The 143,090-nt window shown below is 44.5% G+C and overlaps 5 protein-coding genes and 1 non-coding gene across 8 annotated transcripts; 2 read left to right on the top strand and 4 right to left on the bottom strand.

Moving 5' to 3' along the window:
* Nucleotides 1–43,341: 43,341 nt before the first annotated feature.
* Nucleotides 43,342–59,444, bottom strand: LSM3 (LSM3 homolog, U6 small nuclear RNA and mRNA degradation associated). Its single transcript, XM_063115172.1, has 4 exons — nt 59,369–59,444; nt 57,140–57,250; nt 54,452–54,547; nt 43,342–43,750 (listed from the first exon to the last, which is right to left on the bottom strand). Exons 1-4 carry the CDS (start codon nt 59,387–59,389, stop codon nt 43,670–43,672), a joined length of 309 nt encoding a protein of 102 aa, XP_062971242.1. The 5' UTR covers nt 59,390–59,444; the 3' UTR covers nt 43,342–43,669.
* LOC134391435 (small nucleolar RNA SNORA40) lies at nt 44,819–44,941 on the bottom strand. The gene has a single exon (XR_010024973.1). It is a non-coding gene; the product is annotated as a small nucleolar RNA SNORA40 (small nucleolar RNA).
* A 160-nt stretch (nt 59,445–59,604) lies between the features above and the next one.
* On the top strand, nt 59,605–92,317 carry XPC (XPC complex subunit, DNA damage recognition and repair factor). 3 transcript variants are annotated; one of them, XM_063114515.1, is made up of 17 exons: nt 59,823–60,244; nt 60,879–60,929; nt 65,426–65,621; nt 67,786–67,889; nt 69,364–69,487; nt 70,498–70,582; nt 72,012–72,169; nt 72,650–72,770; nt 79,598–79,687; nt 80,525–81,415; nt 82,876–83,036; nt 85,799–85,880; nt 88,665–88,799; nt 88,880–89,049; nt 89,533–89,626; nt 90,183–90,272; nt 91,363–92,317. In XM_063114515.1, the coding sequence occupies exons 3-17, from the start codon at nt 65,539–65,541 to the stop codon at nt 91,573–91,575; spliced, it is 2,601 nt and encodes an 866-aa protein (XP_062970585.1). In that variant the 5' UTR covers nt 59,823–60,244; nt 60,879–60,929; nt 65,426–65,538; the 3' UTR covers nt 91,576–92,317. The 3 variants fall into 3 exon arrangements, with proteins under 3 accessions (XP_062970584.1, XP_062970585.1, XP_062970586.1); XM_063114516.1 differs by having other exon boundaries at nt 60,774–60,929; XM_063114514.1 differs by lacking the exons at nt 59,823–60,244; nt 60,879–60,929 and adding an exon at nt 59,605–59,788.
* A 1,216-nt stretch (nt 92,318–93,533) lies between these two features.
* Nucleotides 93,534–113,208, bottom strand: TMEM43 (transmembrane protein 43). Its single transcript, XM_063114897.1, has 12 exons — nt 113,077–113,208; nt 108,740–108,889; nt 107,699–107,833; nt 106,998–107,092; nt 106,036–106,085; nt 105,708–105,777; nt 104,981–105,051; nt 103,871–103,992; nt 103,514–103,588; nt 102,694–102,795; nt 99,417–99,534; nt 93,534–95,553 (listed from the first exon to the last, which is right to left on the bottom strand). Exons 1-12 carry the CDS (start codon nt 113,086–113,088, stop codon nt 95,351–95,353), a joined length of 1,203 nt encoding a protein of 400 aa, XP_062970967.1. The 5' UTR covers nt 113,089–113,208; the 3' UTR covers nt 93,534–95,350.
* A 216-nt stretch (nt 113,209–113,424) lies between these two features.
* Nucleotides 113,425–124,364, top strand: CHCHD4 (coiled-coil-helix-coiled-coil-helix domain containing 4). Its single transcript, XM_063114849.1, has 3 exons — nt 113,425–113,640; nt 119,421–119,519; nt 123,245–124,364. Exons 1-3 carry the CDS (start codon nt 113,619–113,621, stop codon nt 123,544–123,546), a joined length of 423 nt encoding a protein of 140 aa, XP_062970919.1. The 5' UTR covers nt 113,425–113,618; the 3' UTR covers nt 123,547–124,364.
* A 15,650-nt stretch (nt 124,365–140,014) lies between these two features.
* LOC134390151 (vomeronasal type-1 receptor 90-like) lies at nt 140,015–140,949 on the bottom strand. Its single transcript, XM_063113427.1, is given in 2 exon segments — nt 140,015–140,421; nt 140,424–140,949. Coding segments are annotated over 2 exon segments (933 nt in total).
* Between the last annotated feature and the right edge of the window lie 2,141 nt (nt 140,950–143,090).

Below are 143,090 nucleotides of genomic sequence, written 5' to 3'. Positions count from 1 at the left end.
TTCTTCAAAGACTGCCCTCCCTGTTGATGGATCCCTGGCCCCATGCAGCTCCCATTAGAAAAGAGACCCAGTCCTGGTCTCCTTTCTTGCTGGAGGGCTGCCTCAGATGCAACAAGAACCACACTCAGAGTGTCCCCAACCACACTCAGAGCAGCTCCCCAGCCAGAGGGACAGGAAGAGAACTCAGACCTCATTAGTGTCACTCCTGGGACACAAGCAAACACATTTCCAAAGGTCCAGTGCTTCAGATAGGCTGCGTGGGAACAAAAGGATGGAAAAGTCCCAGATCCCAGGGCTGGGCTCTCAGGCAAACAGCAGTTCCCAGCAGGGGCCGTGGGCTGTTTCTACACCGTCCTGGACACTACACCAAGGCATGGCTGGCATGCGGTTAGGACTGTCCTTAAAGGGAACTATCTTGGCAGCAGATGAAAGAAGTCCTAGCAAAATCCAGACTTGGTGCCATCCCTTAAGTCTTAAATTGGGCTTCTTTTGTAATGATCTGTAGTTAACCCACTCAGCTGAGACCCTGGGCCTTCTGGCTGTCTGGAAGGTAGGCGGGGGAAGGAGAATCTGGGTCTGGTCACTCAGCCCAAGTCCAGTGACCACTGGAAAATTGTGCAGCAGACACCATAGCCTCCCAGGTCTCTCCTACATGCCAGCCTGAAGAGGTCCTTGCTTGACTCACAGTCTGAGCCCTGCACCACTCGTCCAGGTGAGCTCCACTTTCCAGTGCCTCTGGGCTCACTTTCTGATTAATATTCCCATTTCAGACCCGCCCTGCTTTGCCCAGCACACAGGTACCTCCCCCACTTTCTAGCCTGGGCGTCTTGCTTCTACAGCCTTGCCTGCTCTGTATAACAGCACAGCACCCCACAGGGTGGGAAGTGCCCCCCCCTGTTTCTCTCCAGCCCCACAGCCAGGACCTGGCCATGGGGCTCAGGGGCTGGAGCCATTCTCCCAAACACAACCGAAGGGGGTGAGTACCTGGCAACACCCTTGACTGATTCTTGGCAGGGAAAAGGAACTCACTACTCAGCTCAGCCATTTGACCCATGCCTGCTGGGGATAGGCATGGAGGATGGAGGATGAGAGTGAGAAGCAGCAGATTCCTGTCCCACAGACACTCTGAGACCTCAGGGTGAGGCCATCGCACAAGGAAGGAACGACCACACAGCTTTGGGGACACTTTCAGGGCTGCACAAGGAAGAGGGACTCCCTCAAGTCAGCAAAAGGGAATCAGGTTTTTGCTGGAAGCAGTTAGAGCTGAGGGTCATGGAGATTCAGGGACAAGCTTGGAGCCCATGTGGTCCTTACAGGGATAGGGAAGTGAGAGTTGAAAACCTGGCAAAAAGAAAAACAGCAACCCCACTGGGACACATGCAGCAATCTGTCTCTCTGTCTCTTTCCCTATCTCTCTCTGGGTGTTTCTGTCTTCCTCTCTCTCAGTCTCTTTCTCTATCTGTCTCTGGGTCTCTGTCTCTTTTTCTCTATCCTTGTGCCCTTCTAGCTGCATCACACTGCCTCCAAAGGAACCCAGAGAAACAAGGGATAGGAGAGGAGCTGTACTCTACCCCAGAATCCTAAACTCAAGAGAATTAAAAGCAACTTCACAGAGAATCTAGTCCAACTTTTTGAAAAACTAAAATGTAACTTACATACAGTAAAATACATACGCCTTAAATGTACAGCTCAATGGCTTTACATATGTATACATGCATGTAACTTCCACCCAGATCAAGATATAAAACGTCTTAGCTCCTCTGAAAGTACCTCATGTCCCTGCCTATCAATTCCCACCTCTCCAGAGGCTACAGCCGATCTGAATCCTTTCACCATTGCTTTGTCAAGCCATTACCAAACTTCATTCAGTGCAATCATACAGTATGTAGTCCTTTGGTGCTGGCTTACCACGCTCAGCATAATGTCCATGAGATTCTCCCATACTGTTGTGTGAATCAGTAGTGTCAGTCTTCTTGAGCTGCCATAACAAAACACCACAGGCTGGGTGGCTTCAACAACAGAAACTTGTTTTCTTACAGTTCTGGAGGTTGGAAGTCCAAGATCAAGGTTCCAGCTGGTTTGGTTTCTTGTGAGGGCTCTTTTCTTGGCTTGCAGATGGCCACCTTCTCGCTATGTCCTCACACGGCCTTTCCTCAGTGTGTGCGTGGGAGGAGATAGAGAGAGTATGCACTAGCTATCTGGTGTTTCCTCTGGATTAGAGTCTCACCCTTATGACCTCATTAACCTTAAATACTTCCTCAGAGGTCTCATCTCCAAATACAGACATACTTGAGGTTAGGGGCTCAACATATAAATTCTGGAGGACATAAACATTCAGTACATGACAAGTAAAACAATGACCTCACTTTGTTCTGTTGCTGAGTGGTATTCCATTATGTGGATCTGTTGGATAGATATATCTCAGTTGTTTTCTTCATTACCTGTTGGTAGACACTTGGGTTGTTTCCAATTTGGGGCTATTATAAATAAAGATGCTATGAGTTTTTGTGTAACACTCTGAGTGTTACACAAAGTTTTTGTGAACCTGAGTTAACCAGCAAAGGCAATACCCTGGTGCATGTGACTAAAAACTCATGTGGTGGTGAAGGCTTCAGAAAAGGCTTGATCCAGAGGCTCTCAATCTCGTCAGGCCTCTACTGCTTTTCTCTCCTGTGCTGTATGTTCCTGGATTCACAAGCCTGTCATCAGACTGGTTTACCTCTCCATTCCCACTTGCAGCTCAGCCTTTCTCTTTTGCTTACTCAATCAGCAAACATTTATGGAGCCAGCTCTGTGCCAAGTACTGAGCTGTTGGTGGGGAAACAATGGGTGACCAAGATCTGTCCCTGTCCTCATGGAACCTATGTTCTCATGGGAGACATGGACAGATGGACACACAGCCCACAAATAACTATTTACAAGCCTGGAGCTCCAAGGGAGAAGAGGGATTCTGTAAAATGAAAGGGAGGGATGTCAGTGACTGTCCTATTTGAGGACAACAGGGTCAGGCCACAAAGGTTTTGCTGCTCTCAGCTCTGCGTGTTTCTCTGTTGAGTCTCCCTGCTGCTGCCCAGATGAAATCTTCCGGATACTAGATGTCCAGACAGGGGCTGTTTGTTTGCTTCTGATCACAGACTTGTTTACAAAGCAAGGCTTGGGGAAAGCATTCCTTGTTCAAATAGATGGTTAAAACCCTGCAGGAGAATTCTGTGTCCTTGGGGTTGGGGAACTCGATGTTCCACATTGGTGTTGGTCTCTCCTCAGGGACCTTCTGCTCAGCCACCAGGGCTGGTGGGTTGGATTATTTGTTGGCTGGATTAAATATGTCTCCTGGCTATAAAACTGGTGCCAGAGTCCTGAGCAGCACTTCCAGGGTGAGACTGATTTGCCCCTTGAGGGAGGACCTCTAAGGATTGAGGCCTTTCTCTTCTCCCACATCATTTCAGGACTGAGAGATTCTGCATAAGCATGGATATTCTGATGAAAAGGACATTTACACAAGGGCATCCATTGATTTTACAACTAATTTGTTCATGCCTGGTACACAGTGATAAGCAAGACAGACCCAGCTCCTCCCCAGTGGAGCTCACAGTCTGGTGGGGGGACAGATACCCATCAAACCATCACTCGTATATTACTTTCGTAAGTATAAACAACAGTGACTACCACAAAAGAAAAGCACAGGGTTTTTACGTGGATATATTGGGGTGACCTGGCTTAGATTAAGAGTTCAGTGACATCTGAGGTAAGGAGATCTGAAGGATGAGGACAGGTGACACGGGAAGAGAGGGAAAGGAAGGGAACAGCACATGCAAAGGCATCAGGGAAGACAAGTCAGGGCATGTCCGAGGAACTAAAAGAAGCCAGTGTGGGCAGAGCAGAGCGAGAATTGGGGAGAGCAGCTGAGGACTGCAGAGGGCAAGTCACGCCAGGCCCTGTGGAGTCTGAGGTTTATTTTAAGAGCCATGGGGAGCTATGGAATGTATGAGCAGGAGGCTGGCATCACTGCTCTCCTGCACCACCACAACAGACCTCCCTCAGGCTGTCTCTCCCTCTGATCCTTCCTGCTCCCTGCAGGTCTTTCTAAAATACCTCTCATCCCACCACTCCAATCTTTAGAACCTGCCAATGATTCTTCACTGTGAACACAAAGTCAAATCTCCTTAGCCGAAGCTTCCTGAAGTCTTCATAACTGGTCAAGGGTTTAAAGGATAATAAGTAACTGGGAGTTCACTGAAAGTAATTGTTGCTTTTCTTTTCCTGTGAACAATGTCACACCATGAGCACCTTTAGGGCAGAGGTAATGAAGCCATTGTTGTGGGCCCAACGCACAGAGGAATGCAAGACTGGCGTCAGTGTTACAGATCTTTATTTTGTGTTGCAACCCTTTGTTCAGTGTTATGGCACCTCTTTTGCTTATAAGCAAGGAGAGCACTGAGGAGCAAAGACTCCTAAACCAGTGTCTCCCAGAACAAAGGAAAAGACCATCTTATATAACCTAAATGCCGACCCTTTTCCCATCCAAGTTCCAATTCAGGTCCTCTTATGTAAATGAGGGATGCAGTCCTGCTAATTTGGATTGGCTGATTATGGGACACAGTCCATTGGTCATTTCTGGAGCCCAATTTGCATCTGGCCCTTGGGGGATGTGAGATTGCTGTTATCTCACAGAGGGCAGGTGCAAGAAGCAAGCAAGCTAAGTTGCAGAGGCCAGAGTCTACAGTTAAGGCAGTCAAGCATAGAGTTTCTAAAACAGTTTCTCAAGTGGAAAAGGGGAAAGGCTTAACAATTAGAAAATGCTTAGGGTTCCCTGCAACAGCCACCTTTTCTACTATTCCTGATAGAGGCCTGAGCACAGACACTGTCATCGTCATCCTTCATGATCATCATCATGGCTTCCATTAATTAGGCTGGGATTACTGTGCTAAGCATTCTACATGCTGATTTGGCTAGCTATTGCTGTGTAACAAAACAGCCTACAATTAGTGACTTATAGCCACAGTCACTTATTTAGCTTGTAATTCTGGGGGTTGGCAATACAGGCTGGGCTCAGTAGGGTGGTTCTTCTGGTGTTGACTGGTCTGTAATATGTCTGTGGTTAGCTGCAGGCCAGCACAAGGGAATGGAGAAAGAGACTCTACCACTTGACAGGAGGCATCACAAAGGGGCCTGGACATAGGGGAGGGTGAAAAGTCAGGCCATTTTTGCAAACTATCTATCTTACAGGCATAATCTCATTTTTATCCTCAAAAAGACAAAACTGAAGCCCCATTCTACAAATAAGGAGGCTGAGACACAGAAAAGATAAGTAACTTGCTCAAGAAGCTGATAATTCATAGAGTTGAAACTCAAAGCCTGGAGTTTATGACTCCATAGACAACATGTGTTCTTAACTCACAGGATGTGCTGTCCTGTCCCACTTGCTCATGTATGAAGATGTGAGGAAGCATGTTACCAGGAGGCTGTTGGTCTTTATCAACGTCGTTGTCATCACCACCATCATTACCATCTTTATTGAGTATCTATGACACGCAGGCACTGTCAGCACTTTACATGTGCTGGCTCATTTAATCCTCCCAGCAGCCTTATGAGATACGTATTAATGATTGTCCTGTGTAATGTGGGTCAGCACTAGACATTTCACGAGGGCTACGGAACTCAGTTTGAAATCCCCACAGTTAGCACAGCCTCTGGAGTGAGTGCACATATTCTTACCAAATGTTTGCAGAGGGAGAAAGGGAGGGAGTGCACAGAGGCCCCAGGGGAACAATCATCAGCCCAAAGTCACATAAAGTGGGACTAGACCCCAAGACACCTGACTCCTTCCTCTGGGCAGCCCTGTTATCTGGATCAGCTTCTGCTTCACTCCCCCCAGAATGGCTGAAAAAAGAATAAATATACGATTCAGGATAAGCTGCTTTGTTTTCCAGAGGGTGTCCCCAAACCAAACAGTCCCAGAAATATAAATCTGAGAATATTTTGCAACCATGTAGCATAGTGGAAAGAGCTCTGGACCCAGAGTCCAAAGACCCAAGTTTGTCACCCTTGGTTGATGTATGATCTTGGGCAAGTCACTTTGGTACCAAAAACCTGACAAAAATGGCACATGAATGAGGAGTCACTTTGGGCTGCATTATCTAGGCAACCTAGCCCAAGTTAAAGAGAAGAATTTGAGAAAGCTGTCAAATCGCAACCACTCAAAAAAATGGTAGGAGGACTCGCTGTACATAGGGTTGGTACAGAGCATCTGGAATCCTCGTCCATTGCTGGTGGGTGTGAAGGGGCAGAGCCACTTTGGAAAACAGGTGGTTTCTTGAAAAGTTAAACGTACACCTACCCTACGGCCTAGTCTTTCCATTCCTAAGTATTTATCCAAGAGAAAAAAAGAAACACATGTCTACACAAAGACCTGTGCATGAGTGTTTATAGCAGCTTTATTTATAGTAGCCTCAAATTGGAAACAGTCCAAATGACCCTCAACTGGTGAACGTATAGACAAATTGTGGTATATTCATGCAATGGATCCTACTCAGCAATAAAAATAAATGAAATATTGATATACATGACATGGGTGAATCTCCAAATAATTATGCTGAGTGAAGAAGTCAGACAAGGAGAGTTCATAGTGTTCGATTCTGTTTACATAAAATTCTAGAACACTCAACCCAATGTATAAAAACAGAAAGCAGGTCAAGGGTTGCCTGGGGACAGGGTGGAGGAGCGATGGATCGCAAAGGCATGAGGAAAGTTTTGGGGATGATGGAAATGCTTGTCATCTTGATGGTGGTGATGGTTTCATGGGAGTAGCTTGTTGAAGACATGAAAAGGGGGGAAGAAATCACCTGGTTCATAAGTAAGCCCGACCAAATCCTTATGCGAACAATAACTCCAATGCTCTTAAAAGCATTTCAGTGCATAGAGAGAGAAGGAAAGCTTCCAAATTCCTTTTATGAAACCAGCATCACTTTGGTACCAAAAAACCTGGCAAAAATGGCACATGGATGAGGAGTGTATTCCGTGCACACTTGTGGAGCTATTATTAACTCTGCAAATCAGCTACACTGCAGATGACCTACTTTCATGATTTTTTCTGTCTTTAGTTTTCGGAACTGTAATTACAATGTGTGTTCTTGTGGATTTCTTTGAGATTATCGTGTTTGGGGAAATCATCAACCAGGTAAGATACTGAGAGGGAAGAGGAGGCACGTTGGCCTCTAAGGTGGATTCCACTGAGAAGGGTTCTCATGGTGGGACCCAGGGCCAGGAGCCTCAGGGACCGGAGTGTGGCCCCCGAGGCCTCTCTTGGTACTTCTCTTGCACCCCGACCTACCCCTATTCCCTACCCATGGTTCCATGGTTAGTTTGTATCCTCATCATCTCTTGCCTTTTCTTTAAAAATTGCCTACAGTCTCTGAGCCTCCTCTCCCTGCAATCCATCCTCCATAACATGCATAAATCTAGTTATGTCTCATAGCTATGATCTTGTCACTCTTCAGCTCAGTCCCTGTTGGGGGCTGAATTGTGTCCCCCCGGCTTTCATATGTTGAAGCCCTAACCCCCAGTACTTCAGAACGTGACTGTATTTGGAGACAGTCTTTAAAGAGGTGGTTAAGTTAAAATGTGGACGTTAGGGCGGGCCCTAATCCAGTTTGACTGGTGGCCTTATAATAAAATTAGGTCCCACGGAGACCCCAGGGATACACAGAGGGAAGACCATGTGAGGACACAGCAAGAAGGTGGCCCCCTGCAAGCCCAGGAGAGAGGTCCAGGAGAAGCCAAACTTGCTGACATCTTGACCTTGAACTTCTAGCCTCTAGAACTGTGAGAAAATAAATGCCTGTTGTTTAAGCCCCCCAGTCTGTGGCATTTTGTCATGGCAGCTCTAGCAAACTACTAAGCCCCTTTTCCCCCCTGTGGCCCACAGAACAAGGTGCAAACTTAGGCCTGCACAGCCCATCCCCGAAGCCTCCTTCTACACAATGCTCTGGTAATGTTGAAGGACCGCACCATGTTGTCTGTGTTTCCACGTCTCTGCAATGCCCTTCCCTCTGCCTGGATGACCTCCCCTCCCTTTCATCAGCTGACGGTGGCTCCGCTCCCCACGTCTGATTTGTACATGTATCGCCTGCACTCAGCATAGGACCTGGTACTGAGCGGATGCCTCTGAAGGCTTACAGGGAGAAATGGGAACACCAGGAGACTGCATTAGTAGACATGGGCAAGGCCAGCTCTGTGGTCATGCCACTGATATTTACAGAGCCTCAAAGTATCTCTCATTTAGGTTAACTTTTTCTTTTTACTTAACATTGGGTTCTCATTTTTCTATAATGACCATGAACCCTTCAGAGTGATAAACAAAACGGAAAAAAAAAAAGGAATTATAAAAATTGGATTCATGATTAAAAAAAAAATCACTTTTTAAAACACCAAAAACATACTCAAAGTACAAATTATTTTGTTTCTACTATTTTCCACATTGTGTTCCTATCTGTAAACTACGATCATCTCTCTCCAAGTTCAGGAGGTCTCAGGTAGTCTGCCCTTCCAGGCTTCTGTAGCACCCCCATGTAATGCAGGCACAGACCTCCCAAGCTCGGACAGGAATCAAATGTCCTGGGAAGAAACTTGGAGTAGAAGAGGCTAGTGACCTGGAACATCAACCAAAAAAGCCCCAACCAAAACCTTCTCTCTGTACCCAAACAACCAGGAAAAGAGCAGCTTAGCAATACAGAAAACTTTTAAATGATACCCGCTCTGCTCCAGTGAAACACAACAGAAAGTACCAGCAAATGGTGAGTGGAAGCTAGACTTTCACAACTGTGAGGCTACAAGAAGGCACCCCAACACTCCTGCTGGAGTGGCGTCAGAGAAGGCCAGGCAGAGACCCAGAACTTTCATCCTCACTGGCCGCCAACAAGCCCACCTTCCTCAACCCTCCGTGGGGGTCAATCCTCCTGGGGAGTCTGCATTATTACTCCCATGCAGCAATAATGAGGCATCTCTCCCTCTCCCCACTGGACTGCTGTCAAAGGAGATCTCGTGGAGGGTCAGGCCTTTTAGCATCACTGAGCAGTAATGAGGCTCCTCCACCAAAGTGGCTATGGAGACCATGTAGGGAGGCAGCGCTCTCACCCCCACTCAGCAGTAATGAGGACTCCCACCACCATGTTTGGTGTCAATGGAGGCTGAGTGGGGGGCCTGGAACTCTACATTCCCCTGTCTGTCATAAGGAGGTGCCATTCACACCCCCCTGTGCGAATGGTGTCAGAGGAAACCAGTTAAACAGAAGATTTAAATAAGATCCAGAGTCTCAACATAACACAAAAATGACCAGACATCAACAGATAAATCACTTGCCCTATCAGGAACTAGGAAGAGCTCAAGTGGAATGAATAAAAGATAATCAACAGATGCCATCACCAAGATATCAGAGATATTAGAATTATCTCACAAAGATCTTAAAGCAACCATAGTAAAAGTGCTTCAAGGAACAATTATGAACAAACTTGAAATAAATGATATGAATAGAAAATCTCAGCAAAGAAACAGAGGTATTTTTAAAAAGCCAAATGGAAATTTTAGAATTTAAAAGTAAAATAACCTAAATAAAAGAGCAGTGGATGGACTCAGTAGAAGAATGAAAGGGACAGAGGAAAGAATCAGAGAACTGCAACATAGAACAATAGAAATTTCCCATGTGAACAATAGAGAGAAAATAGACTGAGGAAAAAAAGGAAAAAGAATACAGTCTCAGGGACCTGTGGGACTATAGCAAAAGAGCTGACATTTGTGTCTTCAGAATTCCAGAATAAGAGAATAAAGAGTGTGGAATGGAAAAAGTAGTAGTAGAAATAATGGCTGGAAACTCTCCAAGTTTAGCAAAAGGAATAAACCTATAGATTTAGAAAGCTGAGTGAATCTCAAATGGCATAAACCCAAAGAAATCCACAACAAGAAGCATCACAAATAAACTTCTGAAAACTAAAGACAAAAAAAAAAAAAAATCTTGAAAACAGAGAAAAACTAAACTTTACCTATACAAGAAAAGTAATTTGAATGACAGATTTCTCATGGGAAACCTCGGAGACCAGAAAGAAGTGGCATAATATTTTTCAAGTGCTGAAATAAAGGAACTGTCAATCTAGAATCCTATATCCAGTGAAAATATCCTTCAGGAATTAAGGGGGAAATCATGATATTCTCAGAGGAAGGCAACTAAGAAAATTTATCACCAACAGACCTACCCTGAAGGAATAGCTAAAGGAAGTACTTTAAACAGAAAGGAAATAATAAAAGAAAGAACTTTGAAACATCAGGAAAGAACAAAACATAATAAATCAAATAAATAAGAACATAAGAAATCAAATAAAAAAGAACAAGTAAGTCAAACAGACTTTTCCTCTCCTCTTGAATTTCCTAAATTATAGTTGATTGCTGAAGCAAACAGTATAACACTGGTTGCTGTGGTTCTACATGCATGTAGAGGAAAAATTTAAGACAGTTATAAACAGGCAAAGGTAAGGGACATAAAGGAAGCTAAGATTTCCATACTTCATCTGAACTGGTAAAATAATGACATTGGTAGACTGATAAGCTATGCATAAACAATTTATCACCTAGAGCCACCACTAAAAATCCGTACAAAGAGATACACTCAAAAACATTTTTGATAAATCAAAATGAAATTCTAAAAATGCTAAAGTAACCCACAAGAAGGCAGAAAAAAGCAAAGAAATTAAAAACAGAGAGAATAGACAGAAAAAAATAAAATAAAATGGCAGACCTAGCCTTGTAATATCAACATTTACATTAAATGTGAATGGTCTAGCTACACCAATTAACAGACAGATTGGCAAGAGTTGATTAAAAAACATGACCAACTCTGTACTGTCTACAAGAAACTCACTTCAAATACTTGTAAAATGATATAGACAAGTTGAAAGTAAAAGAAGGAAAAAAGATACGTCATGCATTACTTAAACCAAAGCAGGACTGTCTATATCAATATATGATAAAGTAGACTTCAGAGAAAAGGAAATTACAAGAGATGAGAGAAGGACACTACATAATGATAAAAGAGAGAACCAACCCAGAAGACGTAGCAATCCTAAATGTGTGTACACCAAAAAAGAGTTGCAAAATATGTAAAGTAAAAACTAATAGAACTAAAAGGAGAAATAGACAATTTCACAATGATAGCAGGAGAATTTACACCCTTCTTTCAACAATTGATAGACCAATTAGACAGAAAATCATTAAGGATATAGAAGAACTCAACAATACCATCAACCAAGAGGATCTAATTGACATTTATAGAACATTCATCACCACCAGGAGAATACACACTGTTTTCAAGTGCCCATGGAACATGTATCAAGATAGATTATATCCCAGGTACCTAAAAAAAATCTCAGCAAGTTTAAAAGAGCTGAAAACAGACAGGTTATGTTCTCTGACCACAATGGAATCAAACTAGAAATCAACAACAGAAAAATATCAGGAAAATCTCTAAACCCATGGAAAACAAAACAAAACAAAATACTTCTAAATAATTCATGGGTCAAAGAGGAAGTCTTAACAGAAATAAAAATACGTTGAATTGAATAAAAATGTACAACATGTCAAAATCTGTGAGAAACAGCTAACACGGTGCTGACAGAGAAATTTACAGCACTAAGAGCGAGTGTTAAAAAAGAGGAAAAGCCTGGAGATCAATAATCTAAGCTCCCATATCAAGAATCTAAAAAAGAAAAGCAAGATAAACCCAAAGCAAACAGAAAGAAGTAAATAATCAAGAGCACAAATCAATGAAGTTAAAAATAGAGAAAATCAATGAAACAAGACAGGAGCCCTGTGGAGCTGCACTCCACCATGCAGCAGCCTCAAGGGCAGGGCCATAGTTTTTACCTGAACATTGGGCTGCCTAGTTTCCATTTCAACACAGGCTGGAGAAAATTCAGCATATTATGTCAGTTTCAGATTACTCACGCCTAGTTTGGAAATTCCATGCTATGAATATGAGGGCTCCCGTGTGTGTGTGTGTGTGTGTGTGTGTGTGTGTGTGTGTGTGTGTGTGTGTGTGTGTGTGTGTGTGTGTGTTTAACATTTATCTGGCTAAGCTTGTCATGCACTGAATGAAGGAATTTAATCTTATGACATTGTTTTACCTTCCCAATAGTCTGACATAGCGGATAACCTTGATCCCATTTACGAACATAGAAACTAAGAATCAGTGAGGTTACATCAACAGGCCTGAGGACACTCAGCTGGTGGGTGAAAAGCCAGGATTTGATTTGACCCCAGAGCGTGTGCTCTTTGCCTCTCTCCTAGGGTTTGCTTCAGTGGCTGCAGGCCATCACCTGAACCAGGCATCTAAGAGTTCTGCCTGCTCTAAGTTCCTTGAATCTCTGGGAAAGGTGCCCAGCACTTTAAGTCGGCCAAGAAATATCATTTATAATTTGGCTGGCCCACGGTTCTGTCATGCCCTCCTCGAGGCCTCTGCTCATGATGTTTTCTCCTGCTTTCCAAGGGCTGGGCAGTGGTGACAATGCAGGTTTTAGAATCAGTCAGAATACCAGTTGTGTGGCCTGAGTCAGGTGGCTTCACCTTACCAAGATGACTACCCATCTGTAAAACAGGGATAATAGTCTTGTCACTGGATGTAATGGGGATTAAATGCCATGGTGCAGGATGCCTCAAATGTTAAATGAACTTATGAGTTGCCTGGGATCTTGTAAAAATGCAGATCCTGATTCAGCAGGTCTCCAGAGGAGCCTGAGATTCTGCATTTCTCACAAGTTCCCAGGTGATGGCATTGCTGCTGGTCCATGGACCACACTTTGGGTAGCAAGAAGATTGTTCATGTGACGCACTTAGTATACTGTCAAAGTAGGTAATGAATGCTCCGTGATGGTTGGTATAATACAGAGAACAGTAAACATTCACCTGTTTCTGGAACCCCAGCCCAGGAATTTCCCTTGCCCATGTAGGCTTCCCTGATAAGAGGAGATGTACCAGTTCCTCCAAAGAGATGAATTATTTTTTTCCTGGCACTGACTTCTAAGAGAAATTTATCACCTGTATCCTCAGATAAGGGACTCTGATTAGAACAAAGGATCACATCTTCTAGAAACAATCTTGCTGCAGAAGTCAGCGACATGTAAGTGAAGAAAAAGACTCGGACCTGGTCTCAGGCCTGGCTCTGCCGCTGTGGGACCCAGAGACCCTCTATGACATTTGATTTTCCCATAGAGTACACACTTCACCATGCTGGGTTCACTGCTCTCCTGCTGTCCTTGCCTGCAACACAGGCACAACAGTGCCTTTCCATAAGATGGTATATGTCAATCATTGACACTTACCCAGGGCCAAGGACTTGAGTTTGAACTATATGAAATTGCTGACAATGACCATTTTCTTTTTACCTATAAAAATGACTTGACCTACTGTATACTTGTCTAGTCCTTACAACAAAGCTTCGGGGTAGATACAATCATTATCCTCATCGCCCCTGTTCTACAGATGAGAAAGATAAGATTCCACCCAAGGTCACACAGCTGCAATTTGGCAGAGGCAGGATTCACACACAGGTGGCCTGGCTTGCAGGGTCTCACGCTTGCTTCCACATGACCCACTTTTCCTCTAACGGTGCCATGAAGAAGATCCTGAATGTACATTTCTTCCTACTGGGCTGTGTCTCATGCAGATACCTAAAAAGCCAAGAGCTTGGTCACTAATTTTCCTTTACTGGCAGCATTTCTGCAAGGAGCTGAGCCAATTCATCCTGGGAATGCTGCTTTCTGGGGAGCCGGCTGGAGCTGGAGAATCTGGAGAGGGAAACAGCCTTGGCCAGGCCTTAACAAATTGTCCTTGTCCAAGTGACCCCTATGCCAGGAGTTCAATATCGAGACCCAGCATCCATTGCATGTCCAGACCTGGCCTGTCTCATGACTGTCCACCTGGCCAAATCTCTGGCCACCCACCACACCTTTTCCACTCTGCAGCATGGTCCTGAGGTTAGCCCTGGCTCTCCCATAGCCCCTCTTATATAAGTCCCTCCCAAGGGATGTCAGCCATCATTTCCTTGGCCAGGCACTGTGGTGAGCACCTGTTTAATCATCCCTGCAGCCAGCAAGGAAGGTGCTATGGTACCCAGTTTATAGATGAGGCTCAGAGGAGGGTATTTACTCAAGGTCACACAGTAAGTGACTAGCTAAGCCAGCTGAACTCCAAATCCACCCTCCTTCCTTTATTCTGGACCTCATGGCCTTACATCCAAAGACCCAAAGAGCCCAGTGCCTTTGTATCATTGGGAGGAGGGGTATTAGGGGAACTCAGAAGACAGGAGGGTGAGGACTCTTGTCAGTCCATGTGGTTTGGTGAGTTTATTCAGTGAGAGTCCCACATTCACAAGACCACACGGATTGGCTCAGAGATGAGCATGTGACTCAAGCCAGGCCAATCAGAGTTAATCCTGGGACTTTTGCTGAAACTGGTGGGAAAAGATGCCCTCTTTCTGTTGAGACTACCAAGTGGATAAAATGTTAACCTGGAGGCATCCTGGCCACTCCATGGGGAAGGACCTGCTTGATATTGAAGTCAAACCAGGGGAAAGTGGAGCCAAGACCTGGAGAGACTAATTTCTGACAATATCCTTTGCAGGTCTGGATCCAGCCATGTCTCTGTATGCCTCGACTTACACACTGCCCTTGATGTACAGCTCCTTGTCTCCAAAAGGAGCCCTTCTTTTCTTGGGCTGAAACCTACCTCTCTGGAACTTACACTGATTGGTGCTAGTTCTACCAATCCAAGGGGCAGCAAAAGGCTCAGGAGGCAAATGGATCTGTTTTCAAATCCCAGTTCTGGCATTTACTCTGCAAATATCAATTTAAAATTGGAACAATAATACCTAAGTTAGAGGGATGCTGTGGGGACAAAAGACTGTTACAAGCGCGTTGCTTTTGTTATCTTGTGATATTGTCACTGTTCTATTTGTCGTCATCAGATCGTGAGCCTCTTGGCAGCAGGGACCTTGTTTTTTATTCAGCTCAGATTCCCTGGCACGCAGCAGTGGTTGGCACAGGGTAGGTGCTTAATAAATGCTTGCTGAAATAAACTTAAAGGACATTTTGACCTCTCAAATATAGTGAACTACTTGGGGAGAGCTGCTCTGTCTCTCCAAATCTTCTCCTGTTCCTGCCCTCATCCTCACCATTTCTTTACATAACATTGATGGTTTTCCTTCTTAAAAAATGTACTAACTCAATTATTCTGTGATTATTTACCAGTTACAACCAAAGGAATGAAAATAAACTCCCACAGTACAAAAAATCCAGATGTTTGGCATTAGTATTCTAACACAGTGCTCAACTATTTTACTTATTTAATGCTTTTCTTAAGAAACAAAACAAAACCAATCTGCCCTGCAATTTGGAAATGAGATCCTGTTCTCATGGTGTTGCTTGCTCCCTGCTGGGAGGGGTACGAATATGCCTGGCAGTTGCGATGGGCTGCTGACACAAGACAAGCAGGTAATAGGAAACAGCTGTTTGGCCCACGCTGTCTCCTAGGCCCCAAATCAGTGATGAGGTGCCACAGACAAAAGACAGGCAGTTATGGTTTGGGTGCGGGCTCCACAAGCAGCGACGAACTCCTCTTGCCAAGTTCACCAGGCGAAGCAGAGTACGCCCAGCTGGCCACTGTGGGCAGGGCAGCCTCTGCCCTTAGAGGCAATGTGCACCTAGAGACATGAGTCCACCAGGCAAGGCCATAGCCTCCCTCTGTGATACTGGAGAAAACTGATGATGAGAAAAGACCTCACCTCATCTCCTGTCCTCTATGGCCTCACAGTTCTACTTCATGATGCTACCCCACACAGAAGCCAGGGGAAACTTCTGAAAACATCAATTAGATCAAGAGCCTGCAAACTTCCCAGTAAAGCGCCAGAAAGAGAGTCAATATTTTAGGCATTGTGGGCCAGGTGGCTTCTGTCACAAGTACTCAACTCTGCTGTTGTAGCATGAAAGCAGCCATAGGCGACATGCAAGTGAATGGGCAGGACTGTGTTCCAATAAAAATTTATTTACACAAACAGGCAGTGGGCTAAATATGACCTGTGGGCTATAGCTTGCTGGCCCCTGGGTTCTATCATTGGCCCCTCTGCTTAAAACCCTGTTATGGTGCCTCACTTCCTCAGAGTAAAACCCAACTCCTAACCGTGGGCATCAAGGTGCTTCCTGGGCTGGCTTCTGCTGACCCCTCTGCTCTTGTTTGGGACTCGAGTCCTTACACACCACTCTCCAGTCACATGCCACACTCGTTCCTGCCTTGAGGCCTTTGCACTTCTGTCTCCTCTGCCTATGACACTCCCCGGACCCCACTTCACATTTTCACACGACTCCACATTGTTTAGGTCTCAACACAAATGTCGTGTCCTTGGAAAGGCCACCCCTTCAACCCACCAAAGTGACCATCACGTCCCTCCTAGTTAATCTCTATCACAGCACCCTGTTTCATTTTCTGCATAGCACCTGTCACAGTTTGAAATGATCTCTTCTATTTCCTTCCTTTTTTGTTGTCTTTCTCCCCCATAAGCTCCAGCAGGGTGGGGAACCTTATCCCTGGAGCCTCCTGCTCGTGGAGTGGGAATGCAGTGAGTATTTGGAGAGTGACCAAATAGGTAAATGAATAGACACTTCAGTGGCCTCCTACCTGAGCTCCCTCGTCCTCTCATTCCCTGTGTTCTATCAGCCATGCTGCTAACAGGGATACCTTCCAAAAGTGACTATAGGATCATGGCCTGTCTCTACATTAAACTCTGATAACTTCCCATTGCTCTTAGAATAAATTCAAGCTCCACACCATTGCCCTGAAGACCCTGCAAAGAGGGACTCCTGCTTGCCTCTGCCAGGCCACCTCTACCATTCTGAAGAGCAGGCTGCCTGTAGGGTCCACTGATATGACCCCAAAGGACATCACTTGGCACTGGAGGTGTTTTTGCATTGATATCAGAAAACGGGTTATGTTCCAGGAATTCTCTTTGAACAAAGGAATGAGGCCATGAACACCTGACTCATGAGGGGCTGGGAAGTTGTCCAGTTTCCTCATCTCACCCCACCCAGGTCAGGCTCTCTCCTGTGACACGCTCGGGGCAGAAATAGGGAATGTGATCTTTTCAGACTGATGCCAAAGCCCAAAGAGGCTGAAGCTTTCGTGAGGATGGGGGGTCGTGGAAAGGAGAGCTTTCAGTGCTCTTTCTGGCTCCGCTGAAAACTACATGCAAATTGAAGTGAAAAAGAGGAGAGATGGGGCTGTCAACAGAATAAGCATTGAGAATTGTGGACTCCTTATGTGACCATATAGTTTATTTTGCTTTCTACACAGTTACAATTCCATTTGATGAAATTCTGCTGCAGAGATGAGATAATGCAGACAGCCCACGTGGGTCTGATATAACTCACTGCTTGGGCTATGCTAAGGTGAAAGATTAGGAACCTGCCACCTAATGGCTTCTCAAACAGGCCTAGAGATATACATCAAAATGGCTAAAAAAAAAAAGCACTAATTTTCTATGTGACATTGCATATAGTAGGTGATCGAAGTTACAAGAGTATGCATTTTTTTGTCAAGGGAGTTTTTATCAAAAGTATTTTCACATTTTAAATGAGGGTAAACATGGCCCACGAGCACTTCTATTTTTCTGAATTGGCCCTCCTAAAAAGGTGTTCACTAGTGCTGTTCAGCACAGTGTTCTCAGCAAGACATAACATGTACCCCACTTCTGGTCATTTTTAAAGCCAGGCCCTTACCCTTTCAAGCTTATAAAAATGACCACTTGGTACCACTGACCTCTGACTCTAGATGATCTTGACTTGTTTTAACTTTATCTCATCTCCCTATTATGAATTCTTGTTTCCAACCTTGAATTCCTCCTTTTTTCTGATTACCTCTGGATTTGGCCACTTCCTGACACCTGGGTCCTGGCTCTCCTTCTGGGGTGTAACCCAGCTTGCTCACACCACTTGGCCTTTGTTCCACTGTCTCCTGTGGCCCTAATCGATGCCCAGGCAGATATGCCTTGGCCCCTAAGCGCCATACCAGGGAGGAGAAAACTGTGCTAGGTTATAATGACATTGTAGAGAACAGAACAGATACAGTCTGCCCCTCAGTGCATTCCCAGCCTCTTCTACAACACCTCATCCACCACTTATTCCTCTCTACCAGAACACTTCCAAGGACAGGAAGCTCACAATTTCCTGGGACTGTCCTTTTCATTTTTCTGACAACTTTATCAGAAAGCTTGAGCTGTCAACAAGCTTGAGAGCCCTGAAGTAATCTGTTTCCTGCATGCAGAGTGCTGATGGTGTGGTGTGAGCTCCAAGGCAGCTGTCAACAGACATTCTGCATATCACTTACTGAGACCAGCGCTGGAGCGTGCAATGTAAATGGATCACTTCCACTTCTCACCAGTACAGCTTCTTGTGCTTTTTCTGCCTCAGGTCATTTATGCTCAGCAGATAAGTGATAGCCATGGCACTGTCTGGAACATGAGCAGGATTCTGAGCTGGCCGGATATTGCCCATTATCATGGTAGTTACAGTGTGTGGGCTCATTGAGAAGTTATGGGACACTTGATCAATGAGGATGGCTGTCCCAGAAACTCTGACATTGGGTTTCACATGAAGGAATGAAGGTAAAGAGGAAGGTTCTGGAGATAGCAAGGCCTGCTTATCTGACATGTTTTCCCCAGGCAGGTCAGTGTCACAGTCATCCCAGGTGTAAATAAACCATAGAATGCCACAGCTGGAAGACCCTGAAGACTTCACAGATGGAGAAAATGAGGCCCAACAAGAGGACCAGACTTGACCAAAGTCATATAGGAAGACCATGTCAGCGACTCGGGTCTCCTACAAGCAAAAGAAAGGCCCTTTTGCCCTGGGCAAGCAGGATCAGACTTTGAGATGAAGAGAAGGGTTTCTGAGGGTCTTGATGCTTTGCTTGCTTGCTTTGAAAACATAAAAGAGGTCAGCAACTATTTCTTTAGAATCCCAACTCTAATTACTAAATAACTACTTGAACATATCCCTGAGATCCACGTGGGAATGAAGATAAATTCATTTACTCATTGATTGAATCTACATATATTTATTGAGTACAGCTTCATTCATTCCTTTATTCAGGACTATTCCAGGATGGTGGGGGGGGGCAGGATACTGGAGGTAAACTGGATATACAGTCCCCACTTTCGTGGAACTCATGTTCTAGTTGGAGAGGTGGACAATAAACAAACAAGTGAATATACAGAATGTCAGATGGGACAGGTGCTGTGAAAAAATACTAAAGAAGGTTAAGAGCATAGGAAGTTCTGAGGACCAGGGGTTGCTGTCAATAATAGGGTGGTCAAGGAAAGCATTACAGAGAAGCTGACATTTGAGCAGAAATCTGAAGGAGCAAGTCCTGGGGCCATCTGTGAGAAGGACTGCAGGTAGGAAAAGCAACAGTGCAAAGACCTTGGGGTAGGAGTGAGTTTGGCATATTTAAGAAACATCAGGGAGACCAGGGGAGCTAGAGCCAAGGATGAGAGGAGAGGGGTAGGAGATGAGGGAGAGAGATGAGGTTGGGGAAAGATAATGCAGGACCTTGTGCACAATTATTGGTACTTGGGATTTGTTATGAGCAGATGGAGGTCACTGGAGTTTTTTGAGCCAAAATGTCACATGACCTGACTTACCTTTTCAAAGGTTACTCAGGCTGCAGAGTTGACAAAGAACTATAGGAAGTCAAGGGCAGAAACAGGGAGACCAGTTCTTACAATGCTGATGGATTGGATGTGGGGAGAACTTAAGGGGAACACTCAGGTTTTTGGCCTGAGCTTGTGAACAGATAGAGTTCCCACCTACTGAGGTGGTGAAAATAGCAGGAGGAGCAGGGGGAATCAAGAATTTGGTTTGAAACACGTTGAGTTTGACGTACATGCAATCATCAGAGTGCAGGTTGCAGGCAGGCAGCTGAATATAGGGTCTGGAGCCCTGGGAGGGGGCCCAGTCTAATGATATTGATTTGGGAGTTGTTAGCTTACAAGAGACATTGAAAACCTTCTATGTGAGACAGGAAGAAATCACCACAGGAGTGAGGGGGGTCAGAGGAGAGGAGGGAGGAACCAAAGCCTGAAGCTGGGGGTCCCCAACATTCAGAGGTCAAGGCAGTGAGGAGACACCAGCAAGGGAGACCCAGAAGGAGTGGCCAGCGAGGGAGGAAAACCAAGAGGAATGGCCTTCTGGAAGGAGAAGAGAGTGCTTCAGGAAGAACGAAGCCAACAGCTGTGTCCACTGCTGGTGATTGGTCAAGAAAGAATGAGAAATGACTGTCAACCATGAGGTTTAGCAACTTGGAGGTCATTGCTGGCCTTGACAAGAGTTTCAGTGGTGCAATGAGTACAAAAGCCTGACTTTGAGACTGGATGGAGAGCAATTGGAGATGGGGGACAGGACAATTTTTTTGGATAGTTTTGCTATCAAGAGAAGCAGAAAACTGAAGAACTAGCTAGAGGGGATTTTGGGGTCAAGAGAGAAGACAGCCCATAAAGTTCCTGGAAGTGCTACCCTCTGCCCCAGATCCCTGTCATCAGGAGTCACAGATAGGCCTGGGGCTCTATGTGCTCCTAGCAAGGCTTCCTACCCTCCACCCCCCAACTCTCACAGCCTTACCACCACCACCACCACCACCACCACCACCATCCATCCATCTTGGAAAACTTCAGGGCCCGTCTCAACATTTCTGGGCAGTTTTCTTGGGAGAAAGATATTAATCAGATAAATACACCAATATGAATACCAAGACAATTTACTATAAGCAGAAAATGGAAAAGTAGAGTGTCCTCTGCAAGGGAATAATTGAGGGAAATGGTTTCTATGAGGGGGCTTAGAGAAAGTCTCTCTGAGAAAATGGCCTTAAAGCTGAAATCTGAATATTGTATACTACTGAAATTAGTTGGTATAAATTTGAATTAATCTAATTGTTATAAATTAAGATGCTAATTATAATCCCCAGGCAACCACTAAGAAAAGAACACAAAAATATACAGTAAAAGAAATGAAAAGGGAATGAAAATAGTACACTAGAAAATATCTATATACTCAGTCTTTCTCTTTTTTGATGTAAAAAAGAAAAGAAAATATCTATTTAGCATAAAAGAAGGCAGTAATATAATGGAGGAATTGAGGAGCAAAAAATACATATGGAGTATAGAAAAAATAGCACAATGGCTGGAACAAGCCTTTCTTGTCAGTAATTGCATTAAATGTAAATTGTTTTACTCTGTAATTAAAGGACAGTCATTGGCAGAATGGACTAAACAAACAAACAAACAAACAACCATGATCAAACTATACACTGTTTACAATAAATCCACTTTGGATCCAAAGACACAAATAGGTTGAAAGTGAAAGGATGAAAAAAGATATTACATGCAAACAGTATCCAAGAGAGAGTTGGAGTGGCTACACTGATACTAGACAAAACAGACATTCAGACATAAATTGGTACAGGAGACAAAGAAAGATAGTATATAATGACAAAAAGGGCAATCCATCAAGAAGATATAACAATTATAAACATATATGCACCTAACAGCAGAGATCCAAAATATGTGAAGGTAGAAATACAGTTCTATAATAATAGAGGTCTCAATTCTCCACTTTCAATAATGCATAGAAAAACTAGACAAAAGATAAACAGAAATAGAAATACTAGACAAAAGATAAACAGAAATAGAAAACTTGAACAGTACTATAAACCAACAAGACCTAACACCTATACAAAACACACCACCAAACAAGAGCAAAATATACATTCCTTTCAAGCACACATGAAACATTCTCCAGGACAGACCAAATGTTAGGTCACAAAACAAGTCTTAATAAATTTTAAGACTGAAATCATAAAAAGTATATTATCGAATCACAGTAGAATGAAGTTAGATATTAATAACAGAAGGAAAACCAAAAAATTCACAAATATGTGGAAATTAAACAACATGGCTCAAAAAGAAATCACATGGCCCCTTTAAACAATCAATGGCTCAAAAAGAAATCACAAGAAAAATTAGAAAATACTTTGAGATGACTGAAAATTAAAACACAACATTCCAGAGCTTATGGGATGCAGTAACAGTAGTGTGCAGAGGGATACTTATGGTTGTAAATGCCTATATTAAAGAAAAAGAAAGATCTCAAATAATATAACTTTGCATTGTAAGAAACCAGAAAAAGAGCAAACTATATCAAAGCAAACAGACAAAAGAAAGTAATGAAGATAAGAGCAGAGATACATAAAATAGAATAGAAAAACAATAAAGGGAATCAATGAAATTAAAAGTTGGCTCTTTGAAAAGATTCTTAAAAATTGACAAAGCTTTAGCTAGATTGACCAAGAAAAAGTTCAAAAGCAGGAATGAAAGTGGGGACATTACTAATAACCTTACAGAAATGAAAGGAATTAGAAGGGAATACCATGAACAATTGTACGCCAACAAATTAGACAATATAGATGAAATGGACAAATTCCTAGAAATACATAATCTACCAAAACTGACTGAAGAAGAAATATAAACACTGAACAGACCTATAATGAGTAAAGAGATTAAGTCAGTAATCAAAAAACTTCCAACAAAGAAAAGCTCAGGACCAGACAGTCTCATTAGTGGATTCTACCAAAGTTTTAAAGAATTAACATTAATTCTTCTCAACTCTTCCAAAGAATAGAAGAGGAGAAAACACTTGTTAACTCATTCTATGAGGTCAGAATTAATTTTGATACCAAAGCCAGACACAAACATCACAAGAAAAAAAAACTAAGATTAATATCCCTATGAATATAGATGCAAAAATCCTCAGCAAAATACTAGCAAATAAATTTCGGCAGCATATTAAAAGGATTATACCCCATAACCAAGTAGAATTTATCCCAAAAATGCAATAGTATTTCGACATACAAAAGTCAGCCAACGTAATACACCATATGAATAAATGAAGTAAAAAAAACTATGATAATCTCAACTGATACAGAGAAAGGATCTGACAAAACCCAATACCCTTTCCTGTTTAAAAAAACACTCAACAAACCAGGAATAGAAGGGACATTTCTCAACCTGTGAAGAACCCAGAGTTAACATCATACTTTATGGTGAAAGACTGAAAGCTTTCTCCTTAAGATCAGAAACAACACAAGGATGTATGCTTTCACCACTTCTGTTCAACATTGTACTGCAAGTTCTACCCAGGGCAATTAGGTAAGAAAACGAAATAAAAGACACCCAACAATGGTAACACTCCCCAAAGTGATCAAAAATTCAGTATAATCCCTATCAAAATTCCAACTGCCAATTTTGCAGAAATGTATGATCTGATCCTAAAGTTCATATGGAATTACAAGGGACCTTGAATAGCCAAAACAATCTTGAAAAAACAAAACAAAACAAAAATGCTGAAGGACTAGCACTTCCCAATTTCAAAACTTACTATAATTCTACAGTAATCAAAACAGTATGCTACTGGCATAAGGACAGACATATAAACCAAAGGAACAGAATTGAGAGTCTAGAAATAAATCCATGCATTTATGGTTACTGATTTTCAACAAGGGTGCCAAGGCCATTCAACTGGGAAAGAATAGTCTTTTCAACAAATGCAATAGGACAACTGGGCAGCCACGTGCAAAAGAATGAAGTTGAATCCCTTACCTCATACAAAATTTAAAAATTAACTCAAAATGGATCAAATATCTAAACATAAAAGAAAGAACTATAAAACTCAGAAGTAAACACAGCAGTAAATTCAAGACCTTGGATTTGGAAATAGATTTTTAGATATGACACCAGTGCACAAGCAACAAAAGAAAAATAGATAAATTGTACTTTATCAAAGTTAAAACTTTGTGCATCAAAGGATACTATCAAGAAAGTAAAAAGGCAACCTACAGAATGGGAGAAAATATTTGCAAACCATACATCTAAAAAGGATTAATATCCAGAATATATTTAAAAATATACTAAAACTTAACAATAATAACAAAACTACTCAATTAAAAAATGAGCTAAGGAATTTGAATAGACATTTTCAAAGATGATATAGACATAGCCAATAAGCACATGAAAAGATGTTTGTCATCATTAGTCTGGAGAAATGCCAATCAAAACCATAATGAAATACCACTTCACCGCCTCAAGGATGGCTATGATTAAAAAAAAAAACAAAAACCATAAAACAAGTGTTGGCAAAGACGTTGAGAAATTGGAACTCATACATTCCTGGTGGGAATGTAAAATGGTGCAGCTGCTGGGTAAAGTTTGGCTGTTCCTCAAAAGGTTAAACATAGAATTACCATATGACCCAGCAATTCCATGTCTAAACGTGTATCCAGAAGAACTGAAGACAGATATTTAACCAAAAAATTCAAGAATTTCATAGCAGCACTATTCACAATAGCTATGGATAAACATAATGCTGTATATTCATACAATGGGATATTACTCAGCCATAAAAAAGAATGAAGTACTGATCTATACTTCAATATCAATGAACTTTGAAAACATTATGCTAAGTGAAAGCCAGATACAAAAGACCTTATCTTGTATAATTCCATTTATATTAAATGTCCAGAAAAGGTGAATCCATTTGCTACAGACAGAAAGCAAATTAGCTGTCATCAGGGGCTGGGGTGAAGGAGGAATGAGAATTGACTGCTGGATGGGTACAAGTTTTCTTTTGGGGGTGATGAAAATGTTCTGGAATTAATTAGTGGTGATGGTTGCACAATATTGTGAATGTATTAAAAGTCCCTGAATTGAATACTTTAAAATGGCTAAAACAGTTTCATATTCCAGGAATTTTACCTCAATAAAACAGTACAGTACCCCAACCTTGCAGGGTATCACCTCTAGACTGGCACCTTAGCTGTGCTTCTGAGAGGCCCTTTAACATTCTAGCAGGCCAGCAAGCAGGTTCTGGTGGCTCATTCTTTGGGAAGATCAATGGGTCCTGTGATCACGTGCCCATTTTCATACATCCTTTGCCACGTAGTGGCGCCCTCAGAGTAAGATGAGGTGATGTGGGATCTTGTGAAGATAAGCTGGACGCTTTGTAAGTTCTCAGATAGTGGGGCTGGTGAGGCACCATTGGTACGAAAGGCAATGAGAACTAGAAACTGGCTGCTGGAAGTTGGGCCTGGATGGCCGGAACTGTTAGAGTGAGGTTCCAACAGCACATTTTTCGAGAAAGGAAATTCAAACCTATGAAAATTGTCCTAATTGGGATGTTCTAGGCAATACTAGCACTTTGGGGATGGGGCCCTTGGAAAAAGGTGATGAGTTTCTACCATTGTTAAAAATCAAATTCTCCACTTATGGTGCAGCATCATTAGCACTTCACATACACTGTCTCCATTGATTCTTTTAGAAGCTCTTTAGAGTAAATGTCCTCATCGTGCATATGAGGGGACAGTTGCCTGAAGATTGAGTAACTGCCTTGTGATCACAGGGCCAAGAGGTAGAGGTGACCACGAACAGGGCTGTCACACTCCATGATCCATGCTCTTTCTTTAATGAAATTTGACATGTATACGGCACATCCACCACCATTATATAATCTAGCACTCCAGGCAGACATTATTAATCAATAATGGCTTCTTTTCCCTCTGAGGCTGGGCTGAACTTTACTGTCCTCTGCAAGACAGCCCACAGCCAGCCACTATCAATCGTGATGGGCACGTGAGATGAAAACTCTTCTGACCTCCTAGCACCTATACACATGATACTGCTTCCCTCTGTCTGAACTGACATCTTCTGAATCTGCCTTTGAGCCAGTAGAAAGGTCAACAGAAAGTCAATGCAAAAGACCCTTATGGATGATGTGGCCCGTTCTTACCTGGGGCCAGAATGAGGTGTGGTTGTGAGAGCCTGGTCAGCAGTGGGCCAACCAAAGACAAAAAGACAGGAGTCAGGAACCTGAAAGAAATAGGAAGAACTGTGGGCATGAGACCAAGGGCCCAGCCCCACGTCTGCTTCATCTCCAGGAGGAGGCCAGTGACTCAGGACTGGCCAATCAGTCCCAGCAATTGGAAGGGGCATATGACCTGGGCCAGGCCAATCACAGTGAGTCCTGGGACTTTGGTTGAAACTTTGGGAAAGAGGTGGATGGCTGAGCTGTAGAATGTCCACTTGGTGCTGCTGCAGCTGTGTTACTGCCACAGGGGGAGGGCATGGCTGAGAGTGGAGTCAACAGCATGGTAAGCAGAGCCAAGGGATGGAGCAAGACATCCCTGGTGAAATTGCTTGAGCTCCTGGAGGCAGCCTTATCTACAACCAGGTCCCGTGCTCATTTTTTTTCTTAAGCCAGATTCAGTTTTTGTTGTTGTTTTTGTCAATTGCTAATGGAAAAGTCCTGCTTAACATAATCTGTTTTTCTCTTATAACTGCTCTTCATGTCCATGTTCATTAAAATTATGCCCTTAATTTTTGTGGATCAAGCATCTCTTCACTTACCTGTGCCCAAATTATGACCCCCTTTCCGCTCTTAGGGCTGTATGCCAACCTACAGGCACCTCCTGGGCTACCTGTTCAAACTCCCCCAGGGTTGAGAGAGAGCTAACAGGCCAGCCACTGTGTGTTGTTTTTGGTACTCAATGCTCCCTATGAAGGAATCATGATATCAAATCCTCTTAGAATGCAGTGCCAGGAAAATGTAGGTGCTATTATTACTCACTTTTCATGGTGGGAAACCAGGGCCCTGTGAGATGAAGTTTCTTTTCTGAGATCCCACGGTTAGTCTATGGTGAAACCAGGCTTTAAACCCAGGCTTTCCCCACTGCATACCCCATTCCATTCAGCAAGGGCCATGATTGCTGTCATTATGAATAAGCAGCAGCCACTCCGGCGGGCTGATGATGTGATGACCTTCTTATCCCAAATAACCAGCCCTTCCCACCTTCCCATCTTCCCACTACCCCAAATCTGCTTGTGAGAAGTAATCTACAGCTGGAAAAGAGGTAGAGTGGCCATGTTCAGACCTTCTGCTCTGGTATGGGGTTGTGGAAGCAGTCACCCAGATGACCTAAAGTCATCTTGTTCCACAGTTGTCTTTTTCAACACAATAAGCTCCAGAATCAGTTTGTCTGGTACAGCGTGTCTGGGTCAATTGCACGTTATTAGCCAGCTATTTTCTGCTGACAGCCATTTGCCAATCATACCTGGGAGGTGTGGCTGATAAAAATTGTGAACCTGGAGTGAAGAACTGCAGGGTTCCAGGCCCCGCTGTGCCATTAACTCTGCACAGCTTCGGATCACTTTCCTGCCCAATTTGAGTATTACTTTCCACATCTGTAAAATTGGGCATTGGGTGGGGGGCAGGGGTGGGGATCTGACTAGAGTGATATTTCCCAAAGTATTTTCCAGAATTAAAAAAGAAAGGAAAGAAAAGATACCCTCCACCCCAGGGCCTAGCAATTTTGAGAGCACTGGGTAAGACAAAGGTAAACAAAGTATATTTACTACAAGACTTCCTGACAACTCCAGCCTGCTCTTGTCCATTGGGACTCCCAAACAGAGAGGTGGGGCACACAGCACTTCCCAGACTTACTTGACAAAGGAAACCTTCCTGGGCACAGTATCTTCGGGAGGTGTTTTGTGAAACAGACTTTGGGACAAGTTAGATTTGGGGATCTGTAGGATCCCTTTCAGCTCTGAGAAGTTTTCATTCAAAATGCATTATTTTGATTTAGGACTCTGTGAGATGCTAAACATCTCTGAATCATGAATGAAAAAAATAATCATGGTCAGTAAAGTTTAGATGGAATTCACGTTGTAATTTATAGAATTCCAGCTGCTGAAAATGAAAGTCCATGTGTGGAATGGATGGTAACGATCCAATAAACCAAACATTAAGGAACTTGGACCATGCTGGGCAACAGAAGGAGCTATACTGTAAGCCAACCCTGCCATGAGTTTCCTTTTTTGGAAATTTGAGGATACACAGGTCACCCTTTCTGTACCACTAAAGTGTGGGTTGAGTATAAAGTTGGAAACTCATGGCTTGAGGAAAGTCTGCAGAGACTGAGTGGCAAAATCAAACAGGCTTTGAAATTTTGGAGAGAGAACCAGACCCAGAAAAACAAATGCCTATTGGTGTGGATGTTGCCTTCATGAAAGCCAAAAATCAAAATAAACTAACAAGCATCTCATTGAACCCACCCAAGAAAGAATTTAATTTCTTAGCAGCCCAGATTACTAATTATAAAAATGTGCAGTGTGACTGACACTCTATTTGGGGAGCTTTCTTTATTGCCTCATCTTGGTGAGTATAAAAGTACCCATAGAAAAGAAATTCATGGATTCATTTTCGGCTGAAGTCCTCTAAGTCCATTTTCATTCAAGATTGAATTTCCCATCATGGGAGTTTTCAGGAAGCAGTGAGGTGTAGGATAAAGGGCGTGACTTTGGAGTCAGACATTTATTAAACAAATATGTGTTGGGGTGGCCACTATGTGCCACGCACTGGCAATACAGCAGCAAACAAGAGTCAGGCATCCCCATCCCAACAGAGCTGCTATCCCAGCTCTGTTACTCATTAGCTGTGTGAGCTTGTGCAAGTCACTTAACCTCTCTGAGCCTTAGCTCATTCCAGCATGGTCACAGGATTGCTGGGAAAGCTAAATGTCAGATTTGGTATGTAGTGTCTAGCCCAGGGCCTGGCACGTAAAAGGTCTGCTAGAAATGCTAGTCAAGATTATGAATGTTGCAGCCAGAAATGGAGAAGAGAGTTTAGATAGATTCAGGGGGCTTCACACAAGGGTCAAGCTTTGAAGGAAGATGTGGGATGAGCAGAAGCATCTGAGAACAATGGATGGTCTCCTCAAATAAAGCATTGTCTTTGTTCTCTGTCCCTCATCTGACCCCCAATCTCTCCATGGTTCACCAGATAGGCAGCTGCTGACCTTGTGATATCAGGGCCCTGCCTGCCTGGCTGTATTCTCACACAGGGACAGCTTCTCTGTTAGAAGGTCAACCCCACTGCCCTGGCCTCTTGGATACCCTCCAAGGTCATAGACATGCCTCTATCCCAGCCCTGGGGCAGGGTAGCCCCACCAGGCACACAAAGGCAACCAGGAGGCAGTCAGGACAGATCTGGTCCCACTCTACCTGAAAGCAGCTCAATCAACACACCCAGGGACTTGGAGTCAGGGGCTCCATGCCTGGCTTGCCGCACTCTGGCCTCGCACCCTGGAGCTGCTTACTTCTGGCTTGGAGCCAGGTTCTCCCCCTGTACACTGGAGGGATTCCACCAGATGACCCTGGTCAGTCCCCAGCTTCAGCATTCTATAAGGTACAAGTATTACTCTCTCAGGATGCTTGGCAGAGATCTGCAGTCAGCCAAACTTCAGCTTGCCCAGTGTTACCTCCACTTCATCAGCTCAGTTTTTCTATCTGGAAAAAATCTGGTTAATAATCCCTACCTTTAAATCCAGACTGTTGCACACTGGAAAGAACATGGATCTGGAGTCAGACAGACTTGAGTTTGAATGCTGGCTCAGCCATTTACAGGGCAACCCATTTCCTCTCTCTAGGAGCCTCAGTTTATTCATCTGCAAAATAGGCTTATAGCACCTGCCTTGAAAACTTGTTGAGGTAAGGCAAACCAAGCATCATACCTGCACATAGTAGAGAATCAATAATGAGAGCTATTATTAGGGCTGTGATTTACTCTAAAATAAGTTCCTGATTAAGCTGATATCGTCCCCACTATGCTTGCCCTCTCTGGGTTTCCAATGTGGGGGTTCCTCCTGCCTCTCATTAGTAATAGAGCTTTCTACGGCTGAAAGCTACACTCAGAGGGGTTTCAGGGGCAGCCTGGATTCCTTTCAGGCTGCAGAGTCCATGGTCCATGCAACCTTTCCTGTTGAAAAGTGTGTCCTCAAACATCTGTGATGGGTCTTTAAATGCAAAACACCCCTCCTTATGCTCTTCTCCTGGATCCTCATTCTGGTTCATGGGTTGTAGCAGATGTAAAGTCATGATTTCTTTTCTTTTTTTTTTTTTTTAATTTTATTATGTCGATATACATTGTGGCTGATTATTGCTCCCCATCACCAAAACCTCCCTCCCTCCTCCCTTCCCCCCTCCCCCCATGTCCTTTCTGTTTGCTTGTCGTATCAACTTCAAGTAATTGTGGTTGTTATATCTTCTTCCCCCCCCCGTTTTTGTTTTTTTTTTGGTGTGTGTGTGTGTGTGTGTGTGTGTGAATTTATATGTTAATTTTTAGCTCCCACCAATAAGTGAGAACATGTGGTATTTCTCTTTCTGTGCCTGACTTGTTTCACTTAATATAATTCTCTCAAGGTGCATCCATGTTGTTGCAAATGGCAGTATTTCATTCGTTTTTATAGCTGAGTAGTATTCCATTGTGTAGATGTACCACATTTTCCGTATCCATTCATCTGATGATGGACATTTGGGCTGGTTCCAACTCTTGGCTATTGTAAAGAGTGCTGCGATGAACATTGGGGAACAGGTATACCTTCAACTTGATGATTTCCATTCCTCTGGGTATATTCCCAACAGTGGGATAGCTGGGTCGTATGGTAGATCTATCTGCAATTGTTTGAGGAACCTCCATACCATTTTCCATAGAGGTTGCACCATTTTGCAGTCCCACCAACAATGTATGAGAGTTCCTTTTTCTCCGCAACCTCGCCAGCATTTATCATTCAGAGTCTTTTGGATTTTAGCCATCCTAACTGGGGTTAGATGGTATCTCAGTGTGGTTTTGATTTGCATTTCCCGTATGCTGAGTGATGTTGAGCATTTTTTCATATGTCTGTTGGCCATTTAAAGTCATGATTTCTTCATGTGACTCTAACCTCAGATTTTCCCCTTTGTCCCATACGCTGCTGCATAGTTCAGACTGTCTGATCAGAAGGGTATGTGACACCAAAAGGAACTAGAATCCCTGAATCCCAGGGTAGGAGGAAAATTAATGGTACATAGTCAAACCTCTTTTCTGATGCTTGAACTTTCTCTACCCCACCCTCTGCTGAGGACTCATTCAGCCTATTCTTAGTTATCTCTGAGGATGGAGAACTCACTACACAGAAAGGTGGGTCATTTCATCATCCATATGGTTGCCAATGAGCTGTCTGGCTCACTTGAGAAAATGACATTCAACAGCAACAGAAAAGCTGCTCTCACGGGCGAGCCATATGTGAATAATAGTTCCAAAGAACAATATTGCTTTCTTGTCCACCCCCTCCCCAACTCTGAACTTTGTGGCCACAAAAAATGGAGACAGGACATTTTTTTCTCTAGAATAACAAAACTTTGTTAATGTGTCTCTTTTATTCACCCACCCGCTAAACATTCCTGTAAAGAATCTACTTCAGATGCCCACGGAGAATGCATTTCCAATTCTAACCACAATTAGCTAGCTTCCAGAAGGGGGAGAAGCAGCATTTATGGGCATAGATAAATCATATCCTTGGCCAAATACCCTCTCTTGACTTTCCAGCAGGGAACTCAGAGCAATCTCAGGACATGACACTGGGTAACATGGTTTTGGTGTGTAGCTTCAGAAACCGAGGCCCTCGGAAGTGAAGGTCACCCAATTCAAGGTGAAGGAATGCACTAAATTCCAGGAATCTAAGACCTCCCAGCACAGTAATCGATCCCCTAAGACAAACGTTTGTCTTGCTAACCAAGGAAGTTTATTGCGGTCCTTACAGAGGGCTTCTTGAGGCTCAAGATTATAAACAAGGAAAGAGGACCTGGTGATAAGTTGAGTGATTCACTGGCAGAGAAAGCTTTCAAGTAGGGAAATGATCAATGAGCTGAAGAAAAATGAAGATCTTTTAAGAAGTTTCCTACTCCCTTACGTGGTTTTATTTCTTCATGCTCAGTCTCTTTAAACATTTTTGAAGTGAATTTTTGTTTTGTTACTCTGTTTTCGCTTTTCCAGTTCCTTTTCTGGCAAGGTTATTTGATAGCATCTCCAACTTAGATTACTTCTCAGGTTGAACTGAACTTGACATTTCCCCTGTGAAGCAGAACAGCCTCTTGCTTATCTGAAGTAAATGGGACCGAGAGGCCACAGAATAATCAGGAATGCAACCAACACTGGCCAAGACAGCATGTTCTGTTTCTCTGCTGAGGAGGACACAGAGAAGGAGAAGGACTAGTGCTGAGGTCACGGGACACAGGCAGGTGTGACAGCTCTAAGGGAGTCACCTGAGGAGTGAAGCAGCTCACAGCAGCTTCTCTCTTGTGCGGCACCTTGTCCCCAGCAGTGGAGAGAGCATGGGCTTTGGATTTAGATGCTCATTAACTTCCCAGGTCTGCCAGGTACTTGCTGTGTGACTTTAGCAAGTCGGGCAACCTTTCTGAGTCTTGATTTTCTCAGCCATCTCCTGCTAACTTGGCAAGCTCCATGGGGTAGGGGCTGTGCCTGTAGTGTTAATCACTGTTTCGCAGTGCCTAGAAGATAACAGGCTCTCAGTACACATCACCTGAATGAATGAACTAAACAAGGATGCTATCCCCTGTGTTGCAGAATCATGGTGAGAATTAAGTGAGAAATTATAAATAAAGCCTAGGACATTTTAGATGCTCATTGATCAGTAGCTCTCACACTGTCACACTCCTTGCTTCGAGGTCAGAGCTGGGACAGCATCTGATGTTACATTTAGGGCCTCTTGTTCCGCAGCTGAGAAAACTGTGTCTCAGGTACGTAGATTTGTTCGTTCACTCATTCGTTTAACCTGCACATGTAAGATGCCTGCTATTTGGTAGGCACTGTACTAGGAGATCTATTAAGACAGAAAAGCCTCCATGCTTATGAGTTTACCTTCTGGTGGGAGGAGATAAACAAACAAATATATAAACAGGGATAGTTGTACATACTAACAAAGCACTGTGAGAATAAGAAAACAGGTAATGTACAGAAAGGGTCTGGGAGTGGTGGTGGGGGCTGCGTTGGATGGGGTGACCAGGTAGGGCCTCTCTGTGGAAGTGACATAGGAGCAGAGATCTGAATGACTGGAAGGAGAGAGGCTTGCTAAACTTGGAAGCAAGAGTGCTTGAGAACACTGCCTCTCACTTGGTTTATTTTGGTGTTTGTTCTCTTTCGTTGTGGGAAGTGGGGGGGACATGACTTTTATTGTGATATAAATTTAAAGTTATAGAAAAGTTCCAAGAATAGTACAAGGAGTTCTCATCTTCTGGACTCACCAGTTGTTTATGTTTTGCCCCATTCTCCCTCCTCTCTCTCTTTCTCAACATACAATATACATATTACACACACACTCATACACACATTTTTGCAGAACCATTTGGGAGTACATAATGCAAACATACTGCCCTTTACCGGTATGCTTCAGTGTGTATTTCCTAAGAATAAGAACATTTTCTTACATAACCACAGTCCATATCTAATCTACAGTTCATGTGTAAATGTTGTTGATTGCTCCAACAATAACCTTTTTAAATTACACTTATTTTTCATGGTCGAGGGTCACATATTCCATTTATTCCCCATGTCTCTAATCTGCTTTAATCTGGAATAGTTCTTAAGCTGTTCCTCGTCTTTCTTGACCCTGACGTTATTTTAAGAGTCCAGATCAGTTATTTGTGAAACATTCTTCCATTTGGGTTTGCCTGAAGTTTCCTGAGGATTTGATTCCGGTCATGCCTTTTGGCAGGAATACCACAGAAGCAATGCTGTCCTTCTCAGTGCATCACAGCAGGAGGCACAATGTGTTGTTTCATTGTCCCAGTATTGGTGACGTTAACTGTGGTTGTTTGGTTAAGGTGGTCTCCACTAGGTTTTTCCACCACAAAGTTACTATTTTCCCCTTTTGTAATTAATAAGTAATCGTGGGAGGCACTTATAGAATATAAATATTCTGATTCTCACTAGTTTTGGCACTTGTGGGTGTCTTTCTTACTTAATCTTTGCTTCTATACTTACTAGTAGGCATTCTACTGTAAGGAAGAGCTCTTCCTTCTCCGCCATTTATTCACACAATCATTTTTTATATATAACTATGAACTCATGGGTTTTTATTTTGCTCAATATGTTATAACCCACTACTATCAGATTCATTTCAGATTTGGCCAATGAAAGTCTTTGTGACACGTCTCCATCATTCTTCAGGTATTTCCTTGCTTTCTGGTGCAATAAGATGTTTTAGGCTCATCTGGTACTTTCCCTGCCCCCACCCTGGCATCAGACTTTTCTCCAACGAGCTTGGTTCCTTCTGGTGTTAGAAGATATATAAAATCCAAGATCTGGGTGCCAGGTGGGCTCCAGCTACCAGTGTGCAATTGCTCCTAGACCCTCCCTGGAGAATCAGCTAGGAATCTTCTCCAACTTGCATGTGCACATGAGCCACCAGGGATATTGTTAAAGTGCAGATTCTGATTAAGTACTCCAGGTTTACCCGCTGGGACGGTGTCAGAGATTCTGTGTGGCTAACAAACCTCCAGGGTATACTGATGCTCCTGGTCCACTCGGCACATCTTGAGCATCAAGAATACAGGACACTGGTTCTCAAAATTTGGTGTGCATCAGAATTACCTGGAGGCCTTGTTGAAATATATATTCTTGAGCCCTAAACCCAGAGTTTCTGATTCAGTAAGTTTGGGGAAGGGACAGAATCTGCATTCCTAACAAGTTTCCAGGTGATGCTTATCTGAGACCACACTTTGAGGACCACTGACCTAGGACATTGGTTCTCAAAAGTGGCTACACATTGGCATACCTGGGTGGGTTTTTTTTTTTTAATACTCCTTAAGGCCCAGAAATTATGATTTCAATGGTGTAGGATGAGGCCTGGGCATTGAGAGTTTTATGAGCTCCATAAATAGTTCTATTGCTGAGCACAATTCGAGAAAATTGTTCTAGAAGGAAGAGTGAATACAAAGATCTTTAAGAGGGAATGAGCTCAACATTTTCGAGGAATAGCAAAGAGGCTAGTGTGGGCAGAAGGAGGTGAGGTCAGAGATGTTGGCACGGGTCGGATCATGAGGTGGTGAGATGAGTCAGGAGTGTGGATGTTTCTCTGACGAGATGAGAAGCTGCCAGAGGGCTGTAAGCAGGGATGACGTGATCTGAACACTTTACCCATGGCCCTCATCCAACAGCTTCTAGGCCAGCTCTCCCCCTGTCAGTCCAGGCACTTTCTAATCAAAGGAGCTTGGCTCGTGATGAAGAAAGGATGAGATAGCGTCACAGCCTTCTCTAAGTGCTCCCCATATTTCAAATGTTGTCCATGGATTTTGTTCAGAGTTACTTTCCAAAGCTCTGAAACCCTTGAAAAGTAAGTTTAGGCATAGTAATAAAGTATTATGTTGTGGAAGAAGGACTTGGTGGATGGGAACATCTCTAATAATTGGTAAAGACATCCAGGAGTGCTTTGCTTTAAGAAAACTTAATGTATAATGTATATCGCACAACAGTGTGAATATACTTTACACTACTGAACTGTACACTTAGAAATGATTAAGGTGGTACATTTTGTGTTATGCAGTTTTTAACCATAATTCAAAATAAAAACTAAAAATTAAAAAAAATATGTAGTTACAAATATTTCCCACTTACTCATGTTGTGTAGTGTGTATTTCACTAAAGTGTAAGTAACCGAAAATGTGCTGATTGTATAAAGAAGTTAAAATGTAAGTTGATCAAATTATGTACATTACTCACATACTGAACAATTCTTGAAGATGTCAGAAGGCAGGGGCAGTCCTTCATGGCTGAGTTACTTAGACTAAGATAGAATTAAAGCCTCAGAGAAAAAGGTAATATTCATCATATATGTGAACGACAAACCTGCCAAGCACTGAATTCGTCCCCTGGTTCATTTTTATTAGTTCTTTAGGAAAGTTACCATTGGTATTTCATTACCATATGGAAAAATTTGTCATGCCACTAAGAATAATAATTTAAGCCAAGCATGAAAAAAAAAAAAGCTTAATGCATAAAACTACGAACTTGGGAAATGGATAAAGTTGGGGACAACCACTCATTTTAACAAAATGATTCTTTATGTGAGGCTCTGCATCTGATTCACCTATGAAACAGTGTCCCTCTAGGGCATAAGAAACTTGATTCGCTTGACATGCAGCATCCACAGAAACACAACTAGCCCGGGGTGAGGCCGACTAGAGGCCTTCTGCTGTTAATTCCAACAAAGTGATAAGAGCTTGGAGATTCTGCTTATCTGCCTTATCCCTCAAAAGGAACTGCATAATATGAGTGTGCTCAGATTGGACAGGATTCCTGTGACATGATTCACATTCTATTTTGAGTCTGGCGATTGGTAACCTTTCTTCTAGGAAAGTGGGGGACAAAACAACTCATTGGTGATATTCTGTTGTTCTGAGCACATGAGGGCAGGCAAGGTTGCACAGGGCAAACTGAGTGGAGGCAGGTGTGGTCTCTGCATCATTTTTAGCAACCCTCCCAGGCCCTCAACCATATTTGACAGAGGCCTGCAAGCAACCCTGTCAACCTGTCATGAAGATGACCTGACCTTTCCCTTGGTTATTTGAGCCTTGGGTTTTTCCTGGTCAGGAGCTGACAGTGATGTCATTGTCTTGTGATGCTGCTGGGTGACCTTGTTCACTGACCTGGTTCCACTCATTTCTCTTGTACCCTAAAGTGAAACTGAGAAAAACACTATTGAGAACCGAGGAGGAGGAGGGCAAAGGACTCTGCAAAGGGGAGGCTTCCCCAACCCTTCATTTGATTTCCAAATCCGAACAATGACTAGTTTCTAGCAGATAGCCTGGAAAAGTCATAAGGGAAAAACAGCGCAATGAGAGATCAATGAGAATATTTAAAAATTGTTGTAGCAGACCCAGTGAGGCAGAAACTAAAGAACAGCTTTGATTCTTGTTATAAAGACAGATTAATATTTACGAGGGGTCTTTTCATGCTCTGGACCAACTGCAGAGGGCTGAAAGGCATTTATGAGGAGACAGAGCCACTGGCTTAATTAGGGGAAACAAACATGTTCTGAGCTCCTGCTCCATACCAGGCCCTGAGCAAGATCCTTTATGGACATCACTCAATCCTCAGTCCTTCTTCTTGAGGTGGTCCCCATTTTTTGGAGGAGGAAACTAAGGATCAGAGGCCAAACCTGTTATTCAGCCAGTTAATAGTGCAGCTGGGATTCAAATGCAAGGCTTCTGATTCCAAATCTGTATTCTTTGCCTAGTACACACAAATGTTGGCTTTCAGATACCGGAACCAAGAGTTTTTCAAGAACTCCAAATGTAGGCTCTCTTAATGACAGAGTCACCCTAGGCCTTTTCCCAAAACACAGTGTTCAAGCTGAGAAGACACTGAAAAAGGATCTGCTCAACACAGTGGGGGAACTGCCCTCAAATCCTGACAGAAGATCTGTCCAACTACCATTCAGCTACGTGCACAGGACTTAGTGCTGACAAAAACCATCTCGCCTCGAATGCAGTCTTGTTGACAATATCATCTTAGTTTAACAGGATGTGGGTACCATTAGACGGGCATTTACAACTTCTCCCTGGGGCCCAAGGAACGCGTTGTTTGCTTCCCTTCTTTGCTGTGGGCAGTGGTAGATATCATAGGGTTGGAATTCTGCAAACTGGATTTAGGGAAATAAATGACACAACTTGTGGGGAAAGCAAAGGTCACAGTGCCACCTGGTGTTGACAATTAAGACACGTAAGTTTAGCTGCCCGCTCTCAGCTGGATTAGTAACACAAGCCCTGCAGGGATAAAACCCAACCCCCTCAATTTCCCTTTATAGGAAGACTTGAGGCCCAGAAACGGTGAGGTGAGAGGCTTGCCAAAATTCACAAAGCATGTGGGTATAGAGCTGAGTCTGGTGTGTTTGATTTCCAACTCTGTGCACAAGGACCAGTTGAGAGAGGCCAGCAGTTCTTCCCCTTCATGCACATGAATACCAGCTCCCATGTGGCCCAAATGGCAGCTGTGTACTCAAAAGGAAGACACTTCAAAAGGGGAAGGATGGGGACATGCTGGCATGTGACCAGAAGGAAGTGGACTGTACAGCCGCACACACTACACTTCACACAACTCCAGGGATGAGGGTGTGAGCAGCGCCCCCTGGAGTTGAGCCACACAGTGGCCCTAATTTAGAACTAGATCAGCGTGGACTCCAGCAAGTCTTTCTCTCTCTTGGGCTTTTCATCCCCATCTGTAAAGCAAGGGTGCGGAATGACACCTGGACCTCTTCCTTGGTCTCAGCGGTCCGGCCATCTCTCCTCATTTCCCAACACCCTCCCTTGGCTTGCTCTTCTCCAACCTATTGGCCTTCTTGCTGCCCCTTGACCAGGCAGAACTGTTCTTGCCTCAGAGCCTCTGCACGGGTTCCAGGTACCTGGACGACTGTTTGGGCAAATCCCCATGGGGCCTGCACCCTCCTGCTGTTCAGATGTTACCTCCTGAGAGAGACCTCCCTCCCAAGGCTTCTGGTTCTGTGTCCTCTCCCCCATGTTCTCACCCTCCTTCACAGCACTTGGTGCCACACAATCGGTCTTGTTCAGTCCTCTGCTGACAGATCCTGGAACATAGTGCACATGCAATCATTCTTTTTTAATTGAACAGATCCAATTATTTAGGATTCATGAGTCTCCTGAAAACTATCCGGGGGAGAAAAGGAGTGGGGGTAATTGGAGTGAGATGAGGGAGTGACCTCAGCAAGCCACACTGGCCTTCCAGTGCTGCCACCTTTGTGCTTTCTGACCCCGGTGTCGGTGACATGTCAGTGACACTCCTACACTGTCCTAGGCTATTCATATAAATGCTTTCCAGTCCTAACAGCTGACCTTAGGGCATAAGGCATTTGCCCAGCTGGCACCTGGCACAGCTGGGATGTAAAGCCAGGTTTCTCTGACTTCACCACAGTGCTAGATCCTCTATGGTCAGTTTTCCAACCCACTAAGGGCAACTTTGGGGCTCCTGTCAACACCCAGAGCCCAGATCCTCACAGCACAATAGGGGGATGAGCACCAAGAAAATAACTCCTCCAGAATAATCAATGTCAGAAACTGCAGTGGGGCATGCTGCTTCCACGCCTAGGAAGCTGCTAGAAGCAACCAAGAAAATAAGAATCTACATGCTCTGGTTTATTCAAACTGAGCAATGAATCTTAAGGGAATTTAAAACATTTGGCATGGCTTCTGGATTTCATGGTGTTAGTTTTCCGTGTAAATTGGTAACTAGTTAGGAATCCAGCTGGCATATACTGATATTCTCAGGTAAATGGTAACGGGCAAGATGGCTAGAAGGGTAAAAAAGTGGGAAACATTGTGCAATTGTGGGAAGGACACCCCAAGTGTCTAGAAAAGTGTGCAAAGTTCACCTTCTTTGAAAGTACCATCTGACCCTTCCATCCACAATGCTGATCATGAAGTACTGTTGCCACTGGTCTTCTTGTCACTTAATTATTTGCCCATTCAGAATTTATTGAGGAAAAACTTAGCCACGCCCTGTGCCAGGGGTCGTGAATACATCCTTGCTCGTAAGCAGCAACTTATCTGGTGGGTGTTCACCCTATTCAAGTATCCTGCCCTCCCCAGTAGCTCCAAGGACTCCAATACCAACCCCGGCCAAATACCCCCCTCGTGTTGCAGATCCCCCATCTAGACCCTCCTAGAGGACTCCAGCTACCATTAGGCCCAGTCATCGGACAAGTCTAAGCCCCACCCACACTGATTCCCCTCAGGCTGCTCCAGAGCCTCCTGCTAGATTTCAGAGCAATGGGTTAAAACCAGTGTGTCCAAACCTGAGGTATGTTCCAAGACATTTTTTACTAACAATAAATTGCCAAAGGGATTTAGTTTTCTATAAATTAGACTAAAAGTTATCCCTACTGTATTGTTGGGTTAGGGCCCACAGACCCTTCAAACCCTTTATACAGACTGGGTCACCAGACCCCTCACGTGTCCAGCTGGGTCACCAGATCCCTCACATACAGGTCCACAAGCTAGGTAATTGGGAAAGATCCCAGGAGCTGTTGACAGACAACACAAGTTCAGTCCTCAGCTTCCTCAGCAGCAGCAGCAGCAGCAGCTTGCAGCAGCCTCCAGCAGCAGCAGAGGTGGCCTCCTGGAGCATCCTGGGGGCTCTAGCACCAACAGCTTGCAGCAACAGCCTCCAGGAGCAGTAGCGGCCTCCCTGTGGCCTCCCTGGGGGTGGGAGTTGGGGGGGGCCCTGTGGACCAGAGCCACTTGTCCTTTAAGTCTGATAACCCAGGACACCTGGGTGTGAGTCAGACAACTCAGGAACACCTGGGTGCACGTGCACAATTACATTAGACAATAACCAAGGAACACCTGGGCACACGTGAATATTTACATCAAATGCTGGTCAAGACTCCAAACCCCCGACCCTGACCATTTATCTTCACTTTCCCTACACCTATGTAACAGGCATTCCTTGTCTGCAGCCCCCATTTCCCTTTCCCTCTGGTTTCCTTTAGAGAACTACCTCTCTCCACTCATAGACCATACGGCTCACATGGAGATGATCTCGCTTAGTTCCAGGAATGGGCATGTGAGTCAGGCCTGGCCAATGGGAGCCCGATGTTCTCATGGCTGTAATGACTAGCCACAGCTGGGTACATGAACTAGTTCAGGAGAGAGACCACTGCAGTTGACAAGCAGGTAGATTGGAATTCTGGATCTGTTACAGGAAGGAGCTTGCCCACAAATGAAACCCACATAGTTCAGCAGAGCTGAGTGACACAGAGAAACATCAATTGTGCTTTTTGGTCCAGCTAATTGCTGATGACTCATGGAATTCTCAGTTATTTTCCATGTTCAACCCAGGTGAGCATCACTCCCAGGTGACAACTGTTCACACAATGGAGCATTCCTCCCCTTTGGGGAGCAGGCTAAAAGCAATGTGGGCAACAGCTAAGGAAACGTTAAGAGTAAATAAACAAGTGTGTGAAAAAAAGGTTTGTGCCTCCTAGTGTGCAGAGCAATACCTCTAGTTTGAGATCTTCAAAAATCACTATTTGAAATTTGTCCACTTGTAGCTAATGATTTTAGTTTAACCTAGGATACTCACATTACTTGGGTTTCAATTTGGGCACATTTAATCTTAAGTACAAACCTGCGGTCCTACATTTTGTCTGTCCATCTTTCCTAGTGGGAGGCAATAACAATTCATAACAACCTCTTTCATGAAACAACCAAGACAGATCCAGGTGTGGCATCTGCTGGACAGGCTTCCAAAGGAAAACAGCCAGAAGGCTCCCCTTGAGCTATGTGACACCACACTGCAGAAACCACCAGTCAGCGGCTCCAGTGACTACGGGCCATCTAGCCGGCTGAAACTCAGGGTGTTGTGTAGCTTTGGGAGTCCGACGCATGGCTCCCAGGAGCCCTCTGACAGCATAAACCCTTAGGGAACAGCACCCCTGATGTCCTGCAGAGGAAACCTCAATGTGGAGGACTGTGGCAGGGCCCTGCTTCAGGTGTCCCTGTTGTTTACTGAGTCACAGCTCCAAAAGGGCTCATAAAACATACTGCCTCCTCTCCATCTGGTAACACGCAGATGGTTACTCTGCAGTTAACCTTTTAGCACCCCTCTTCCTGTATCTCAACAGCTAGTAGGTAAATGGATGTTTATAAGTTGCAATTGAGTTTTGTATGTTAGGGTAACTGTGTCAGATTTTAAGGTTCATGGGTTTTAGAAACAAAATTGTATAAACAAGTCCTCACAGCCAGAAGTCCTAGTGCAATCTATCAGTTCCAGGAGGAAAAGGAGAAAGATGACCAAGAATGGAATAGAAAGTATCCAGGAATTAAGTGTGGACATTAGAAACCACTAAAAATAAATGCAATGCTGGAGAAAGCTGCAAATGTGGCAGAGCAAGAGGGCCAGATGGCCAGTGCTGCCATGGCTATGGTGGACACTGGGAGCCAAGTTACTACCCAGAGCCAGTGCCTCTGCAGCGCACCTCACCACATACTTACACAAGTAGGAGTCAGGCAGCTGTACACACTGCTGCCATGTGCATACGAGCTGCAGAACCACAGGCAAGTGACCACCTGAGCTCTTTGAACTTCAGTGTCTTGTAATTCTGGAGAGAGTTGTTGAAAAGGTTAAATATGAGTATGCACACAAAATGCCTTTGCCTGATGCACTTTGTTCAACAAACGATGGCAACTGTTATTGTGTATCCTCATAACTATCACTTAGGCAAGAGTTCTACGCAGAAAGAGTGATCCCAAGGATCGGCCACTTGCTACTGCTGGAATTGCAAGTCCCATTTTTTCAACACTGAACAGGCTATTGTAAACGGGTTACCTTCTGGGACCATAAAGCCTAAGGACAAAATGTGGTGGTGGCAGAAGCGAAGGGAGGGTGTCTCTCCTGCCTCCATCAGCTCACCCACACTTCCTCTTCTCCTCTCCATTGACCCTCAGGGAGAAGCACAATAAATAATGAAAACAAAACCTTTTTAACAGGATGTCTACTGAAAGCATCTTTCTTGCATATGGCTTAAAATGTTGTGCATATGTTAGCATGTTATACTTGCTAATAGATCAGCAAACACACATTCAGCATATATACAGAAAACCCATCTACAAATCATATTTTCTACATTTCAAAATGGAACAACCTACTCAGTGCAGGATGTGAGGTTCTAAGCCCTGTCTTGACAAAGTTTTAAAGACTGTAACATGCACATCTTTCCTCTATACTTTTAAAGCATTAAGTGTTGGCTGACTGAAACTAGAAATAAAAATAGCTTTGCTTTTAGCCACTTCCTGCTTTGTTGTGCTGCTCAGACAAGTTGTTTTTGACTCCTCGTTATTCACAGTCTATGATCTAAGAGGGAAAAAATGGTTTCTTTGAGTAATAAGCTAAATGTGGCCCTCGAAGATACGACCAAGCTGAACCACATGGGTATATGACCACTAAAACTTGACATTAGAAATAAATTAGGCCAGATGGAAACAACAGAAATCGGGCTTTGTCTTCTATTGCAATGTTAATGTTTACAATGACACATCACCACCTCTGCCCTGTTCTGATTTGGGTGCTCTTCTCAAGGTTCCTCCGGCATCCTCCCGTATGTGAATTCTTCTATCAGCACTGACATCACTGCCCTGCAATTGTTGGTGGAAAACAACCGGCTCCCCAGAAGACTAGAGGGCAGGAGGCAGGGTGACAAAATTCTAGTTCCCAGCACTCAACCTGGTTCCTCCAACGTAGTAGATGCACCATAAACGTGTAGTGAGTGAATGTAAGACATGCTTAAAGAATTCGCAAGTTGAGACCATTAAAAAAATCGAAAAGGAAACATCAAATTTAATTTAAGAAAAAAAAAAAATCAGAAATTGCTTGTAAGAACAATGAAGCAAACCAACTCCTGAAAAAGAGTTTTGCATCTTGGTGCTCACGTTCATTGCAATGGTTGGAGAAAAACAAAAATGCCATTTAGTTCAAGAAGTTCTAAGTTATCTGCAAATCGACCCATTTCAGGAATGGGAGAATCCTTGGGTTATTTCTCAATATTAAAACATACGCAGGTTTGTCTTTTGAATGTTTTGTACATTTAAAGAGGCAACTGTACAAAGTCTCCTTTTTCCCATACAGGATAGATTGTTTCAGCCAACTCTCAACGGAGGAGCAACTAGCACAACACCATCTCCACGGACAAAGAGCATCGGAATATTCCGTTTCGTTGACTGGAAGAGCAAAAAACAGAACACGTTTATATAAATATGTACTATTATTTATTTTTTGTGAGAGAAATTTTAAAAATGGGTTCATCGTAATGCCAAAAAATTGGATTAAAAAAATCTGATCACTCACCTTTTTTTTTGTGGCTAGCCAGTATGGGGATCCGAACCCTTGACATTGGTGTTATATGATCACTTACCTTTGTAGCATAAAGAACCAATCAATCAATTGTTTTCTTTTCCTGGATTTTTTTTTTTTTAAAACAGTGTAAAGGGTATTTTTTATTATTTGTGCCATTAGGCAAAATTATTTAAAGTCAATAAATTCCTACTCAAGGAATTTCACATGTTGTGACTCCTTCCACTGCCCATCAAGGTCATGTCTAAAGCTTCCGTCAGGATTTATCTTCAAGATAGTCCTTTTAAAAGAGCTGATGCTTTTTTTTTTTTTTTTTTTTTTTTAAAAAGATGACCGGTAAGGGGATCTTAACCCTTGATTTGGTGTTGTCAGCACCACGCTCACCCAATGAGCTAACCGGCCATCCCTATATGGGATCCGAACCCACGGCCTTGGTGTTATCAGCACCGCACTCTCCCGAGTGAGCCACGGGCCGGCCCCAAAAGAGCTGATGCTTAATCCATAGTTGTTCTTATAGTCCATTAATTCTTTTATTTGGGCTTTTATCTCCACTTTAATATGGACATACTGATGACAACTTCAAAAATTCCCCATCAAGAATCTTTGGGATCTTATCTCTCCAAGCAATTTACTTTAGGGCCATTTTTAGAATAGATTGACCTGCCTTGTTCTCAATTTCTGACGCCCTCTCTAATATGAAGAGTTTAAATCATATTCATTCCTTCCAATTTCAAGCATCAAGTTCTGAGGATAAAAGCCTTTTAAAAAGATCAAGCCATCTTCATGCATCATGTCACCATGATATTGGAATACTAACAAATATAGCTGAGATTTCCCTAATATCCTATGCTTTTTAATTATCAATTCTACAGTCCTGGAACCAACCTTTATGGTTATCAATACCTCCATCACTTTAGACTATCGTATGTTATCATAATACTCCTTCTTCTATGTATCAAAACTTATACTGAACAAAGAGTTCTGGGTTGCAAAAGAGTTTTTTTTTTTGCACCTGTCTATAAGTCTTTGTCCAAAAGTTAAACAAAAACACAAGTGCTATTTTCCTGGATATTGACAATTGTAGCACTGACACTATCCTCCAACACCTATTTTCCTCTTCTTCCTGGGCACACAGCTAGACTACATTTCTCATGCTCCCTTGCAACCAGATAAAGCCATTGACTGAGTTTTCACCAGTGGCAAGTAAAGAGAATGGACAAGGCCACATCCACATTTACCCATGAACCTTCCAGGGATACCCCTTTGTGGTCATCCTTCTACTGCTGGATGGGCTCAGATAACAGTGAGAACTAAGGGAATGGTAGAGCTCCCGAAAGAAGCAGCCTGAGTCCCCGACATACCACCTGAAAGAACGCTACCATGCTCACCTAAAACTATCATGCTTTCTACTGTGCTGAGCCACTGCACGCTGCTTCTACGTGCTACTGCAGTCACACACGGAATGGATGCCACGAGCATCAGCCTAGCCCAGGTCAGGCCTTAGGATGTAAGGAAACCAATGGAATGTTTGAAATCCCGGGATTCATCCCATGGCAAAATGTTACACCTTGGCAAAATATAAGCTAAAACTTGGAAAGTAGCCCAAGGGCCTCCCGAAGAAAAAGCAAAATGTTAGAAGGTGCTGCTCTTAACATGCTGCATTCACCAGGGCAGTATAAGAAAGAGGAGCTCAGGCAAGAATTAGTTGGTTTTCAAGCAGAGATTAAAAGAAATAGGACTCAAAGGGTTAGAACAACCATTGGCTTTTAGACCCCAAATTGTATTAGTATAAAAAATCATCTTTGAAAAACAGGGCCCAATAAAACCTCTCAGTTAAACAAACCCGGCCCTGAGGCAAAAATTAGATTAAGGATGTTGTCTTTCCACCCACGCTTACTGTCGCAAATGGCCTCAAGGTAGAGAACATTAATTTGAGGGAGCGGACTAGAGGTGAGGAAATAAAGAAATGAAGGCGTCCTATAAACTAAACCTATTCTGACTGAGGTCTCTGGCCCACTGAATTGAGTGAAAGTAAACAAGATCAGAAACCTATGAAGCTCTGAGATTTCAAAGAAATCGCAGCATACTTACCTGTCAGGGGAGATACCATGATCAAAGAAATCGCATTGCCAAGGAAACAAAAGCCTCTGCCTATTTGAGTGTTCCAGCACAAGAACAGAGGTTGGCTGCAAAAGCTCTGCAGCCTTCATTTAGGATTGCCAGATTCAGCAAATAAAGATTCAGGATGCTCAATTAAATTTACTGTAAGTCAGGGGTGGGCCCATGGCTCACTTGGGAGAGTGTGGTGCTGATAATAAGACCAAGGGTTCAGATCCCTGTATAGGGATGGCCAGTTAGCTCACTTGGGAGAGCTTGGTGCTGACTTACTGGTCATCTTTAAAAAAAAAAAAATTTGGTGTAAGTCTCAAATATTGCACAGGACATACTTGATCTAATTAAGGGACTTCTGCTACTATCAGGACAGGAAGCATTCAAGCCTTCCCAGCAGGATGTATCACTGTGAAGGACCAGTAACTGCCTTAGGTTCCCTATTCTTTCTTTTTCTGAAAGAGAGTTACTATGGTGGAAATCCTGTCCCTGACTGTGGGTGTGGGTGGGATGAATGATTCATCTTTTTTAATTTTTAGGTCTCTGTACCACAAGTGAGCACACGTGGATCTGGCAGAGAGAACTGCAAATCATGTGGAGGTCCTGAACCCTGAGCTGAATGTCCTGCTTGCCTCCTTCGGGGCAGAGGGTGAGTGTGTTCTGTGTGGGAAGCAGGGCTCTACAACACCCACTATTGTTTATCTTTTTGGTTTATTTTGGTGGCTGGCCCGTATGGGGATCTAAACCCTTGACCTTGGTATTATGACATCTCGCTCTAACCAAGTGAATAACTTGGTCAGCCCTGTTGATTTTCATAGCAACTTGACCACTAAGCTCACAAAGCTCAAGACTGCCACACTGACACCAGAGTATACAGCTTTGTGGAAGGGAAACCCAGCATGCCAGCCAGGTGGTGGCAGCTTCTCAGTGAGAGTCTTTACCACATTCCAAAGTCTCTTCTCTAGCTACCCAAATGACAGCTCACTTACCAGGTGGGTGAGGGGCTACCCTGGTTTAATTTTCCCGAGCTCCAGAGAGGAACCAAAATCTCTTATAACGGTTCTGTGAACATAGCTTCATAGTCACCAAGGAGGGGGCATGCTCCATTTCATACGTCATGATGTGTAAGGGGAAGCCCATTGCCATAGGCTCCTAAAAGTATTTAGAGCTCATTCATAGTTCTCAGTTCAGACACACTTTACTAACTAGGGGTCATTTTTTATCATAGCAAGGTTTTCTACTAACACAGCGACATTCCACTTTTAACAAGTTTCTAGGGTAACTAAACTGGTAAGTTAATCCATGGTCATTTTTCTACAGAGAAATTTTTTTTAAAAACCCTTTGCTCACAGGTATAGAGATACTTGGTTGCCAGAGGGGCAGACTGTGGCAGAAACTGCTAGCTGTTCATGAAAATTCCTTCTTCCTTCTTTCCTTCCTTCCTGGGCACACAAACTCTATTTCCCAGGCTCCCTTGCAGTTGGGGAGGGTCATAACACTGAGTTCTAGCCTAAAGAATGTGAGAAGAGGTATGTGGCACATTCAGGCCTGGTTAATAAAAACTCTGATGAGGAATCCATTTTTTTTGATACCACTGTCTGGGTGTGAATGATGACAAAGACTTAGGGGTTGATGAAGCCATAAGACAGAAGGAGCCTGAATTCCAGAATGATTGTGTGGAGGAAACCTACCTGTGATCAAATACCAAACTTCAACTGGGTTGAGTCGTTACATGTTTGGTGGTATTTGTTACCATAGTCTAGCCAACAATAACTATTATGCCCACAAGAGTAAACTTTCTACTACTCACGTGTGAGTTACCTCCCCTGGGCTGTCTGTTCATATCATCCGGCCAGAAGATCAGGCTACAGACAAATAATTCTTGAGAAAGCAGAGGACATGGTCCAGTGTGTAAAGGGTTTAATGCATAAATTTAAGTCCTCCAGGTAAGAAAAGGATGCTATAAACTCAATATCAGAAAAATGTATTGAATTTTCTACTACTGGTGGTGGATTTCACCCACAACTAATTTGACTAAAACATGAACTTGTCCTCTTAGAATCCCCATTCTAGGAATGAGGAAGAAGTAGAGAAAGTATGAATTTATTCCACAGGTGTACTTACATGTAAGAAAAAGATAAAATTATTTACAGCAGGACAGTGTGTGTTAGCAAAAGAGTGGTAATGGCTGTCCATCTACAGGAAAATAAATAAATTATCAAACATCTATATGATGGAATTCCATAAAGTCAAGAACAAAAGTACAAGGAAGCTTTATGTATGAAAACAGAAAGAGCTCTGACATACATTAAGAAAACCAAGGTATAGTACTTCTGGTCAAGATGGCGGAATAGATGGTCCCCAGCATCACTCTCTCCCATAAATCAACGAATTTACTACTATAAAAATGTAACATCAGCCAAGCGGGGGCTGCTGGAGCTCAGGTGAAGAGGAGGAGAGACCTATGGAACTCATAAAGGCAGGAGAAACCATGAAGAGAGAAAGAAAAAACTGCTCTCAGCGTTTCAGGCTGCAACCGCTTTAATGCTAGAGCATATGGAGCAGGAGCCGGCAGAAGCTGCAGCTATGCCCTATAGATGGTATATAGTAACCATAGTTACTTGGAGGTGGCAGGGGAGAAGAGGACTTTGATGGTCCCCAGCACAGCAAGACCACTAACAGGGTTCCCAAAGACCTGCACAGGAGTGAGGAGCCAGAACAGCTGAAAAAGGGGAACCATTCAGAGGCCGGTGAGTCATCGTAAGGGACCGGCATAGGGCCCATCCCATGGGAAGTGTTTGGAGCACAGGCAGTGGGGGAGATGGGCCCACTGGGAGAACACTGGGACACAGCAAGGACAGGCTATCTGTCCCCCAATCAGCGCAGGACCACTCAAGGAGACTGGTCAGGAATGCAGAATTGCATGGGGTGCAGTTTGATGAAAAAACTCAAGCCCAGATCAGAGTTTCTACTACACAACCCAGGTTCATCGGGTCTCTGGAGAGCTGGAAGTACCTATGGGGTCAAGCATTAAACTCTGAGCTGCACAAAAAATCTTCTCTAGGGAAACAGCAGCAAAGCAGCAATTTAGCTCAACCACAGAGCTCAAGTACTGGTTCCCACAGGAAGTTCCCGTTTTAGAAGTAAGCAAAGGACAAAAACTTAGTTCCAGCCAAGGCACACCATGAATGCCTTGGGGCCCACCAGTGGACATGAGGCATGAAGCCAGGGGCAGGAACCCCACCCACAACCACTCACACCATGAGCACCTCAGGGCGCCACCCAGAATTCGAGGATTGGAGTCAAGGACCAGACCCCACTCCCACATACTGGCACACCACCAATGCCTAGGGGCCTGCCTGGGGACCCGGGGCTAGCAGCCAGGGACTGAACCCCCTTCCCACAACCAGGCATGCTGTGACAGTGCCTCAGGGCCCCACCTGGGGGCCCAAGGCATGGAGAAGGGGACTGGACCTCCCTCCCACAACCAGGCACACCACACCAGCACCTTAGGGTCTGCCTGAGGATCCGAGGCATGGAGAAGGGGACCAGACGCTCCTCCCACAACCAGGCACACCATGCCAGTGCCTTGGGGTCCACCTGGGGACCTGAGGCATGATGAAGGGGACAGGAATCCCTCCCACAACCAGGCACACCATGCCAGTGCCTTGGGGCCTGCCCAGGGACCTGGGGCATGGAGAAGGGGACCGGATCCACCTCCCACAACCAGGCTCACCATGCTAACACTTCGGGGCCTGCCAGGGGACCCAAGGCATGGAGAAGGGGGCTGGGCCCCCCTCCCACAACCAGGTACACCATGCCAGCACCTTGGGGCATGTGCTGGGACCCAGGGCATGGAGAAGGGGACTGAACCCCCTCCCACAACCAGGCACCCCACGCCAGCACCTCAGGGCCAGCCCAGCGACCCGTGGATGGAGCCAGGAACTGGACACCCCTCCTACAACCAGGCACCCTGTGCCAGTGCCCCGGGGCCCATAAGGGGACCCGGGGTATGGAGCTGGGGACCAGACCCCCCTCCCACAACCAGGCACCCTGTGCCCCCTCCTTGGGGCCTGCCCTGGGACCCGGGGCCTGGAGAAGAGGACTGGACCCCCCTCCCACAACCAGGCACACCGCACCAGTGTCTCAGGTCTGCCCATGGACCCGAGGCATGGAGAAGGGGACCAGACTCCCCTCCCACAAAAAGGCACTCCATGCTAGCACCTCAGGGCCTACCTGGGGACCCGGGGTATGGAGCCTGGGACTGGAGACCCCTTCCACAACCAGGCACCCCGTGCCAGCACCTAGGGGCCTGCCCAGGGACCTGGGGCATGGAACTGGGCATCAGACACTCTCCACAACCAGGCACACTGCCAGCACCACAGAGCAGGCCAAAAACATCTCCTCCATGTGGGTGGCCCACCACAGCCACCACGCTAACCATGGCTGCCGCGAAGGCGGCTAGATCCCACCACCACCACACAGATGGTCCACCAGCCACTGGAGTGAGTTGACACAAGGAGAGTCACCAGCAGAGATAAAGAAAGGAGGAGGATGTCTGTCTCCACAGAGCCCATTTCACAGTGATGGAAGAAACATCTGCTCTATGATAGTATTGGGGGACCTGATCACACCTCTCAGCATTGGACAGATCATTTGGGCAGCAAATCAACAAAGTAACCATTATTCTTTCAGAGGGAGAGAAGAAATCTAGGGTGATTAGAGAGGGGAGGGAAATGGTGATGGGGAGGGATTGGACAAGGGGCATAAAGAATAATTACAATTTGTAGCAATACATATACTAGTAATATTGATTTGATCAACATATTTCAATGTTGAAACCCAAAAATATGTATAATCAATTTTGATTCAATAAAAATTAAAATTAAAAATAAATAAATAAATAAAAGGGGGGACACCAAGGTATGAAACAATTTGTATGGTATGCTATTTTTTTTTTTAATGGGGAGAATAATTAATATTCATTAGCACAAGGGCACTTCAAAAAGTTTGTGGAGAAACAGAATTAAAAGATAATATGAATCTTTCCACGAACTTTTTGCAGTACCTTAGTATATGCATAAAGACACTGAGGAGGATTCTCAAGAAACCAGCAACAGTGATTTCCTCTGAGGGTGGGTGTGGAAGACTTTTTATTGTTTCTTTTCTACTTTGTGATTTTTAAAACTGTGAATCTGGGCTGGCCAGTTGGCTAAGCTGTTTAAGAGTGCAGTGTTGTAACACCAAGGTCCAGGGTTTGGATCCCCTTACCACCAGGTGCCAAATCCAAAACAAAACAAAATTATCTACTCAAAAGGCTAAATTAAAATGGAAGTAATTTAAAGTGGGTAAGAAAAGAAATATGTGTTAAGTATTATACAGTGATAAACAACATTGGATCATAAAGACAGAATTAGTTCTGTATAAGGGAGTTGGTCTAGAGCTGCTCTGTTCAGTATGAGAGCCACTAGTCACAGGTTGCCAGTGAAAGTAAAATTAAATAAAATTAAATATTCAATTCACACTAGCACACATTCAAGTGCTAATTAGCCACATGTGGCTCATGGCTACTGTATTGGATACAGAACATTTTTATTACTGCACACAGTTCCACTGGACAGTGCTGGTCTAGAGAAAGAGAGACATCTGATACTCTCCAGAAGTCCTATAGGCAAAAGTCTGTAAGGTGAGAAAGGGTGCTGAGAGCAGAGGGAGCAAGATGGCTCAGTTACAAAAGGGCACAACATCCCCAAGAGAAACTGTCTGGTAAGCCAAATGATGAGGTGAAAGAAGGTGGTAAACATGATGAACAGTTGAAAATGCAGGCTGGGGCCAAACAATACAAACCTTCAGCAGCCTACAAAACAGACACTCCAATTATGGTAGACTAAGAGCCAGAAGAAGATTGACTGTTTTCCACTTTTCCAATAACAAATCAGTAGTCAATTATGTAAGTTAAGGGGAAAACACCCACAAAAACTTATGGTCAGTGGGTCCCCTACAGTTTTGGGAATACTGGTGGTTCCTTAGTTATTTCAATAGAGGAAAGAGAGCAAAAAATACAATGAGCCAAGATGAGAAACCATTCAGTCTGGTTTCCCTATGTTGGAGAGCATATAGGAGAGTAAGGTCATTGTTTTCTATGATGCTGAATCAAATTGATTGTAGATACTCCCCATAATATCACTTACTTTCCTCTCTAAGTCTTCAGTTAACATACATTTTCACACTATAATGAGAAACTACTATATATGTCTAAAATCCTACAAGAAAAGGTTGCTTGTACAATAGACTTTCTGTATGGAAATGATACGATACTACACTTTCCAGAGAAGACATGTTTTTTCTTTATAGTTGAAATGAGGAAAGTATTTTCAATCATCCAAAGATTTCATTTTTAATATTTTACCCAATAATATTTTACCCAACGTAAAAAACATCTCATTCACTAAACAAATTTTGCTTACTCTTCTGCAGCTGCAACTCTGGAAGCAAGAGAGACCATGTGCATTGAGCACACAGTAAGAAGTAGCTGAACAGTCCCCACAGAGGCAGCCAGCCTTCACAGGAAGCAGTTATTTCTACGGAGGTTGATGGCCACTCTGAAACTCTGTTACAGGCTCTCCACCCAGAGAATGCACGTGCACAGACACACAGCACCTTCAGCAGCTTCAGGAGGAAACCTGCCCTGTGCAGACTAGTATGGATGAGAGAGGTGAATCCCACTGAAAGCTCACTGCAAACCTGGAGGGGGCAGCACTGCTCCCTGCTCTATGTGAATGGACACCACAGGTGAAGAGTCCTTTATCACAAGCAGCACTCAATTGTTTATGAAGAGTCTATTTTCATGGGGTAATAATGTACATGAAAAAAGCAGATTCAGTTGTATTAAAACAGGGAAAATGCTGCCAATTAAACCATGAAACAATTCTTTCTTATATCATCTGTAAGATACAACCAGATTTTTGGGATGCTAAAATATAACAAAAAATAGCGCATCTCAGAACTGGTACATTACGATTGTGTCCATGTTTAGAGTTACTAAATGATATCTCTGAAGAGAAAAAAATGCACATAGAGGGAAAAAAAATGCCCATACTTAACGGGATAAAGAAAGAACACTAGCGAAGGAGACAGGAGGGGTCAGACAGAGGAGGAAAGCCAGGATAAAGCAGAACTACAAAAACCAACAAAGGTTAATAACTGAATCGTTGCTATATTCCTGTCACTAATCTGAAAGCTTTTCATGTAATCGCTCAATGAATGCTCCACAGCCACATGAAGTGGGTTATTATTATAATCCTATTATTATCCCCTTTATACAGACAAAGATACTTATTTGCAGACAGGTTGGGTAATCTGGTCCAATTATATTGCTGATAAGCAAGAGAGTTAAGATTTGAATTTAGACAGTTCTGAAATCTGAACCCACAGCAGGGTCAGGGACTGGCTTCCCAACACTTAAGACTTTTCTGATGAGATCACTGGTGATATTAACACATGTGATTTTTAAAATACTGAACAATGTAATGTGTCACTATTTGGAAGATCTACATAATTCAGTGAACCAATTTTCCACATGACCAGCACTTGATGTTACCAAATCATGCATGAGTAAAAGATCCACTTGAAGTGCAAGGCAGATCAACACATTTCCATGTAACAAGAATATGTAAAGGTTACTGATACAGTTTCAGATTCTACACTGCAAATAACCTTAAAGAAACTACCACTTGTTGAGTTTGGGTGAAGTAACAAAGGTGAGTATTCACAAAACACACTCTTCTGTTTTTCAACTACCCATCTGTGTGGTCAGATTTTCTTCAACTATAATAACATATCACAACTGATTAAATGCAGAAAAAGACGTGAGAATCTAGCTGTCCTCAATTAAGTCTGGCATTAAAGAGATTTGCAAGACTGTAGGACAAAGGACACTTCTCACTAAATACTTTGTTTTAGAAAGTGTAATTACTGTTCATAAAAATGTTACTTATGTTAACATGTGAGTTTTTTTTAATGAATTAATAAATATTTTAAACATTTCTCAGACTTAGTTTCTAATATACTAAGTACTTATACACCAAATCTACATAAAATGAAAGAACATTGTCCAGTATTACTGTTATACACTAGCACACATAGGCATCATCCATTGTCACATCTCATTGAATCTGGCAACCCTATGGGGTAAGTGGTAGTATTCCTACTTAACAATGAGGAAATCAAGCCTGCAAAGTTAATGTCCTTGCCCAAGGTAGCCATGGTAGGAAGTGGCCAGGCTGGTACTGGAACCCACGTCTGTCTGACCCCAAAGCCCTTGCTTTTAACTGCTATACTCTACTGAGTCCATAAGTCGGTGTCAAAATATGACAGGCTTTCCACAAATGTGTGTTAAGCTGTTGCAAGTTTATAATAACTGATGTTTTCAGAGTGATGAATAGAGCTGCTTAACTTACTTTATATATCTCCTCATACGTTTCTTCATCAATTTCTATAGTTGTCACAGTTTCTTCCACATCTCCCAATATCATATTTAAATGCTGATCATAAGCCTGAAGTGGGAGGGTGAAGGACCAAGAAATAGAATAATCAAATTAAGAAATAATGAACAAGATTGACCAAATGGCTCCATTACAAGTAACACATTGAATACTTATAACACAAACTTTTAAATGCAAATAAAAAGTAATCCGGTTGTACTAATATACTGTTTCTTCACAAATCATTTCCAATGATGACTTAATTGACTTGATAAAAATATAAAACTGTTTATATGGCCAAAAATGAATTTATTTATAATAACTTGAAATTATTTTTTAAGTATCCACATAACTTGTTATCTAAGGCAGTCATATCATTTATAATATTTAAATACAGAAAACGGCAAACTTAGAAGTGACTTTTTTCAATTCCACCTGTAATGGTGTGACAAGAAAGATACAGTAAAGAGATAAAATCCTTTGCTGAACTGCTAAGATGATGACATTGTGGTCTTCCAAAGGCATACTGTAGACTAAACACCACAAAGGTAAGTTAAGTAGAGCAACAAACCGCCCATTCATAACCCATTGATGGAGTTTGGATATGCTGTCCCCTCCAAAACTCATGTGGAAATTTGATCCCCAGTGTGGCAGTGTTGGAAACTGATTGAGTCATGGGGGCGGATCACTCATGAATGGATTAATGCTCTTCCTGGGGGTGGGGGGGATTAATGAGTGAGTTCTTGCTCTATTATCTCCCGTGAGAGCTTGTTGTTTAAAAGACTCTGACACCTCCCCTTTCTCTCTTGCTTCCTCTTGCCATGTGATCTGCTTGTACCCGCCGGCTGCCTGCCACCTTCTGCCATGAGTAGAAGCAGCCTGAGGCCCAAGCCAGATGCAGCTGTCCTAGAATCATAAGCCAAATAAACCTCTGTTCTTTATAAACCACCCAGTTCCAAGTATTTTGTTATAAGCAACACAAAACGGACTAATACACCCATCCAGAATTTCAATGTGTCTGGGATCTGTGAGCTCAATCAATAAATGTTACAACTAAGATATTCAATCCAAACCCCAAAGTTCATGCATTTTACCAAAAGGTGAACATTCTGGGGTCTTACGTTTACTTATAACAATAAACCCACTTATGTTTACTTATAACAGCATTAAATGATTTGTCTGTTCACCTCAAATAAAAGTAGCCTACTGGCTATGTGGGGAACTGCTAGCAGAACACACTAACAAGAGCAAAAACATATGGTTGAGAGGCAGAAAAGAAACAAACAGAAAGTTGGGGCCATTCAGTACAGAGGCAATTGAGTCTAACAAGGAACTGAAGAAGCCTCTAAGTGTTAAGGGTAACATGTCTGTCTTGGGGTGTCTCTCCATGTGCCACAGATCCATGTAATTAAGCTCAGTTCTATTTTTCTACCCAAAGTTGCCACTTTTCCATCTTCTGGAGTTCCTCTTCCCTTAAGGCTAGCTGTAGATTAAGACTACTATCTCCCTAGGTCCCTAATTCCTTCCCAGGCCCAGAGGTTCTCCAGGTTTTACGGAAGGTGGAACCATAGTACAAAGAGTAGGGCTGAAGCTAGACTGCCTAGATTCATATTCTGGCTCTGTCACCCTGAACAGATGACTTCACCATTCTGAGCCTGAGCTTCCTCAATTGCAAGTGGGGACAATTAGTACCCTTCCTCACAGGGTTGTTATAAAGATTAAATGAGTTACTACATACAAAACATGTAGAATAATAGTACCTGGCATATAATTAATGCTGAACAAATGTTAGCTATTTTTAATCACTTTAGGGTAAGAGTGACAGTAACAAAAACAACACACTTAGGAAAGTAACAAGTCATCAAGGAGAGGCAAAACTTTCAGTATACTAATTATGAATAAATATGACCACTTCAAGGGACCAATTCAACAGAAATATTTGCAGATACACACACAAAAAAGTTATTAACATGCTTACTGCAGCTTTGTTTACAGTAGCAAGAAATGAAAAACAACCTAAATATCACTATCATACACAGAATCCCACGTATTCATTAAAAAGGACAAAGATTTATATGCACACATGATCAATGATTTACAAGAAAGATTAAGTGAAAAAGAAAGGTGCTGAAAAATATGTATAGCAAGATCCCATTTATTTTATTTAGAAGTGCTGTACATAATGCAAAAGTATGCATATGGACACATATGTGTGTATGTGTAAATATACAGAAAAGATACAGAAAACAATAAACTCAATTTTTAACAGTCATTACCAATAGAGAAAACGGGATTTTATTTCTGTGCTGCTTAACTTTTTTCATAATAAAACACATATTTATGTAAATGTCAGTAATAAAAAAACATTTAAGTAAGAATAAAGGGCATATAAATGCTATTTATAAATAAGCAAAAGGGAAAAAAAGAAGGGAATGAAAATGTTCTATTATAAATACGCTATTTCTCTTACAAGAAAAAATGTTGTACATATGAACAAAACAGCTGTATTTGACCTGTAGAAATGAGTGTCTTTCCACCTCCCACTCTTCCTCATTTCAAAATACTCTTTCACACTGGACAGTTTTTACATTTCAAGGGAGTGGAACTGGTAAGGGGTGGCAAAGATACAATCTGATTTCAAGGTACTTTGATAAATTTACTTACATGTAATCTGCCTCGAAGCTCTCGGTCGTTTCTCATTTTCACATAAATTCGCTCATCCAGGCTGAGCCTGATGAGATCCAGGGGCTCCTCTACGGTGTTGGTAGTTTGTTGCTGATAAAAGAAATAGCCTTAGTAATGCAGTACTAGAAATACTGTGGTCATCAAATCACTGCTATGTTGTGTGACCAAGGACAAGTTACCTATCCTGTCTACGCCTGGGTAATCTGTAAAATGGAGATAACAATAGTGTCTATCTCATTCTGTTGTGGTGAGCCTTAAACGATAGATAGGAAAGCTTAGGACAGTGCTTCTCATGTAGTAAGTGCTATGTAAATGAGGGCTAAAACATACATACATACGAAGTTATACAACAAAATAATCATGACTGTACATTGTTCCCTCAAAATTCAAACTACCAGAACCAATTTCAGGATACAGGGAATTTAGCCTTATCTCAAATACCATTTAATCATTTGAAAATCATTCACTCCATGCCTACCACAGACTAGTCAGAATGCTAGGCAGAGGTAAGGCTTAAGCAAAAAAGAATATGAATTCAGCACAAGGCAGGTTGAGTTTAGGGTGCCAAATGGACAGTAAGATGAATATATTTAGAAAGGCATATAAAATACTGGTTGAATGCACTAGCTTTGGAGTCAGGCAGTCTGGGTCCAACTCTTGTACCTGACCTGACACTTATGAACTGAAATTAAAAATCACACAGTCTCTAATTCTCAGATTCCTCGTTTGTAAAATGCGGAAGCCACAGCCTTCCTTCAGGGTTCTCGTGAGGACTAAATGAGCTAATGTACTTAACACAGTACCTGGTAAACAGAAAATACTTATAAATAATTCCCATTACTACTATTAAAGAACTGTTGGAAACTTAGGTTTCAGAGGTCAGGATTAGGATGACATAGAGTCATCCACACGGAAAGAATGGTAGGGGCCATAGGAGCTGGTAAGATTATTCAAGGGGAGCGTCTTCAGTGAGTACATGAGGCCAGTGGAGAAAGGTGACTGAATGTCATAGGCTCAAAAGGCTAGATGAGGAAAAAAAAAAAAAAAAAAAATCCTGACCTCAACTGGTGCCTCCCCGCTGAACACAGTACAATAGGTGCTGTTAAGGACGAGATCACCAACCACTGGATTACAATGATACAGAAGTCACAGTTCCCACCCTCTAGTGTGGAGAGAGGTATATAAATACATAATTTAATATACACCTGGCAGCCTAATGCTACCTAGGCCTCTGTCTGGGATGCCTGTTGTCCACCCTTTTCATCCTGCAGTTTTAAATTTTACCTTTTCAAAGAGGCCTCCCCTGCTCATTTAACTTATTCACTCAATAAATATTTGTTGAGTGATTCTAGCATTGTTCTCAAACCCGAGGGCAGAAGAGTGAACAAAACAAAATCCCTGCTCCTATGGAACTTACGTTTTAGTAAGGGGACATACCCACTAAACAAAGCAGCATATACTTTATATGAAAAAAAAAACACGCTATGAAGAAAAATAAAGTAGGGTAAGCAGAGTGAGTGCTATTTTTATGCAGGTGGCCAGGGAAGTTCTCTTTGATGAGGTGAGATTTCAGTAGAAAGCTGAAGTTGTGGCTTGATCCACAAAGACATCTGAGAAGAGGGAAAAGCAGGGGAAAAGCCTGTAGGACCATTCGTTAGTCTGTACACCAGTTCCTTGCTTGTCTCCTTCACACCACATCACAGTTCCTGTACACCGCACATATTTATATCTACTTTTATCTGTCCTCCCCCACAACATAAGCTCCGAGTGAGGACGGGATCGGTTACGTCAACGCCAGTGTCCCTGGTGCTCAGGACGGTGTCTAATCCCACAAAGCACTACGTCCTTGCTGAATGCACTCTGCAATGACTACGACGCCTTAACTTTATTACCACGTTTTATATTGGAATTCCGACAGCCCCGTAAAGCAGGCAGAGATAATTATTCCTATTCTACAGACTCAAGAAAAAGGAAGAGACGAACTTGGTAAATAACTAGTTGGCGGGCTTGGAACAAGAAAAGATCTCAGGGCCTGCGGCAAAATTCGGACGGGCGCGGTTACCGAAGGAAGGGGCAGACTAGGCTTTAGAGACCAGGAAGGAGGAGGAGTGGGGTAGCTCGGGGAAAGCAGTCCTGGTACGTGAAGCCGAGCGGGGGTCAGGGCTGGGAGGGGAAGCCGCTCTGGAGCGAGCCCCTCAGAACGCTCACCTGGTCCACGTCGTCTGCCATGTTTCAAACACTGAGCCTTTTCCCGCCTCTCGCGAGAACACGCGAGCGCCTCCGTGCGCCGGAAAAGTGAGGACGCAACGCACCGGAAGTGGAAAGAAAGCTGTTTTGCTTCTTGCTTCCCACAGTTTACGACGGCAATTTGGGGCCGGGCGGAGCTTCGTCTGGGGGCGTGGCTTTACCCCACAACAGCGGGGCGGGGCCACGTCGCGCCCGTGTCGGGGCGGAGCCCGCGCCCGGGTGTCTTCCTGCGGCTGGTGCGTCACTCGTGAAGCGCGTTTCGCCCGGGTGACATGGCTCGGAAGCGCACGGCGGGCGTGGAACCGCGGGGACACGGACCGCGCGGCCGGAAGGCCAAGGGCAAGAGCACGGCCCGGCGTGAGGAGGAGGAGGAGGAGGCGGGTGAGAGCGAGGCCGAGCGGGGCTTAGCATGCCCACGCTGCAGGAGGACGGAGGAGGCCGGGTTTAGGGGGCGCGCGGTGGACGTCCGGGGTGGAGGCCGTGCGGAAGGAGGCGGCGTTACTGGGCCCACACGGGCAGGCCGGTGGGTCGCTGCCCCGGTGCCTCCGACGTCCCTTTGTCCTCCAGGCCGGGAGCGAGGCGCCCCGAGCTGTTCCCCTTGGTCCAGCCTGATCTCCAGGTCCCCTGCGTAGCGTCTGTCTTCTTTCCCGTCGCCCAGAGGATGAAACTCAGCCTCCCGGGAGATGCTGAGGCTGGACGGGGAGAAGGCATTGCGGTTACTGTGTATCTCCAGAAGACGGACCGGGGCGCAGAGGGCTGTGTGTCCTGCCTCCCAGAACAGTAACTCCCCCGAGTCTCAGACGAGTTCCAGACTCGCATCCAGTGTGACTTCCCCACGTGGGTGTCGGACAGGCTTGTTGTGTTTGTCATGGGCAAAGCAAAGCTATTGATTTCCTCTTTAAACCTGTCCTTTCCCCAGTTTTTGCCCTCTCAACCCATGATCCTCTCACCCACTTGTTAAAGTGAACCCCACTTTTTTCTCGCACGCGCACATTCAGTTCACCAGCAAGTCTAGGCAGTTCAGTCACACATCTGTATCCCAAATCTGTCCACTTCTCTTTAGTTCCCTAGCAGCCTCAGTCCCAGACACCTTCAGTTGAAGGACTGCAGTATCCTCTTGATTCCTCCTTCATCTGAAATAGTTCTCCATCCAGCGGCCCAAATGATCTTTAAAAAATCATGCCGGGCTCCTACTTCAAACCCTCCGTGCCGTCCCATTGATCTTAGCGTAAAATCCAACTTCCTTACCACGGCCAACATGCCCGTACATGATTTGGCTGCTTGCAGCTGCCACCTCTTCCATTGTCTCGTCCCGCCCTTTTCATGGCCGTATACCCTCCTTATTGTCCTCTTTTATGTTCCTCAGATATGCCAAGTTATTGCTCACCTTGAGCCTTTGCCTTTGATGATCCTTTTGCCTAGAATGTTCTTCCATGGCTCTTGCCAAGGCTGATTTCTTCTCTTACTTCAGGTGTCAAGTCAGACACTCCTTGAGCATCCTATCTAAGGCGTTCTTCCGCAGGTACTCTCTGTCATGGTATCCCAGTTATTGCCCTCTTTCACAATTTGCAGTAATTTTGTTAATTTTTGATCGACTGTCTAGAATTTAAGGTTCATGAAAGTATGTCTTATTTTTAGCTCCATCCTATCTTGTCCTCCCCTTGACTTACCCTGTGTATACTAAGTGCTCAATAAATATTTTAAATAATTGCCAAATGCATGCTGTAGAAGGGATTTCTGGGTCTTCAAAAATAACTGGGTAGAAAATTAGAGTAGGTAACCAACCAGGCTTCCTATGTCGTTAGAGTCTGTGATTCTGTACAGATTGTAAGTTCATCATCTATTAGGAAATAACCAAATGGTAATAATTCCTAAACTTAGGAGGAGATTTAGTTCATAATTTAAATTATGAGTTCCATTTTAGTCATTCATTTACTCATTTATTCATTCACATATTTTGAGTGTCTGCTGTGTGCTGTACACGAGCTGTGTGACATGGGAGATAGAGATATCTTGGAGGATCTTAGGGTTAGGGTTAGGGTTGACATGACATTTGCACATAAAATATACAAGGCACAGTGTATTGTGGCTTCCAAAGGAAAAATCAAGTTTGACTGGAGAGATTGGGAAATGCTCTTTGAAGGCATTGTTTGATTTGGGACTTTAAGAATGGGTACTATTTCAGGAACGGGTTATGAAAGGGAGTTAGTATTCTAATCAGAGTATATTCTGGAAATGTGGCAATTCAAAATTAAAGACTTTAATCTGATGGAAATGCTACCTGCCTGAGTAGCATTCTTCCTAGGTCAACACTTCACCCGGGTGCTAGTTTGGTATAGTGCCAACTCTTAGTTATGTAACACTTATATAACTACTTAGTAGTTACAGGGCACTTGGGTAAATTGTTTTGGATAAATGATTTAGCTCTTCTGACCTTTGTCTGCAAAATGAAATATTACTTTGCAGGGGGTTGTGAGTTTTCGATGACATGGCATATAAACCTTGGCATGGTCCCATGTTAGGTAATCAGTGGGCTAGCTCGTGTCATTCACTTAAAACGCAGGATAGAATGCATGCATGCTTTACTCATACTCTGTCAGCCAGAGGAGCTAGCGGTGAGTGCCCAAGGCAGCTTCTTGGATCTGAAGATTTGGTTGTGGTTGAGTAGAGGAGCGTAGACTTAGCAATTGCGGATTAGGCTGCAGATGACGCTCATTTGGTGACTATCAGTGTAGATTTTAACAGCACCCTTGTGCATGTGAATGAAGTTGATACTTGGCTGCTTTCAATAGTCAGGAACAAAGGAAATAGTTTTCTGCATTATTTCCTTGATGCTATTAGGGCACCTCTGGTTTCTTCATATTTCTTTTCTGTGTCATTGCCTTCAGTGGTGTAATTCATTCATTCCTTCAGCAACTATTTATTGAGCACCTACTGTTTCCAGGGACTATTCTAGGTACCGGGATTGTAGTAATGAACAAGAAAGGCAAGATCTCTGCTGTCATGATGCTTATAATCTTTGGAGAGGGTAGGTAGGGCAGACAATACTATTTAAAAAAGAATTATGTGGGCCGAGCCCGTGGCGCACTCGGGAGAGTGCGACGCTGGGAGCGCAACGACGCTCCCGCCGCGGGTTCGGATCCTATATAGGAATGGCCGGTGCACTCACTGGCTGAGTACCGGTCATGTAAGACTGACTGACTGACTGACTGACTGACTAAATAAATATAAAAATAAAAAATATAAATAAAATATAAATAAATAAATATAAATAAATAAATAAATAAGAATTATGTGGTAATAAGAGCTGTGAAGAAAGTAAAACAGGTTGGGGCTATAAAACTGCTGTGGGAATGGGGAAGAGGCAGCTCAGCCAGAACCAAGTGGTCAGGGAAGGTGGCTGAACAGGGAAGGTGGCTGAACAGGGAAGGTGGCTGAACAGGGAAGGTGGCTGAACAGGGAAGGTGGCTGAACAGGGAAGGTGAGGAGGTGACATTTTGAGCCATTCATAGGAAGTCCTGGGGGAAAAGAGTTCTAGGCAGAGGGAACAGTAGGTTTAAAGACTCTTAGGAGGGGGGTTGGATCCTTGTACTGGTCAGCCGCCAAATATGAAAAAAGACTCTTAGGAGAGAATGAAGTTGGCCAGTTGTCTGGACACAGTGAGTGAGGGGGCAAGTGGGAGGAATTAAGGTGAGAGAAGTGGGCAAGGCCCTTAACTTGGAGACCAAGCTAAGGAGTTTGAATTTTCTCCCAAGTGCTGTGAAAGGTCGCTGGAAGGTTTATGCAGGTATTCTTATTAAATCTTAGCAGATGGCCAAGCAGCCATAGTGGTCATTCCTGCCCTACTGAAACAATAACACTGACCTCAAGGAGACATATTAGATAGCTCTAGATCTTGGAGAAGCTTGGAAAATAGCCTCCAAATGCTTGAGGACTAAAAAAAGAAGAATAAAGAAAAAGAGTCAACTGTATTTCTACCATCCAGAAATAACCACCATTAAGTAATGTTCTGTTTCCTTCTGGTCTGTGTCTTTTTGCATAGCAGAAAGCATACCATAAAAACAGCTTTGCATGCCTAACGTTATATTGTATCATGTATCATTTTCTTTGTCTGAAAAGATTAGTGAATTATATTTCATTGTATGACTGTGCCATAATTTACTTATTATCTCATGGTTAGACATTCAGATTTTAAAAAAAATTTTGGATATTATGAATAATGATACTATGAACATTTTTTTGATTCAGTTTTTTGTTTCCTTTTAACTCCTCTACTTTTCTCTTCAAAACTCAGATATAACACTTGTGCCTTTAACCAAGTAAAGAAGTTTGGTGGTGCCTCTGAAGTGTCCTCTCAACTGTGTTTTTAGATTAATAAAAATGAAATATTTAGCATCTTTGCTCATTAATAGAGGGCAAAAGACCATTGTAAGATCCAGAAATGAAGATTTTAAGGGCACTCTACGCAAACTATCTAGTCATCAATCTTTAAGCAGTCTCTGGCCTTGGAATAAGGAATCTGTTCCCAGATTCAAAATAACTAATTTTGAGATATTTTGTTTTTCAAAATGTTTCGTTATTTTTTGTTTATGTTCTCTTTAAAATGTTTACTACATGGGAATGCATAAATTCCTTCTTTTATAAAACATTTTTAAAGACATAGAACCGAATCAGTGATTTATCTAGCTTTAAATCAAATGCTACTGTAATGTGAACTTTATTTGAATTAAGTTATGATTTCACTTAGATCAGAAGAGAGAATTTTTCCTCCCGTGCAAAAATACATTATTGGGGATTTATAAATACCTGTCCAGAGAGTCAGCAGCACAAACGATAAATGAAAGGAATGAATTAAGTTGATATTTCAGGTTAATACTGCAGCCCCTTTTGGAACCTCATTAACAACTAGAGTATTTTTATTTTCCAAAATTAGTTGAAGTAGAATCATGGAAAGGCAAAGGAAGATTTATTTCAGCTTCAAGATCATTTGTGTGAATATATTTATAAAACAGAAAAATATCCTTCCTTACCGTATTATTTGTAAATTATTAAAATTAACTGATCAGTATAATTAATGTATATGTAAACAAACCGACCATACTTTTAGATGCCCTAATTTAGCTAAAAGCAACAGCTTATCTGTTTTTTGTATTCCCCTTTAACAGAAAACAAAAATAATTATTTTGAGAAAATAAAGATATTTTGAATTACTACCGATTGCGCATCCCTAATCCAAAAATCAGAAATGCTTTAAAATCTGAAACTTTTTGAGTGCTGACATGATGTTTAAATGAAATGCTTGTTGGCACATTTTGGATTTTTGGGTTATGGATGCTAAACTGGTAAGTATCTGCAAATATTCCAAAATCTGAAAAAAAATTCAAAATTTTAATCACTTCTGGTCCGAAGCATTTCAGATAAGGGAAACTCAACCTGTTTTATCTTATTCCAGCATTAAAGTTTTCTAAGGTGGTTGGTATACAAGTGCCATTTGGGTTAGATTGGAAAGGTTTTATTGCAGTATGTGTTTTTAGCAGAGTTTGGTCTTGAAAGATGGCAGAAACATCTATTAGTAGAAACAAGGTTGTAGTAAAAGTCAGACATGTTTATGACCTCAAAACATTTAAATTAGGAGGAATGGATTATCCCTAAAACAAATCATTAGTTTTGGCAGATAGTAAATAAGCAAAGTGTTAAATGAATGGATTCAGGTGTTTTCCTTGCTAGAGATTAGCTGCAATTTAAGACCCGAAAGTTAGATTTTATTTGAGTGTATAGCGGTCTCTGTGGAAGTAGAATAAAATGCTGATAAAAGAGGATGGTTTTTACTGTGAACAGGCGAGGCTGCAGGTGGGGAGAGGCTGAGAGCTGGTTGCTGAAAAGACACAGGATGATGAACAGGTGATGGAGATGGGATTTGGAGAGATGTTACAGAGTCTTTTCATGACCCTGCCCATACGCCACACTGCCTTCACCTTTCCTGTCTTCTCTCACCTCTTGTTCCATGTGGTTACCTAGATGTCTTAGAAGAAGAGAAACCCCCAAAGAAGAGCCGTCTCTCAAAAGTTTCACAAGGAAAGAGGAAGAGAGGCCGCAGTGATCCTGGAAGACCGGCAGATGGTCCAGCAAAAATGAAAGTGGCCAAGGTGACTGTTAAGTTTGAAAACATCAAGGTTGTAAAGGATGAAGCCCTCAGTGACGGGAAAGATTTCAGGTAAGATAGCTGAAGAGTTTTGGACCGTCAGAGAAGTGGGAATAATAAAACCTGCTCTTTTTGCCTGTCACTGGGATCTGTGGAAAAGACTGGATCTGTAAACTCTCCTAGATAAAGCTCAAATCAGTAAGAGCTGGAAATTTGTCATGTGAGGACAGTGACAAGTTATAGAAAGTGATTTACTCATGGTTACAGCTAGATGGTGGGAAAACCAGGAGGCGACCCAGGTCTTCTGACTTCTGGTCCAGTGCCCTTTCTACTCCACAGAGGGATTAGATACATACAAACCATTACCCACCCTTGCAGCTTTGTCCTGTGCTGCTTTCCTCAGTGCACTCTGCTTCTGCCCAGTTGGACTTCTGATCATTCACTCAACACATTCTTGCATTTTGTTATACCTGAGTTGTGCTCATATTCTTCCTTCTACCTAGAAAGTTTTCTTCCACCTTGAAGGTGCAGATCAGAAGCCATCTACTCTACAGAGTCTTCATAGATTCTTCCCCTTTTCCTCCTCTGATTTCCTGCAGTGTTTCTGAAGACTGTAACATGCAGTTATTTGTGACCAGCCACACACCCAGGCTTACTACCCTGTCAGCTCCTAGAGGGTGGGAACCATGCATGGTTCATGTTTGTATACCCTATGGCAGGGCCTTTTATTTGGCAGAAGCCGAACAAGTATTTTTGCAGTGAATGAATATTCATGTTAATTTGTGGTGAGCAATGAGTGTGAGCCTCGTGAACACTCATTATCTGCCTCCTAAGAAAGTCAGATGGGGTGGAAGAGGAAGCACAGAGGGAGCAGTCCCCTCACTTGTAGTGACAGCTTTGCCAGCCACCTCTAGTGTTGGTGCCGGGAGAGTGCGTAGTCTGGGGGAGGACAGCAGTGAGTATTGGAAAGGAGCACGGGAAGGCATGCAGACTGCCCATCATAGTTCATCTCTTCTCCTTTTCCCTTAGACTTTTCCCGAGAATGCCTCTGGGCTTCCTGCCTTCCAGTTGCCTCCCTTTAGTTGAATTCTTTAGCCAGAGATGTCTACACAAAGATAGACCAGGATGCTGCCAAGGAAAGCTTGGGGTTTCCCCTTCCCCTCTCACCTGAGAGTTGACTCTGGTCAAGCCCGTAGCACATAGACATATCTGCTGTTTATTCTAAGGAGAAATTTTTGTGTTGAGAGAAAACTGTAGGCTAAAAAGAGAGTGCATATTATTAGAGCTGAAGACTGAAGATTGGTTATTTTAAATGTTTGTGCTAAAAGCTTAGATAATATTCTCACTTGATATCAAGTGCCAAAGTTTACATATGCTAAAAGTAACCCAATACTTTAGACACATTTTATATGTGAATTTGCAGAAATATATTACGCATTAGCAACAGTTTAGCCTTGACCCATTGTTTAGCTCGCTACTTATCTATGTAATTATTTCCTTAACTAGCTAGCTGTCCATGTTTTTATTATTTATGATATACCTGTGTATAGTCATATCTCCAGTCATTTTTTTTTTTTTTTTTTTTTTTTACCGGTAAGGGGATTGCAACCCTCGGCACGGTGTGGTCTGCACCACGCTCAGCCAGTGAGCACATCGGCCATCCCTATGTAGGATCCAAACCCGCGGCCTCGGTGCTACCAGTGCCGCACTCTCCCGTCCACTCATCTTGAAGTTAGAATTATACCAACCTCTGTCTCCTTGTATCATATTTCTTAGAGATGGGAAAAAAACCTGAGTTTGCTCATAGTAGGATCAGCAAATGTGAATTCCCTTCTCTTCTTTCTGGCCTCCCACTGTACGTTTGTACACATAGATATCACAACTTGTACTTCTGGAACTCACATTATTATTGTGGTTTCTTCTCACTTTTCCCTTACCATTTCTAGGCAGAAGTATGCTTTCCTTTACACAGTTCTATGTTGTATATTAATAGTGTTCTTTCTATTTTGACAGCACCTCTAGTATTAATTAGACTGATGATCAGAGCATGTCTTGATGAGATTTTGTGACCCATCCTGATAGAGGAAATGAAGCTCAGAGCTCACTAATCATCTTTAAATAATTGCAAAAGGTTCAGAATAAATAGAAAGAGGGGCCTTTTAAATTCTGTTAAGCTTGGATGTAACACTAGGATTTCTGAGCCTTCCTCATCTTCCTTCCTGTGATCTTTTCATAGGGACTTGCCAAATGACCTTAAGAAGGCACACCGTCCAAACAGGGAGGCTGCTGTGGACAAGGGCAGCGATGAAGAAAGTGAAGATGATTGGGAAGAGGTCGAAGGTGAAACTTTTTTGTCAGAATTGTTTGATTTTGTTTTCTGTTTGATTCCTTTAGGACTCACATCATTATTGCAAAACTGTTGTCTTTTGAAACTAATAAGACCAAAGATAAGGTTGTATTAGGGACTTGCTTTTGATATAAGAAAAAATTCATGCAGGTTACCAAAGAAGGTTGTACATTGTCTTCCTCTGGTGACTGTCAATGAGCAGTGACCCTCTATTCATAGGAGAGGTGGCATCATCTACTGGAAAGGGCACAGGCTTTGACAGTAGTTAGACCTGGGTTCAGAGCCCAGCTTTACCACTTACATAGCTGTGTGAGCAAGTAACTTAACCTTGTGCAGGTATCCTCACCTCTCTGACTGCTTTCACTGGTAATGTTCTATAAACACTGAATGTTAACCGTGAACCATGCACAGTTCAGGCTTTAGGACTGTTGTGGCAAAAAAAGTTTGCAAATGTAGTGGGCTTAGGGCATCATATACTCACTGTATTAGTCTGTTTTGTGTTGCTATATCAGAAATACCTGAGACTGGGTAATTTATAAAGAACAGAGGTTTATTTGGCTTATGATTCTGGGACAGCTGCATCTGGCACAGGCCTTAGGCTGCTTCTCTTCATGGCAGGAAGTGGCAGGTAGCTGGTGGGTATAAGCAGATAACGTGGCAAGAGGAAGCAAGAGAGAGAGAGGGGAGGTGCCAGGGTCTTTTAAACAGCCAGCTCTCATGGGAACTAATAGAGCGAGAACTCATTCGCTACTCCTTCTACCCCAGGGAGAGCATTAATCCATTCATGAGGGATCCGCTCCCATGACTCTAACAGCTCCCAACACTGCCACATTAGGGATCAGATTTCCACATGAGTTTTGGGGGGACAACACATCCAAACTCTGTCAAGTTCATAGTTAGATCCAGTTCAGCAGGTTTGGTTCATTTCACTTTGCATTTACAAGCGATGTAGAGTAAAGAGATGGAAAAGATGATTTCTTTGTCACTTACAAGTTTACAATTGAGAGTGAAAAACACCTAAGTCATGACTCTATACAAAGCAAATTGTGATAAGTGTTATTGTAGAATATTGAGAATAGGAGATTGTTCTTCTTTGGCAAATTTTTTTTTGGAAAAAGAATCTCCTAGAACACATACATGAGCATCAGCTCTTTGATGGTAGGGGTCTCTGTCTAATCAACTCATATCTCTATACTTTAGTTTACTCATCTAAAGACTACTTCTCTGGGTTGTTGTGTGGGTTAAATTAGACAAAAGAATGCAAAACGCTTAGCTCAGCGCCTGGCGTGTCGTAGGAACTCAGAGCATCATGGGCATGGTGGTTTCCGCAGGGGGTTTACCTCACATCTGATCCTCACTTCCTTCTTCCCAGCATAACCTCGATTTTACTCAGTATGGTAGCTATAATAATAATAGTTACTATTATTACGATTACGATTATTGCTCCTTAAACATTATTGTTGGTAGAACTTAGTGAGCCTGTGCTGGGTGAGACCAGAGAAAATGCAGCCTTCTCTCAATCTGTTCTGCCTGTGAAGCCAGTGGAGATAGAAATCGAAACACCGGAGCAGGCAAAAACAAGAGAAAGAAGGTAAGATTAGGCCCTGGCTTCTAAGTTCCTGTCACATGAGTGGGCAACAGCTGCTACTTCATAGAAACTTTTGAGAAACACATAGTGGACCACGGCTGAGTATCAGAGTGGTCAGGAACCTCAGATGAGAGGGCCTTTGATGCACCTTTAGAGACTCGATAGAGGCGCCTTTGTGTCTTGGGTAGGGCAGTAGATGGGGAGAGGGAACTTCTCTGTGCCTAGGACTGAGCAGGTCATTCATTATCTTACCAATCCTTAGAGAGTATTACAGATGAGTTAGAGGCTCAGAGAGGGTATGTCACATTTGAGGAGTCACTTGGCCAGTCAGTGAGGAGCCTAGATCTAAATCCCTGACATGTGACTCAGCACTGATGCTTTTCCCACCACATCATGCTGCAGGACTTGAGGTGATGCCCACCATTGTGGGGAGCCCCATTCATCCCAGACTCCCAGTACCTCTGCAGCCTCCGATGGCTTAGGCGTGTGGAGCACAGTGCCTGGTAGTTACTTGGTTAATGACTATCACTGTGTGATGGGCACATTATTAGGTACAGAGGAGGGAAATTATAGAAGTCATTCAAGAAGTGTCACGTTTTCTTGAAAATTGACATAAAAAAGATTTTACACTAGAACAGCATCATATAATGACTGCATTAATTTAACAGAAAGGTAGTGGTTGCTAAAGAGCGAGTCAGTAGCTGGGAGGTCAGTCAGAGAAGATATCCTGGAGGCAGTGAGCTTCCAGGTGTGTTTGTGAAGCGTGATTTGGTGCTGGATGAGAGAACAATAATCTGGATATATAGAATGTCCTGAGCCAAGGTTTGCAGTTGAGAAGGAGCAGAAAAGTATGTGGAAAATAGCTGGCTTGCACGTCTGCCTGAGCAGTGCAGCCCTGTGTAGGAAAACAGGAAGAGTGACTCACGTGTCCTTAGGAATAGAAGGAATTGACAGGGGGTGAGGTCTGGTTCAGTTTCCTGCTTCATTCTTGGAATTTTCACTGTGTGTTGCAGCGAGAGGATGAAAATGGAGTTTGAGACACATCTTCGGAGGTTGATGAAGCGTTTCAATAAAGAAGTCCATGAGGACACTCATAAGGTAAGGGCGAGGAGTGCTGGGAAACAAAGGGATTCCTCTTCAGTGGAGAGAACTTGGGTTCTCAGTCAGACCTAGACTTAACTTCTGGCTCTGCTGCTCACTGTGTCACCTTGGCAAGTTTCTTACTCTCTCTGAGCCTTTGTTTCCTCATTTGTGAGGTGGGGTCATCATAGTGTTCACCTCAGGGGGGTTGTGAGGATCAAGCAAATGCTATATGTAAGGTCACTTGCAGCAGAGTGCCTGGCATGTAGCAAGGGCCAAGCAACCAGTCCTCGCCATCCATCTCTTCTTTCACCCATGATCTCACATGATCTCACAGATGGAACAAGAAAGACTGCAAAACAGAGAAATTCAAGACTGTGCTTAGAACAATGAAAGAGACTGGTGTGGGGCTGAACTGCTATGGAAGGCTTTATTTGGGAGAAAGGGCTGGCACTGGGTCTAGGAGAAAGGGGCAAGGGCTGGGAAGACTGCCATAGCTGAACTGTCGAGGGATGGTAGGCCGGCCAGCTTGTCTGCATGTGTGGAGGGTATATGTGTTAGAGAGTGGTGGGGAGTAAGGGAAGGGAGGGCTTTGATTTTCCTCTGATGGGCGGTGGGCCTCCAGAGAGGGTAGTGATGGGTGGAGAGCATGGATGGATGGAAGAGACACTGTCTGCAGCTGCCACAGAAATCTAGAGGTGCAAGGACAGGACGAGGTTAGATGATGGGATGTCCACTTCCCAGAGGCCTGGGGGACTAAAGGAGAGCTGTGTTCCTTTCACCTCTGGGTGGGTGTTGGAGAAGAAAGAAAGGGAAGATCAAGGTGACTTCAGGGTTTGAAGCTTAAGTGAGGGGAGAGAGGCAGCACCATTGACTGAAATAGGAAGGCTCTTGCGGGAGAGAAGGAAGACCAATTTTGGAGTGAAAATGCCATGAAGCTGTGGGAGAGAAGGGAAGGCAGCACGTCGTCGTTTCTGTCAGCTGATGGGGGTTGTGGTTAGACAAGGGCTCTGTGGCAGAGAAGTTGGGCTCACACACGTGGAATGGTGGAAAGAGAGCTCCGTGAGCCTCTGGCCCCTGCCCAGGCTTGTGCTTCTCAGCCCACTCGCTTTTCCCTCTCCTCTTGTTGGAGCAGACCCCAGACATTATAGCATTTCATCCAGAAACCTTCATATGTATCTTTAAAAGATAATACCTTTTTAAAAAAGAGAAGTGTGTATTTTGCAGCTTTGAGTTTTGATGATTTCTTTGAGGGAATGAGTACATGGAGAGAAGAGGGGGTGAAAGACAAAGCCTTGGGAATTGGCTCATGCTAGTGTTTTTACTTTCTTGTGTATAGAAATAGCAACATAGTCTATCAACAAAATGTCTTTTAATTTGACAGCAATCATTGCTGTTAGTTTTCAGCCTTCCTTCCATGCCTGCCCCTACCTCTCCCTTCTTGCAGGTGCATCTTTTGTGCCTGCTAGCAAATGGCTTCTATCAAAATAGCATTTGTAGCCAGCCAGATCTGCATGCTATTGGCCTCTCCATCATCCCAACTCGCTTCACCAAAGTGCCTCCTCGAGATGTGGACACCTACTACCTCTCAAACCTGGTGAAATGGTAAGGCGCTCTGCCCGTCTTGCAGAGTTGGAGTGTAGGATTTGTTTCCCTCAGGAGCTAGATTCAAGTCAGTTCTGCAGACCACCCTGAGGTGGTAATTATGTACCAGGTGGTGGGCATGGCATTGAAGATAGAGAAATGTCAGGTATGATCCCTGCCCTGGAAAGCTCCCAGTCTGGCAGGGAAACAAATACCCACCAGGGTAGTGTGAGGAGTGTTCTGGAAGAAGTGTGCTGGGGACTTCAGGCACACTGAGCAGGGTGCTTATCTCAGCTGGAGGGCCTGGGAAGGCTCCCGAAGGAGGTGAAGTACGAGCTGGGCCTTCAGTGATGAGAGGAGTTAGCCAGATAGGCGGGAAGGAGGAGAACAGAGGTATGTGTCTCACAGTTCACTCCTCCTTTTGATTTTCTTGGCTGTAAAAGAATGGAATTCTCCTTTGCCCTGGCCTGTGACACAAGGGAATGCCTGGTTTCTCCTCAGGTTCATCAGAACATTTACAGTTAATGCAGACCTTTCAGTCAATGAGCAAGACAGCCTCCAGACCACATTGGAAAGAAGATTTGCCATTTATTCTGCACGAGATGAGGGAGAACTCGTCCATGTAAGTGATTCCTCTGGTAGCACTACGTTATTTTATTAGTACTGCTAATTAATAACGATGGCAGTCATGTGCCAAACACTATTCCAGGTGTTTCACATTCATTATCTCCAGTCCTCTTGACAACCTCTATAGGTACTGAAGCTTAGAGTAGCTAAATAATGTCCCTAACTTCACTCAGTTGGCAAGCATTGGAATCAAGATTGAGATCAGAGTCTGAGTCAAAGTCCTGCACTCTTCTCTTTCTATTACTTGCTGTCCTGGTGTACTGAAGCACGTAGGTTTTGGTCATATGCACTAGAGATGTTTAATTATTCAAGTATTGTGTTCAGAAGCCCCAAGGAGATGTTTTTTCAGATTGGATGCTGAAATCCTTGAGAGCTCGTTTCTGTACCTCACATTTGGGTGATGACGCTGGCAGGCAGCTGCAGTGAGTAGGGTTCTGTCCATAGAAAGAAATCGTGGTGGCGAAATGTTTTTATGGACGGACAGGCTTTATCAAACACCTGCAGGTACCCAGTGGTAAGCTCTATCTGAATAAAGCAAAAATAGAGATGGGAAATGTGATTTTATCCCTAGAGTATTCCTATTATTCCGTACACTTATATTTGGGAACCCCAGAGTCCCTGTTTGTTTAGAGAGAGTGACCGGACTTTTCCTATGTAGAGGCCAAATGACTGCCATCTTCATTTTTCTTCTTCTGATTTGGCTTTAAAAAGTCTAGGATATCTGGCATGGCCAATAGTTAAATTATAATATCACCACCCAGAGAAAATATTAGTATTTTAGTATTATCCTCCCAGACTCTTTTCCTACATATTTGTGTATATATGTATTTGTTTTTTGATTTTTTTTTTTAAAGCGGAAATGGGATCATACAGTTTTTTAAAAAGGGTATAATTCAGTGACCATTTAGTACATTTGCAGTATTGTGCTACTGCCACCTCTGTTCCTAAAACATTTTTATCACCCTCAAGGGAGACCCTGTGTATACCCATTAAACATCTCTTTACTAACCCTCTCTCCACCCACACGTGGCACCTGCCAGTCTGCTTCTGGTTGCTGTGGATTTACTTTTTCCACATATTTCATAGAAAACAAATCATACAACATGTTGCCTTTTGTGTCTGTGTCTTTTGCTTAGTATGATGTTTTTAAGTTTCATCTGCATTGCAGCAAATATCAATGTTTCATCCTTTTTTATGGCTGAATAACATTCCATTGACTGCATTTTGTTGATCCATTTGTCCATTGATGGACAATGAGGTTGTTTCCACCTTTTGGCTATTGTGCAGAGTGCTGCTAATTCCATGTGTGTACATATGTTTATTTGAGTACCTGTTTTCAGTTCTTTTGGGTATGTACCTAGGAGTGAAATTGTTGGTTTATATGGTATATTCTGTGTTTCACTTGTTGCAGAATTGCTAAACCGTTTTCTACAGCTCCTACACCATCTTACATCACCACAAGTAGTGTATAAAGGTACCAGTTCCTTCAAATTCTCACCAACACTTGTTATTTTGCAGTTTTTTGGTTAAAGCCATTCTAATGGGTGTCAAGTGGTATGTCATTTTGGTTTTGATTTGTATTTCCCCAGTGACTAATGATGATGAGTGTCTTTTTGTGTGCTTGTTGGCCATTTGTATATCTTCTTTGAAGAAATGTCTATTCAAATCCTTTGCCCATTTTTAAATTATATTTTTTGTTGTTGAATTATAAGAGCTCCTTATATATTCTGGATGTTAGTCACCTATCAGATATATGCCTTGCAGACATTTTTCCCATTCTGTAGGTTGTCTGTTAACTTTCTTGATAAAGTCCTTTGATGCACAAAAGTTTTTAATTTTAGCAAAGTCCAAGTTACCTATTTTTCTTTTGTTTTTCGTGCTCTTGGTGTCATATCTAAGAATCCATTGCCAAATCCAAGGTCATGAAGACGGACTCACATGTTTTCTTCTAAAAGTTTTATGGTTTTTGCTCTTAGGTTTAGGTCTTTCTTTCATTCATTGTGAGTTAATGTTTGTTATGATGTGAGGCAGGTGTTCAGTTTCATTCTTTTCCCTGTGGATATCCAGTTGTTCCAGCACTATTTGTTGAACAGACTATTCTTTCAACTATTTGTATTCATTGTATTTGTTGTATTTCACTATTTGTTGAAGAGGCTATTTTTTTTAATGGAGATTGAATAGTCTTGGCCCCCTTGTCAAAAATCAACTGGTCATAAACGTATGGGTTAATTTCTGGCTTCTTAGTTCTTTTCCATTGGTCTACATGTCTATCCTTATTCTAGTACCGTACTGTTTTGATTACTGTGGCTTTGTAGTACATTTTGAAATCAGGAAGTGTGAGTGCAACTTTGACCTTCATTTGCAATATTGCTTTGGCTATTTGGGGCCCCTTGTAATTCCTTATGAACTTGATGGTTTGCTTTTCCATTTCTACAAAAAAAGTTGGAATTTTGATAGGGATTGCATTGAATCTATAGATCACTTTGGGTAGTATTGCCATCTGGACAATATTAAGTCTTTTAATCAGTAAACACAGATGTCTTTTATTTGTGTTTTACTCTTTCAGCTGTGTTTTGTAGTTTTTATTGTATACATTTTTCACCTCCTTAGTTAAGTTTTTTCCTAGGTATTTTAGTCTTTTTGATACTATTATAAAGATACTGCTTTTTTTTTTCAATTTTATTAATTTTTTTACATTCTATGATGTTGTAGAGGAATTGGGAGGGAGAGGGAGAGGGGAAAGGGGAAGGAAATGGGATGGAAGAAGGAGAAAGGAGGAGGAGTGGGATTGAGGCCTGTGGCACCCCCCACATTCTCACAGGGGAGACTGGTGGGCTTCCAGTGGTGGCTTGGTTGTTGCCAAGCTGGGTGCAGATGTCAAGGGACTGTGGCAATAGCCTTTGCCCCCCACCAGCCCAGCTCAGAAAGCTGGGGCCCTTCTTGCCGAGGCTTGTTGGTTGTCACTGATCTGAATCTGATTGAGCATGGCAAGGGGTGTGGTCGAGACCATCAGCCCCCTGCCACCCCAGCTCAGGAGAACCTGCGGCACCTCCAGCAGCAGCTCGGTGGTTGTCGCTGGGCTGGTTGCTTGTGCTGGGGGGTGTGGACAAGGCCCTCAGCCCCCAGCCGCCCTGGCTCAGGAGAGCCTGGGGCACCTCCTGTGGCGGCACTGTGGTTGTCACTGGGCTGGTTGCACTTGTCAGGGAGGTGTGGCCGAGGCCCCCATCCTGAGGACTGACTGTGGGTGTTGGGGGGCATGGCTGAGTCCCCTGGCTCTCCCCGCTTCCTGGCTTGGTAGCCCAGGGGACTTCCAGTCCTTCTAGGTGTTATAAGTGTTCTTTGGTGAAATGAGACCTTTACTAGTTATAAAACTTCTTCTCCGGTTGTGGGTACTTTGTTTTTTCTTTCAGTTCTGTGTTGGATTATTTGCTGTTCCCACCACTTAAACTCTGCATCGGAACTAATTTGTTGTCCTTTGCTTACTTCTAAAATGGGGGAATTTCCCGTGGGGACCAGTACTTGAGTTCTGTGGTTGGGCTAAATTGCTGCTTTAATGCTGATTCCCTGGGGAAGGCTTTTTGTGCAGCTCAAGTTTTAACATTTGACCTTATAGGCACTTCTGGATCTGGTGAATTTTGATGCACCTGGGTTGTATAGAAACACTGGTCTGGGCCTGAGTCTTCATCAAACTGCAGCCCTTCCAATTCTATATTCCTGACCAGTCTCCTCTGGGTGGTTCTGCACTGATTGGGGGGTAGATCAGCTGTGCTTGCTGTGTCCCAGTATTCCCCCAGTGGGCCCGTCTCCCCCACCACCCATGCCGCAAACACTTCCCATGGGACGGGCTGTGTTCCGGTCCCTTGTGATGACTCACTATCCTCTGAGTGGCTCCTTTTTTTCAGTTGTTGTGGCTCCTTGGTCCTATGTGGGTCCACAGGAACCCTGTTGGTGGTACTGCTGGCCTGGGGGCCACCAAGGCCCTTTTCTCCCCTGCCACCTCTAAGCAACTTCATCCGAAAGGCACAGCTGTGGCTTTTTGCCAGCTGCTGCTCTGTGCACTCAGCAGCTCCAGCCTTAAAGCAGCCGCGGCACAAATGGTCAGAGCGGTTTTTTCTTTCTCTCATCGTGGCTTCTCCCACCTTCATGAATTCCATAGGTCTCTCCTCCTCTTCCCCTGAGCTCTAGTGGCCCCATCTTGGCTGTCGTTGCTTTTCAGTAGTTGTAAATTGGTTGATTTGTGGGATAGAGTGATGCTGGGGACCGTCTATTCTGCCATCTTGACTGGAAACTCTTGTGGCAATTTCTGGTATTGATTTCTTAATTTCCTGTTTACATTGTTCATTGCAGGTATATAGAAACAACTGATATTTTGTGTTGGTTTTGTACCCTGCAACATTGTCAAATTCGTTTATTAGATCTAGTAGCTTTCTTGTATATTCTTTGGGATTTTCTGAATATAGGATCATGTCATCAATGAATAGAGATAATTTTGGTTCTTCCTTTCCAGTTTGTATACCTTTCATTTCTTTTTCTTGCGTAATTGCTCTGGCTAAGGACTTCAGGTACAGTGTTGATTAGCAGTGGTGAAAGCGGTCATCTTGTCTTGTTCCTGATCTTAGGTGGAAAGGCTTTCAGTCTTTTACCATTAAGTATCATGGTAGCTGTGGGTTTTCATAAATGCTCTTTAATGTGTTGAGTAAGTTCCCTTTATTCCTAGTTTTGAGTGTTTTTGTCACAAAAGCCTGTTGGATTTTGTCAATACTTTTTCTGTGTTGATTGACGTGATCCTGTGGTTTTTCTTTCCTACCTTTTATGAACATGGGTCAATACATTGTTTGATTTTCTTATGTTGAACCACCCTTGCATTCCTGGGATAAGTCCTACTTGATCATGTTGGGCAACCCTTTTAATGTGCTTTGAATTTGGTTTGCTAATATTTTGTTGAGAATTTTTGCATTTGTATTCATGAAGGATATTGGTCTGTGGTTTTCTGTTCTTGTGATGTCTTTATCTGGCTTTGATATCAGGGTAATGCTGGCTTCATAGAATGAGTTAGAAAGTGTTTCCTCTTTTTCTGTTGTTTAGAAGAGTTTGAGATAGACTGGTGTTCATTCTTCTTTAAATGTTTGGCAGAATTCTGTAGTGAAGTCATCTGGTCCTGGACTTTTCTTAGCGGGGAGGTTTTTGATTTCTGATTCAATCTATTGTTACAGATTTGTTCAGAATTTTCTCTTTCTTCTTGAGCCAGATTTGGTAATTTGTATGTTTCTAGGAATTTGTTTATTTCATCTAGGTTATCTAATTTGTTGGTGTAGAGATCATATAGATAAGTAACCTGATTTTTTCTTTCCCTTAGCAACATACATTGATAGATTTCTTGTTTTTTGTTTTGTTTTCTTTTTGGCAGCTGGCTGGTAAGGGGAAGATTACTTGTTAAAGGTGGTGACCATGTATGTTGGGGTAGCAATAGACTGTTTCCAGAGTACTATCACATACGTTATCTTATTTAATTATATTTAAAGTCCTGTGAGAAAGATCAAGCAGGGTTATTATAGATAAAGATTAGAGAAGTCACTCAGCTAGTGGTGAATATGCAGTCATCCAGACTTCTAGACCTGTGCTCCTGTGCCATGCTATGTGCCAACAAACTAAGAAATTAAATTGGTACAACACTATCAACTAAACTACAAACATTATTTGGATTTTCCAAGTTTTTACACTAATATCCTTTTTCTGTGCCAGGATTCAATCCAGGATACTATATTGAAGTTAGTTGTCACGTCTCCTTAGTTTCCTCCAATCTGTGACGGTTTCTTGGTCTTTCCTTGTCTTTCATGACCTTGACACTTTTTGAAGTTTTTAATTCCAGAAGAAACAAGGCAAAAATAATTATTTTTCTCATCATAAAATGGCTTCTCACAGAAAACCTGACTTCCTGGGGTCTGTCCGTGGCTCACTCGGGAGAGTGCGGTGCTGATAACACCAAGGCCACGGGTTCAGATCCCATATAGGGATGGCCGGTTAGCTCACTGGGTGAGCGTGGTGCTGACAACACCAAGCCAAGGGTTAGGATCCCCCTACCGGTCATCTTTAAAAAAAAAGAAAAGAAAGAAAACCTGACTTCCTATTTCTGATTTTACCTCTGACTTTCTCACAAGGGTATTACAGCTATTAATGAGAAAGGTTGGGACCTGGAGATCTGTGTAAGAAGACCTTACTCAAGGACGTTATCCCTGTTGCTTTTGGAGGTTAATTTCCCCGAGGAGGCTCCCATCCTCATAAGTTACTAAAGTTTTTAGAGCTACAGCCTTCAGTTGAAAGATTCAGTGTGGAGGAAATGGAGAATAGGGAACAGACTTAGGTGATCTGGTAATATTTTTTATATTTTCTTCCCAAAGTGGTACTCTTTTATTATTTTATTTTAATCACAAATATAACACATGTTGAATACAGAACAATCAGAAGATAGCTAAACAGATAAAAAAGAAAAATCCTATTAATACCCATAACTCAGTATATAGGTCCTTTTTCAAATATACATTTATGTCTATATTTATATGTAATTTTTCTTACAAAAGTGTAATCACATTTTTTTTTAAGAAAAACTTCTCTCCTTTAATATATCGAACATTTTTCCATTTTCTATAAAGATAATCTTTGCAGCATCATTTCTAATAATGTTGAGGGTTTGAGTCTCCTGTTATTAGACAGTTTGGTTGTTTCCAACTTTTGCTTATAAACACGCACCACAGCAACAACACTGAACTAATTAAATCCTTAATTATTTTCTTAGGATAAATATTTTATTCCTTTTCATCATAGATATTTTTACTGATTCTCCGGGCTTTGCAGCTCCTGACCCGACTGGTCTTGTCTCTACAGCCAATTCCACTGAGGTCATCAGCAGCAAAGGTGAGCTTCTTAGGGCTTCCAGAGAAAAGCAGCAGTTGAACAGGAAGGAGTGAGACGTTATCAAACTTAAAAAGTTGGTCACCCTTATGTTTTCAAGAGCTGGCATTCATGGAGCATGGGTTCTTGTGAGCCTGCCTTGCACAGAGTGGGTAACTAGCAACCTGAGCTTTGTGTGCACACAGAGAGAGCTCTTGGCTCCGTGATGCTTTAGTTCCTGTTCTGTAAAATGGGTAGAATTGTCCCTTTGCTCATTAGCAATGTGGGGTGTTAATGGGTGAAGGACTGAATTTTGAGATGCTCCAGGAAGGAGGCTAAATGCTGTATTCATTGGGGTGTTTGCATTGTCTGAAGCCTGATGGTCTAGAAGTTTATTTTAATAATCTCTGTATTATTAAAACTGCAAATGTATTAAGTCATTATATTACTGTAAATGTAAATTTAAGCATTTGGTTTACAAAATGCATATGTGCAAGGTCGATATTATTACTAAGGAAACAGACTCGGAGGTTGAATAATTTACCTGAGTCACATAACAAATAGATAGAACTGGAATTCAAACTCAGGTTCGTCTGTTTTCAAATCCCATGCTCTTTGCTCTGCTCTATAATTAGGGTGAAAAGAATTATATTGCAGCATTATCTCAGGTGCTACTGATTTTAGTTAATACTTTCATACAACCCTACAGGAAAACTAGTAAATCACTGATGAGCTGGGGATGTCTTGGCATACTGGTTTTCTAGCCAGTGACTTAATCCTATTAGATTACAGGATCCCTATTAGATCACTAGCAAAAAAAAAAAAAAAAAAAAAAAATTTTTTTTTCTTACTCTGTTTAAGGGAAAGAAACCTTCCAAGGAGAAATTCACAGGGGGTTCTGGATGCTCTTCAGAAACTTCCACCCGGGTTCCAGAAAAACACACCAAACCAAAGACTAGCAAAGGACCCAGACAAGAAGAAACCTTTTCTAAGGGCACTGACAATCCAAGTGTTAAAGGAAAGAAGAGCAAGGCAGCTTCAGGCAGAAAGAAACGGAGAGATCCCTCCTCCAGTGAGGAAGAAAAGGGCAGGTGGGGAGAGCAGGAGGAGGAAACTCGGAAACTGCCGCGTGGCCGGGAGCGGCGGGTGGCCTCCAGGGTGTCTTATAAAGAGGAGAGTGGCAGTGATGAGGCCAGCAGTGGCTCTAACTTTGAGCTCTCCAGTGGGGAAGCCCATGATTCCTCTGATGAGGGTTCTGAACCTGGTCTTTCAAGGCAGAGGATGGCCCCAGCTCCTCAGAGGACCAAGGCTAGGTCCAAGAGTGACTCTAAGACCCAACGTGGAAATCACCGTAAACACCCATGCATTGCAGCAGCATCCTCAAGCTCTTCAAGCAGTAAGAGAGGCAAGAACATTTCCAGTGATGTTGAGGAGGCAGGAAGAGGGAAAGCGGCGGCAGGTGTTGACCAGTGGCTGGAGGTGTTCTGTGAGCCCGAGGAGAAGTGGGTGTGTGTGGACTGTGTGCACGGCGTGGTGGGCCAGCCTCTGACCTGTTACAGGTATGCCACCAAGCCCATGACCTATGTAGTGGGCATTGACAGTGATGGCTGGGTCCGAGATGTCACACAGAGGTACGACCCAGCCTGGATGACAGCAACCCGCAAGTGCCGGGTTGATGCTGAGTGGTGGGCCGAAACCTTGAGACCATACCAGAGCCCATTTATGGAGAGGGAGAAGAAAGAAGACTTGGAGGTAAGGCCTTGGCTGCCAGGAGCTTGAAGACCCAGTCAGGTTATTAACATTATTGCCATTTTTGAGCACCTTATATATGTCCTGCGCTGTGTTAGATGTTGTTAGTGTGTTACCTCATTTAATTACCACAGCACTATAAAGTGGGGGTATTATTGCCTTAATTTTATTTGTAAAAAGTTGCAGAGCCAAGAGATTAACTGACTTGGTGTTTGGACCCAGGTCTATGGGGCTTTGAGGCCTGTGTACTTTTAGTTATTGTCCAGTTGCAAGTCATATAACTGGAACTATGTGAAGGAAGGAATAACTCATCGATATACTTTTACCCCCCTTCCTGTTGTGTGCACATGTACACAAACACACCTCACACATGTAGAACACTTGTCTCCTGGGAAGAAAGGGATGTGGAATGAGGAAATACCTTCAGTCTATTGAGAAGGCACATCAGGAAGCAGGGACTTCTAAAACATAACACAGCTGTGTCATTTGGTCCTAGAACCAACACTGACACCAGGAAGAGTACTGAGCTCCTAGTGTCTGGTGGGTGTGATGTCGGGAGTAGGTCAGTATTTCTACACAGGAGCATGCCCAGGTTTGGCAAAGATTTATTTCCAGTTACTCAGGATAGGCAAAGTGTGGGGTCATTTATCATTTGCCATAGCAGTGCAGTTCATCCCATATTGAGAGTTTGCTCTGGGGTGTTCTTGATTCATTTTATTGAGTAATGATAGGTTAAGTGGGAATTATGCAGGTATTTCCTGCATAATTATTCCTGCGATTAAGGTATTGTAACTAACCTAATTAAAGAATCAGTGGAAGCTGAATGCAGAAAATCCTCTCCTACTCTCGGCTGCTCCACAGTATCAGTCCTTCCTCATCTACTGGAGTTTCTGAAGAGATACTAAGGGAAAGCTTGGGAGAGGTTGGTGAGTAGGATATGAATTACAGCAGTGGAATTGTCTGCTGAGAAGTCAGAATCCTTAGAGAAGCGCACAGAGAACACCTGCTAATTATATTGGACTAAGAGAAAAGCTGCAGAGTGTGAACAGCTCATTTCAGTTTCTTGTGAGAGCAGTCAGGTAAGCCCACACTGTAGAATAGTGATGTCACTTGGAGATAAGGCCTTCTTACTGAAGAAAGCTGTATGTTTTTCTTCCTTGAAGATCTTTAATGGAACAAGCACTGATCTGCTAGGGCTGATTAAAGTGTCTGAGGGTTGGAAATTGGTTAGGTGATTTTCTGAAGTTGCCACAAGCCACAGAATTACATGATTCTTCATACCTTTTGATTGAACTAAAACCTACTTAATAGAGCTACAGGTGCAGTGTTACAAAGTCATTAGTGTTCATGAAGCCTCGGCTCCATCATCTGTTGTCAGAGCAAGTTAGTCTAAGGATTGTCTACCTCATACCTCACTTCCTCTCCAAATAACATGCTCAACATTCTCTGTCTGGCCTTTGCAGTTTCATGCAAAGCACCTGGACCAGCCTTTGCCCACTGCTGTTGGCTTATATAAGAACCACCCTCTGTATGCTCTGAAGCGGCATCTCCTGAAATACGAGGCTATCTATCCTGAGACAGCTGCGATCCTTGGGTATTGTCGAGGAGAAGCTGTCTACTCCAGGTGCGTGAGGCAGCCTGGTTGGCTTCAGGGGCTTCCTGATAGTCTGAAATTCACAACCTTCTTCCTGGGCAAGGAGCTGGTAGTGTAAGCCCGTCTTCTTGGTAACAGCATTCTCAGAAGATGGGCTACAGTGTATGCACAGGCTGTTGTGTGTGTGAGGTGCAGAGACATGAAAGCCTGAAAAGTAAACAACAAGGAGAAGCGGGAGGGAAAAGTTATGGGAGAAAATAAAAAGTAAGAAAAATAAAATTTAAGATAGGGCAATAAAAAACACACCTTTCAAAATATGTTAAAAAAACACATAAAAGAAAGGAATAAAGGATGTGATCATGAAAGTTAGGGTGAGTGAGTATTTAACAGGCACAGAGTTCAGTTTGGGAAGATGAGAAAGCTCTGGAGACGGACAGTGGGGACGGCCACACAGCAGTGTAGATGTACTTCCTGCCACTGAAACTGCACTTAAGAATGTTTAAAGTGGTATATTTTATGTTATATTTTATATCACAGAAAAAGAAACTACTGAAGAAAAAAGTAGAATGAGTAAAAAAAAAGAATGTGAAATATATGCATAATTAAAACTGAAAAAATGTTAATAGTGTTATTTTGAGATGAGGAAACAATAAAAATAGAAGCAGAAGTTTTGAGAAATGGCAATGGAAAGTAAATAAAAGTGATTTCTAAAAACATTGGAATGTGAAACCAAAAAATAGGGGATGTTCCTAATACATGGGAAAACAAGAAGATATGGAAAAGAAAGAAAAAAGGAAACAAGGAAACCCACCTTAGAGTAAGTGGTGTGAGTCCTCTTAACCCATCAGGGAGTCAGATCTTCCATTCAGGACTTTACCCAGTGTTGGAGCTTTCTGTCACATGTCAGGGGGGACCAGGACCTGGTCAGGGGTGGGGGCTTTAGCTATTCTGGGACATTAGTATCCAACAGTCAAAGGGGGCCAGGGGCTGGGCCTCCCTGACAGGCTTCCTTGAGTGAGCACATTAATAGTCAGGAGAAAGGAGGATCTGGGGAAGAGCGTGCTGGTGTCGTCCAGAGGAGGAGCCACGTCTGTGATAGAAGGAAGCATCAGAAGTGCACATTTACTTATTTACTTTCTATTGTTTTTAAACGTACATAACAGTTTGCCACTGTGACCATGTTTAAGTGTGCAGTGCAGTGGCACTAAGCACATTCACATTGTTGTGCAACCATCACCGCCATCCGTCTCAGAACTTTTTCATCATCCCAAACTGAAACTATGCCCCCATGGAACACCAGCTCCCCATTCCTTTCCCCCAGCCCCTGGCAGCCAGCATTCTACTTTGTCTCTATGAATTTGACTACTCTAGGTACCCCATATAAGTGGAGTCATACAGTATATATAGTCCTTTTGTGACTGGCTTATTTCACTTAGCATAACATCCTCAAGTTTTATCCATGTTGTAGCAAGAGCCAGAACTTTCTTCCTTTTTAAGGCTGAATTACAAATGGTATAGACCACGTTATGTTTATTCATCTGTAGATGGATACTTGTGTTGCTTCCACCTTTTGGCTGTTACGAATACTGCTGCTATGAACGTAGGCACACATATCTCTTTGACACGCTGCGTTAAGTTCTTTTGGGTGCATACCCTGAAGTGGGATTGCTAGATCAGACGGTAATTCCATGTTTAACTGTTCGTGGAACTACCACGCTGTTTCCATCGCAGCTACACCGTCGTACTTTCCCATTTCATAATACATTGGCAGAAGAGCGCCACTTCAGCACTTGGAAAGTGTCTGGTCCTCCCAGCAACCATGTGAGGTAGAAGGGCCAGAGCTCATCATCCCTAATTGATAGATGAGGATACTGAGGCCCAGGAAGGGAAAGGGACTTGTCCAGATTACCAGCTAGCAAGTGACACAGGCAAGATTTGCTCCATGCCCATTGTGCTGTGCTGAAATTGTGCTGCGCTGAAATTCAGTCTTGGACTGCCTGGCAGAGCAGTGCCTGCCACCTGCACTAGAAAGAAACTTGGTGTCCTTGCTCGCTGGTGCCCCTTCCTCACAGAGTTAGGAAGGGTGCAAACTGGAGAAGAGATGAACGTAAGAAGCTGTGGCAAGGAAAGGGGCTGAGCCTCGGTGGAAAGTAGGGTTGCAAGACTGTGATATAGCTCTTAAATCAGGGAGGAAACTGAGGATCTCTTCCCATAGTCACAGGCTGCCATGAGTCATTTGATGCTTCGATATGCGTGCATCTTAGTTCTGTGATAGTTTATTAGCTTATTATATTTAGTTTCCATGTAGTCTTCTTTTGGGTTCCCTTTTCTGGACACTTCTCCCTCCCCACATGGTGTTTAGCAGCAGATCAGACCCTCAGCAAGCGCTTGCTCCGTGGTGAGTAAACACATCTGCACGCTGTGGCTTTTACCTCATCCCCTATAGGCTGCAAGGGGGAACGAACACTGGGCTCTGGACAGCAGAGGAGAGGAAATCCTAGGAAGGGGAGGAGCAGCAGAGGCAAGACTTGAAGCCTATGACAGAATAACTCCATGTGGGATAAGATTTCTAAGTGGACACATCCCCCTGAAAGAAAGGCAGTCCGAGTTAGAGGCTGTTTGCCTTAGAAGCTCCTCTGGGTCCCTGGGGCATGAGGCAGAGCCCAAGGAGAGAATGGGCCAGGCTGCACTCTCCCTTTTTCTCAGGGTAATATGAGGCACCATGGTCCTGCGTCCCATGTGCAGGGCGTGGACTGACTTTGTCCTTTGTTTCCCTGTGTTGGCTCCTGTAGGGATTGTGTGCATACCCTGCACTCCAGGGATACGTGGCTGAAAAAAGCAAGAGTGGTGAGGCTTGGAGAAGTGCCCTACAAGGTAACCAAAGCCGGACAGAGGTGCCCTGTGGGGATGCGGGGGCGCAGGCTGAAGCTAGGTGGGAGAGCCATGGGCAGAGGAGTGGAGACAGGAGCCGCCAAATGTATGCCCAGGATAAGAATCCAGAAATGTCTCGCTTCTCTGGCTTGAGCAGGATTTGAGGAGGAGATAAGCCTTTAAATTATATTGTTAATGAGGAATTTGTAAGAAATGGATCTCCAAACACCTGAGAAATTTAGGCCAACAAGTAGGACTCAGACTTCTGTTGTATTGTTCTAAGAGGCCAAAGCCCTGCTTTGTAAAAGACACTTTCTCCAATGAAATTGCCTCTGTTTAACAGTTCACCGAGCATTTTGCGTGTGTATGATCTCTGTCGAGTCTCAGTAACTGTAGGAATTGGCGTTGATACCCATTCTACAGGTGAGAAAACCGGAGCTCAGGAAGGGAGATGACTTGCCCAAGGCCTTTAAGTTAGTAAAGTGGCAGTGCCTGGGCAGGAGTCCCAGGCCCTGCCTCCGCTCAGTGTTCTTTCTCTCACATTGTGCTGTGGCACTGTTAGGTCAGTCGCCCATGAGAAACATGACCCGATAGAGCACCACAAAGCTTTTTCACAGGACACAAAGTACAGCTAAGCCAGCAGAGACAGTGGCCGGCCACAGAGACTCGTTTACTTCTCTTCGTCAGATCCCAGCAGGACCCTCTGGGGAGCTGGGCAGGGTGGGGTATTGGAAGCAGGTCTCTGCCAGCAGCAGATTTGAGCACATGGTGCTGCTTGAGCCTGAAGGACTATGAGGTTCCACCGACCTCCTCACCTTTCTTTTATGCTCCTTGGCAGATAACCAGTCTATTCTAGAGCAGCACTGTCCAGTGGAAACATAATGTGAGCCACACATTGAAAATTTTTAGCAGCCACATTAAAAAACAAAAACAGGTGGAATTTCAACATACTTAAATGTATTCAAATATATCCAAAATAATATTTCAACATGTAAAAATTATTTTAAAATGTTAATGAGAACTATTTTAAATTTGTTTATTCTTAAGTCTTTTTGTGTGTGTTTGACTTTCAGGAACTCAGTTCAGGCCAGCCCCATTTCAAGTGTTCAGTAGCCACGTGTGACTGACATATTAGCAGTTCTAGAATAATCCTGTATCTCTCAAATCCATCCCTTGTTCTGATCCAGCTCCTGGCTTGACATCATTTGCTTGGAGAACAGCCACAGCCTCCTTCCCAGCCTGAGTCCATTCCCTGCACTGCAGTCATGGGGATCCTCCTGAAACACAGAGCCGTGTGGGACCCCGCTCTTGCTCTGTCCCAACACCCACTGCCTTCAGTATAGAGTCCTGGGTCTTCCACATTACACAGGAGTGATGCTCTGGCCCCTGCCTCCTCTCCATACCAAGACTACTTCCAGAGTCCCCAGATTCAGGTGTTCTCACACTTCTGGGCCCTCTGCCCTTCTCCCCAGTCCTGTTCACCTGATCAACCCCTCTGTGCACCCTGTAAGTCTCAGCTCAAACATGACCTGTTCTGAGCAGCCTTTCTTATCCTCCTCTATCGTCAGGGCTGGTGATGGGCCCACCTCTGAGCTCCCGTCCCAATCTGTACTATTCACACTGAGTTATAGCTGTCTTTACCCACAGGAGCCTGCTTTCCTTAAGAGCAAAGACTGTCCCTTCTCTCTCCATCCTCATGACTGGTGTCATGGCATGGTCTGTAACAGATGCTCCGTGGATAATTACTGAACAGTGCTGAATGAATGGCTCCCTCAGAAAGGGTCTGTCACTGCATTGGTGACAGAGGATGTGCCTGGAGACTGTGGCAGAACTGAACATGAGAACAGGGGTCAGCAGACTGCAGCTCACAGGTCACACCCAGCCTGGGGCCTGTTTTGGTAGCGCCTTTGGTCTCAGAATGGTTTTCACATTTTTAGAAGGTTGTAAAAGAAGAATAAAGAATAAGCGCCAGCGACTGAATGTGACCCTTTATAGCAAAAGCTTACCCCTGAGCTAAAAGAAGCTCCCGTGCCCAGGACTACAAGCTGATCCTTAACTCCATGCCTGTGCTACTCCTCATAAGAGTTATACAAACGTCTCCTCCTTGCCAGTCCTCCACTCCTTCCACCCCCTGACTTCCCAGGGAAAATCTTGGCCTTGGCCACTAGACATCTGTTGGGGAGCGTACTCAGGAGTCCTGAACTGTCAGTGCTTTCCAGAGTGCATGAGGTGCATCCTTAGGTCATATAGCAGTTGAGACACAGGCTCTATAGAGAAATAGACAGTTATCTCTGTTTAAATCCTGGCTCTTGTCACTTCCCAGCCGTGGGATCTTTTTATTTTCCTGGATCAGCCATGGGATCTTAAGTAAGTGACTTCATCTTTGAGTCCTAATTTCTCTATGATTTAAGTAAAGAACATAGGACAGTGGTTAAAAGCCTGGGCTCTGGCCTTTACGATTTGTTTGACGTAAGGTAAGTCATTAACCCCTCCTCAGAGCTGCTCATCTGTAAAATGGAGGTGACAGTAGGACCTGCCTCGTGGGTCTGTTGAAAAGATGAAGTTAATAATACATGAAGCACTGAGCCCAGTGCCGGGCAGAGTGAGCACTGTAGACAGGAGCTGGTATAGCAGTCATAAGGGGACAGGAAGCACACAGCTCCTCGTTGTGTCATGAGGGTAGAAGGAGGCAACAGGTGTATGGCACTGAGCGCAGCACCTGCTGTGAAGTAAGCGCTCAGCATCTGGAAGCCTTTGTGGAACCCGTGGCTGTTTTCTCTGGTGTAGATGGTGAAAGGCTTTTCTAACCGCGCCCGGAAAGCCCGACTTGCTGAGCCCCAGCTGCAGGACTTTCATGACCTGGGCCTGTTTGGCCACTGGCAGACAGAGCAGTATCAGCCTCCTGTGGCTGTGGATGGGAAGGTAAAGGCAGCATCAGAGGGGTCAGGGCCAGGGTGCTTTGTTCTGCAGCTGCCAAATGCTGGCATGCCCACCCTCCATAGGTGCCCCGGAATGAATTTGGGAATGTGTACCTCTTCCGGCCTTGCATGATGCCTGTTGGCTGTGTTCAGCTGAACCTGCCCAATCTACACCGTGTGGCCCGCAAGCTAGACATCGACTGTGTCCCGGCCATCACCGGCTTTGATTTCCATGGAGGCTACTCCCATCCTGTGTCCGTGAGGGGGCTGTGATGGAGACTGAAACGAGGGCCAGGGATGCTGTGGAGATGGGGATGGGAAGCTGGGGTGGGCTGCTGGGGGCTGAGGCCCAGGGCTCTCATTTTCAGGATTTTCCACTGGGTTTGCAGTTAGCCTGAACATTTTATCAATTTTGTTGTCCATCCAGGGGTGACAAAAGCAATAAAAGCAGCATGCTAAAATGATGCTGGTGACCAGAGCAGGGTCAGCATCCTTCCTGAGCCACTGCCTGGTTGGAGAGCTCTGTGTTGCCATGGGCAGGGGACTGGGGAGGAAGAGGCAGTGCTGCTTTCCATAGGCTTGTCTTCTGTGTGGGTACTGTCTGCCACTGGCTGACCCAGGACGTCCTTCAGGGCTCCAAGTGCTCAGAAGTGGCCCATTGTCCTCTACAAAAGGAGGAGTGGAGGCCAGAGCAGGTGGCAGGCTCAAAGAAGTTCATCTGTGTTGTGTCCCCACAGATCTGAGGGGTACATCATTTGCGAGGAATTCAAAGATGTGCTCCTGGCTGCCTGGGAAAATGAGCAGGCACTCATTGAAAAGAAGGAGAAGGAGGTGAGCCCATGGGCAGGGCCTGAGGACAAGAGGGGGTGGGGGTGGGACTCACACCACTGGGCAGCTCTTCCCTCTCTGGCACTGTCTCGCACCATGGAGAGAAGAAGGGGAGGGGAGAGAGTACATGCTCCACAGCTCTTTCTAGCTCTCTGACTTCATGGAAGGCACCCAGGGGAGCGAGCACTGGATAAGTAGACTCCTGCTTGCATGATCAAATCCACTGTCACTGTCCATTGTGGGCCTAGATCGGGCTCCAAGGACTGCAGCCCCTGCTGCTAACACCTGCCTCTGTCTTGATTTGCCTATCATCCAGCTTCTGCACAACCTTATCTGCTAAACATTCCAGAGTCAGTAATTTAAAAAAAAAAAAAAAAGGCAAGTATATAACTATAAATCAGACCAACTTTTTTGAAAATGGGATTTGTTATGGTAGACTATTTTTTAACCTAAAACTGTATATATATCTCTCCATATATATGTTTACAGATTTCATCTTGATGTTTTTCCTGAAAATGTCAGTGTTGAACATTTTCTCCCACTTCATTTTTGTCTGCAGAAAAGGGAGAAGCGGGCTCTGGGGAACTGGAAGCTGCTGGTCAAAGGACTGCTCATCAGGGAGAGGCTGAAGCTTCGTTATGGGCCCAAGGTCAGCATAGGTCCTTTGCAAAGAAAACAAGCCCGGGGTCAGTTTCCTAGAGTTGCAACTCAGAAATCACTGGTCCCGATTCTGCCCAGACATCAGGTCATGTTATAACGCCTCAGTCCTTGGCCTCCAAGGCCACATGTCCTTACCTTGTTGGGAGAGATGTTCTGGAGTCAGGCCTCAGCTGGCTTTTCCAGCCCCCAGCCCTGCCTCAACATCCCCTTTCCTATTTCTGGGCACATGGGCTGGGGATCTGATTTGGTGCTAAACATCACACAGGGAGGGCCAAGTGCCCTGTGTGTTCTGTCTGTGCACCACTCTTACCTTCCGGCATTCGTGTTGCCTGTGACCATCCTGCAGGCCTCATTTGCTCACTCATTGCTCCTCTCACAGTACCTGCCATGTGCCCGGTGCAAAATTGACATGCAGCCCTCATGAGGGCTTCCGTGTGGGGCAGGCAGAGCCCCAGGCACAGTTCCGTGGTGTGATCAGTACTGTGGCAGACACAGCCAACACATGCTTGGGTGTTTTGTTCCCTCTTTAGCCTTCCCCATGCTGCCTCTTTACCTTTAAAAAAATATTTGTAATGCTCCTCACTTGAGTCCCTTCAGTGGCCCCTTCATCTGGCTTTGTGTTCTCACTGGGTCCTTGCTGCCTGTGAGCTTTGACCTTCTCCATCCAGACCCTCTTTGGCCATGCCCGCCTCCTGGGAGAGCTGCATCTGAGCAGTCCAGGTCATGATGCACTTTGGTCCAGAAACAAGATAAGAAATGCAAAGCACCAGTTGCAGTGACCCTCAGACATGACTGTGTGCTCCTTGAGGGCAGTTTCCTGCCCAGTGTCCCTGTGTCCCCAGCACTGAGCTCAGAGCAAGTTCTCAAGCATCTGCTTGCATGAGCTCCCAGGTTGAGGAAGACACAGTCGGAAAGGTCTGGGCTCTCCCTCTGCCACACCTGGTGCCTTTGTCCTCCCAGTCACACAGCTCAGAGCAGGCTGGGAGCTTTACTGCCTCCTGACAGTGCTTCCTAGTTAGTACCTGAGCACTGACCTTGGCCTTTGTCCCCCTCCTGTCTCTCCCCACCCCCACCACCAGAGTGAGGCAGTAGCTCCCCATGCGGATGCAGGTGGACTCTCGTCTGATGAAGAAGAGGGGACCAGCTCTCAAGCAGAAGTGGCCAGGATCCTGGCTGTCTCCTGGCCTCAAAACCGAGAAGCTGAAGAAAAGCAGAAGCTGAAGTGCCCCAAGAAGACCAAAAAGGAAAAGAAAGCAGCAGCTTCCCATCTGTTCCCGTTTGAGAAGCCATGATCTGAGCACCCACCTGGTTGTTGCTTTGCTTCTGCAGAGCCACGCCTGCCCTGGGGGTGCCCAGGCCCACTGGTGGTGTCCCCTCTGCTGAGAAGGCAAATAGGAGCAGTGCGCACTGCAGATGTGGGCTGGGCCAAGGTGCAGCGAGTCTGGTGTGTCCCCAGTCCTTGTCACACTCACCTAGGGTAGGCTTCCAAACCTTTTTGCTACCAAAGCCCACTGTAGAGCAGAACACTTCCCCAGGAGACACGCTCCTGTCTCCTGGACCTGTTCTTCCCCTCTTTGGGAATGGGGTCAGTTTTTTTAATAGAAACCACTGGGAAATTTTTGGATGATGGTGCACGTAGAAATGCACCAGTACTTTCTTCCAGTTAGTCTTCGTCTGTCAGACACTTGTGCTGTCGCCTCTCTTGCAGACTTAGGACCCTTTCTCTGCAGGCTACTTACTAATGCTAATACTGCCTAATGCTGCCACTTTGTGGTAGGGGAGAGAGCAAATGAAAAATACAGGTCATCTCAGACACGGTTTTGTTGGAGTCTGTTTTTTGAAATAATATTTTGTGGTGGCAGAAGACTAGAACAGAGAGCTAAAATCAGGAAAGACACTAATTGAGAACTAAGACCATGTTAGAGGATCAGCGTTATTACTAGATAAATTTAAAAGATCTATGCACTATAGATGTTCAGGAGAAATAACTTTTATAATATTTTGAGAGAAAAATAAAGCATTTATCTAAAAAGACTTGGCTCTGCATTTTCTTTCAGAATTTATCTCAGCTAAGAACTCCTGGATGACAGCGTGATTTCTGTGTATGTTGAGACTACATGTAAGATCAGATTTTGTTTTCCTGTAGGCTGGGAACTCTTTGTTACACACTTTGTTTTTCTTTCTGTGTTTATTGGAGGAGATACTACTTGATCTTTGAGAGGAGCCGTTACACATCTGAGTTGGTTCTGTGCAAGGGAAACAAACAGAACACTTGTGGCATGACTCATCTGCAGCACGCCTAGCTGAAAGGCTCTTGTTGAGAAGCAGACTGGGGTTGCTATGGAAACAGCAGCCTCACACTTCTATAGCCTCCAAGGGGAGCAACTTGTTTTCTGGGGTTTTGAGACAGGACACTGCCATGTTTCTGGAAAAATACCTTCAGGCAGATGTCAGCTGCTAGGAGGCATTATGGAAATGAAATAAAACAGTAGGTTTTGATTTTGGAAAGTTATCACTCACCTGCTTGAAACAAACTGCAAGCTTCACAGTGGACAGGTAGTTGGCAGTGTGTTGCTCCAGAACAGGAAGCAAAATGAATGAAAAAAAGTGCCACATGTGTCAGGCATTTCATGGACTTATCTTATTTAGTCCTCAGGACAGCCCTGTGAGGGAAAAAGGCATTGTCCTTGTTTTCCAGCTGACGAAAGTGAGGCAAAGAGATCTTTGCCCAGCATCACACAGCCAACCAGTGGCAGACTCGGGACTCAGAGCTCAAGTCTGTCTGCCACCTCAGAGCCCACGATGCCCTCTGTACTGTCCCACGCTGCTGCCCATCACCCTCGCCTAGCACATTTTGCAGATGTGTGAAGCATGAGTCATTCACTAATTCAAGCCAAAACAAAGTAGATAAGGTTTCCAAGGGCTAAGAATATTGAGTTGCCCTATCTAAAAAAATTAAAACCAACACCAAGGTGAAGGTGCCAAAAAAAAAAAAAAAACTATTTTAACCACAAAAAGCAACTTAGAACTGAGTTCTAAAGATGTATACATTTCTTAATAAATTCTATGGTTGAATTCTTTAAGATAGGAATTTCAAGAATGCAAGAAAAACTCCCCCCAAATGAAAATATATCCACCCCCAAACCGGAAACAGAATAAAGGCAAGTTCCAATACCAAACTATACTGACTATATTTAGAAATTTATTTCAAATTTTTATCAAAAAATAGATAATACAAATTTCATGGTGATTTTCCAAAGCCTTTAAATTTTTAACATTGTCTTGCTTTTTACGAACACTTTTGAAATTGGCAGTAATTAAAAATCCATATTAGAAAAAATTACACAAACCAAATCCCAAGGATTTTGTTTTTAGTCATTGTCTAGTTATACCGTGTTTTCCAAAAACATCATTTAAGAGTTGAGCGATCTGATGAAATTGTTCATTTAATAAGCAGTAGTGAATACTATTTCAATCCTAAACCCAGATTAGTCATCTCTGAGGCTGGCTGTGCTTTTAATGTGAAGAATCTCAGTTTACAGCGAAGATACCCCAGGTCAACAAGAGATTATTATAGATCACCTTATTCAGCTACCAAATACTCAGTTGCTAAAGCAAGCACTACCAGCAAGGGCAAAACAGTTTTTGAATATGAACAAGATAAAGGACATAGAGGACCATTTAAAACATCAAGCTTGCAACATACTTTAAGAGGATGTGAGTGGTTGGGAAACGTAGAAACTGTGAATAAAGTTTGGGCGGATTTTACTTAGGAGCAGTAAAGCTACTGACCCTTTACACAGAAATTCCACTCACAAGCAGCCCCCTGTTGTTGGCATGCCCACGTCAGAAGCCTTCCCGCAGTGAGAGGAGCTGGGCCAGGCATCGGCATTCTACAGCAATCCTCGGCCTTTGATTCTTGGTTTTGGTTGACTGGGGTCACTGTGAAGGATCCCACTTAGTATAAGTCTTCCAGCCTTTTTCTTTAATGGTTGACTAAAAACTCAGAACCATCTTCAAGTGAATAAGTAGTTTCCGATGCCAGAAGATGAAAAAAAAATGCTTTTCTCCATCCTGTAGAGTCTCCATCTCCTCCCAGAGTGAAAATAAATTCCTTTGCTAACACTTGTTTCAAAAGCATCCCTTCCAAAGTTTCCCAGTGACCCAGAATACTGACAGGTCACTTATTTTTTAATCAGCTGTCATACCCCAAGTTAACACCTTTCTGCGCTCTGGATTAATTTCAATTGACAGATTAAAGGGTGTTTTCTGTAATAGTCTGAAATGTTGGATCATTCAGGATGTTTCTGTTTTGTTTTTTAAAATTTTATTTCAGACCACTCCCTCGGGGTAGGAAAGTACACGTGAAGAAGTGAAGCAACGAACTGATGAAGAAAAACTTAAACAGGACCTTTGGGCATCCTAGACACTGAAAAGATTATGCCAAACCAGGAAATATGTGCAAAGCCCAATAAATGTCCAGTTTGTCTCATTATGAAATCTTCAGTTTTTTTTTTTTTTTTTTTTTTTTTAAGTACCAAATCAAGTTCTATCCACAGACTTGGTTTCTGGTGCTCCTGTTCTGTGGGGCATGTGCTCAGACCATCTGTTGGTAATCCGGTGCTGCTTAGCAGTGATGGGCAAAGGCCACCCGTTAGGATCCTGGATGTGGTGGTGGTCGTGGCAGAGCCCTGGCACTTGTCTTCGATGATAAGCAGCAGCTTAGGCTGAGCTAACAGGCTGAGTCCTTCATCAACAGGCCTCTGGAGCATCTCTGCCTCCTCATCTGACAGATCAGCTGAGTTCAGGGAAACAAACCCTGGAGCCTGGCCACACCCACTCAGCCTCAAGAGAACAGAAGGAAACCAGCAGGAGAATGCTTGTTAGGTTGCCATTAACCAGCTGCTTCTGCCCTCCACAGCTGCTTACTGGCAAGAAAAGGGGTGGGGAGGATGCTCACTGGTGAACCAAACCCGACGTACATGCTGCAAGTCTGCCCCTGAAGAGCACAGGGGTGACCCAGGTCTTGAGGCTCACGCATGTGTCAGGTGGGCGCTAGGGACTGTTTCACTCCAGCTTTTTGGCTGACACTCGTGTCCGAGCAATGATGATGGGCACCAAGGCCAGGCAGGCAATGAGCAGGGCCCACAGGGGCCGGTAGAAGAGCCAGCCAGCAGCCACAGTCAGCAGGGTCAGCGAGGTGGCCACACAGAAGGCAAAGGCTTTCAGGCCAATGTTGACCAGGTCTCGGAAGACAGGAAACCAGTCCACTGTGGGGAAGAAAAAGGCCATGAGGCTGAGGCCACCGTGCTCTTCACCCACAAGGTCTCTAGACAGGATGGCCCATTGCCATGTGAGGAAGGATGGGAAAGGGCCAGTGTGGTGGAAGGCAAATACCCTCATCCTGAGAGCTATAGGGCCAGGGAGGAGGAGCCCCAGCTCAAGACATTGTACAAGCTGGGCACATTGTACAAGCCACCCACTCTGCCCAGGTCCAGGGTAGGGGACACATGGGAGTGCTTTGCCAACTTTAAAACTATGTGTTGATTGACTTCCAGTCAAGAGGGTGGAATAGACAGTACCCAGCATCACTCCCACAAATCAACCAATTTACAACTATAAAAAAGCAATGACAGCCAAGCTGTGGCTGCTAGAGCTCAGGGGAAGAGGAGGACAGACCTACAGAGTGCATGAAGGTGGGAGAAGCCATGGTGAGAGAAAGAAAAAACTGCTCCAATCATTTTGAACCCTGACCATTTCAAACCCTGGTCACATCCAGGCTGGAGCTTATGAGCATACAGAGCAGGAGCTGGCAGAAGCCACAGCTGTGCCCTTCCAGATTCCGGATGGAGTTGCCTGGAGGCAGCAGGGGAGAAGAGGGCCTTGGTGGCGCCCAGGCCAGCAAGACCACTAATAGGGTTCCCGTGGACCCACATAGGAGGAGCCACAACTGAAAAAAGGAGCCAATCAGAGGACGGTGAGTCATCACAAGGGACCAGAGCATGGCCTGTCCCACAGGAAGTGTTTGGAGCACAGGCGGTGGGAGAGATGGGCCCAAAGGGGGAACACTGGGGCACAGCGAGGACAGCTGATCTGCCCCCCAATCAGCACAGGACCACTCAGAGGAGACTGGTCAGTAATACAGAATTGCATGGGGTGCAGTTTGATGAAAAGACTCAGGCTCAGACCAGAGTTTCTACACAACACAGGTGCACTGGATCTCTTGAGAGCTGGAAGTACTTATAAAGTCAACCATTAAAATCTGAGCTGCACAAAAAGCCTTCCCCAGGGAATCAGCAGCAAAGCAGCAATTTAGCTCAACCACACAGCTCAAGTACTGGTCCCCACAGGAAGTTCCCCCATTTTAGAAGTAAGCAAAGGACAACAAATTAGTTCCAGTGCAGTTTAAGTTTAAGCAAATAATCCAACAAAGAACCGAAAGAAAAAAACAAAGTATCCACAACTAGAGACAAAGTTTGATATTAACTGGTAAAGGTCCCATTTCACCAAAGAACACTTATAACACCTAGAAGGACCGGAAGGGCCCTGGGCTACCAAGCCAGAAAGGGGGGAGGACCGGGGGCCTCAGCCATGCCCCCCGACACCCACAACCAGTCCTGATGGTGGGGACCAAGGGCCTTGGCCACAACCCCCCTGACATGTGCAACCAGCCCAGCTACAACCAACTAGCTGCTGCAGGAAGCACCCAGAGCTCTCTGGAGCCAGGGCAGTGGGGGGGCCAGGGCGTTGGCCACGCTCCCCGCAACATGTGCAACCAGCCCAGCAACAACCACCAAGCCAAAGCAAGAAGGGCTCCAGGTTCCCAGGCTGGGGTGGTGGCGAGTAAGGGCTTTTGCCACACACCCCTGACATCTGGACCCAGCCCCACAGTGACCAAGCCACTGCTGGAAGCCCCCTGGTCTCTCCTGTGGGAATGTGGGGGGTGCCACAGGCCTCAATCCCATCCCTCTTCCTCCCTCCTTCTTCCATCCCATTTCCTTCCCCTTTCCCCTCTCCCTCTCCCTCCCAACTGCTCCGCAACAACATCCTAGAATGTAAAATAATAATAATAAAAACAAATAAAAAAAACTACATGTTGATGTTAGTCTGAGACCAGTGTAAAGATGTTTGCCTATAATCTTGGCAAATACCTTGTTTCCTCCATGCTCATCAGAGAGGCTATGTGGAGCCTCTTGTGGGTGCCTATTTGGGCCTCTAGGCCATTCCTGGAGGTGTTTGTTCATTCATGCAGCAGGATGTTACCAATTACCTGTGTGTCCCGCTCTGTGCAGGGGCTGAGGGAAATAAATTAGCCAAAGTGTTGGCCTCTGCCTCAGGATTTCACAGGCTTTTGGCCCAATAGGATCAAGTCCAGGATCCAGCTCAACTCACTGGGAATTCCTCTGCTCTTTGGCCTGTCCAGCCTCTCTAAGTTGGCATTTCATAATTGATGTCCACCATCGAACTCTGCATTCAGCTCCCAGAAAGCCTCAGTGGTCTGGTACCATTGGGTTTGCAGAGTAAGCCCTGGTAACCCGCCATGACTACAGGACACCCTGCAGGCCACGTCATGGCCTCATCTCGGCTGTTCCCATGCAGCACCCCTACTTAGCCTTCACAATAAGCAGAGTTCATGTTTCTGAGCATTGCCTATGTGTCAGGAACTGTGTGTACCTTCTCATGAAACCGTTGTGCCAACCCTGTAAGGTACATATTGTTCTTAACCCCAATTTATCCACAAGGTCACAGAGACTCAAGAGTTATGAAACTTGCCCCAAATCTTACTGCTAGAAAGTGCCAGAATCGGGATTTGTGCTCCAGACTGTCTGAGCACAGGGCCTGAGCTCTAAGGCACTATTCTAAGCCATGAGAGGATGAAGGCCTTGTCTGTCCTGATCACTGCCTGGGCCAAGCATCATGAGAGTGGAAGAGCAAGGGCGTGCTCCCAGGCTGTAGCTCCTGACTCACACCACCACACCAGGGAGCCCTCCATGCTAAGCCATCCACATTCCACATGTGGAAAATCAGTAGCAGATAGATCCAGAGAAGGGCACTCTGAGACAGATGATGGGGGGACTGAGGCTCCAGGGGGAACTGGCCTGTCCAAGGTCACACAGCCTGAACGGGGGATTCTGCTTAAATTCTGATCTCTCCCTGATGTGCCCAAGATGTGGCTGGTCCTTCTAAGCACAATTCAGCTATCCGAAGAAAGCCTCAGAAAAAGTGACCTTCCCGTCCCTGGGCCTGTCTCCCATCTGTTGACGAGGAGGTAACCCTCCCAGCAGTGACAGTCTGGGATGCGCTACAGTCAGACCTTTCCCCAACTGGTAAGTGGTAAGTGGAGGAGAGGTTTCTGTTGGTGCCCAGAGGCGGCTGGGCAGAATCATCTAACTGGAGAAGGACACACACTGGGGGAAAGTCTTAGATGGAAAATCCTGAGAAACACCATCCTCCTGGACCAATAATCCAGGCCCAGCATGTACTCAGTCACCTGGGCACTCAGATCCTGAACCAAGCAGAATTCACTTGGGCCCCTACTGGGCTCGCTGGTGCCAACTCAGGCTGAGGGTGCAGGCCTGCAAACTCTCCCTGTGCTCCAGACTTGCTGGCTGCCCCAGTGCAGCCCAGGTTTTGGCACGGGAAGGAAGCATGACAGGTTCTCAGCATTTCCGAGTGTCCAAACATTTCACGAAGATCTGCAAGGTCGGTGTAAGGTGACAGGCTGAGGTGGGACAGGGGCGGCCCAAGCACACAGAGCCCTGATGTAACAGACTTCAGCCGCAGGCCTGGCTCACTGCCAAGGCCGGCCAGCCTCCTTCCCATGGCTATTTAACAGTGGCCAAGGCACAAGGGAACGAGGGAGCCAGGGGCCAGACGGATGGAGCGGGGCCAGACCTTCAGATCCCAGACACCAGACTAGCCTCTTGGGAGCCGGCCCCATGCCACCCCACCCTGGAAGCACCCACCTTCCTCTGCTCATTCATCCCAAAGCCAGAGTAGGGGTATAGGTACCAAAGCCCGGTCTCTGCCCCAAGGAGACCCAATCGGATGGGAAGGCTGACAAGCACAGAGGCATGTGGGGCCAAAAGAGGGAAGGCAGGATCTCCCCCCACACCCTCATCTCTACACCTACCCAGGGTATAGAGGATCCGCGTCATGAGGTTGAGGCCCATAAACATGGCCATCCAGCCGGCAGCCCGCAGGCCCCAGGTCTTCATGGAGTTGCTCTTCTGTTCTCTTCGAAACACCTCCTGCAGGACGAGCAGGGTAGATGTCAGGACTCTGAGGGGGACACTTAGTTGGCAGGGTAGGTGCCCATTCCAAACAGACCAGAGGGAGATAGGGGTAAACTTCCCACCCAAATCTAAGTCCCTCTGTCCACCTGGCAGAGCACAGAATGAGGCATAAGAAAACATTGTGGAAGGCATGTGCCCTCCTCAGATCAGAGCCCACCTCATTCTAGAGTCCTCAGCCCACGGCCTCACCTCCTCCACACTGCAGTGGGAAATTTCTGGGGTCACTTTCTACCAGCCATGAACAGTGGCTCGTCCAAGTGTGCCTGTGGCACTGTGCCACATGCACTGTATACAGGATCTGCTTGACCTCACATGCTCCTCTCATGGCTCCGGGACACCTCGCCCTCCTTCTCAGTCTCCACTGCTGTCCCTGCCCCTCTTCCCGTCCTCTAAATGTTGAATTCTTCAGCTGCTTCAGTCCATATTCTCTCCCAGGACATCCCATCCGTCTCCTTGGTCCCCTTATGTCCATGACCCTCAAATTTAAAGCTGCAGCTCTGGTGCCTCTTCCGGGCCTCCCAGTCCCATGGCTCCCACCGCCTGCCTACCATTTCCACTTGCCACCCTCGCACATGCAGCAGACACTGGAGCCTCCACGACCTGCTGCTCACTCCAGCTTCTCCGTCTCAGCAAATGACACAACCGCCCACCTGCCTGCACACTCCGAAGCCTGGGGGCAGGCTTGCTTTGCTCCTCCCCATCCAGTGCATCGGAAAGTCCTGTTCGCTCCAACTCTACGTCCACATTTCCCCAAGTCTCCTACCACTGTCACCCCTAAACCACGCTGCCATCATCCCTCAAGTGGACCACTGCAGGAGCCGCCCCATCACTGACCTCCCTGCTCCCAGCAACCCCACCATGATCTCCACACAGCAATCTGCCAAGGCCCTGTTACCTGCTCTGACCCTGGTGCCTGGCCAAGACCAGGTCAAGTACCCTCTCACCCCTGGGCCTTTGCATGTGTGGTCTGCTCTGCCTACAGTGCACTTGCCCACAGTCATGCCTGGCCAGCACCTGCACATTCTTTCAGTCTTGGCTTAAATGCTGTTTCTCCAGAGAGCTGTCCCTGACCCCCGATCTAAATCAGGCCCCCATGTCATAATCTATAACAAAAACAAAAATAATAATAAATAATATTTATTGCTTACTATTTTTCTGCCTCTGTCCTTAGTATTTTACAAGATTTTCTTATTTAATCCTCAAAATAACTCAATAAGGTAGGAACATTTATCCCCATTTTACAGACAAGGAAACTGAGGTTCTGCGAGAATAAGTCATGTGCCCAGAGTCTCACCCCAAGCAGTTAACTAAACTATAAGTCCCCAAGGGCAAAGACCATGTGTGTGATGTCCCTGGTGCTCAATAAAAACTTTTTAAATAAATGAATGAATGAATAATCCTCATAACAATCAAATAAGGTAGGGATGACGATGATAATAATACTAATACTTTTTAAAATTTCTGTTTTACAGATGAGGAAACAGGTTCAGAGGACAAAACACCAGTTCATGGTTCCAGAGCAGGCGGGAGGCAGAGCCGGGGCCGCATGCAGTGTCCACGCTGGGGTCACCGCACGCTTCTGTCCTGGGCTGGGATCCAGACATCCTGACTTTTGGGCCCAGGGTTTCTTCTCGTACCCTGGGCTGCTTCCTTGGCTCAGGGCTTTTTCTCCCACTTGGCAGGGACCCCAGACCTTGTGGGTGTGAGGTTGGGAGTAGCTAGCTGAGTGGGGTAAGGGGCAGTCAGCGACCTGGGATTGCTAAGCAGCGAGAAGCCCGGGGGTGAGGAGGCCACCTGCCCATATATACTGTCAGAGCCTTCCCTCCCAGGGAGTTATCTAAGCCACAAGCCCCCTACTCCCCTCTGGGGAGCAGCTCTGAGACCTGAGCCTCTGCCTGCAGAAGGCTGGAAGCTGGGGCTGGGCAAGAGCCCGGGAAAGAGAGCAAGATCTGGACAGGGCCTCTTAATTTTACAAATTCCCTAGGGGGCCCTCAGAGCTGCCAGTGGAAAGGGTGACTCATGGCCCACTCGGCAGGGAGGTGGCAGCCCCTCCCTGAGGTTGGTAACTGGACTCTGGGGCCACAGCCCGACCACACCCTAGTCCTGTCTAGGTACAAGGAGTGGGCAAGGCTCAGGCACCACCACAGGCCGGGAGGCTGACAGGACAGATGGCAGCTGAGGAATGAAAGGGCCACAGCTAGTCCCTGCCACCTGCTCACTGCCTTGTTGACCCTTTCTGGCCCTTCTGGATGAAATATCCACCATCCTGTTAAAGGCAAGCACAGAATGTCCCACAAATGATACATTGTGTTTATCAACAACAGAGAAAATACAAATGATATTTTTTCTGTTTAAGGAAGGATTTCCTGCTTAGAGAAGAGAGGCCAACTTTTAAGGCACAGAATTGAATTCATCAGTACATGTTTGCATCCCTTCTTATTGGGCAAAGAGATGCCCAGACAGCTCCAGGGACCTCTGAGGGGTGCTCACCCTCACTCAGCCGGTCCTGGGCATTTCCAGCTCAGAAGCCTTCACTGCCCTTCTGATACTCCTCAAAGATTGAGCCTCCCAGTATAGCCTCTGTCCCCCGCGCCCTCCCCCTGTCCTCTGGGCTGTGGCCACATGGCTCTCCTAGCGCTCCTGACGAGGTGAGTCTTGCTCTGCCTGCACTGGGCAATTCTTGCCTGAACTACTGAATGACCCCAGATTCGTCCAGGGTTGACCCCTTCTCTTCATTTGGGTCTTAGCAAAAGTGTCACTTGCCAGATAGGCCTTGCTTGACCATCGTAGAAACTGATTTCCTGCTATCTCAGAGCATCTGTTCTCCCTTCGTAACACTCAGCATGACTTGTTATTACTTCCTAGTCTTTTGGGTTAACCCCTTTCCCTCCACGACTGGAAGCCTATGAGGGCAGAGTCTCTTCTGCTCACTGTTCAGTCCTCAGTGCCCCACACAGTCCTGCACACAGAGGGAGGTTATTATTTCTTCTATGTCTTTTTTTTGCCTCATTGCACTGGCTATGACCTCTAGTTGTGGGGGCTTATTAAATAGCCATTGGAAGAAAAGAGGGAAGGACACGTCTGCCCTTCATCATACAGGCGGCAGCAGCTCACCTCTGCTGAGAGGTCCCCATGGTGCAGGATCAGCAAGGTGTCCCCAGACTTGGTTGAATACGGGACTAGCTGGTCACCCCGCTGCCGGGCAACCACAGTGACCTGGTTGGAGAATTTAGTGTTAGAGCAGAGGGGGATGGTCAGAGGGGGACCACCACAAGGTGAGACCCACAGCCCACCCTCCTGGGACTGGGTGCCAATGAGGGAAGCGAGGAAGAGACCCCTGGGCCTCCCTCTCCACACCTCTACCCAGGGCGTTGGCCCCGGGAGCTCTGGCTCAGCCGCTTCATTCAAAGCTCTAGGGAGAGAGCCAGCCTGTGGCTCACTCGAGAGAGTGTGGTGCTGATAACACCAAGGCCCCGGGTTCGAATCCCATATAGGGATGACCGGTTGGCTCACTGGGTGAGCGTGGTGCTGACATCACCAGGTCAAGAGTTAAGATCCCCTTACCAGTCATCTTTTAAAAAAAAAAAAAAAAAAAAAAATTCCAGGGAGGGCCTTAGGCAGAGGCAAGTGTCAGGGCACAGCAGGGGCTGGGGAAGGACTGGACACGGTGGGGTCAGGAACGCAAGACCAAGTAGTTACAGATCAAAAACTGGGGCGGGGGGAGGAGTGGCGAGTGACTGGAACAACTGTCACTAGGCATAGTTATGAGCTTCCTCTAGAACTGCAGCTCCCGGCCTGGGTCCACGGCTGGCCGCAGGAATAAATACCTCTGACACTGCTCAGAGGCATACCCATGAGCATGCGAGTGTGAGCCTAGGTGTGCATTTTAGGTCAAGAGGCCCTGACAGAGTCTGCCCTCGGGAAGCCAGGTTACCATGTGAGCCAGGCCCAGGTCGGGGTCATCGCCGCTAAGTCCCGCATAGGAAAAGGAGATGCGCAGGTCTCCGACCTGGGGGTGGGAGAGAAGTGGGGAGAGTGACTGAGATGCTCAGCCTGGGCCCACGACGCAGCACCCAGCACCTCATGCTATCTTCCCTCCTCCACACCTTTGCCCGCACTGCCCCGTCCCCTAGAAGCCTCTCCCCTCAGTCTCTTTGGCTGAGCGCATCTGTGCATTCAACTGAACTGACGCGATGAGAAAAAGGAACCTGGCTCTTGCGTGCTCTCCATGGGGACGCTACACTTGGGCCCTGATCTTTGCTATCGGGACAGTCCATGCCTCTTTGTTTACCTCTGGATACTTGGGATTCTCACTGTGGTAGAAAAAGTCCCCCCGGCGAATGATGTCCACGTGGGGGTCCTCCAGCTTGGACAGGCTCAGTGGCTTGAAGTTGTCAATCTTGTCGATGAGGCCTAAGAGAAGCAGGGTGGTGAGAAACCCCCCAATCTGCACACCCTTCAGCCTGACACTCTTCCCACCACACCCTCACAGCCCCACCATGGCCACCACCTAGCTCACGTCCCATGGGGCTTTTACACATGTGCTCTCCCACCTGGAGCGCCCTTTTCTGATTCCATCTCCTACACAGCTTGCCCTGCATCAGCCCACTTCAGTGCCATCTCCTGGGAAGTCGTCCTTGTACCTTCCCACCAAGTCAGAGTGACCAGGTTCCGGGGGTAGCCTTAGCCCCCACTGCCTTGGACCACGGTCATCCGTGTACAAGCAGGGCCCCCCTCAGGGACGGAGAGCTACCTGAGGGCAGGGCCCAGCTGGCACAGCAGGCACTTACTGAGTGACAGAGCAGACAGGAGGCAGCTAGGCCTGCCCTGGACCACCTGCCCCTCCTGCCTCACTTCAGCCAGTGGGGGGCCCCTGGTGTCTTCTCTCCCATCTTTCTGGGCCAGTCCCAGGGACCCAGCCCCAAGGCTACTGATGGTACCATCTTATTTCTTGAAAGCTTCTCTTTGGGATCAGGTGGGGAGCCTGTGACAAGCCACCCCTCCCAGGCACAGGGCTGGACACCAGGTGGGGCATGCAGGTGGGGCCACAGGAGGGAGTGAGCAGCTCTGACTCTACCACTGGCCTGAGGGGCTCGCTCTGCAATGTCTTATCAGAACAGACACTGTCACAACAGCAGGATGAGGACACAGTGTCTGGACTCACTCTCTGGAACCACTCAAGATTCAGAGGAAGCCGGCTGGCTGGGGTGGGCTGCACTGGGGTGTTCTATGACGAGTCCTTGCCTCCTGGGGACTGGCATTCCCTCCAGCCCCAGCCCCAAGTGTGATCATGGGAAAGGCAAGGACTGAGAGCTGGGGGCTCCAGCTTCTGGGAGGGGCTGAGGGGAAGCCCGGGGCCTCTAGGTTGGCACTAGCTCACATGGAGGAGCCTGAGACCTACCTGCTGAGAGGAAAAACCTGCCAATTTGGACAAAGGGGGCTGTTGCCGTGAATGACTCAACTGCCATCGCACTGTGGGAGAGAGGGGCTGCTGTCAGTCATGGGGCACCAGGTGGTAGCTTTCTGGGTCCCTTTGGGTTATGCTGAGCAGGGTCCCCACCCAGGGGGCTCCTGTAAGTCCATACTAGCCTAGGCATAGTAGACATCTTGTATTTTCCACCCCCGGGGGCTCCTGTTCCCCACTCCCCTGGGCTGAGCACCCTCACTCTGTCTCCTGTCCCCCAGAGCGTCACACCCTCTTGTCCAGACCCCTGCCAGCTTGTCCCACCCCACCCACCCACTTCACCACCCCATGCCGCTGAGCTAACTCCCTTCTCCATGAAGGCCCGGATCATACTACCTCCTGAAAGGCCTACCTGATTGTCCTCCCACCTCTGGGTAATTGTCAACCAAATGCTTCCCTGACACTGTACATGCAAATCCCTTTAGCACTCAGTCCAGGCCTTATGTTGGTGACTTGTTTGAGGGGAGCTTGTCTGAGGTCAGGGGAGTTGGGTCTTGCCTCCGTGTTCCTTGTGCCCAGTACAGGGCTTGGCTTCAAAACCACATACCACATTTTCATTATCCCATTGAATTAACTCAGTCTTGTTATGCAGGAAGAAAGTGGGGCTGGACACCTACCCCGGTGGTAGGCAGGGCTGTGCTTAGGCCTGGGGCCCAGCTCTCACCTGGGGTTTTTGTGGCCAATTTCTCGGTCGAAGTTTTTGCTGTTGACGATTTCTGACCTCCATTCAGTGTCTGCTTGTGGAGACGGAACAACTCAGAAACCAGGGTAAGAGTGACCACATGGCTAAGGCCCACTGACCCTAGGTCCTCTCATCTGAGTCTGTGACACTGGGCCCTCCCTGGATGGGTGACAGGGCAGGGCTCTGAGGACTGGCACCCAGGGATTCTGATGGCTGGCACTGCGCCCTTCCCACAGCCCCACCCACAGCCCACTGCTGTTGGCCTCGGCCCCAGGCAGACACCTCACGTGCGGTGGGGCCCAGTACTCACTGTAGGAGTACCTCGTCTCCTTCTTCACCTGCCCATCCTCGGTGTACTCCCTGCAGGGAAAGCACAGACAGCCACCAGAGTCAGCCCAGTCACCCCAAGCCATTCTAACCTCTAAGTCCTTCCAGCCGGAAGCAGCCTTGGGCCTATAGGGCCAAACTCCCCAAATGGAGCAGAAGCCTTGTCTGCACCAGCCCAGGGACAGGGCTCTTACTCTCTGGCAGACAGCCAGGCCCATCCCTCCAAGGCCAACTGGAGAAAAGTGCTTTCTCATCCAAGGTCTGCTGCCACCTGGCTCACAGGGAGGGGCCCAGGCCTGTCCTCTGGGCTCAGAGATCTGGCTGCACCCTCTGCTCCAGGACAGCCGTATGGAAGGCCCCCTGAAGCTGCTTTCAGCTCCTCCAGCCACCTACCCACCCCTCACTCACAGTCCATGTGGTTCAGGTGGGGCTTAGACCACCCCCAGCTCCAGGTGATGCCAGCCTGATTGATGACAGTCTTCCCTGGGACTTCTGTTAGAGCTGACAAGATGTAAGCCGGGAACCCACCTCTGTTCCTTCTGTCCCATGGTGGGAGAGACCATGGAACCACCACATGGGAAAGTTGGGCACAGAGACTGAGGTGGGTGAGGCACATCGATCCTAATGACATTGTCTGAGGCCTGGATCCAGTCACACCTCACGCTGGTGCATCCCGGGACTTCCAAGATGAGAGAGCTAATCAACCCTGTTCTTCTTAAAGCCACTCTGCATTGGCTTTTTGCCACCTCCAAATAAAAGATCACTAGCTAATAATTTGGGGGTCCTTTGACATTTTTCTGATAGGGAGATTTTATACTTTGGTGGTTCCTCCTTTCTCTGGGAAAGATTTATACTTTAAGAGGCATCACATGAACTCCACCTGCATTCTGCCCTAACTCTGCACCTCTTTTGCCCCGGTTGATGTTTTGCTTCCTGGCAGCTCACCTGGACTCTTCTGTTTCTACCCACTGGTACATCTCCACGTGCCTCCGCAGCTTCACAGCCGGAAGATGTACCCCATAGTTTGGATCAGACAAGAGCTTCAAAAAGAATCAAACAAATGAAAAAAATAAAGGACAAGACTCACATCAGCCCAGAATCCCCAGCTCAGGGGAAGCTGGACTGGAAGAGAAATAAAAACAGAGAACAACGACAAGAACGAAGAATTCTATGCTGCTTCATGTGGGAGAATTGAGTGAAGCTGCCTGTCCTAAGTTTTTAACACTTAGTGCCACAACACGTAGTACAGGCTTGGGCTGCACAGCCCAGTGGCATCATGTCCACAGCAGTGCACTGGGTGTTCAAATAACAGGAAGGCTCCAATAATCAAAGAGTTTTCTAGCATTGCACTAGACATACATGCTAATCATGACCATGAGAGCACCTATTTATGAAGTTCAATCCACATGCCAGGCCCTGTGCCAAGAGGTCAGCAACCTAATCTCACTGAGTATTCAAAACTGGCCATGAGCTTGTTACCATTATTGTCCCCATTTTCCAGATGAGACTCAGGAATGACAAGTCCACACAGGTGCTAAGAGGTGGAGTTAGGAATCACACCCATGTGTGTGTCTCCAAGGCTCTTGCTTTCAAATTCTCAGCCAGACAACACCCAGAGATGTGCCAACAACTACCTCCAAGCCTACCTTGGACGTCCGCAGGGCCCCGATGATGTGTACCAGCTTCCCTTCATTCTCTGGAGCCACGCTGTGGATGCTGTTGGGGGACACCACAAGCGAGAGCCCTTCGGCCAGTGAGGTTGCTGTCTTCAATGCACGGCCCTGTAAGCAAAGGGGGGCAAGTGATGTCAACATCTCAGGAGTAGCTCAACACAGTTGTGCTCATTGCAGTGTATCAGGGCAGGATTCAGCGAGCACTGAGCCCCATTTCTCCACTGTATGGATGGAAAACTGAGGTCTAGCAAGTGGCAGAGTCAGGAATGGAACCCAAGATTCCTGCTTTTCCAGGCAGACCTCTTCCTGCCACCCCACCTGTCTCAGCATTGCCCCCATGTTGAGAATGTGCTTCTGCTTACCCTGTACCTTTCCCTCATTTTCCTCTGCCCTCTTCTCTCCCCTTCTCTCAGTCCACGTGGTTTACATAAGCCAATCTGAACTGCTGTCCAGATCATATGACCCAGGCCTCACCCATCAGAACATGTGTCTCCTGGCCACGGGGATTGGTTCAAAGGACTGAAACCCGAGCCAGGACACTGAGAGATCTCCCTGCAATTTTTGCTAAATTGATTTAAAACGAAATGGTTCCTCTTTTCTCTGGGATTGCTAAGATGGTTGGATGTGAGCCTGAGTTGCCAGAGCCACCTTTGCCACCACAAAGGAAAAACCTGTCCAAGAAAAACACCACAACAGAGAAAAACAGGCAAGAGATGAAAAAATGGAGATTCCTGGCGACCCAGCATAAACACCTGGATCCAACCATGCCTGAAGTGGGTACTATCCACTCCTGCCCGGATTTTCAGGTGAATGGACGGATCCATTCTCCTATCCGCTCACATCAGTTGTGAGGTGGGTCACAATCAGAAAAAATTCTGATGAATTCAGCGTCCCTCTTTCTCCTTTATAAAATCTAGGCCCTTTACTACCAAATCCAGCCTCTGGATTCACAGCCCTTGCTCTCTGACACTGTGTGGACTCTCACCCTGCACAGGGGGACCCCAGATACTTTACCTCATTGGTGAAAATTATGTAGAAGGAGAACAGGAAGGTCACGAGCCCCATAAACATCCCGCCCCAGGTCTCGCTCAGCCGTTCCAGGAAGCCTGGCTGAGGGTCAGGTGTAATTTTGATGTGTTCTCTCCTGGTACCTGTACTAGAATACTGAAGAAAAAAACACATTGAAAAATCAGAATAAAAATAAGTTTTTCAAAATAAATTGAATTTTGCTACTTATTTATTTATACTCAGTTTTTACTGAATTGTAATTATACATGGTAAAAATGTACAGCTATTAAGTGTACATTTTGACAAATGTACCCCACTTGACTAATGTCCAGATCATACAGGACATTTCCATCACCCCAGAGTTTCCTTGTGCCCCTTTCCTGCCAATCCTCCCCTCTCTCCACCTGACCCTGCAGGGCAGTCAACTCACAGCCACAACAATATTAGGAGATTGTGCTGAGTGCCTGGTGAGAAGGTGGACCCAGTGCTAAGGAGTGAGCCTTCCAGCTGGGTAACTATTTGAATTTCTTTCTTCTTCTTTTTTTTTTTTTTGCCAGCCGGTACAGGGATCAAAACTTGGACCTTGGTGTTATCAGCTCTAACAACTATTTGAATCTCTATCACTGTAGGTTAGCTTTGTCCTTCTAGAACTTGATAGAAATGGAATCATAGAGCACAGGCTCCATTCTTTCCATCTTCTTTGACTCAGCATAATACTTTTGAGAGTCATCCACGTTGTGGTGTTTAACAATAGTTTGTTCTTTTTTATGGCTGAGTAGTATTTCATTTATGAGTATACCACAATTTCTTGATTTGTTCAACAGTAGATGACTATCTTGGTTGTTTCCAGTTCTGGAAAATTATGAATAATGCTGCCATGAACACTTGTGTCTTTTTGTAGACATGTGTTTTCATTTTCCCCGGGTAGATACATAAGAGTGAAATTGCTCGATCACAGGGAAGATGTTTTTAAGAAACCACCAAACTATTTTACAAAGCGATTAGGGAGGTATTTTTCATTAAATTAGACAAACGGTGTCTGAGCTTCCCAAGGGCCATGCTGGGCCCTATGAGGTCAGAAGGAGGGTGGACAGCATTTAGAGCGGTTGAGTCACATCCACAAACAATAGCAGGAGGTCATGCTGAGTGTCCAGTGAGTGGAGTGACCCCTTCCAGCTGGGGTATCAAGGCAGGCTCCCTGAAGGAGGGGGCATGTGAGTGGGATCTTAGAAGCAGATCCCGGGGGAAGGGCATCCCCAGCAGGAGGAACCATGTGAGCTGCCGATCTGCTCTGGCTGGTTGTGAGTGACACGGGGGATGATGAGGGCATCTAGGCACGTCCAGGAAGATTCACAGTAGACCTCAAACTCCAGGATCAGTGGATCAGGCTTTGTCCAGCCAATAACAGAGGCGTGATTTGGAGTGTGTTCACTGCTGATTGAGAGTGTCATCATCAAGGGCAGGACTCTGGAGCCAGAAGGACTGGGTTTGAATCCAGTTCTGCCACACACTAGCTGTGGGACCTTGGGCAAGCTCTTTAAGCCCTTTGTGACCTCCATTTCCTCACTGGTGAAATGGGGATATAATCCAATGCATAGGGTCGTGGTGAGAACCAAAGAACACAATTGTTAGGTGGCTCAGTGCCCAGGGCATGATAAGCACTGTACGGTGTGAGCTGGTGGAAATGTTATCTGATTCCTCTGTAACTGATACCAGGGCTGGCACCAAGGCTAGGGGTGAGCTGACAAAAGTCACAAAGATGTAAAGTGGTTCCCAAATGAGCACTTTGGGTGAGCCAGGCCCTGTCCTGGCACTGGAGAGAAAGAGAGGAGGGATGTAGAGAGATTCAAGTCAGAGTCTCTGTTTGACAAAGCTGATGTCACCACTCTGAATAACACCAGCCAAGGCCTCCAGAGACCAGATGTCTGTGTACCCAGAAATGGTCTTGACTTAACATGCCATTTGGAAACATTAGTAGAGTAAATCTTGCAGGCAGGTAGGTGACCATCAACCATTATAACGATGACAATGACAAACATACCAGTCTATCACAGCCCAGCCAAAGTGCAAGCCCAAAGAGGTAGATGCAATCACTATCCCATTTCACAGACAAAAAAATTGAGACTCAGTGGTTAAGTCATCTGCCCTGATCACATAGCCTCTAAGAGACGGACTTAGGATTCAAATTCGGGCAGACTGAAGACTACCCTCCTACCACTCTGCTCCAGACTGCACTCTTCATTTCTCGGGCTGCAATGTGAGTTGAACATTTGGAGCCAGCTGCAGGCAGCAACAGGAAAAGGAGGCATCTCTTCCTCCTGGGCTCCTCTCAGTCAACAATCAAGATAAGGGGCTCAAAAATGGCCTTGGAGGGAAGAATGAGAGGTACAGGAGGGTGCCCCTTAGGCTAGGAGAGAGGTGGGGCAGGCAGTGACATGACACACCCAGCCCATATTCTGAACCAAAATTCTCAGTATACACAGAGGATCCTCCATGATCCTTATATATAATATATACATATCCTCAGGGACATACCTTCCTAGTCCCAGCACTTAAGGTTCAGAAACAATGAGCAATGAGTGGTGGGAAGAGAGGTTGACAAATAAGCCCTAGAAATAGAACTAACTGAGTTAGAATTCCAGCTTCATCAATCACTCGCTGTGTAACTCTGGGTAAGTTGCTCTACCTCTCTGATTGTTTACTCACTTATAAAATGGAGAGGGTAACAGGACCTTCATCACAGTTACTGCTGTTACACTGATTAACAATTCTGTTGCCTCCATGCTCCACCCCACTATCTTCAGATCTTTCTTCCTCACCCAGCCTGGTGGTTCCCATAAATGCGTACCCAGGTACGGAATGAATTAACAAAGGCTTGGCAGCAGAGGATAACCCAAATGCATTCATGTTCCTTGGTGAGGGGTCAGGACCCAACATACCAAAGATGGCTCCTGCCCACTAGGACCATCTGTGCTAGACTGTGAGGATAGGCTTTTGTTCATGTATTAAGTACCTACCAGGCACTAGGCACTGTGTTAAGCAGTCTCCCCTAAACTTCACAGTAACTGATTCCATAAGGAAACATAAACATAAGAGAGTAAGTCCACACAGCTACTATGTGGAAGACTCTGGATTTGCCCCAGATCTGCCTGACTCCAAAGCCTGCCTCTTCCGCAAGTTCCCATGTCATAGCATGCCACACTGGCCGCAAGATCTGGGCAGGTGCCTTCCCCTGCAGGGAACATTGCCCATCTGTAAAATATGGTAGCAGTGGTGATGGGAGCAGACAGGAGTCAACCTGTTGGGGGCAGGCTGGGGGCAGGCTGATCTCCTGACCGCCCTTTCCCCTGGCTGACTTTTAAGTCTCATGCACCACCTCTGAGGCCTTTCTAGGTGCTACATTCATGACTTCTAGACCTCCTGAGGGCTTAGTAGCATGCTAGGGGGTGTGGGTGACACACGCCCTGGCCTCCCAGGGGCTGTGGGAGGCAGAGAAGAAACTTGGGGACAAAAGAGGGTCCTGGAAAGAGAGTGTAACAGGCCAGGGGAGGACAGCTGGGACACTCCACCAAAGCAGAGAGAGGGTGTGTCTGGGACTGGCTGAGCTCCGGGACTGGCTGGGCTCCCGAGCTGGCCCCAGAAGCACTTTCACAGAGGAGGGGAGAGGTGAATCACCAGCTTCTTCCACACCCAGCGCCCTGGTAGTAGGAGGTGCTGCTCGACTTGTTAAGTGAAGGTTGAGCTGAAGTAGAAAGTTTCCCAAGAAAGGCTAGCTGCAGGGAGCAGCAGCCTCGGCCCCTCTCGCCAAATCCTCACCAGGAAGAGGACGGGGCCGGCAGAGGGAAATGCTCCCTCCCACAGGAATCCCAGAGCCTGCGCTCCCCGCCCTGTCCGAGCCCCTCGGCGGCGTCGCAGCCGCGGTTTTCCCACCCCTCCAGGGCGGGGAGCTCGCCGCCCGCGGGAAGGCCCCGTCTGTCGGCTGCTGGACAGCTCCACCTGCGCGAGATAGGCCTCCCCACCCTCCCGGGGAACCAGCCCCCACTCCGACCACAGGGCCTAGGCGGGAACTGGGAATGCAGGAGGGGTTGTGGCGACACCTCCTGACTCTCCTCCCCACAAACGCGCGACCCGAGGATGAGGTGGGCCAAAGAATACGGACAAAGGGGATCTGGGCAGGCTGAGAGAAATGAACAGACGATGAGCTGCAGGGAAGCGCAGACAGGGGCCGGCCGCGCCGACTAGGGTCAGATGGCGAAATGCGCCCGGGCGGCCCCTCGGAGGAAGAGGAGGCCCCGGGTGATGGGGAAGTCTGGGTGTGGCCCGGCAGATCAAGGGACACTCACATTTGCGGCCATGGTGAGATCTGGCTCGCCGCCGCCTCGTTCTGCTCTAGGAAGTGGGCTGACAACTGCAGCGCAGAATCCGGTGGCCTCTTACCCTCCCGCGAGCTGCAAAGATCCGCGCGCAACGCAGGCGGGACTTGCTTCTGAGTTACGGCCCCATGGGCGGTCCGGCTTTTCTGCGCACGCGCCCCGCAAGGCCTCCTGGAAAGTGTAGTCCAGGGCCGAGAGTTTTCGCCACAAAATTGCAACACGCACAGTGTCGCATCGATACGCCTGCGCGCTGCAAGACTTTCTGGGAAATGTAGTTCCTGCTGCCTGGAGAGTTGCGAGGGGCGCACGGCCTACTGGGAAATGTAGTTTCTGGCGGAGGGGCCGGGATGGGGCCGAGAAGTCGCTGAGGCAGGTGCGCGGCGGGCAGGCCCGGAGAGGGCGGGTCTGTACGGGCCTCCAGCCGCCCGCCCTGACTGAGCCGAGGGAGGTCACCGCCCCAAGCTGCGGCCGCCGCCGCCAATTCTGTGAGGTCTGAGCGCCGGGCTGCAGCCATGGCCTACTGCCGGCAGGAAGGTAAGTAGGGCGGGCTGCCGTGGAGACCGGCCAGCGAGGCCTGCGGAGACACGGGGTCCTCGCAGCCCCTCAGGCAACACGAGGAGTGGCCGGGGCGCCCCCTTCGGGACCCTCGGGGCCGGGTCGGGCCGCAGGTTCGCCAGCCACGTTTTGCAGATGAGAAAACCGAGGCTGTGGGAGGAACGCGGCTGGTCCAAGGTCACGGTGAGGCTGGAACCCGGACCCAGAGGTGCCTGCACGTGGGCAATGCGTACGCTGGGCCCGGAGGGGCACGCGAAGGGGAAGCGCCGGGCACGTTGTGTCTGGCTCGTAACAGGGAGTTTATTAATTATTAATGTCGCTTCTACCACATGCCACGTGTTCCCAGTGTGCACGCGCCTTTGAAAGGCGCATCCCCAGAGGCTGGCTCTCGGGACGTGGTGTGCTGCGCTGCGGTGGTGGAAGTACCACCAACGGAAGCATTTGTGGGGCCCCAGCACGTGTCTATCGGGCACTGTTGAAGAGCTTTGTAGGGCTTATCTGGTCGATCTTGCAGCAACCCTTATAAGTTAGTCTCTGTTGTCCGCGTTTTACTGAAGAGAAGTAAGTTACAAAGGTGACTTGGCCGAACGCACTCGGCCAGCAAGTCCTGGAGCGAGGGCTTGAGCCCTGAACTGCCCTCTCCAGTCTAGTGCCCTATGGATTCCAGGGAGCCCTTTGCTGGGAAGCACCGCCTTCCCCCTTCCGTTCACCTCCTCCCTGCTTCCCCTGTTGTTACCTCCACCCAGGATCTCAGAAGTGTCCAGAGGGGAGATCGAGGGCCTCCCCGCACTGCCGCCAACTGGTTCCTTGTCTCTGAGCTACTACCTAACCCCAGCTGGACCCAGTTTCCAATCTTGTAAACTGAGACGTTGGGTTTCATTCATTCAGCAGATATTCATGAAGTACCTTTTCTGTGCCGTAAAAGGGGGAGGGTGGGCACCTGAGAATATAAAGCTAGAGGGAGTTGGAACTCACTCAGAAGCTCTTTGGTGAATAGTCCAGCTCCCTCAGTTTAATTCAAGGAATCTGAACCCCAGAGAAGGAGGTGACTTTCCCAAGGTAGTACATCCAGTTAGAAGAAGAGCTCAGTCAAAAATGCTGAGCCTCTTCTCCCAGTCCGCTTCTAGAACCCCTCCTCATTCCCTGGATCATAAAGCCATAATACTCTAATGAGTATTATATGATGTCTCTAATGACTATGCTTTCCGTTGATTACTACTTAATGTGTGCCATTAAACAAAAGTCCTCTGCCCTCATCACTTTGTTAGGCAGTAGATCTCTTAACCTTATTTTTAATTTTCCGTTTTGAGTTTCTAATGTACTTCTTCATTAACAAATAATTTTTGAGCCTTTGGGTATAATGAGGCTGTGCACATAAATACGACCCATCGTTCTCTTTGAGGATTTACAAGATTCACAGGTTCTCTGGGAAGGGGTGCCAGATCCATCTGCCTCCAAAATATGGAGCCCTGTCTTTTCTTGGTTCTGCCAAAGCAAAACACTAAATGAGGCTTTTATTAGATTTGCAAACCAGGGAGACCACCTCTCAGCATGTAAGTCTGCCCAGCAAACAGAAAAAGCAAGGAGGTTTTATAGTGTAAGTTCAGGAAAATCTAGCAGTAAATAAACACCAAACATTAAAGAAAGAGGAGATTGCTGACTATGACATTTTGAATAATCCCTAATCTAGACTATACAATTCTTAAGTAATTTCCCATGTTAGGTTTTCTCTAAACAGTGTCATCTATGTTTATTTAAGCAATGGTGTCTTGGTGATAGCAAATTCCATGTAAAGAATTTGTCAAGCAATAAATTCTAATGGAAGGTCAGCCTCTTAGGCTAGGAGGAAGCAAGTCAATTAAGTTCAAAAAAATGGAGTCACTGCGGTTCTTTTCATTCTCCTTTCCTGGCCTCTTTTCTTCATCAGTTCAAAGTTCTCTTTCTTAGTTTGGGGGTGATTACTGAAAGCGCTCACTTTTAGGCCTTCCTTAGATTTTATCTTATCAATACAACTTTCTTCAAAAAGTTCCCAAACAAAAACTTTTTGTTTTTCCGCCCACGTATTCTTTATGCTTCCTGTGGGATTTAGAAAGATGATCCCAAAATCCCTCCCATCTAGGACTTATGTGATCTAGCCTTGTCTACCCCTCTAGCCTGAGTTCTTCACGGCATTTTACTGCTTGGCCACACTGGCCTCTTGGTTATTCCACTGGCTTGTTGCATCCTTCCTCCAGCTCTTCCATGGCTGACTCCCCATCCTTTAAAATTGAGCTCCTCAGAGAGGCCTTCCCTGACCCTTGGCATCTTTTACCTCCCAACCTCTCTGAAATTACCTTATTTTTTGTCATTATTTCCTGCCTGTCTTCTCCCACTAAGCTGAGAGCATCAGACGGCTGTTTGCCCAGCATCTAACTCAGGGCCTGTTGTATAATAGGCATTCAAATCTCTATCCAATCATGTGCATGCCTGCCTGCCCTTTATTCTGAGCAAATCACGTGCCTACGCAAATTTATTTCCAGGGTCCACCCACCACCCAGCCTTCAGGTTAAAGGCTTTAGCTTGGCCTTCAAGGCCTCCTACAATATGGATTCTGCCTCACTCCCTGGTCTTAGGCCGACCACACCTCACTGTCAGCATCCTACTGTTCCTTTCTTTAGTGTCCCTTTTCGGCTGCAGAGCCTGCCCTCCCCTGTTCAGCCAACAAACATTTATTGACCACACTTGAGGTGCCGGCCGGCCACTGGGCATGTAGTAGTGTGCAAGGAGACACATTCTTGGCCCTCAGGGAATGGGGGAAGAGATTGTCATTAAAACATCACCAGATGAATGTATAATTATTGACTGTGGCAAGAGAGGTGAAATAAAAGCCCAGCATGCTATGATAGTGTAATGTAACGCCCTGTGGGTCAGAAAAGGATCCCTGGGGCTCCAGAGGTCATTTCAAATGCCCCTTTTTCAAGAGAACATTTCTGATCCTTCTGACCTCTTGGAACTGCCTTTGCCTTCCAAGCTTTGCCCAAGGCAGTTCCTCTTGGAAATTCTCATTCCCTCCTTCCTTCCCTCCCTCTCCCGAAGGGATCTGTCCCCTGGGATCTCCTTGAATGGAAATCTCCCTCCCTTCCAGGCTTCTCCCCTGAATGCCTGTGTCTTACTTAGCTGTGATCCCAGGTCCTAGCAGAGAGCCAGAGCTAATGGAGGTTTATTGAGCTGAACTTCTAACAGATGTTCTTCTTACACTCTGTCTGAAAGCTATTTATGTATTCTTCACAGACACATGTCTCTTCTCCCCACCATCCCCTCCAGTTCTAGGGTTCTAAAGGGCTAGAGGGTGTCTTGATCTTTTGATCTCTGTTCCCCGAACCCTAGCAAGTTCCCTTGTATAGACTAAGAGCTCAGCAAATATTTAATGAGTTGAATTTTCCTGTACTTGATCCTCTTGAATACAGGAGAATTGCTTCTTTCAAGGGAGTTAGATTCTAAACATCAAAGTCCTGAGCAGTCAGATTTATCAAACTCTTAAGCCACTAATCTCACTCAAAATACACCACAGACACAACTCAATAAGGCCAGCTAAACCAATTTTCCATCTGGTTTTAGATCTTGTTTTTCTTGGAACTGCATCACAGGTGCATTGAGCCAACTCAGCCAAAAAGGGAGAAGATAACTCAGCAGTGCAGGCTGCCATTCTCAAACGTGGCAATGGGGGAGTAAGCAGCTATGGGAGAAAAGAAACTGCTTCTTCTCAGGACACTGGGCATTCCTTCTATAGAATCAGCGTGTAAAGATGCCAGGCCTGTTCATTCTCCTCTTTCGGGGAGAAATGAGACCACCCATCCAAGAAATTTTTTTCTCTAAATCACTTAATGGTGATAGCCCTTCCGTCTTTCTGCCTTTTGCTGGGGTCTCCACACCCTAATCTAGAGTTCAATTTCGTTATTCACTTTTTCAACAAATATTGAGCACCCACAATGTGCTGGGCTCTGTTCTAGGCTCTGGGGATTCTGCAATGAACAGAATAGACAGAAAAATCCCTGCCCCTGAGGAGATGAAATTCCAACTGGGGAGACAGGTGGTAAACAAAAGGAAAAGCACTTTGGAGAAGAGTCAAGCAGAGTAAGGGAGATGAGTGGTTAGGGAAGGTGGCATCTGAGCAGGAGGTGATGGCAGGGGAAGGAAGTGTGAGGCTGTGAGGGAAGAGTGCTCCTGGAGGAGAGCACAGGCTGTGCAAAGGCCAGAGGTAGGCAAGTGCTCACCATGTTCAAGTAAAAGCAAAGAGGCTAGCAGAGCTAGAGTGGTGGGACATGGGGTCACAGAGGTCAAGGATGCAGATCTTTCTGGATGTATTTGAAGGTAGAGCCAACCGGATTTGCTGATGGAAGTGAGAGAAAGACAGGAGTCAAGGATGCCTTTACCGAAAGTAAAACTACAGAACTGGTGATGGGGGTGGTGGGAGTCTTGGTATCTAACTGCTTGGGCATTCCTTCTGTCTCAGCTATGCCCTGCAGTCCTGCTGTCATAGTGACCCTTGGGGCCTCCACTCCCCAACCTTTCCCTTGGTTCTGGAGTGGGGACTTATCGGCTCCTGGCTGACTTTCTCCTTGTACACTTTGGTTCAGCTTGCTCCCCTGGTTAAGTCAGAGAGCATTCCTCCATCAGCTTTCCCACTTCCAAAACTTCACTGATATCTCTGGCTTGCAGTTGTCGCTTTCTTGGCCACTATATCCTAGACAGTTGATGCCATTTTTAAAAAATGACTTTACTGTCTTTTGAGTGGGATTTCAGCCAAGAACAGAAACTCTTTTCACCCTCTTTGTGGAACTCAAGTCTGTTGATTCTCTCCTTGACCATGTGACGTGGATAGGCTAAGCCTGCGATTGGCCCTTTTTCTGAAGCCCCCAGGGTACCTGAGATCACACAGCTGGGAAGTGCTTAAGCCCACATTTGAACTCCAGTTCTTAGACTCTCTGGGATATCAATGCCACTTTGAGCCTGCGTGCTTGTTGCTTTGTCACAGTCCCCAGTGTTCCTCAGAATTTTATGCATTCTGAACCCTGTGGGTAAGCCCTAGGATGGGATGCTCAGTGTGAACATTCTGAGCACCCGCAGCCCTTCATTTTGCAAATGTCCTCTGAGGGCTGGCTGCTGACAGACGCCTGTGAGGCCCAGGGAGGAGGGGAAGAAAAGCAAGCATGTGAGGTGCTCAGAGGTGGGTGGGGACATTGTGGACAAAGAGCCATGGGAGTTCTGAGAAGGGACCACCTCCTTTCCGTTTGGCAGGGGAGGAGGACTGATGCTCTTTTTTTTTTTTTTAATTGGACATAACTCATTGTACTTATCTGCTGGGTACAGCGTTGAATATCTGTAACTGTGTGCATGACCATTTCATGATGGGAAGAGGAAAAGACTTGTACCAACGGACTGCTGGCAAATTTGGGGACTAAAAGTAGTCACATTGGCTAGATTGGGCATTTCATTTCCCACCTGGAGGAGGATGCGTACAGAGGGCAGGGTGTGCTGTCTTACTTCTCGCCTGTGACCTCAGTGGGGTTTTTGTTCCCATTATGGACACTCAGTAGGAGTAGCCGCTAGACTGTCTCCCAGAGTCACCAATGCAGCCCAGGAAGAGCAGCTTGATGGCCACCTCACATGGGATTGCACGTGGGACAGTCACCTAATGTGGTTTGTGTGGCTGCTTGGGGTTTAAGGCTGATTCACTGCTCTTGAATGAAACATACTTTCCTCTGTTTTCCAAACACCAGGGAAGGATAGAATCATATTTGTCACCAAAGAAGACCACGAAACGCCAAGCAGTGCAGAGCTGGTGGCTGATGACCCTAACGATCCGTACGAGGAACATGGTGAGTGGTGTGGGGCCTCCCAAGGGCCCACAAACACATCCTAGGGGGAAAGCTTGGTGTTCATAATTCCTTTCCCATTGTGTCCTTGCCAAGGCAGGACCTTGAGGTGTCCACCTCAGCCACAGAGCCCCTCTCAGGGCAGTCCGTTCAGCTCCCTCAGCGGCTTGAGGGGCTGTGCTGAGCACTTTCCAGCCCCTTGGCCAGAACACAAGAGTTTCTCCTACTGATTACTCCAGCCTCTTCTCTTCTGAGTTTTTGCACTGACCTAAGCCAGTTGGATGCTTCACAATGATTATGTGCTGGGGGAGGATGTCAGTGGATTTGGGCATTTACAGGTAGGTTAAGGTGACAGGGATCCTCCTGCTCTGTCAAGTTACCAGATTGAATTCTGCCACATCTACCTACTTTATCAGGAAGCAAACATACAAACTGTCACACTCATTGTGTGTGAGATTGTTGAAATCCCTGCTCTCTCCTTAGGTGCTCCAGCAAGCACCTTGCTTGAAAAGGTCACTCAACACAGCAGGATTCGGCTCACCTGGTCAGAACCGTTGCACGCTCCTCAGTTCATGGCTGAATATAGCAATGGCCTCTTGGGCCTAGGTTGTCACTCCAAAGGCTCTAGGCTGCTGGACTCCCTTGATACTTACCCCAGCCTCCATAAGGTGGATGTGTGTATGCAGTGGTCACAAACAGTCCCCATATTGTACACAGTACTCATTTCACCAACCAAAAACCCCTTTAACGTCTGTGATGAGAACTAACAAAATTTCTAGTGCTGAGTGGTGATCAATATGAAGAGCCCGAAGCAGCTGCCTCTGGAGTAGGGGCTGCTGATTGGATTGTTCAACACTAACAAAGTGTATATTCACAGGCATGTATTCACCCTTCACTTGTCTCCCGTACTGCTCATGGGAATTAGAGTAAAGCTAAAGGATGCGTGTCTAGCCCTCTGCTGGGAGCAGTAGAAAGCGCAGATGTTATATAAAGAGTTAGCTTCTGTGCATGACAGCTACAGTAGTGATTTTCACTCAGCACCCTTTTGTAAAGGAAAAGAAATCACGTGTCAATTCCAGAAGTTTGACTATCTAGGTCCTTAATAGCTAAACACATTTTGTTAATTAATCAAGATTCTTTGGAGGCCTGCAGGACAGCTCAGGCTTTGTTTTCTTTGCCTCACAGTCTTCTTTTAAAAATCCCCTCCCATTCCCACCATTTTTTATTGTCCCTGTTGTTTTCTCTACTTGCTTCTGTCATTTACTGTATATCTGCTTGGACCCTGTAGGTGCCCCCTATAGTGTATTTGTCTTTGCAGCCCCTTATAGTGAATAATCGTACAAAGAAGCTTATAAAACATGGAGAACTCTGGGACCCAGGTTCTGAGCTCTCAATTACAAAATTACTCAATGGACTAAGTAAGCCACTAGTTTATATCAGCTACTTGCCTTCCAGCACCCAGCTCTGTAGCTAAGATAGTGCTTGAACAGCTAAGAGTCCCAGGAGAAAAGATGACAGAATTAATTTTCATAGAATCAAAAAATCAGGAGGGCTTTAAATTAAAGATCACTTGATCCAGTGGGAAAACTGAGGGCCCAGGAGGCGGGAACTGGCTACGGCAAGGACTAGAACTCTTTGACTGCATGTTTGAAAACATGCTGTGTCTGGGCTTAATATAACATGCCAAAGCTACCATTTGTGTGGATTTACATTGTATCCCTGAATTGCAAATTGTCACCATAGATGTTCTCTGTGAGGAGCTATCTCATGTCACTTCAACCACCTCTGAGAAATCATGAAATAAGGGCTCCTGCAGCCCTGGTTATAATTGTTTAATATCAGTGGTACTTCTTTTGGAAATTGGTTGTGCAGGTTTGTTGGCAGATTTGAACGTCCAGGGGGCAGTATTTGCATATGTTTTTCTAGCACTGAGATTCCCTGCAAAGTAGGGAGAGGTGGTGAGATATGGGGGAAGGATATGGGTTCAACCCCAGAAACTGCATGTGTAAACTGGGGATAGTAGCACCTACCACAGAAGGTTGTCAAGAGGATCGTGTGAGTTACCAAGTACTGTAGAGCTTAATGCAGGAGGACTTGCCCCACAACTGGGATGGGCTAGCGATTAGTTGCCTGCCAGGGAGGTTGGAACCCATTGACATCTCCACTGTTCTCCCATTTTACAAATAAGGAACAACAACAGCAGATTCGGTGATCAGTGAAGCTTCCTGAGCTGAATTGAGAGGCAGGGTTTAGCCTGGGACTTTGGACAGTAGCACAGAGTGCCAAGCCTGGGTACTTCCTTGGAGTGAAGAATCGTGTATAATTTCACTGGGCATTTTACAGGCTCTCTTAAAGGGTGTTCTCAGTTTCTTTAGAAGACTCATGTAAGAAACTTCTATATGAATTAAATTTCTGTGCCTGTGTCACAAAGCTGAGAGTGATGGCATCATCTTGAAAGCGTTTTGAAAAACGAGGAAATGCTATATGGACATGAACAAAGTTTAAAGATAAGAAAAGGTGTAAAATTCAAGAGATGAATGTAATATTGAAAATGAAAACCCATCTATGACCTCATTTCCTTCCCAACACATGGGTACAATGTACAGTTTGGCTAATACTGTATTTTTACAAGAATGCAGTAACTGTACCTGGTATGCCACCGGCTTTTTATTGTACAGCATGTCTTTGACATTGTAGTGGATTAAATTATGTCCCCCTAAAACTCATTAAAGCTTAAATTGTGTCCCCCAAGTTTTATGTATTAAAAACTTGGCCCCCACTGTAACTGTTGAAAGGGTAAAAAATCCTATTATAATAATTAAAAGGTAAAACATTAAAGAGGTGATTATCTTATAAGACCGTATAGTAGTAAATAAATTAAAAATAGTGGCCAGAGGCATGGTTCTAAAGGCTTTTTAAAAAGAGAAGAATCTTTTTCTCTCTCTACTCTTTCTCTACTCTCTCTTGCTTCCTCTCACGTGATTTGCTTGTACCCTCAGCTGGCTGCCGTTTTTTGCCATAAACAAAAACAGCCTGAGGCCCACACCAGATACAACTGTCCCAAAATCGTAAACCAAATAAACTTCTATTCTTTATAAATTATCCAGTCTCAGGTATTCTGTTATAACAACACAAAACAGACTAATACAGACATCTTTCCATGTCAGTGCATAAGGATCAACCCCTTCCTTTTTACCAGTTTCTAGACTGTGCTGAGCTTCTGAAAGCAGCTGCAGGGCAAGCGGGGCTCAAGGAGCAGGGAGCATCAGGGAGTGGTCTTGTCCCAATCATCTGTATGGGAGTGGAGAGCAGGTATTGGAAGGAGTAGATCAACACCTCAGCTCCTAAAAGTGTTTGGACTTTGAAAAAGCCCCTCGCTAACCATACAAGTGATTGCTTCTTCCTGGGTTTAAATGGTTCCTAGTATTTAATTCTTGGAGCACAGACTCACAGCATTGGGAGGTGGCTTAGCATATAGATCAGTGTCACACATGGAGAAAGGTGCTGGTGGTAGCTTCTCTCCAGCTGGGCCAAGAGATGCTGGATTTGAGCTAGGCATTTGAACCTGATCCAGATCAAGAGGTAAGTCCACAAGTGAGTGCCCACCAGGCAACAGTTTATACTGTTCTGTATTACCTGGGTGGCCTGTGAGGACTGGACTGGTTTTGCATTTTCTGAAACCTTAGAGAACATCTCTCACATTTTCCTTGCCTGTTTTCCTGTTCCAGGATTGATACTGCCAAATGGAGACATTAACTGGAACTGCCCGTGCCTTGGGGGTATGGCCAGTGGCCCCTGTGGGGAACAGTTCAAGTCAGCCTTTTCCTGCTTCCACTATAGCACGGAGGATGTCAAAGGCTCAGATTGTGTAGACCAGTTCCGGGCCATGCAGGAATGCATGCAGAAATACCCAGACCTCTACCCCCAGGAGGATGAGGATGAAGAGGAGGAGAAGCCAGCAGAACGAGTGGAGGAAACGGCGCCCCCTGAGGCCGCTGCAACCAAAGAGGAGGAGGAGGGGTCAAGCTAATGAAAGCACAGGGCACTGGGCTCCAGGCCTTCCTCCTCAGAGTGATATGGACCTTTTGCAAAATGCCTTTCAGCCACCCCCCCAAGAAAGCGCTTTCCCTCTGTTGTTCTGTGCACTGTAATGTACAAAGTAACTTATTTTGATAATCAGGGGTCTTGGCCCCTTGACAGTATACACTGAAGAAAATGGGGGTTGTCTGTAATGTGTGTCGTACATAAACCTGTCAGCGAATGTAGCTGCCACTTTTGAATTCTCTTTTCTCAGATTGCCCTGAATTTTGCTTCTTTAAAATAATGTGCTGAATATTCTCAGCAGCCAAAAATCATTATCCAGGAATGTTTCTTGTGAGTGAGCTAATTTATTTTGATTCATTATATCACTCTTAGTAGATTTTATTCTCCTTTGGGAAAATGAAGTAGAAGCAAACTCATCTTCCTTTAAATATGCTGGAGTGGGGCCATTCCTAATAGAAGAGGCCAGATGGTCAGATACTTATTTCTCAAAAACCATCTTGACCTTGAGTTTATGAGGGGTTACTGTGCTTCATTCCTGATAGATTTTAGTTTCCTTTTGTGCATTGAACTCCAGGTTTTTTACATCTGGAAAGTAGAGATTTGGACCCAATGATTTACATTTCCTTCAAAGTGAAGGGAAAGGCTGGTTTTACTGTTCATTGTTATTTTGAAGGCCCTGGTTTGGCACCTGCGTTCACACTAGCTCTCAGTCTGGTCAAATGCAGTGTTTTTGAGAGATGGAGACTTAATTATTACCAGAGTAACAGCCAAGAGAGGAAACTGAATTAAGTACCCAATTAAAAGGAAACATGATTTCTATCTGATTTTGAATGTGTCTCGTTTTTACTGTTAAAAGTATTTTTGATGTAAGGAAGTATACCTTTTGAAAAATTCTATTGAAATTCCTGCTTAAAGATACTGGTGAGCCAGTTTAATCTGTTAAAATTTTATGTTGAGTTCAAAGCAAGGTCAGTATTTTGTCTGTGAGCTGATGCCTTCACACACACGTTGCAGTTAGTCCGTGAGGTGGGCAGGCCTCTTCCCATTTGAAGATAAGGAACTGAAGCCTTTGCAGATTGACTCGCCCAGTTTTCGGGCTGTGTCGGAGTAGTGCCTCATTTGTCCCAAGTGTATTATTTATTGCTATGTAAAAAAAATTACCTTAAAACTTAGCAGCTAGAAACAGCAAGCTTTATTACCTCATAATTTCCAGTGGTCAGGATGGGCCTGGCTTACCTGGGCCTCTGGCTGAATCCCTCACGAGGCAGTGGCTCATACTATCATCTCGAGGCTCTTCAGGCCTTTCAGAATCACTCAAGTGGCTTCTGGCAGGATTCAGTGGGTTGAATCTTGGGGGGTTGTTGGATTGAGGGCCTCAGCTCCTCACTGGCTATTGGACAGAGATCATGCTCAGTTCTGTGCCATGTGGATGTCACCTTAGGTCAGCTTGCAACATGGCAGGTGGCTTCCACCAGAGCAAGAGAGAGAGCAATATGGAAACCTGATCCTTCTTATAACCTAATCCTGAAAATGACATTGGATCAGTTTACCATATTCTGTTTGTTAGAAGGGAGACACAGCCCACACTCAAGGTGGGGGGACATAAGGGCTAGTGTACCAGAAGGCTCCTACCACGTTGGAAAGAGGTGCCACCACATTGCAGCTGGAAAGCACAGTTTAAATGTGAGTTGTGGTTCCAAGCTGTTAGGGAACTGTGATATCTATCTCCACTATGGTAAGCTTTTTAAAACTTGCTTGATTAGGAGCCAAGAATCTGGAACTAGCCAAGTTTGGAAGGCGTGACAGCCTTGCGGAGGGCCCTTGTGACTTCTTTTCACAGAGCCTTCCACATTTTAAAAAACCCTTCTTTTTCAGTTATAATTTTCATCACAAACAATGTGTTAGTGATTTATGACCATATCATGCAGCCCATTCATTTGAGGCATTCAGGAAACCTCCAGGTCCATGTCCTAGGGACATAAGAAAGTGATTAATTTATGGTACCTGCCTGTTAAGGTACAATGTAGCCAGGAAGCCAGCATTTACTAGAAATCAGGGAGGAATGGCTGAGTATTACATAATGGAGCTGGATTCTCAGGTAGATAATCTTACAGCCATGGTAATTTAAAGCAGAGATTCTCAAACTGTCTTTGCCCAAGTCAGCTTGGGTTAGGCAGAAGATTCCATCCTTTTCCACTTTTCAGTGGAAACACAAATGGCACTGCATAAGCAATTGGGAGTGACTGGAGACCGTGCTTTAGTACAAGGGGTTTGGTTAATTCATATGTAAACTGCCGTGTGTCTTTATAAGCAAAAATCCTTCAACAGACCTGCATTAGTCCCTTTCTGTTGCTTGTAACACAACACCTGGAACTGCGTAATTCTTAAAGAAATGAAATTTATTTCTTACAGTTTGGAGGCTGGGAAATTCAAGGTCCAGGGAGCACATCTGGTGAGGGCTTCTCGGTGGAGGGCTCTGTACGGCACGCAGGGTGTCGCAGGGTGTCACATGGTGAGAGAACAGCATGAGCAAGAAAGCTAACATCATTCGTTCTCCTTATACAGCCATCAGAACCACATGGATCAATCCATTCATGATGGCAAAGTCCTCACTATCTAATCACCTCTCAAGCTCCACCTTTCAAATATCATAATTGCATTTCCCACCCTCTTAACACTAACAATGGAGATCAAATTTCCATTACCTGAATTTTAGGGGGACACATTTGACTTAGCAAGATCAAAGAGATAATAATACAGATAATTGCAGGGTTAGTAATTTATAAAGAACAGCTGCAATTGAAACAGAGCTACTTGACACTGATTTGGAAATGCAGCTACCTACATAGTGTTTTGTGTCTGTTTTGTTATTTTGTGATGTAGGCAAGTGCAGCATGTCAGCCAGGCTTCTTAATAGAACACTAAATTTTAGTACTAAGTGAGTTCTAGGACTTTACAAGTCTTAATTTAAACAGAGGGTGAAGCAAGATGGCGGAATAGGATTCTCCCGTGATCGTGCCTCTTATGTGAAAATAAACGTCTCATTCACCTGGAAGAACCAAAGAAAAGACATGCACATTTAGACTGTTTTACTGATAATCTTCATTACCTGCTGTGGGCCCAGGATAGTACTTTTGGAAATCACTGTGTGTGTGTGATATAAATAGTCTTCTTTATTCAGCCAAAGAGTGGAGAAAAAGAGCATTTAGTTCACCAAAATAGGACATTAAGAAAACAGAGCAGGGGTGTTCATGAGGTGGTAATTTTATCACTCTCATACGTGTTTGAAATTTACCATAGTAAAAATTTAAAAAGCATATGCTAAGGATTGTTTAACCCCTTCTCAGTGGAGGTTCACAGCCAGGCAATTGCCCTATCCCACATCATGGCTTCATAAAGCCCAGCTATAATTAAAGCTCAAAGTTGAAATCAAGGCTGGCGAGAAAGTTGTTTAAAAAGATACTGATCAAGTTGAAGTGTCTCTCAAGCCCATTTATATTCTCTTCATATCATCTTTACATACTAGGAAAAACTTCTCCTATTACACAGTCACCACTCAACACAATACTTCACTGTTGACACCAGATGTGTGGGGTTTTTCCCTACACACCAAGCAACTCTCCAGCAGACACTAGCCAGGTACCCTACAATTTAACTCAACTCCGACACTATCTACCTGGAGTTAGCACAAGACTGCCCCCACTTCGGGGGACAGTCACAAGCCTGAGGTTGTTTTACCTGTGCTCTGACTGACCAACTATAAATGCGGGTTCCCATGACCCCCTCTTTGGGTTCTATTAATTTTCTAAAAAGGCTCACAAAACTCAAGGGAACACTTTACTTACTATTGCTGATTTATTACAAAGTATGTTTTAAAGGATACAAATGAACAGCCAGATGAAAGGATTTTACAAAGGGCAAGGTATTGGGAAAGGGGTGAGGAGCTTCCATGCTTTCTCTGGGTGCACCACCCTGCAGATACATCCAGGCAACTCAGAAGCTCTCTGAGCCCAATCCTTTTGGGTTTTTATGGAGGCTTCATTATGAAGGCATGACTGTTTAAGTCATTGGCCATTCGTGATAAACAACCTTCAGCCCTCTCTCCTCCCTGGAAGTTGGGAATGGGGCTGAATAAGTTCCAACCTCTAATCACATAGTTGGTTCTCCTAGCAACCAGCCCCCATCCTGAAGCTATCCCCCAGGAGCCCCCATCCATCTGTCATCTCATAGCATACAAAAGGGCACATCAGTTTGGAGATTCCAAGGGTTTTAGGAACTGTGTGCCAGGAAATGGGGACAAAGACATGAAATCCAAAAAACTTGTGGAAAAAAAAAACTTGCGAAACAAAAAATTTGTGAAATCCAAATGAAGTCTAATGTTTAATTAATAGTAGTGTACAATGTCAATTTCTTAGATTTGTGCCATGTCTTTATGAGCTAAGTTGTGTCCTCTCAAAATCTGTATGTTGAATCTCAAACCCATGAGAATGTGACTATTTAGAAATAAAGCCTTTAAAGAGGTAATTAAGGGAAAAGGAGATGATATGGGTTTGCCCTAATTCAATATGACTAGTATCTTTATAAGAAAATGAGAATAGGACACAAATAACACTTACTTGAGGGTAGACCTGGTGAGGACATGACAAGAATACAGCCACCTACAAGCCAAGCAGAGGAAAAATGAAGAATAATGAAGAAGGGCTACAGGGATTATGGGATGCCATCAAGTGAACTAACCTTCATTTAAGGAGACTTTCCAAAAGAGACAAGAGAGAAAAAGGTCCAGAAAGGATATTTAAGCAAGTAATGGCTAAAAATTTCCCAAATTTGAAGAAAGATTACAGCATCCAGGCTCAGGAAGCTCAGAGACCATCAATCAAATTCAACTCAAGGAATTTCCCCAAGGCACATCATAATCAAATAATCAAAAATCGGAGACAAAGAAAAAATTTTGAGAGCAGGAAAAAGAAAGAGAAACATCACATTCACAGAGCCCCAACATGCCTTTCAATGGATCCAGCAGAATCCTGTACAAGGAGAGAGTGAAATGATACTTGTATATTCAAAATACTGATGGAGAAAAACTGCCAACCAAGAATAGTGTACCCAGCAAGTTATACTTTAGACATGAAGGGCAGATAAAGACTTTCCTTGACAAACAAAAACTTACAGAATTAAATAACCCTAGGCCCATTTCACAAGATATACTCTTTTGACAAGAGATGGACTCCAATATAATAACAGCTGGGGACTTCGGCACCCCACTTTCTGCAATGGACATATCACCTACACAAAAAATAAACTAAGAAACATCAGAGTTAAACTCCATGCTGGACCAAATGAACCTAACAAACATTTATAAAACATTCCATCCAGGAACTACAGAATGCACATTCTTCTCAGCAACACAAGAAACATCCTTCAGAGCAGACCACATGTTAGTGCACAAAACAAGACAACACATTAAAAAAATTGAAATTATATCAAGTGCCTTTTCCAACTGCAATGGAATAAATCTACAAATCAGTATGAAAAGGAACATTGAAAACTGTACAGGGCCGGCCTGTGGCTCACTCGGGAGAGTGCGGTGCTGATAACACCAAGGCCCTGGGTTCGGATCCCATATAGGGATGGCCAGTTTGCTCATTGGGTGAGCGTGGTGCTGACAACACCAAGTCAAGGGTTAAGATCCCCTTACCGGTCATCTTTTAAAAAAAAAAAAAAGAAAGAAAAGAAAACTGTACAAATAAATGGAAATTAAACCCTATACACATGAGCAATGAATGAGTCCAGAATGAAATTAAAAAGTAATCAAAATAGTCCCTGAGACAAATGAAAATGGAAACTCACATACCAAAACCTATGGGATAAAGGAAGAGCAGTTCTAAGGGTGAAGTTTATAACAATAAATGCCTACATCAAAAAGTAGAAAGACTTCAAATAAAAAAAATAACATTGCACCACCAGAAACTTCAAAAATTAAAACAAACTAAATAAAAAATAAGTAGAAGATAAATTCAAAAAATAACAGCAGAAATAAATGAATTAGCAATTTTAAAACAATACAAAGGATCAATAAAACAGTTGGTTTTTTGAAAAGATAAAGTCGACAGATCCTTAGGTAGACTAAGAAAAAAAGAAGATTCAAATAAAATCAGGGCTGAAAATGGGAACATTACAACTGATATCACAGAAATGTAAAGGATCATAAAAAACTATTATGAACAACTATATGCCTACAAACTGAAAAATCTAGAAAAAAAAGATGTAAATTCCTGGACATGTACAACCTACCAATATTGAATCATGAGGAATTAGAAAATCTGAACAGAACAATAATGAGTAAGGAACTCTGTTGATTGTTTCTTTTGCTGTGCGGAAGCTTTTTAGTTTGATGTAATCACATTTATCTACTTTTTTTTTCATTTGTTGACTGTGCTTTAGAAGTCTTCTCCATAAAATTTTTGCATAGACGAATGTCTTGAAGTGTTTTCCCTCTGATTTCTCTAAATAGTTTTTTAGTCTATTTTAATGACGCACTAAGAAGAAATAATGGTGGTCTTTTTTATTTCCTTGCGCAAAATACTTTACTTAACATTCCCTGTTGGGAAATATGTTGGCAAATAATTCTTTTAGTCTTACTTCAGTTGTGAATTCATTCATTTTGCCTTCATTTCTGAAGGGTATTTTAGCTGGATGTAAAATTCTGATTAAAAAGCTTTTAAATACTTTCAAGGCACTTAAAGATGTTTTCACACTTGCTCTTGAATTTCATGGTTTTTAACAAAAAAATTGATGATCATTCAAAACATTATTTTCCTATATGTGATGTATCATTTATCTCAAGCTGCTTTCAAGAGTTTTTCATCTTTGAGTTTCAGAAGTGTGATTATGATTTACTTAAGCATGATTTTCCTTAATTTTATTTTTTCTGTATGGAGTTTGCTGAACTTCCAAATATATATAAATATATATATAATATATATGTAAAAAAAATATATATAATATATATGTAAAAAATATATATGTATACTCCATACATGTATATATATACATACATATATGTATATACATGAAAACCATTTACATATATATTTTTTCATCATATTTGGAACTTTTTTTTTAAATGATGACTGGTAAAGGGAGCCAAACCCTTGACATGGTATTGTCAGCTCAGTGAGCAAACCGGCCATCCTTATGTAAGGATCCAAACCCGAGGCCTTGGTGTTATCAGCACTGCACTCTCCCAAATGAGCCATGGGCTGGCCCCACATTTGGAATGTTTATAGCCATTTCTTTTCAAATATTTTTTCTTTCCCAATCTCTTTCTCTGCTATTACTGTGAATACATTTCCATGTATTTTAGAAATTTTGCTATTGACTCTGTGATGTTTCTATTCTGTGCTGTTTCTAGTAGTGTGTTATAACCATAATAATATTGTAATGATTTAATTGCATTTGTAAAAATTGACATAGTACCAGAATATGATATTGTAGTCATATCAAAAGGGATAATTCTTTAAAAAATTTTTTTTTATTGAAACATAAATTGATTATACATAGTTGTAGGGTACAGCACTGACTATCAATACTTGTTTATGTTCAGGCCTCTTCTCAGACTCCTCTTTGTCCAGATTTTCAAAGCTGGATAAGGTGGTCATTGATTAAAAAAGAGTAAATCTCAAGAAAAAAAAATACTTATGTATAATATGTGATGATCAAATCAGGATAATTAGCATATTCATCATTACAAACATATTCATTTTTTGTGTCCATTAACCAATTTCTTTTTTATAAAATTTAATTTAATTCAATTTTGTCAATATACAAAGTGGTTGACTATTGTGGCCCATTACTGAAACCTCCCTCCCTCCCAACAACCTCATATCTGTCCACTTGTCATATCAACCTCAAGGAATTGTAATTGTTGTGTCTTCTTCCCTTCCCCACCCCAGTTTATTTGTGTATTTATTTATTCATTTTTATCTCCCACAAGTAAGTGAGAACATGTGATATTTCTTTCTGTGCCTAACTCGTTTCACTTAATATAATTCTCTCTAAGTCCGTCCATGTTGTTGCAAATGGTAGTATTTCATTCGTTTTTATAGCAGAGTAGTATTCCATCATGTAGATATACCACATTTTCCATATCCACTCATCTGATGATGAACATTTGGGCTGATTCCAGCTCTTAGCTATTGTAAATATTGCTGCAATGAACATTGGAGAATAGGTATACTGTCGACTTGATGATTTCCATTCCTCTGGGTATATTCCCAGCAGTGGGATAGCTGGGTCATATGGTAGATCTATCTGCAATTGTTTAAGGAACTTCCATACCATTTTCCATAGAGGCTGGACCATTTTGAAGTCCCACCAACAATATATGAGAGTTCCTTTTCCTCTGCAACCTCGCCAGCATTTATCATTTACAGTCTTGGATATTAGCCATCCTAACTGGGATGAGATGGTATCTCAGTGTGGTTTTGACTTGCATTTCCGGAATGCTGAGTGATGTTGACATTTTTTCATGTGTCTGTTGGCCATTTGTATATCTTCCTTGGAGGAATTCCTCTTTAGCTCTTTTGCCCATTTTTTAATTGGGTTACTTTTTTTTTTTTGCTGTAAAGTTGTTTCAGTTCCTTGTATATTCTGGATATTAATCCTTTGTCAGATGTATATTTTGCAGATATTTTCTCCCACTCTGTTGGTTGTCCTTTAACTCTGTTAATTGTTTCTTTTGCTGTGCAGAAATTTTTAGTTTGATATAACCCCATTTGTTTATCTTTCCTTTGGTTGCCCGTGCTTTTGGGGTCATATTCATGAAGTCGGTGCCCAGTCCTACTTCCTGAAGTGTTTCTCCTATGTTTTCTTTAAGAAATTTTATTGTTTCAGGGTGTATATTTAATTCTTTAATCCATTTTGCGTTGATTTTAGTATATAGTGAAAGGTATGGGTCTAGTTTCATTCTACTACATATAAATATCCAGTTTTCCCAGCACCATTTGCTGAAAAGGCAGTCTCTTCCCCAGTGTATAGGCTTGGTGCCTTTGTCAAAGATCAGATGGCTGTAGGTGTGTGGGTTGATTTCTGGATTCTCTATCCTATTCCATTGATCAGTGTGTCTGTTTTTATCCAGTACCACGCTGTTTTGGTTGTTATAGCTTTGTATTATAGTTTAAAGTCACGTAATGTTATGCATCCAGCTTTATTATTCTTGCTCAGAATTGCTTTGGCTATGCATGGTCTTTTGTTATTCCATATAAATGTCTGGATAGTTTTTTCCATTTCTGAGAAAAATGTCATTGGAATTTATTGGGGATTGCATTGAATTTGTATGTCACTTTTGGTAGTATGGACATTTTCGCAATGTTGATTCTTCCAATCCAAGAGCATGGGATATCTTTCCATCTTCTTGTGTCTTCTTTAATTTGTCTCAGCAGTGGTTTTGTAGTTTTCATTATATAGATTTTTCAATCCTTGGTTAACTCTATTCCTAAGTATTTTACTTTTTTGGTGGCTATTATAAATGGGCAAGCTTTCTTGATTTCTCTTTCTGCATGTTCAGTATTGGAGAATAGAAATGCTACTGATTTTTGTGTGTTGATTTTGTATCCTGCAACACTGCTGAAATCATTTATCAACTCCAAGAGTTTTTTTGTAGGGGCTTTAGGCTGTTTGATATATAAGATCATGTCATCTGCAAACAAGGACAATTTGACTTCATCTTTTCCAATCTGGATGCCCTTTATCTCCTCTTCTCTGATTGCTCAGGCTAGTACTTCCAATGCTATGTTGAATAGGAGTGGTGAGAGTGGGCATCCTTGTTTAGTTCCTGTTCTTAAAGGAAAATCTTTCAGCTTTTCCCCATTCAGGATGATATCGGCAGGGGGTTTATCATATATGGCTTTAATTATGTTGAGATACTTTCCATCTATACCTAACTTGTAGAGGGTCTTTATCATGAATGAGTGTTGAATTTTATCAGATGCTTTTTCAGCATCTATAGAGATGATCATATGGTCCTTTTGCTTGATTTTATTGATATGGTGTATCACATTTATTGATTTGTGTGTGTTGAACCAACTTTGCATCCCTGGGATAAATCCCACTTGATCGTGGTGTATAATTTTGTGTATGTATTGCTGTATTCTGTCAGCTAGTATTTTATTGAGGATTTTTGCGTCTATATTCATCAACGATATTGGCCTGTAGTTTTCTTCTTTTGTTGTATCTTTACCTGGTTTTGGTATCAGTGTGACGTTTGCTTCATAGAATGAGTTTGGGAGAATTGCCTCTGTTTCAATCTTTTGGAATAATTTGTAAAGAATTGGTGTCAATTCCTCTTTGAATGTTTGGTAGAATTCTGCTGTGAATCCATCTGGTCCTGGGCTTTTCTTTGTTGGGAACCTTCTGATAACAGCTTCAATCTCTTTTATTGTTATTGGTCTGTTCAGATTTTCTACATGGTCTTGGCTCAGTTTTGGTAGTTTGTATGTGCCCAGAAATTTATCCATTTCCTCCAGATTTTCAAAATTGTTGGCATAAAATTGTTTATACTAGTCTTTAATGAATACTAGTATTTCAGAGGTGTCAGCTGTAATGTCACCTTTTTCAGTTCTAATTTTTGTTACTTGGGTCTTCTCTCTTCTTTTTCTAGTTAGCCATGCTAATGTTTGTCAATTTTATTTATCTTTTCAAAAAACCAACTTTTTGATTCGTTGATCTTTTGTATTGTTTTTTGGGTTTCAATTTCATTATGTTCTGCTCTGATCTTAATGATTTCTTTCTATCTGCTAGATTTGTGTTTAGGTTGTTCTTGTTTTTCCAGTTCTTTAAGGTGAAGTATTAGGTTGTTCACTTGCCATCTTTCCATTCTTCTGAAGTAAGCATTTAATGCGATAAATTTCCCCCTTAGTACTGCTGTTGCAGTATCCTACAGGTTTTGGTATGATGTATCATTGTTTTCATTAGTTTCAGTAAATTTTTTGATTTCCTCTTTGATTTCTTCTTGGACCCATATGTCATTAAGTAGAATGCTATTTAGTTTCCAGAATTTCATTTGTTATTGATTTCTAATTTTAATCCATCGTGGTCTGAGAAAATACATGGGATAATTCCAATCTTTTTGAATTTGTTGAGACTTGATTTGTGACCTAACATGTGATCTATCCTGGAGAATGATCCATGTGCTGATGAGAAGAATGAATATTCTGAGGTTGTTGTATGGAATGTTCTATAGATATCTGCCAAGTCCAATTGGTCTTGAGTATTGTTTAGATCTTGTGTTTCTCTGCTGATTCTTTGCCTAGATGATCTGTCCAATATTCATAGTGGGGTGTTCAGGTCCCCTGCTATTATGGTATTAGTGTCTATTTCCTTCTTTAGGTCTAATAGAGTTTGCTTTATAAATCTGGCTGCTCTGACATTGGGTGCATATATATTTATGATTGTTATATGTTCTTGATGGATCAATCCTTTTATCATTATGTAGTGGCCCTCATTATCTCTTTTTATGGTTTTTAGTTTAAAGTTTATTTTATCAGATATCAGAATAGCTACTCCAGCTCGTTTTTCATTTCTGTTTGCATGGTAAATCTTTTTCTATCCTTTCACTCTTAGTTTATGTGGGTCTTTATAGGTGAGGTGGGTCTCTTGAAGGCAGCATATAGTTGGGTCCTCCTTTTTAATCCACTCAGCCAGTCTTTGTTTTTTGATTGGGGAATTTAATCCTTTTACATTAAGAGTTGTTATTGAAGAGTGTTGATTTACTCCTAGCATTTTATTGATTTTTGTTTGGATGTCTTAAGTGTCTTTTGTTCCTTTCTGATTTACTGTTTGTCTTCTGTATTCGTTGGTTTCTTGGGTTGTAGATAATTTTTTTTCTCTCTTCATTGTTGGCATTTTTATTTTACTAGTGGGTTTTGATTTTCTTGGGTTTTTATGAAAGTGGTAGTTATTTTTCAGGTACCAAACCCGGTACTCCCTTGAGAATTTCTTGTAAGGGTGGTCGTTTGGTAGGGAACTCCTGCAGTTTTTGTTTGTCTGAGAAATATACAGTTTGCCCTTCATTTCGGAAGGATAGATTTTCGGGGTACAGTATTCTTGGCTCGCAATCTCTGTCTTTTAGTGTTTTGAATATATCATCCCATCCCTTTCTGGCTTTTAGGGTTTGTGATGAAAAGTCTGATGTTAGTCTGATTGGGGCTCCCTTATAGGTGATTTGATGCTTCTCTCTTGCAGCATTTGAGATTCTCTCTTTGTCATTGAATTTTGCTAATTTGATTGTAACATGTCTTGGAGAAGACCTTTTTGGGTTGAATATATTTGGGTATCTTTGAGCTTCCTGAATCTGAAGATCTGTGTCTTTTCCTATACCTGGGATGTTTTCTGCCACTATTTTGTTGAATATGTTTTCAATGCAATCTCCTTTTTTTTTTCCCCTTCTGGAATACCCATGACTCGGATATTTGAGTGCTTAAGGTTGTCTGCTATCTCTGAGATATTCTTCAATGTTTTTAATTCTTTTTTTTTTTTTTTTTGTCTGCCTGTGTTATTTCAAACTGCCCACCTTCAAGGTCAGATGTTCTCTTTCTGCTTCTGTAAGCCTGCTGGTTAAACTCTCTGTTGTGTTTTTTATTTCATTGAATGAATTCTTCACCTCGGCAAGCTCTGCTACATTCTTTTTCAGGGCATTGGTTTCCTTGTACATTTCTTCTTTCAGGTCCTGTGTACTTTTCTTTATTTCATCATGTTGTCTAGCAGAGTTTTCTTATATCTCTTTTAGTTTCCTTAGAATTATCACTCGAAATTCCTTGTCCGACATTTCAAGGACTTCTTGTTCTATAGGATCTAGAGCTTGAGAGTTATTACCCTTTGGTGGTGTACTTTCTTGGTTTTTCATATTTCTGGTATTTTTCCTTTGATGTTTAGTCATTGTGACAAGCATTTCACAGTCCACTGGTTTGACTCTATTATATGGCTAGGATCCTGCCAGGGCTGCCAATGTGGCATGGCTGCCTCAGTGTCCTCAGTTGCCCACTGGTGCCTCGGGCATATGGTCGTTGCAAGTCTTGGGCCTGTCCAGCAGGGCACATCTCTGGTTGGTGCGCACTCAGCCGGGCTGTGGATGGGGTCTGGTGGTGGCGAGGCCTTTGTGCTTGGTCTTGCCTCCATTAACCAATTTCTTACTAACTCCTCTCCCCGTCTCCTTTCCCACATCTAGTAACCAGAGTTCTATTCTCTCCTTCTGAAAGTTCAACGTATTGTTGTGATTGTTTCTTTTTCTTTGTTTCTCTCTCATTTTCTTTTTCTTCTTTCCTTTCTTCCTTTCTTTCCTTTTTCTTCCCTTCCTTCTTTCCTTTATTTTATTCTTCCTTCCTTCCTTCTCAAAAGGGATAATGTCATAGTTAGAATTTTTGACTCTCTGATTTCCAAAGCTAAATGTACATTAAATATTTGAAGTTGTTTCCTATTCTGACTCTTTCTATCCTATATCATTTTAGTATTTATATATAATCTATATTTTCAGAAGGGCTTATAAATTTTGCAATTGTATATATATTCCGTATTTGTTATTCTTTTGTTATTTGCTTATGTTCCTAACATATGCTTTCTAAAAGATTGTAAGACTTTTTTATTTTTAAAGATGACCCGGTGGGGAGATCCAATCAAGATGGCAGAATAGGTGGTCCACAGCGTCACTCTCTCCCACAAATCAACCAATTTACAGCTATAAAAATGTAACATCAGCCAATCTGGGGCCGCTGGAGCTCAGAGGAAGAGGAGGAGAGACCTATGGAGTTCATGAAAGCAGGAGAAACTACGATGAGAGAAAGACAAAGCTGCTCTGAGCATTTCAGGCCACAGCTGCTTTAAGGTTCGAGCTGATCAGCGCATGGAGCAGGAGCCAGCAGAAGCTGCAGCTGTTCCCTTCAGATGGAGTTACTTGGAGGCGGCAGAGGAGAAGAGGGCCTTGGCGGCCCCAGGACAGCAAGACCACTAATAGAGTTCATGTGGAGTCACGCAGGAGTGAGTAGCCAGAACAACTAAAAAAAGGGATCCATTCAGAAGCTGGTGAGTCATCGCAAGGGACCGGTGCAGGGCCCGTCCTATGGGAAGTGTTTGCAGCACGGGCAGTGGGGGAGACAGGCCCACCAGGGAAACACTGGGGCACAGCAAGGACAGCTGATCTGCCCCCCAAATAGCACAGGACCACTCAGAGGAGTCTGGTCAGGAATACAGAATTGCATGGGGTGCAGTTTGATGAAAAAACTCAGGTGCAGATCAGAGATTCTACAGAACACAGACCCACCGGGTCTCTGGAGAGCCGGAAGTACCTATAAGGTCAGCCATTAAACCCTGAGCTGTACAAAAAGCCTTCCCTAGGGAAACAGCAGCAAAGTAGCAATTTAAACAACCACACAGCTCAAGTACTGGTTCCCACAGGAAGTTCCCTCGTGTTAGAAGCAAAGGACAAAAAATTAGTTCCGGGCCAGGCACAACACCAGCACCTTGGGGCCTCCCTGGGAACTGGAGGCTTGGATCTGGGGCCCAGACCCCACTCCCACTTCCAGGCAAACTGTACCAGTGCGTTGGGGCCAGCCTGGGAACCTGAAGCATGGAGAAGAGGACTGGATCCACCTCCCACAACCAGGCACACCAAGCAGCACCTGGGGGCCCACCCACGGTCCCGGGGCTTGGAGAAGGGGACCGGACCACCCTTCCACAACCAGGCACACCACGCCAGCACCTTGGGGCCTGCCTGGGGACCCGAGGCAAGGAGAAGGGGAATGGACCTCTCTCCCACAACCAGGCACACTGCACCTGTACATCGGGGCCCATGCAGGGACCCAGGACATGGAGAAGGGGACTGGACCCCTCTTCCACAACCAGGCACATGGCGCAAGTGCCTTAGGCTCTGTCCATGGACCAGAGGCATGGAGAAGGGGACCAAACATACCCCACAATCAGGCATACCGCCAGTGCCAAGGAGCACGCCAAAAACTGCAACCCCACGTGGGTGGCCCACCACAGCCACCACAATAACCATGGCTGCTGCAAAAGTGGCTGGATGCCACAGCCACCACGCAGATGGTCCGCCAACCACTGGAGTGCATTCACACAAGAAGAGTCACCAGCAGAGACAAAGAAAAGAAGAGGATGTCTCTTTACACAAAACTCGTTTCAGAGTGACAGAAGAAGCATCTGCTCTATGATAATATTGGGAGACCTGATCACATCTCTCAGCATTGGACAGATCATCTAGGCAACAAGTTAACAGAGTAACCATTATTCTTTCAGAAGGAGAGAAGAAATCTAGGGCAATTAGAGGGGGGAGGGAGAGGGAACGGGGGAAGGGGAGAGGTTTGACAAGGGCATAAAGAATAATTAGGATTTGTAACAATATATATACTAGTAATACTGATTTAATCAACATATCTGAATGTTCAACCCGCAAAATATGTATAATCGATTTTGATTCAATAAATAAAATAAATTATTTAAAAAAATAAAAAATAAAGATGGCCAGTAGGGGGATCTTAAGCCTTGACTTGGTGTTGTCAGCACCACGCTCTCCCAAGTGAGCAAACCAGCCATCCCTAAGTAGGGATCCTAACCCATGGCCTTCATGTCACCAACACCACACTCTCCCAAGTGAGCCACGGGCCAGCCCACGTAAGACTTTTATATTATGGAATATGTAGAGATTTTCTCAAGATTGTACATTGTTAATGTTTAAACATTTCCTCAATAAAGTTACATATATTCTTTGCACACATAGAAACACACAAACATACATAGAACTTTAGTAAAGTCTTCAAATTGTTTAGGTTTTACTTTTCTCTTTTATGAATTTTAAAAAACAGTTTTCCTAGAGGTATAACAGACATACAACAAACTACAACTTAAAGCATATAAATGAATACATTTGGACATCTATAACACACATGAAACTATGATAACATTCACATGTAAAATTTCCCATGTGCCCCTTTGTAATCCCTTATTTCTACTTTTCTGGTCCCTTTCATTTCCAAACAATCACTGATACCCCCTGCCACTTAAAAATTTGAAATTGGGGCCGAGCCCGTGGCGCACTCGGGAGAGTGCGGCGCTGGGAGCACAGCGACGCTCCCGCCGCGGGTTCGGATCCTATATAGGAATGGCTGGTGCACTCACTGGCTGAGTGCCGGTCATGAAAAAGACCAAAAAAAAAAAAAAAATTTGAAACTGAGTAAGAGCTCCAATTTTTATGAATCTCATTTTAAAATTTAATCGTTGTGTTGTCTATCATGTACTTGCCAGTCACATGTATCAAAGTAAATAGGTTCAATAGAACAAGCATTACTAACTCTCTGTATTTCCATTAACAAAGCGAATCTGTTCTCTACACCACAATTAATCAAATACAGTGCACTGGCTCATCTCCTGGGAAGTTATTCCCCACTGAATTAAACACTTACTGTCCTCCCCCCTATGGATGGTAAAAACTTGATCATTAGTTTTTCGGTACTGATGAGCACCAAAGGACTGATGATGGCGTAGACATTGCCCACAAGCATCTGGACACACAGGCTAACTGGATCTTTGTTCCACAACATTCTTGAGTAGGAGGAGACAACACAGTCCAAAAAGTACATGACCACAAAGAAACTCAAGAGCAGCAGAATGGTCTGGGTGGCTTGTTTTGCTGGGGAAGCTTTAGGAGACAGGTGAGTGCTGTGGAGATGCTGGGACTGCCTCTTGTGCCTGTTCAGGAGAACCACCATGTATCCACTGGAGAGGGCCATGAGCCCTATGAGAGAGACATCCTGGAAGGTCACCAGTGCGGAAAATATGTACCTGAACAAGTAACTCGGGGCCAAAGGCAGCAGGATTCAGTGACAAGCATTAGATAGTCTGAGGTCACATTGGGGGTGGCAATAGTGAAAATTATGAAGTGACCACTAATGAACATATTAAAGACCCACAGGAAGAGAAAGACACAAGGGTTGCAATGTGAGCATTTATGTTTGAACTTTGCCAGACAGGAGCTCCTGGGGCTGAGGGTGATGGCCTGCAGGACACTCAGCAGGCAGGTGGTGCAGATGGAGAGGCCCCGCATCAACCTGTACAAGTACAGAACTGCCTTACACTCGATGTCATCCCCCAAATTCTGAGACCCCAAAACGTCTGTGGCTATGAAACCTAAGGTCAGGAGCATCACTAGGTGGATTAGGGCCAAGTGGCCGATGGTCAGGTCAGTGGCCTTGGGCCTGTGCTCAAGAAGGAACGTGAGGACGTGGAAGACAAGAAGGAGGGCGTTGGCAAAGATCCCAATGCCAAGTAGGGAGAAAAAGGCATTTCTTATGGCAATAAAAGTGTCAATTTTGTTGATTATATTCATCTAATGGAGAGAAGAAGCATATGGTAAATGTATGAGGAGAAAATTTGAAAAATTATCATCATCACAGGTATTGCCACCTTCACCATCTCAACCCACACTGCTGTCACCATCAGAATATGTTTTATTCCTGAGGCAACCTTTTCTCCCTTCAATACTCAAATCCACCTCACACCCTCTGGAAGCCATCCCGCTCTGTCCCTTGTCCTACCACTTCCCAATTATGGCTGGTTATGCTCACACTTGCTAGGTTCACACAGTACCTGAATTTTCCTCTACAACATACATTGGTGTATTTTATGGAAAGTAGTTTGTTATTCTATCTTGTTTTTTAGCTTTTAAACAGAGTGCACTAAACAAATGTCTTATTTGCTTTTGTGTCTCTTACAACCTGTTGAATTGGGTGAGGAGAACTGCATAAAGGCTGAAGTCAGACCCTCCCAAATAGTGTCCACTGGATAACCATGCACACAGTTATATTATCTGAGGGCTCTCTTTTCCTCTGCTTTATTTGTTCCCAGACCCAATATTCTTAACACATAACAGACCAAATGTTTATGAATGTTGTCTGAAGTCACATGGCTTAAATTAAATTCTAGGATCTGCCATTTAGCAAAATTGTGACTTTGAGCAACACTTACACTGTGAGCACCAGTTATCTCATCTGCAAAAAACAGGTAGTCGTATTTCCCATACACTAGAAATATTGCGTGTAAAAATGTAAGTTAATATACCAAATATGGAAGAGAGTACCTGGCAAATAATAATCTCTATAGAAATGTCAGCTATAAATTGTATTATTATGGAGCTCCATAAACCTGTGACCTAAGGGAGTTACTGGTTTTCTCTTAAGAGCTGGTAATCCAGCTCTGTCCCTGCCTAAGAGAACAAAGGGAATTGTCTACTAAAATAGTAGACTATTTTAATACTATTCATAGGACTCTCATAGAATTCTAGATCTTTTCTCTGACACCCTCAAGATAACTACGCACCTAACATGTATTTCATTGTCATGCCAGAAAACCTTGTCTAAGGAAACAGAGTCCTATGATCAATTATTAGCAGAACCACATCCGTTTTTTAAACATTTTTTTCCATTCTTAGGCATGTGGAATCATGGTGCTACCACCATGACTAATTATCATAGATTTGAGGTCAATCCGTCTTATGGTTCATACTTTTTTATATAATTTGAAGGCAGATCTATCCACCCCCACCCTGATAGACAGTACTTTATTAGAAGACCATGCTTTCACGTCTCATTTAAATAAGCAACGATATTTCTGTAGAGTTATTGGGCACAAGTATAAAATTATACTAGAGAATTTGGTTATGACCTACTTATGAAATATTTCCCTGTGAAATACAGGTATTTGCTATAATTCAAGTCTTATAAGTATGAAGTGCATAGCCCCATAAAATGTTTCCAGTCACATAGTCTCAAAGAAGTATCACTGGAAAAACAAGAGTGTAAGGCTAAATGGTTTCATGGCTACTTAGAGCATGTGCTTCTACAATTCTTTGGAAAATCTAGATTTTCTAAACTGAAAATTCCTCAGTAGCATTAAAAAAACTTCTTCTAAAGTAATGATCAGGTAAAGTGTCACAACTTTTCTCTATTCAAACACTTGGCATATTTGGGATTGCAGCCCTGATATGCCTAGGAAAAACGATAGAAAAATATTAATCGAGGGTCCAACTGTCTCCAAGCTTTATGGATCACACATGATTATTAACACGTGAGCTTAAATACTATTCTGTGTCTTCTATGTCCTTATAGATAGCATATATCTATTTCTGTGCTTTATTTATTATATAGAATTTATTATACAGGTATTTTCTGTAATTTAAGCCTTAAAAGTATGAAGTGTATATATAGCCTTGTAAAATGCTTCCAGTCACATGTTCTCATAGTACACTGACAAAATTTTAAAAGAATAAGATTAAGTGCTATATAATACAATTTAAAAGATCAAATTTTAGAAGGATGCACTATATTAAAATTAAAATTCTAAAATTGACCTCTCTGTGAACTTTGCTTTAATTCAGTTTAATTCACTAAATAAAATTGAGACTTACAAACACATATCATGGTAAAGGTGGTCAAATAGCACGTTTTAATATTATGTAAACGGAAGGAGTAG

Source organism: Cynocephalus volans, chromosome 11 (assembly GCF_027409185.1).
Source record: "Cynocephalus volans isolate mCynVol1 chromosome 11, mCynVol1.pri, whole genome shotgun sequence".
In the NCBI taxonomy this organism is placed as follows: domain Eukaryota; kingdom Metazoa; phylum Chordata; class Mammalia; order Dermoptera; family Cynocephalidae; genus Cynocephalus; species Cynocephalus volans.
Note: the sequence above shows the minus strand (reverse complement) of the source record. Positions and strands in the feature narration are given on the sequence as shown.

Excerpts from the sequence above, each read along its gene's own strand:
- LSM3 (XM_063115172.1), bottom strand. The coding sequence starts at position 59,389 with ATGGCAGACGACGTGGACCAG. Across the intron at positions 54,548-57,139 it reads AGCTTCGAGGCAGATTACAT|GCTTATGATCAGCATTTAAA; the intron begins GTAAGTAAATTT and ends CTCCCACTTCAG. Across the intron at positions 43,751-54,451 it reads CGTATGAGGAGATATATAAA|TCAACGAAACGGAATATTCC; the intron begins GTAAGTTAAGCA and ends TTGCTCTTCCAG.
- XPC (XM_063114514.1), top strand. The coding sequence starts at position 59,680 with ATGGCTCGGAAGCGCACGGCGGGCGTGGAACCGCGGGGACACGGACCG. Across the intron at positions 67,890-69,363 it reads TGATTGGGAAGAGGTCGAAG|AACTTAGTGAGCCTGTGCTG; the intron begins GTGAAACTTTTT and ends TATTGTTGGTAG. Across the intron at positions 72,771-79,597 it reads ATGAGGGAGAACTCGTCCAT|ATATTTTTACTGATTCTCCG; the intron begins GTAAGTGATTCC and ends TTTTCATCATAG.
- TMEM43 (XM_063114897.1), bottom strand. Across the intron at positions 107,834-108,739 it reads ACATAATTTTCACCAATGAG|GGCCGTGCATTGAAGACAGC; the intron begins GTAAAGTATCTG and ends CTTTGCTTACAG. Across the intron at positions 103,589-103,870 it reads AGAATCCCAAGTATCCAGAG|GTCGGAGACCTGCGCATCTC; the intron begins GTAAACAAAGAG and ends TCCCACCCCCAG.
- CHCHD4 (XM_063114849.1), top strand. The coding sequence starts at position 113,619 with ATGGCCTACTGCCGGCAGGAAG. Across the intron at positions 113,641-119,420 it reads GGCCTACTGCCGGCAGGAAG|GGAAGGATAGAATCATATTT; the intron begins GTAAGTAGGGCG and ends TCCAAACACCAG. Across the intron at positions 119,520-123,244 it reads CGATCCGTACGAGGAACATG|GATTGATACTGCCAAATGGA; the intron begins GTGAGTGGTGTG and ends TTCCTGTTCCAG.